We start from the raw sequence: 144,179 nt of genomic DNA on the forward strand, positions 1-144,179 counted from the left end.
TTCTGGATGATGGTTTAGAAAAAGGCTTTCTGGATAGAAATACCTTTGATTACTTATACGTTGAGTTTCCGGTAACTCCTGTATTCCATCATCTCCCGAAGGTGCATAAGTCCCTGGAAAACATTACTGGTCGTCCTATAGTCAGTGGGATCGGTTCCCTATTTGAACGCCTTTCAGAGTGGCTTGATGCCATACTGTGCCCTTTGGTCAAAGCTCTACCGAGATATTTACAGGACACCAAACATGTTCTGAGAGTCATGGAAGGACTGACCTGGGACCCTCGGAGTAATTGGTTAACTATTGATGTTACCGCCTTATATTCTTCAATATCCCACAAGTCTGGCCTTGAGGCTATGGATTATATGTTGACACATTATTCCAACTTGGATTCTGATTTCAAAAGATATGTGATTGAGGTAACAGCATTTCTTTTAAGCCATAATTATTTTGAGTTTGAGGGGGTTTTCTATCTCCAGAGATGTGGGACAGCCATGGGTGCGAAATTCGCACCCTCTTACGCCAACCTATACATGGGTTGGTGGGAGCTGTCCCACATCTATGGAGAGGAAAACCCCTTCAGACAGTACATTGCTTATTACGGTCGTTTCATTGACCACCTGCTGTTAATCTGGCAAGGCAATGCAGGAGATTTGATACAATTCCTGGCTCATATCAATAAAAATGATCTAAATCTGAAATTCACCCATGAAACACACAGGGACACCATTAATTTTTTGGATATAAGTCTTTTTGGTAATAATACAGGCAAAATTGAGACATGCATTTACAGAAAGCCTATTTCAGGCAATGCAGTTCTACATGCCAAAAGCTGTCACCCCAAGAGTGTTCTATACTCCATAGCCAAAGGCCAGATGATAAGAGCAAAGAGAAATTGCTCGACAGAAAGAGTGTATATGGAACATCAAAAGGATCTTGCAGATCGCTTGAAAGATAGGGGGTACCCCAAAAAAGTCATCAATAGGGCAGCCAGGGAGGTACAGGGTATGGATCGAATACCAATGTTACAAGAGAAAAGAACAGTAAATAACAACAAAAAAACTACACAGAATACGAACAAAGTAACGTTTGTAACTGACTACAGTAATGACTATAACGAAATATGTAGTATAGTTAATAAGCACTTTAGACTCCTTGTAGCAGACGATAAATTGACCAATTGTGTGGCTGAAGGGATAAGGTGTTCTTATCGCAGGAATAAAACACTCGGTAATTACCTATCACCTACTGTTCTGAGCCATCCTCGGGCAACAGTGAGCTCATGGCTCACCCACAAGGGTACATTTAAATGTGGGAACAGTAGGTGCAAACCATGCGACTATATGATCACATCTGACACATTTACGTCCTGTGTAACACAACGCACATATGAGATAAATTTTTGCTTAAATTGTACATCTCATTTTGTTATATATCTCATAACCTGCACTTTGTGCAAGGTTCAGTACGTAGGGCTCACGACACGAGACGTAAGGTCTCGTATCAGGGAACATTTGTCTACCATCAGAGTGGGGAAATCATCCTCACCTATAGTCCAACATTTCTGTATCAAACACAATCAAAATGATGCTTCTTTCAAATGGCAAGCAATAGATTATATACCAACCCCGAAAAGGGGGGGGGATAGACAAAAGCTGCTTGAAAAGCGTGAGATGCTTTGGATTTTTAAACTTTCCACCAAACTACCACTTGGCCTTAATGCAGAGTACGATTTAATTAATTATTGGGAATAAACCATTCACAGGTATAACTTTACATTTTAATAATGGGTCTGCTGTTTGCGTAGTATTGTCCCTCTAATGGTATCAGTATGCACTCACTTAGGTGTTTCTTACACCCTTGATTGATATATAAGGGCATTTACTTTATTCCATTACACTAAGTTCAAAGTATTGTAGAACACTTATTTACTGTGTATACAACATACAAGCAATGTTTAATATACATTTAACAACAAGGAGGAATATGTATGATTTATGTCCCTTTTTTGCTCATTTTTGTTATATATATACTTAATCCACTAGGGTGCTTTATTATTTCTTGTGTATTTTGCTTTTTACATTAGGTTTGAAACATATGTTAACCATTGCCAAAGGATTAATGCGCACATTTATATGCATACATACATTTAATATATGAGCTCTAGGACCCAGGGTCGAATCTATTATTGTTTGTTGTGTCAGACTATTTTCTGACAGGTTCAGTGTCTCATTAGATACAATTGTGTGATGTCATGAAGGAGTATCCTCATTTGAATATGTTTTAACCAATAGGGAGTTCACACACCCTTTTTAAATCAACCACACTAAGTGTTCTCTAGCAGTAGTGATTACGGCACAACGCCGAAACGCGTATACTGTCATTTTTGCACTTGTATCTTTTGCACCTCCATGAACTTTTAAATGTTTATGCTTCAATAAAAGCTACGTTTTATTTTACTTCATTGTTGCTGCTCATTGCTCTTTTTCTCTGGTTGGATATGTGTATGTATATACTGTATGTATTTATATGTGTATGTATATATGTATTTATATGTGTATGTATATAAATGTATGTGTATGTATTTATGAATAAATAGAACAAAATATTCTTCTATGTGAAGAACATAGGAAATATTCATATTTTCATGTTGGGTTAGTGCACTTAAGAATATGCAATCTGGTTTGCGCACGGGTAGTTTGTTTTTACTATTTTTGCTCCATTGACTTCTGTGGGGGAATTGGCTATCGCGTGCACAATATTCTAACTTTGGCTTTTACGAGCATCTGGTTAGTGCGCAAGTAAAAACTGTTGCAAAAACTTACCTCTAGTGCAGTTAATGCTCGTGCATGAGCTTTAAAAAGTGCTCCCCTTGTAATCTGGCTCTTAATTTTTTCCTGAAACATGGATTAGATAGAAAGAAAGATAATGGACAGACAGTGGCTGAGAGACAGACAGACATAGATATGTCATAAATAAAAAGATAGATTAGTTAAGTGTTTGCACTGACTGAAATTATATATAGAGAGAGACAGAGAGAAGCTGTGGCTATGATTTCCTTACTATTTCATATTATGTACTGATATTAAATCTAAATTTATATTAAACATCTAGATATGATTTAATTATTCAGTTCAAATGATCTGGGTTAAAATGGAATTTCATACAGCTTAAGAAGCAGGGTTTTAAGACAGGTGTAAAAGCATTGTGGGTGAAACAAAAAGTAGCTACACAAATTAAGGCGTGTTTGAATAAAAAATAAAAGGCGACACTAAGAATACCTGAACAGTACACGATTTTCCAGTTAGTCAAAGCCAAACCCCTCCCTTTGTTGCTATGGCTACACAGGTTAATGTGCTTCTTTTATAATACCTAGCATGTAAATGAATAGTTGTACTTACAGAAGAGACACCAATGACACTTAACTTCACGGAAGGCAATTTTATGATATAAGGTAAGTCTCAATCTTTAATTTATGATTGTGTATTGCCCTTATGGGTTCTGCAAAATGTTTCTAAAACACAAAAGTGAATTAAGTTTTCAATGGTCCATTATTGACAAATAGTATGTTTATATATATATATATATATATATATATATATATATATATATGTGTGTGTGTGTGTGTGTGTGTTTTATTTTCATATATATTGTGATTCTTATTTGCTCTTGTTTTATGGAAATTAAGTTTGAATTCTTGCTACAATGAATTAAAAGTACAGGGATATATATAAATGTTTTAGACTATCAATCCTAAAGCATTCAGTATATGACCTTTAAACTAATTTCTTTCCATTCATATATATCTGACATCATTGTTTTATCATATTGACTCATGGCTAAACTTTTTAAACTGTTTTATTATTTAAAACGAGATTATTTATTTAACCAGATTAAATTCATTTTAATGTTGGAAATATTTTTCACTAGATGTGTTGAGTAATAGTTTGTGTTTTTCCTTTTTTAATTGTTTTTACCAAAATTAAGCATGGTTCAAACAAAAACGTACAGAAAAAATGATACCCTGAAAAATGTGTCAGTATGTAATTTATTTTACTGTGCACGTGACTTATGGAGCATACATACGTATATCTTGAGCACTCACATTTAGAGTTTGAGGTTACTCAGATAGCTGATGGTAACTCATATCCTGTCTACACTTCCTGCACATAGAGCATCCAGAACCTGTTACTGTAAGTGCCAAGGTATATGTAAGTATGCTTCGCACAGTAAAGGTAAAACAACTTTGTAATATAGTTTAATCAATTTTAAGCAACTTTCTATTTTACTCCTATTATCAAATTTTCTTTGTTCTCTTGGTATCTTTACTTGAAAAAGCAGGAATGTAAGCTTAGAAGACTGCCCATTTCTGGTTCAGCACCTGGGTAGCGCTTATTGATTTAGCAATCCCTTTAAACCAATAATCTTCAAGAAAAATAAGGAATCGTTAATTTTACGACTTTATACATGGTAAAAATTAAAATATACGTCTTATAAAAACTCCTTTGTAAAGAAAAAGGTTAAATACTTATACATATTTTTATTGTATACGCATTTCAGGTTGCTTTTTTCTTTTCTCCTTAAATAATATGATATAGAAAATACACAGGTGTCTTTTTGGAGAGTAAGAGTTTTTGTGACATATTTTTATATCCTGCTAGCATCAGAATTATTATGTAATATGCATTGCTGTCCTGGCTTTTTTTAATTGCAGCCATAAAATGGTGTTTATTAAAAGGGACATTTAACACTTTGAGATGTTAATATAAAATTATAAATTGTATATATAAAGAAACTTTGCAATATTCTTTCATTTTTTTATGTTGTCCCTATTTCCTGTAATTCCATTCTGAAATTGAGAGATTTCAGTTCCTGTTAGAAATGGAAGTGCAGAACACTGTTATATTCCACACAGCTATTGGCTGCACACTCTAATGACCTATTTATAAAAAGCTGTCCCTAATTGGACCCAGCCGAGAAAGTTACAACATGACAGTCAAATGCTTTATAAATACTAAAACTTTACACCTATTTTGTCAATATTTTAACTAATGAAACTATATATATAAAAAAAGCTATTTTTTTCTCAAACTAATATTTTCTTTGAATGCATCTAGCATTTATTTAGTGTTTAATGTCACTTTAATACTATATAGCACTACTTTAATTTTTATTGTTTTTTTACTTTTTAATTTATGTATATAAGTAGGGTGACCATATTGCCACTTTAAAAAGTTACACACATGAAAAATACATATGCCAGGGCTGTTTTCAGGGCTGTTTAAAGTAATGTTTTGTATAAGAACCCTGACATATGTATTTATTATGTGTCCCTTCTTAAATCGGCAATATGGTCACCCTATATATAAGTGTTTATGAAATGTTAGCATAAGGTACACCCTGCTGCTTTGTGGGTGAGGAAAGGACTAAGCTTTTATTATATAGGAATTAATATCTAAATTTTGCAACGTGCAAATAAGATGTACTCCTTTTTTAAACACATAATGGCCCCTGATGCCCCTGTTTCCGCGTGAGACTTCAGGCGCTTCCGAAAACAGTAGTTATGAAGCAGCGGTCTTAAAACCGCTGCTCCATAACTTGTCCGCTGCCTCTGAGGCTGTGTACATTAATACGTCCGATTCCTATACAATTAGGCTGATTGACACCCCCTGCTAGCGGCCGAGGGGCGGCATTGCACAAGCACTTCACAAGAACTACTTGTGCAATGATAAATGCTGACAGCGTATGCTGTCTGCGTTCATCGATGTATGTCGGACATGACCTGCTGAGCGGATTATGTCGGACAGACTGATGATAAATTGGCCCCAATGAGTTCATTGGCGAATCATGGTAGTATTTTGTAATACGTCGTGATACATTGCTGCAAACAGATATTTTCGTATGCATCTCGCTGACATTTAGTTAACACCACTATATTGAAATCATTTACTATTTTATTTTAATTTGTTGTCATTTTAACACTAGTTTCCTACAATAATGTGCTTTTACCCTCACAAAGGGATTAATCACAGTTAAAGGGATGTGAAACCCAAAAATATTATTTTATGATTCAGAGCATAGCATTTAAAAAAAACGTGTTTCTATCTTACTTCTATGATCAAATTTACTTTTTTCCCATGATTTTCTGTGATGAAGCGATACCTACGTGGCATCTGGAGCACTACATGGCAGGAATGGATAACATTCTTGCAAAACTGCTGCCATATAGTGCTCCGTAAATGGGCGGGCTCCTGAGCTTATATGCCTGCTTTTCAACAAAAGATAAAAAGAGAACAAATAAGAATTGATAATAGAAGTAAATGAGAAATGTGTTTAAAATTGCATGCTCTATCTGAATCATGAAAGAAAATTTGTGGGTTTCATTTCCCTTTAAAGTGCCGCTTGGGAGCCACAGGGAACTGCTGGTCTTAGCGGAAACTGCTGCTGACCCAATCAGCAGGGGCAGCAGTAGCACAACCCATCTGTAGAGTTGCAAGGTCACTAGAATTAAAATTATGAAATGTAGCATGTTGTTTTTTTCCACTCTAACGGCCCTTTAAAACACATACTTTTTTATATTATTTATACTTTATAAAGTAAAGTTTCTTTAATGTATACTTTATACTTTTGATGAAACTGCATACATTTTAGTAAATGTATTCATTTTAAGAATATTATGGAATTTATATTATTAATGCAAGTTTAACTATTTTTTCAGTGTTCATTTATTAATATTTATCCAACTATTGGGTGAAGTGAAAGTTGCAAACTTTTAAATTGTGTTTGTTACATATTCTTAAAGGGACATGAAACCCATTTTTAAAGAGCATGCAATTTTAAACAACTTTCTAATTTACTCCTATTATCTAATTTGTTTTATTCTCTTGATATTCTTTGCTGAAAAGCATATCTAGATATGCCCAGTAGCTGCTGATTGGTTGCTGCACTTTGAAGCCTCGTGTGATTGGCTCACCCATGTGCATTGCTTTTTCTTCAACTAAGGATATCTAAAAAATGAAGCAAAATTAATAATAGAAGTAAATTGGATTGTTGTTTAAATTTACATTCTCTTTCTGAATCATGAAATAAATTTTTTGGGTTTAGTGTCCCTTTAATAAAGGAAAAACATAAATTACAGCATTTTTTTAATTGTTACTAATCAAAGATTTTTTTAGTTTTCATAAAAAGAAGTTAAAAGAAAGGGTAATAATGTGTAAATGTGTTCCTTTAAGGCCTCTAAAACTGGAAATACAATTTATGTGTAAGCTATTTGAATGCCTTTGGTAAAATAAAAGTGTATAATGGCAGGGTTTGGAGAGGAGTAAGCAGGAAATGTATGTGAAGAGAGCAAATGCATATGAATAAGGAATGTTGCCAGTCTTTTGGGGAAAACAAAACATTTAAAACCACTCCCAGTAAGGATATATTAGTATGGAAAAGATAAGGGGGTCTATTAGGGTGAACTTTGAAGTACCTTTTAAAAGGCATGTGGTATTAGTTTGCTTTGTGATACCTTGTAAGAGGACAGGAGCAATACCAGGGGGGCTTTGAGTTACCTATTGAGAAGTCAGGAGCAATATCAAGGTGGACTTTAAGGTACGTTGTGAGAAGGCAGGTGAGGTGTTTAAGGCACATAGGTCATCAGTATGGGCTGTGAAATGGCAGGATGAGTATCAAGGTTGGTTTTGAGGCACCTAGTAAGATAGCAGGAAGAGTATCAGAGTTTGTTTTGAGGTACCTAGCAAGATGAATGTCAGGGTTGCTTTTGATCTACCTAGTGAGATATCAGGATGAGTATCAAGGTTGGGTTTGAGGTACCTAGTGAGATATAAGGATGAGTATCAAGCTTGAGTTTGAGGTTCCTAGTGAGATATCAGGATGAGTATCAAGGTTGCGTTTGAGGTACCTAGTGAGATATCAGGATGAGTATCAAGGTTGGGTTTGAGGTACCTAGTGAGATATCAGGATGAGTATCTGGGTTGGGTTTGAGGTACCTAGTGAGATATCAGGATGAGTATCAAGGTTGGGTTTGAGGTACCTAGTGAGATATCAGGATGAGTATCTGGGTTGGGTTTGAGGTACCTAGTGAGATATCAGGATCAGTATCTGGGTTGGGTTTGAGGTACCTAGTGAGATATCAGGATCAGTATCAAGGTTGGGTTTGAGGTACCTAGTGAGATAGCCGGATGAGTATCTGGGTTGGGTTTTGAGGTACCTAGTGAGATAGCAGAATGAGTATCAGTGTTGTTTTGATGTTCATAGTAAGGTAGCAGAATAAGTACCACAGTTGTTATAAGGGTTCATTTTGAGCTACCAAGGGCCCAATGAAGTCAAAAAATCTAAGAAGGACAAAATAGGTACATTAAAATGTGAGAAGGGTAGCATGATTAACAGTGACAGGGAGAAGGCTGAGGTACTAAACCAGTTCTTTTCATCAGTATACACAAGATAGGAACCAATTAGAGATATTTTGAAACAAACTAGAACATACAAGCCCATACCATTAACTGTGTTTTCTCTAGAGGATATCAGGAAAAAATGGATTATATTAACGTAAATAAAACTCCCAGGTGGAATACACCTGGGAGTTTTATTTACGTTAATAAATAATACGGGAACGTAGCACTGTGTTAGACAAACCTCTACACTTAATTTTTTAAGACTCATTATCCTAAGCATAGTACCAAAGGACTGGTGTAAAGCTGATGTAGTGCCACTTTTTAAAAATGAAAGTAGGGCGGATCCAGGAAGCTATAGACCAGTTTGTCTGACATCAATATTGGGGAACATACTGAAGGGATTATAAAGGATTATATTAAGTATATTTGTGTAAACAAGATTGAGTTCAAATCGGCATGGTTTTATGAGAAATAGATCATGCCAAAAATGATTTAATTAACTATACATTTACTTCCTCACAGAATCTAAAGGGGAATCAGTTGATGAGATATACTTGGATTTTACAAAGGCGTTTGCTACAGTGCCATGTTAGGTCATGGATAAATAACTGGATGAAAGACAGGGAGCAATGAGTAGTAGTAAACGGATCATACTCAGATTGGACAAATGTTATCAGTGGATTCCCCCCGGGAACAGTATTGGGCCCTGTTTTTTTTTTATATTTTTATTAATGACTTGGAGCAAGGATTAAATACCAACATCTCTATTTTTTGCAGGTTATTAGGTCAGGGCAGGATTAACTTGCTTTACAAGGGGATCAACAAAAACTAGACGAATGGGCAGGTAAATGGAAAATGAGATTTAATACAGAAACATGCAAGGTTCTAAATTTTGGAAGTAAAAATAAGCATAATAAATCTATTATTTAATCTATATAAATCTATTATTTAAATGGGACTAGACATAGTCAAACAGAGGCGGTAAGGGATTTGGGAGTAGTAATAGATAACAAGCTAAAGATGGGTACACAATGCAGGATGGCAGCTTCTAAAGCTAATAAGATACTAGCATGTATTAAGAGATATTTTTAGGTACCTAGTGAGATAGAATGATGAGATGAGTACCAGGGTCGATTTTGAGATTGACTATCAGAGATGGTATCAGGGTTGGTTTTGAGGTACCTAGGAAATATCAGGGTGGGCTTTAAGGGAAGCTAATAAGAAGGCAGGAGGGGAATTAGGGTCAGATTTGAGATACCTAGCGAGAAGACAGAAGGAGTATCAGGGTCAGCTTTGATGTTTTTAGGGTCTGATGATCAAAAACCCACCACATTAGAGATGTGCAGCCATGAAAAATTTGGTTTTCCTGAGTTTTTCGTAACGAATATTCAGGGAAAATAGTTTCCCCTGAATATTCATTGGCTGTAGCTTTATACTTATGTTTTATGCACTGGATAGCATGTTTACATTATCCTCTTATTCACAGAACCCTGGCCACGCTAATAGGAGACTTAGTGTGGCCGACTCCCAGGGCCTGCACTAAGGACCTTCTCATTTACCGCAGGTCCTGGAAGCTGCCACACCAAGCATCCTGTTAGCGCAGCCAGGGCTCTGTGAAGAAAAGGGCTAGGTTAGGGATGCTCTCCAGCATGCAAAAGTGAAGTATTAACCCTTAAAAATCAATTTAAAGACAACTAATAAATATTTTTTTTGTTTTCTTTAAATTCTGTTGGTGCATTCTTTCGGATATTTGTTTCGCTAAAAAGAATGCACAACTCTAATATCCAGTTTAAGGGAAGTAAAAACTAAATATGGAATGTACCGTATCTTCAAATTTGACTAGAAGCATTTTTGTATTCACAGAACATGAGGACTTTTCTCAGAAACATTTTTGCAAGCAAAAGGGAATTGAAAAAATGCTTCAAGTCAAATCATAAATGCACTTCATCAAACAATGTCAAAAGTAGTAATGGCTGGTCTTTAAGTATGAGTTAATACAGAAGACCATATGGCTAGTTCAAAACATCTATAGAGTTTATTATGAAAGGGAAATTAACACACAAACTTTTTTTTTTAAGTTAGTTAAGGTCATATATAAATTTGTTTCTACAGGGACTGTGTAGGGTGCTGCAGGGTTAGGCTTGTAAAGTTTAAAGTATAAACTTGCGATTCTCAAGGCAGCTGGAAACCCACAATTTGCACAGATAAAAATGGGTCAAAATAAATTATGCTGGTATTATTTATTATGTATAATTAATAGTAATATACATCTGTTTGATTTGGCATAGAACGAATCCCTAATGTGGCCGTTAGACATGTGCAATTCGGTTCGGATCGATTCGGAAATTCGGCAAATTCGGAGATCCGAATTTCCGAATTAAAATACTGTCGAATTTACCGAATAAATCCGAATTAGTTCGGATTTATTCGGTAAATTCGGATGGCCATGGATTACACTAGTATTGTACAGTATATTAGGTTATATCACTCTGCTATGGGTTACACCTAATATACAGTACATAATACTAGTCTAATACACAGCACACATACCGAAATTCCGAATTTCCAAACCGAACCGAATCAAAACGAATCCAGCCGAATTTTTTCAAATCCGAATGAATCCAAAATGAATCCGAAACGAATTCATTCAAAGTTTTCCGAATTCGAATCGATCCGAAACGAAATTCGAAAAACTCTGAATCGATCCGAATCAAAACAAATTTTTCGATCATGCACATATCTAGTGGCCGTTACATGCAGTCTTCTTTTCTGAACTGGATTTCTGAAAGTGCAACACACAAAGATACGGATTTGCACAGATCTTTGTGTGTTTAAAGTGAATGTAAGTATTGATGCTAAAGTGCTTGTTTTTTAAAAAATTCGATTAAAAGCAGGGGCACTTTAATTCATCAAAATTTACATTCACTTTAACTTTCGCTCAAAGAAGTCCAGCTCTGAAAAGAATCAAATACCAGAAGTGGCTGCCACATTCACCATTAATTCTACACTGAATCAAGCAAATGCACATTTCTATTAATTATAAACATTTAACCACACAATCTCAATGTTTTACATGTCCCTTTAAGAATGCATTTCTTTATTTATTTTTTCAGTGGAAATGTTCTATTATAATTTGTTTCATTCTTTTCTTTATAATAAAATAAACTAACACTTAAAGGGACATGAAACTCAAAAATGTTTTATTCATGATTCAGAGCATTCAATTTTAAACACTCCAATTTACTTCTATTATCTAATTTGCTTCATTCTCTTGGTGTCCTTTATTAAAAAGCATATCTAGATAGGCTCAGGAGCTAGCTGCTGATTGGTGGCTGAACTTGTATGCCTATTTTCATTGGCTTACAAATGTGTTCAGCTAGCTCCCAGGAGTGCATTGCTGCTTCTTCACTAAAAGATACCAAACGAATGAGGAAAAATTGATAACAGAAGTAAACTGGAAAGTTGTTTCAAAATGTATAATCTATCTGAAACATGAAAGAACATTTTGGGGGTTCATACGCCTTTAAAATAATAATGTTTAAAATTATATTTTACTTTTTATGTTAAAAAAAAATCTAAAAAAAATTAATTCATAAATATAGTTATGTAGGGGCCGAATTATCAATGTCCGCTGCACATCGATAAATGCCGATAGCATACGCTGTCGGCATTTATCATTGCATAGGCATTTCACTAGACTATGCTTGTGCTATGCTGCCCCCTGCAGATTCGTGGCCAATTGGCTGCTAGCAGGGGGTGTCAATCAACCCGTTCGTATGCTATCCGGCGGATTGCTGTACGCAGCTTGAGAGGTGGTGGACGAGTTAAGGAGCAGCGGTCTTAAGACCGCTGCTTCTTAATTCCTGTTTCCGAGCTTGATGAATTGGACCCATAGAGGCCTATGTATTAAAGGTCTTGCGAACCTGATCCGATAGTGCGGATCAGGCCAGCAAGACCTCGCTGAATGCGGAGAGCAATACTCTCTCTCTCCATATTCAGCATTGCACCAGCAGCTCACAAGAGCTGCTGGTGCAACGCCGCCCCCTGCAGATTCGCGGCCAATGGGCCGCCAGCATGGAGGTGTCAATCAACCCGATCGTACCCTGTGCTAGGAGCAGGCGGACAGGGTTATGGAGCTATGGTTATGGTCTTTAGACTACTGTTTCTGGCGAGTCTGAAGACTCGCCATAAACAAAGGCCCCCATATGGAGCTTGATAAATGGGCCTCATAGTGTTTAAAAAAATCTATCCAGGGAAACTCATTCACTGTTAAAAAGAATCTGTTGCACAATCTGGAAACCAATGCCTGCTGCAGCAACATCCCATTAGCAAACACTGTAAACGATACCTTTCATACCAGTGGGAAACAAGAATTCTAAAAGCAAATGGCTGTTTTCCATATGTACAACCAGAAGCGAATCAGAAGTACCGGTAAAAACCTTTTAAAACGTTTTATCCAACCTGCTTAGGACTGGAAAAGGTTTGGATTTTGGAATAGTTTTGGGTTTCGGAAAATTTGCTGTAAAATGGGACCATTTTTTGAGAGCTGATTTGTCAAATATAAACAATATCTTATGTTATTTAGGCAATATTAACGTGTCATAATACAGCTTCTACATGCAACCTAAAGCTGGTTTTATATCATTGTATTACTTCTGTATGCATAGTACCATCAGAAAGACAGTACAGCACATATATATAGTAATGAAAAAGTCTGGAACTGGAATAACTCTGGATTTTGAAATTCCGGATTTCGTGATTTGTATCTGTACTAAAGGTTTTCTCAGTACAGTACTGAAACAAAAACTAATCAGTTATGCACTAACAATATCTTCCTTTATGAAGATGTGCAGGATTTGATGTTTTTGAGCAAAACGTTGTCACATTTATCTACCTTGATGACAACTAATACATGGCAGTTTAAAAACCTATGAGAATTAGAACTGTTAAAGGGACATGGAACACTAATTAATCATTCAGATGGACAGTTAAAAAGAAAAAAAAAATGTTCCAATTACTTCACTTGTCAAATTGACTTCACTCTCTTGGTATCCTTTGTGATATTTTAGCTTTTTTCCATGAGCTCATACTGAGGTAGACTCACGAGCATGCACGCAACTTGAGCACTATTGTATAGCATTGTTGCATACACTGCTGCCATACACTACTGACCCTACCTTATGAAAAGGGACATATTGAACAATTCAATGAGTTCACTTTTGAGTTTAAAGGGACATTGTACACTACATTTTTCTTTGCATAAATGTTTTGTAGATGATCCATTTATATAGCCCATCTGGGAGTGTTTTTGTAACAATGTATAGTTTTGCTTATTTTTTAAGAACATTGTGTTGATTTTTAGACTCCTAACCAAGCCCCACAGTGTCAGATGTATACACACGTTTAAAGGCTCCTGCTGGCGATATCTATATTTTCATATGCAGGGGAGATAGTGTGTGTCTGTTCTTCTTGTTTACCCAGCCCCTTTAAGTGGGTGTCCCAGATTATCTCATGAACAGTACTTAACTGGGAGCTTCTAAGAAAGTTTTTAAAAGGTTCTACATTGCATTTTTATATCAGTATCTGTTCATATTGTACTTTATAGTAGTGTCTATTACATGCAGTTATATGAAAATTGGTGTATACTGTCCCTTTAATGTCCCTTTAAAGGTGATGGGTGCAAACAACAATGCCCTGCACCTATGCCCAACATCACCTAAACAAAACAAAAAGAAAACGTGCAAGAGCAGTGCTTTTTATAATATTAAATAGTTTAAACTGAAATCTAAAATGGTACACCTTTATATGCCTTTAAAAAGGAATGCTGCAAGTAATAAGGGTTTGGTATTGAGCCACGTTTTATCACTTCAGTAGAAAAGTACTTCTGTTACAGGAAACCTGAATTTGCCCCATGACCTAATTTACAAAAAGGATTACAATGCCTTTATGCCATAAACTGAATCAATAAACCTATACAGACATTGTTAATTGTCCATAATCCCCTCATTCTTAAGATTGTATGAATGGTAATTTCATAGCTGATTGCAATTATATCCTATAAGAATTTATAAGTAAAAAGACAAAATTCACAAAGTAATATGCAAAAATAGGAAGCTCCTAAGTGCAGTATTGGCTTTGCTGAAAGGTACTTTGTCCTTTTGCCACTCCCTAGTAAAGCTTGTCATTCCACTAAACATATGTTGTGTATCTGCTTAAAATAAGATTAAAAGGGAGTGCTGACATTACATGGTTAAAAAGAACCTCAAGAATTTCCTCATCCTACTAATCTTATTAATTAATAAAATAAATTCAAATCATATGCTGTAGCAACATGATAATTTAAAAAGAAAATGCTCTGTTTTAGTTAGTTTGTGTTATTTATCCCACTATTGATCACATTTAACTGTGTTTAACCTTGTAAAGACAAGAGGCACTGTACTGCTACTATTGAGCCTACCTAGGAATGCTTTTTATGAAAGGATGCCAAAAGAATGAAATAAATTGAAATATGTTTTAAAATGGCAAACAGACAGCACTGAAATGACATTGAAAGAAAATTAAACAAAAAAGAAAATCCAAACATATGAAAATTCAACAATTATACGTATTCAAATATTTTTTAATGAAAATGTGATTATTTTTCATCTATGAATTTGTTGCAAAGTAGAAAAATATTTTTTGAGATAAATTTTTAATTATACCAGAAATGATTGTCACCCTGTAATGATATGTGGCATGCAACTGATACAGCTCTTATAATACATTTTAAATATTTTTTTTTTCTTCCAATGAAATATTAGAAATGCATCAACAAAAGAGAATACTAGCTAGCGGACTGAACTATCAGCACATACTAAATCTAATAATAATTACATTAAATAAAAATTACGCAATACGATTTAACAAAATACATATTTTACATTCCTATGTTCTTAACATAGAAAATAATGTACTTTTTTATTATTCAAGGGACAGTCAAAACCACAGTTATCTTAAAGTCTTACTTTACATTAAGCTGTAAATATCTTCCTACACCCTTTCTATATCATGTCTAACCGTACCTTTAGTGTAGCCTTCTCTGGTGCATTCTCTTCCTATTTACCACTTTCTGTTGTTGTACAGCAAGGCTCTGTCCTTGTTCCCCTTCTCTTCTCAATCTACACGTCGTCATTAAGTTCCTTATTAAAGTCCCAAGGGTTTCAATATCATTTGTATGCCGATGACACCCAAATCTACCTCTCTCCTTCCTTGCTAACGCGTGTCACTAACTGTCTTTATCATATCTCATCCTGGATGTCTCATAAGTCTCTCCAAAACCGAGCTCCTTATTTTCTCCCCTTCTTCCAAAATCCCCCCTCCCCCCATTTTTCTATAACTGTCGACAACTCCACCATTACCCCTACACCACATGCCGATGTCTTGGGATCACTCTTGACTCAGATCTTTTTCTTTCACTCCTCGCATTCAGTCTTTGGCCATTTCCTTTTGCTTCCACATTAAAAACATCTCTAAAATTCAACATTTCCTTACACAAGACACAACTAAGATTTTTTTATTTTCAAACATTTTTTTATTTTTAAGATAAAAAAAATAATATAATATACGTTTAAGTACATATCCACAAAAATCACATATCTATAGAAAAGACACACATTTCTTGTGGTTAAAACAGTAATACAAGACAACCCACCCCGGTTTGACACCTAGCCGGGTACAACAGACCCATGATGGAGGAGTTTTTTGCCCAGGTAACCACCTTACTGGAGGAAATGAGCCGCAAAGCAAAAAGACGGCTTAATGATCCCCTAACTTCCATCGAAATCTCACATTCCCAAGATGGCGACAGCCAGCCTACATTCCACAAAACAGAAGCTAAGGAACCGATTGTGGAACAGCTCACTGCACAGCAGCCCTTTTTATCGCAAACAGAGATCCTCAGAAAGACGGCGGTTCATTACACAGCTAATAAGACAATCTCCGGAGCGTCACCACCCCACGCAAACAGCTTACCGCACTTTCCTGAGGACTTGCTGATACAAGGATCTAAGCAGAATCTTAGAAGGAAGCTACCCCAATATTCCAGCCCTCCCAGTCAAGGTACCCGAGAGGATGTGCAGCTCGCTCACCTAGCGCTGGGCATGTTCCGGGGAGATGTGGCCGGCTCCTACGGCAAGTCCAGAGAATTTTCTACATACCACATAAGAGTCATATGGACTCGGATGGTAGAGTTTGGAAGATGAGACTGTTACTTCTTGGTGACCTAAGTGACCAACAAGAAATATGGTCCTTGAGCTCGGTTTCACCCACATATGTTACCCCAGATCCACATCGTCGCATAAAAATTGTTTCCAAGTCTGGAGTAGGTTAAAGACGATCCTTAAGCGATCCGCTGGACTTCTCCCATGCTGAATATGACACCAAGTTGTTGTGGACTCATAAATGACGGTCAAAGAACCTGAAGTAAAGAGACTTCCTACTTACAAAAACATTGTTTTATTAGCTCCTTCTCCCTGAAGATGTGTTATATCAAGCGTGAATCTAAATAATTCAGGTTGGCTACTAAAATTTAGATGGGAATATTTTTGCTCTATAGCATTGTATGATTTCTACCCTTACAGTGTCTCAACAGTTTCACTTATGCTCTTAGTTTGTAGAGGAGGTAATTTATTTATTCATTTTGTATGGGTGATCTTCCCCCTACATCTCTAGTGCCTGTTATGTATCCCCTCCCATAGTACTCTTCATACAAACTGCCTATTAGCTAGAATATAAGTTGACATGTACCATCTTACACAACCTATACTGGGAGGGCAATAGGCGGGTCACTCTTTGATGTACTCTTCTAAACTAGAGCAAGTTGGTATTATTTTTATTTTAGCCTGAATATAACATTTAGACCATATCATATTCCCAGCTTGTTTGAGACCTTTGAAAGTCCGTGGAGGGTAGATCTCTCAGTTTCATTATGGTTTAAATACTGGGTTTTGAAATGTTTGTTTTACAGCTGTCAGATTTTACTATTTACTACTTCCTTCAGTGTTTTATAACGTTATATATCTTCTCATGCACCTACTTAAACTGAGGAGGGATGGGTTGCTATTTTGTTCTTATGTAAGAATATGTTACTCTCATTATAACTTACACATATGACATGTTCAATTGACTAGGTTTAAATTAAGAAACAGTTATTACGCCCTACCCAAACTAGTTCCTAGAGACATTCCCCTGACTAAACATTTTTAGTGAACATGTCATATTCATTTTAATGCAGCGCGCTTGGTTTCAGTACTCATCCACTCATTCTTTTTTTTTTTTTTTTTTTTACTCTCCAGAGCAGCTCTTTCTCCATACAAAGTATCCTATATGTTTACTATTAGCTGTAAGTGTAATGTTATATTATATTGTATCTGCATCATCAAAGTTTCAGAGTTGCCCATAATTTTATGACAATTACCACTTCATTCAACGTAAACATAGTTCTTCTCCCCTACCTGTAACGTAACTAAAAAACCTCAGAGGTCTAAACATGTCCATTAGTGTAACACTCTATCTAGCTCCGCCCCTTCTCCTTCTCCTTTCCCCATCCCCCCCTTATCTTATTTGAGCGGCTCTTGCCTGCTGCACCCCCCACCCACTTTCTTGCTCACTAGCTAAGCTCACCATGCCTACGCATCAAATTTTGTATGAGGAAGCCATATATTAACTATTGTTCCTTAGAAATCACAAGATGGGTTCCTACTAATCTGCTAATATGTTAGCCTTTGCCATTACACCTGATAATTTTTATTACACCTGTGCTTTAGCTACCAAAACCTATTATATATCAAAAACGAGGTCACTATTAATACAACTCAACATTGTGTAACACATTGTTCATAGTCTTCCTATATAGCTTTGTTTATGGAGTACAATCTATTAGCTCAACTTTATCCTGCAGCATTGATTGAAAATTGATCCCTCATGTTAATGCGTACCATTAGGTTGCCTATGATATATTTGTTGCTGATCCATATTGTTTGTTCTAAGAGGTTTATCTCTCCATCTTGTTTTCTAACCTAATTGTCTAACGCAGTGTTGAGCTGTTTCTTATCTGATTTATGTATATTGTTGAAACCTCAATAAAATATATATTTATAAAAACAGTAATACAAGGTATTACACATTAGTACAACATAAATAGTACCCGAAGGTTTAAGTCGGGAAATTAGAAGTGGGAGGAATTGGGGATTTCTGATGTATAAGAATAATAATGTACAGATTAACTAGTTATAACCATTAGGGAAATTGTTGAATATTAAAGAAAGGGTTGTGGGGGAAAAAAGATGAGGGGAGGTCTACTTTAGAGGTCAGTATTAGGAAGCCATTGGTATTAAACATAGATTTCCAGTCAGCCCAAATCATTTCAAATAGATCAGGCTTTTTGAGGAAGTAGAAAACACTTTTTTTCCATGGAGTATATATATATATATATATATATGCCATGATATTAATTATTATGGGCCAGGTAGGGGGAGTTGTTTTCTTCCATGATCTGGCGATCAATAATTTTATAGCAGAGAAAAGGTATATTCAGAAATAACTGTGATGTTTGTGTTGGGTGCATATGCCTAGGTGTAGCAAGGCCACAGCTGGTGACTTGGCTAGGGGTATCCCTATTCTAGCTAGTGTGGTGAAGCATGTTTCACAGAGGCTGACGTTTTGTGCAATCCCACAATATATGAGTCATATCACCTATATGGTCACAGTTTCTCCAGCATTTAGGAGAACAATTGGGCTAATCGTGTAGGGACATAGTACCAATATGTAAGGAGCTTAAAATAAAGAGGGATGCAATGGATAGCTTTTTTGGAAAGCAAGAGCGTACGTTGCCAGGTTTGAGTAGTGATGTATATTTTCAGTTTTTCTTCCCATTTCATTATATGTGGAGCTTTATCTGAGGGCAGAGCTCCCTCCATTAGATTATAATGTAAGGACATAGGCCTACAAACTTTCCCTCCCTGCTGCCATTTGGACTCCCATATAGTTAACTGGCGTGAAAATGTGGGTTTAACCCCCTAGCTAGTAAGTAAACTCATTACCGTAGCACAACTAAGATTTTAATCCACTATCTCATCCTTTCTGCCTTGACTACTGCAACTTCATCCTATCTGGTCATACAACCTACACTAACCTTTTCTAACCCCAGTTCCTCCTTTGTTATCCCCTTGAACCCCCTGTAAGCCTATGAGCCCAGAGGTTTGTAGATCACCTTCATAAGAGCAGTCTACAACAGTGCAACTCTCTGCAGGTACCTCTACTTACTTAACACCATAAAGGTTACTTTGCATACCATGCCTATGTTTATAGCACTACTGAATCTGATAATAATAAACACCTAAATTCCACAAGGTGCATAGAATATATGCAAAATAGAGAAGAGAACAGTAATAAAGCTTAAACGAACAGTAATGTCAAAATGAAACTTAAAATGCACTGTGTACAGCATGACATTTTAAACAAATATCCAATTTACTTGGATTATTAATTTTGCTTTGTTCTCTTCTTATGCTTTATTAAAAATTAATTCTAGGTGAGCTCAGAAGCAGCAGTGTTTGCAGCATTATTTATAACAATGTTATGCATAGTATGCTAAAGACACGTGCATGCTCCTGAGCTCCGGGATCTCAAGAGAACAAAGTACATTTTAAGATAGCAGTAAACTGGAAAGTTGTTTAAAATCACATGCTCTATCTGAATCATGAAAGTTTAATTTTGATTAGACTGTCCCTTTAATTGCAGACAAATTTATTTATAGAAGGTAATTCACAATCCTAAATGATTTGTGCAAAAATACCAAGTTTGTCACATGCATCAATGTATAAACACAGATCACGCAGCAGATAGACCGCCTAAAACAGGGTTCTTCAAACTTTTTATCACAAGACCCAGTGCAATGATACCACATACCTTTATGTCCCTATGTTAATGCTTTGGGGGCGATTTATCTGTTTCCGCACAAGCCTTCAGGCTAAAGACCGCTGCTCCATAACTTGTACGCCTGCTCTGAGGCCGCGGACAGAAATTAAACCGATCATATACGATCGGGCAGATTGACACACCCTGCTAGCGGCCTCAGAGCAGACACACACTCTCATACAACACACACACACACTCTCATACAATACACACACACACTCTCATACAACACACACACTCTCATACAACACACACACACACTCATACAACACACACACACTCTCATACAACACACACACTCTCATACAATACACACACACACTCTCATACAACACACACACACACTCTCATACAACACACACACTCTCATACAATACACACACTTTCATACAACACACACACATACTCATACAACACACACACACACTCATACAACACACACACACTCATATAATACACACACTTATTCTCATACAACACACACACCTCTCATACAACACACAAACACACCTCTCATACAACACACACACACTCTCATATAACACACACACTCTCATACAACACGCACACACACTCATACAACACACACACACACACTCATATAATACACACACTCATTCTCATACAACACACACACACACACACACTCTCATACAACACACACACACACACCTCTCATACAACACACAAACACACCTCTCATACAACACACACACACTCTCATATAACACACACACTCTCATACAACACACACACACACACTCTCATACAATAGACACAATTTCAAACAATACACAGATTCTCAAGCAATACACACACCCACGATCATACAACACACCCACTCTCATACAACACACACACTCTCTCATATAACACACTCTAATACAAAACACACAACACACACTCATACAAAACACAAAACACACACACACCCACTCTCATACAACACACACACACACACACACTCTCATACAATACACACACTTTCTTTTTTTTTTTTTAAATCTTTTTATTGATTTTCCATATCTTATAACAACATTATAGAAAAAAGAATCACAAATTAATACATACAATAAACAAGGACAGAAGAAAAGTAATAATAAGTCAGAATGATATGCAACGGGCCTGCTGAGTTATAATTTAAACTACTAGATGTGCGAGAAGAAAAACAAGACAAAATAAAACGAAACAAAAAAAAAAACCAAACACAAAAAAAAAAAATTCCTCATCACCCCCTCTCCACTCCCCCCACTCTAGCCTGCCCACTAGGGGAGTTGGCTCTTGTTGGTCAGCAGCAATTTAAAGATATTCTAGCTATATATGCTAGGTAAATCACCTCTTAGCATAGCTTCTTCAAGGAATATTGAACCCCAAAAAGGTTGCATTATCCTGCAGTTGACTTTCCTTTGGCAAAGAAGAAATTAAGGGCATCCATTTCAAGAAAAATCGTTTACTTCTTTTTTCTAAATTATCAGTGAAGTCAAATTGTTCTAGAGTCATTTGATTTAACAATATATTCTTGAATTCAGTCAGTTGCAGGTTTTTTTTGGAGATCCAATATTTCAGGATTAAATTCCTGCCTGGAAGGATTATGGTATTCAAAAGGGTATTGACCCTAATTAACCTAGAGTTATCTATAAGAAAAAATATGTGGACATCCTGAAATTTAAATGTGCAATTACACAGTTTTTCAAACCAAAAATTTATTCTATGCCAGAACTTTTGGCTTTTAGGGCATTTCCAAAAGTAGTGATAAATATCAGCCATCGTGAAACTGCATTTGCTACAGGTGCTTACTGATTTTTTCTCCCATTTAGATATCATTGCTGGTATAATATATAACATGTTCAGGATCTTTACATGTGATTCTCTCCAGGAAATAGAAGCTGTAGCAGAGTCCACCAATGCAAAACTGTTTTGGATTATGTCGAGTTGGGGGTTGGTACTTAAAAAATACCATTTATTTGTGATTCTATTTAAATTATCCGTACCTTGATAGCCTTTTACTGTTTTATACAGAGCAGATGTCATTCTTTCCCCATTTCTATACCGGTCAATAGTGGGAGATAATTTATCCCAAGCTGCAAGATTGGGTTGGTTTTTGGTTAAGTCAAAAAAATAATGTCTTAACTGTAAGTATGCAAAAAATTGTTTATTGGGGATATAAAATTCATCTTTAAGATTGTTAAAAGATTTGCATACCCCCCTAGCGTCAAGAAGCTGTACCATATAAACCAAACCACTCTCTTCCCAGCTCTGAAAAATTTTGGAGTTTAAAGCGTACGGAAATTCAGCATTTCCATTGATAGTGAGAAATTTAGAAAAAGAGGGATCAACCTTTAGGCAATTACAGATATTTTTCCAGGCTGTAATAATATTACCTACACTTGTAAGGTTGTTAATCCTTTCTGGGAATTTATTTTTTTCCAAGTGTAACAAAGCTTTTAAAGAGTAGGGCTTGATTAATTGTTGATCCAGAGATAAGGGCGCATAATAATCAGAGTCTTTGATCCAATCAAGAGCAATCTTACCTTTACAAGCCCAATTGTTAATTTCAATATCAGGGAGTGCTAACCCCCCCTTATCTCTTGGTAGAGTCAATTTATAATGAGAGAGGGCCGACCTCTTCCCATTCCATAAAAACTTTGTACAAATTTGTCTGAAAAATACCAAGTCCCTCTTAGTGATAAATAAAGGTATACTTTGCATTACATAAAGAATTTTGGGAAAAATCATCATTTTTATTAGATTCACTTTCCCCGAAAGTGAAAGAGGGAATTTAGTCCAATTAGAGAGATTTTTGTGGATTTCGGCCCATAATGGTGTAAAGTTTAGATTGTACCACTCATTGGGATTTCTCAATATTTTAATACCTAGATACCTGATGAAACAATTTGCTGTTGCAAAAGGGATTTCCTGTAACCCGTTTTTATGCTTATATAACCATAATATTTCAGATTTGCTATAATTAACCTTATAGCCTGAGAACGAGCCGTATTCCTCAAATATCTTTAAAATTAATGGAATGTTCTTCCTTGAATCCTTTAAGAAAATCAACAGGTCGTCTGCATACAAAGAAAGTATTACCTGGGCGTGACCTATGCAGATCCCTTCAAGTTTCTTTCTAAACAGCACTGCCAGCGGTTCGATAGCCAAGTTAAATAAATAAGGGGAAAGGGGGTAACCCTGCCTGGTTCCTTTTTGGAGTAGAATAGGTTCAGTAGAGAATCCGTTAACAAGAATAGAGGCTTTAGAGTTATAATAAATCAACTGTATAAAATTCAATAGTGCACCCCTTAAGCCAAATCTTCCTAGTGAAAATAGCAAATGATCCCATGTAATCGTGTCGAACGCCTTTTCCGCGTCGACCGTTAGGATAGCAAAATCAGTTGGTAACTTTGTACTTTCTTTACTCAACTTTTCCCAAAAGAATTCTCTTATGATCTGAAGTTACCTCAAATTATTAGTTGAATTTCTCCCTGTCATGAAACCAGTTTGGTCCTTATGGATCAGTAAGTGCATAAAAGGTTTTAATCGCTGTGCTATAATTCCTGTTAATAGTTTATAATCATTATTTAAAAGCGACATAGGCCTATAAGAGCCAATTTGTTCCGGATCCTTATCTTTCTTAAGTATCAAGGAGACTAAGGAAGAAGTGAAAAGAGAAGATTGCATTGTACCTGAAATATAATAGTGATTGAATAATTTCTCTAGCGTTGGGCAAATAGCTTCCCCCAATAGTTTATATAGCTCTATGGGCAGCTGGTTTGGACTGGGGGCTTTATTAGAGGGGGCCCTTTGATATTGGAGCATTAATTTTAGCTAGATCATCACTAGAGATTTGTGGGATACTAATTTTATCCCAAAAAGCTTGTTTGGCTTGTTGATCAATTGGAGAGTCGGAAAACACTTGAACAAAATAGTTTCTTATATGAGTTCTTATAGCTTGTATATCTGATATTCTATTGCCCTTCACTTTAAGGGAGTCAATTGATTTTTTTTTTGTTTATATTTAACCAAATTTGCTAAAAATTTTCCAGCCCTGCCTCCATGCCTGTAGTAAAAGGATCGGGATCTTAAATCTTCAGATTTAACTTGTTGGTTCAAGAAAATATCCCTTTCCTGTCTACTGCGGATATATTTTTCCCAATTTTCTTTAGATGAATTATTAATGTATAGATTAAAAGCATTACGTAGCTGCTTGGATAATTGAACATCCCGTGCTTGCATTTTACGTTTCCTTAATATCATGAATGCTTTAATTTCTCCCCTGATGACGGCCTTAAAGGACTCCCACAGAATTTCAATTTTGTTTATATAATGAAAATTAAAGTTATAAAATTCCTTCCATCGTGCCTGCAACCAGTTTTTGAATTGAATGTCTGCAATTAAATGTCTAGGGAAAAAAAATCTCCCAATATTATTTAAATTATGCGCCCTTATATCTAGATCAAGTAGAATGATTGCATGGTCTGACAAGACAATTTCTTTAATATCAGCTCTGGATTTTAGGCCCATAATTTTCCCATTCACAAGAAAAGCATCAAGCCAAGATAATGTCTGATGTGACTTGGATTCACACGTAAACATTTTAATGTCTGGATTTTGAATCCTCCATATATCCTTTAACTCTAAATTAGTGGCAAAGTTTCTCAGCAATTTTGCTTCTGATTTATTATTTTGGTTTTGGGTCCGTTTAAGTCTATCCAGTGCTGGAAACATAACTGCATTGAAATCACCTGCAACAATGAAATGTTCAGAAGCGAATTCTATAAGCTTAATTTGTAAATTATCCCAAAAAAGTTTATCTGGTTTGTTTGGCCCATACACATTACATATAACAAGTTCCATTCCTTCAACCTCTAGATGTATAATAGTATATCTTTCCTCCCTATCTAGCTCTTGAGATATTATCCTATAAGACAAGCGTTTATTAAACAAGAAGGCTACTCCTTTCTTTCTTGAGATGCAGGGAGTTGCCACCACCTCCCCCACCCAACCTGTTTTCAATTTAGGTATCTCTTGTATTTTTAGATGGGTTTCCTGTAAAAGAACAATGTCCAATTTATGTTTTTTAAGTAAATTAAGGATACCCTTACGCTTGATTGGGGAAGTGATGCCTCCTACATTCCAGGAGGCTATTCTAATGCTATCTCTCATCTATAAAACTATGTCTAAGAAGAGTAACAAATCTTGAATACCCATACATAAGTAAAGCGAGTGGTGGGGGAAGAGCAGAGGGGGGAGTCGGGGGAAAAGGGAGAGGGAGGGAAGAAAAAATAAATAAATAAATAAAAATAAATAAAAATATATATATATATATGTTTGAAAAAACAGGCTTTTTCTAATTTTAACCTTTAAAGCATATTTCATAGCATAATCATGTTTCGAAATTAGACAGTACAGAGTTAATGTCCATATAAAATGAATGGAACCTTGTGAATTGTCATTTTCCTGCTTAACACCAAAATTACATGTGAAACCTAATAACAAAAAAGAAATAACAACAAAGAAAAAAACAAGGTCTGATAGAAAGCCAAGCATTAAAGAATATCTGCAAGGTCTATTTTTTTGTGCTAATATTATTAAGTAGCCAAGACTTTGTGGGGTATCATTTTCCTGATTGACGCAATAGCTATAATTAAGGCTTAGTGGCAGTACAGGAGTGATCACCAAAAAGAAAACCAAGTCCAGTGAGAAAACCAGGTATTAAAGAGTATTTACAAAACCTAGTTTTTCTTGTTAAAAGTTGCCCATTATTATTCCATTGACTACAGTCCGCTCTAGAGACTAAAAAACAAACAAAGAAAAGAGACAAAAGCAGAGCATTGCACCCAGTTTGCTCGTAAGAAACCCTTTTATACCAATAGATGATAGAATAGTTAAAGTTATCTCCCCTAGAATTGTCAGATAGCTTACCATAAAAATAGTACTTAAAAGTGCATAAATAGGAGTAGAACAATAAATAAAATTTTGGTATCAAATCTATATTACACCTAGAAACCACCAAAACCTTCCTAAAACATCCTACACCTTCGTGGCATAATTTCAAAATGTGATTACAAATTACATTATGGTTTAAATAAGTATAAAAAGTGAAGAAACATAGTGCCATATTTAAAAATGCTAAACAGTTGTATAAAAAAGAAAAAAACTTAAATTGTATAAAATGAATAACATGGTCAAGAAAGAACAAACTGGGCTATATATAGGACCGTGCTTTAAATAAGTGAATTAACTTAAGAGTTTCATAATGGTAAAAGTCATCCTTAAATTCTCCAAAAATTTTACAGGGAGTTCCATTATCCCTTAAATAAATATTGATAGTGCTAAAAAAAAGTAAGAGAGATATAACCATTAACCAGGCCATAAAATGTGTTATTCAACCTTTTCAATTGTAATCTTATTGCAGGCTTTAAACCATAACTTGAGGAAAATGCTCTGAAATAAATGCATTGGCTTCTTCAGCATTGTTTAACACAATTGAATTATTATCCTTGTTTATAACTTTAATCTTAGCTGGGTACATTAAAATTGCTTGAATACCTGCATTGATTAGTTTAGTACAAATTGGTGCCATGTTGCGCCTTTTTTGGGAGGTTTCTGAGGAGTAATCTTGAAATAACAATATCTTATTCATGCCAAGCATTAAAGGGAATTTCTTCCTATAGTTTCTCAACACATTGACCTTATCTTAGCTATTACTGGGCGTGCTTTTGTTGTACCATCCCTAGATTCTCTTAGAGGACCTATCCTATGGGCTCTCTCTATTCCAAGGTTTCCAGCACCCCAATAATCCTGAGATTATTTCTGCGCGACCGCAGAAATTTTGCACTAATTGAGATTCTAGTACCTGTTCCATTTTGTGGTTAGTATCTTCTAGGGTAGAAATCCTATCCTCAGCTTCCTTCAACCTTACAGTAAACTGCTTAACCTCTTCAGATAGTAATGAAAAATCTTGCCTGACCTGGTCAAACTGAGGAAGTAGTAGCTCAGCTATTTGTTTAACAATACTTTGTGAATCCACATTACTTGGAATTACATTTACAACATCAGTAGGGCTTTCAGCACGGCTATCATTAATATTCTTGCTTTTCTTATCTTTTAGTTTAGCAGGCATGACCGGGGATTTACTTTTACTTGTTAAAACAAACTTTTCCATGTGTAGACAAAGTATAAAAAAGGGGGTAACACACACAGTGAAATATAACTTCTATCAGCGCATTTAACTCTTATCCTAAATAAGAGCGAAACACTAGAATAACCAGATAATGTAAAATTCACACAAAAAAATAACTGTGAGAAAGACAGATTTTCACTTAATTTCTGAAAGCATAAACTTAATTCTGTCCCAAATATTCCTTTATGAGGGTAGTATTTCTTCAAGCTTTCCTCTTGTCTTATATTCTAGTAAACCATGATTAGACTATAGAGGATAAAACTCTGTTATCATAGGCAAAAAGTTCAGTTCTGATAATCCTGGCCCTTTAAGAATTGAGACTTAAAGGGACATGCCACCCACATTTTTTCTTTTATGATTTAGAAAGAGAATGCAATTTTAAACATCTTTCTAATTTACTTATATTATCTAATTTGTTTTATTCTCTTGATATTCTTTGATGAAAAGCATATCTAGATATGCTCACTAGCTGCTGATTGGTTGCTGCACATAGAAGCCTCATGTGATTGGCTCACCCATGTGCATTGCTTTTTCTTCAACTAAGGATATTTAAAAAATGAAGCAAAATAAATAATGGAAGTAAATTGTTATGTTGTTTAAATTTCTATTCTCTATCTGAATCATGAAAGAAAGATTTTGGGTTTAGTGGCCCTTTAAGTCTCCAGGATAGCTTGAATGTTGTAAGGGTAGACAAACTTCTTTCCCCTCTCTTCTCTTTCAACCCACACTTCACACTCTCATGTAGACAGCAAGATTTAGACTCAGTCTCTTTTATTCAGAATGAAACTTCAGTGGGTGATGGGAAAAAAAAAAGGGGGGAACTCAATCTTGCCAAATATGGCCCTTTAAATGGTTTTACTCCAGTTATAGTCAGTGTTTGGTACCAGCCTAAATACACATGCTTCTTTTCTCCTTTGTTATAGACAGAAAGTTCAATTTCTGATAATCCAGGCCCTTTAAATAATGATGTTTAAATCCCTAGGGGTGTTTGATTATAGTAAGGGTAGACAAACTTCTTTCCCCTCTCTTCCTTCCAGCCCACACTTTCACACTCTCATGTAATCAGCAATATTTAGATTCAGACAGTCTCTTGTTTAGAATAAAACTTCAGTGAGCGGTGACAAAATAAAGAGCTCAATCTTAATAAATGTGGCCCTTTAAATGATCTTACTCCAATTATAACCAGTATTTGGTACCAGCATAAATACCCATGCTTCTTTTCTCCTTTATTATAGGCAAAAGAGTTCAATTCTGATAATCCTGGCCTTTTAAATATTGATATTTAAATCCCCAGGGATGCTTGATTGTAGTAAAGGTAGAAAAACTTGTTTCTCCTCTCTCCCTTCCAGCCCACACTTTCACACTCTCATGTAATCAGCAATATTTAGATTCAGTCAGTCTCTTTTATTCAGAGAAAAACTTCAGTGAACAGTGCCAAAATAGGGAACTCAATCTTGATACATTTGGTCCTTTAAATGATTTTTACTCCAAATATAGTCAGAGCTTGGTACCAGCATAAATACACACACTTCTTTTCTCCTTCCCTTTCTCAATAAAGTGATTGTTCCCAATCAGCAAAAAGAAGCATCAGGTGAGAGGAAAAAAAAAAAAAAAAAAAAAAAAAAAAGAGAAATTTCTTAACCTTGCTTCAGACAGCGTTTCATCAAATATTATCCACACAGGAGATTCAGATTATTTTTGTACATAGCTTTTTGGTGAATACTTGAAACATATTTTCTATTGAGTCAAACTTCAGTGTAGTGTGCAGCTTTTTAGTATTAGCATATACAGTAATTTGTGAACAGTCTAACTTCAGCCAAATGATCAGGATTCTATATCACAAATTAACTTTGTAATAGTAACAGGAACTGTTGGAGCCAGATAGTTTAGCTCTGGGCTGCGCTGGAGTTGTTGTTTTTTTTTCCAAAGCAGGGCGTCCAAACACTCAATTTTGCAGGGAAATATCAGCAAGGAGGCTTGTATCCTTTACCCCAGAACCGGCTGGGGCTTTTTGCATACAAACAGACAAACCCAGTTTTCTTCTTGTCTCCACTGCTTTCTGCACCACTTTCCCAGCTAGACAGCCTACAGAGGGGTTCCCATATACAAAACTGCAGCTTTTTCATCAGGCCCAGACCACGGACCAGGACCGTGTCTTCAGGATCCGGACACTACCAGCCGTGTCGTGTGCCTGTGCGATATTCCCCTCCAGGAGGGGACCTCGGTCGCTTCCCAAACCAGGTGGGACCAGAAGAAGACCAAGAGGACGCTGTATTTTAGGCGGTGCTGGAAACTCCGTGCAACTCTGAGCACTCACACTACTCGCCCATGTGGCGTGTAGCTCTGCCTCTTCCGGATCCTCCCTGAAACGTCTAGAAACTAGACAACAAAACTTCCAACAACCAGTTGGAATGTACAGTTTGGTGTTCTGAGCCACACACTTTCATACAACACACTCACTCTCATACAACACACTCACTCCACAACACACACACACACACATACATCACACACACACACACACACACTCATACATCACACACACAGCACACACAAGCCGCAACCCAGTAAACATGGTGTTGCAACCCAGTAATGGGTCCAGACGGGGTTTGAAGAACCTTGGCCTAAAATATTCAAAGCTTTTTATCTAAAACAAATAAAAATATACACATAGTGTAGTACATCAAAATCATCTAAATACAGTCAATTTCCTAATAACTGGTTCTGCTTACTCAATCCTACAGCAAGTAATATATGATCTGGTATGCAGCTCCAGTTATCTAGAAATTATCTTAGCTATTCCATTCACCAGGTTAAAAGCACAGCTTTGGAATCTAAAACGTTGTTAAACTCCAGAAAATTAAAGTAGTTATAGCATACTGTGACAGACTCTGGATACCCCAACTGGGTATCGCAACCAAAAATACTTTCTTCAACCCTGGAACCTGTAGCTGTAGTGCTGGGAAGTGATATTAGCAAGTAGCCCACCCTAATAACCAGACAAGACCAGTATTAAAGTGAAACAATAACTGTTTTATTCACACAAACTCACATTATTTATACACAATTGCCATCTGATAAGAGTCTAATCCCGTTAGACAAACAATACCCCCCTCCAGACAGCCTGGCGCATCCATAGCAGCTATGGGAACTGAGATACCCACATTATGTAGGTCAAGATTTTGGGGTGATCCAGAGGGAGCAGCAGCCATCCCCGGGTACCATTCGATAGCCCCGAATTACCAGAGGTCGCAGTCCAAAAAGTGACATAATCCGTGACTGGGGACCGGAGCATCAGGGTGGTAGAGGTACCTGGGTGTAGTCCATAAAGGAAGTTGGCAAAACCACAATTCCATAGTGAGCTCCCTCTTTGTAATCACCACAGCCCATGCCCCTTCAAGTGTATTGTAAGTCCCCAAAAGAGCGGAGTCCTGGAGCAATGGGCTTCCGGAGCGACCTAGGTTAAAGTATAGCGGGTATCTCTGGTGCTCCCAGAGTAGGCGAGTAGTTCCATAAGACCCAGGTTGGGGCCGTTAAGATGGAAAGGGGTTAAAGCAGCATAGCGATCAGCTCTTTCAGGGCAAAGTTCAGTCACTGCAACACAAAAGTGAAATCTAAAGGGAAAAGGGATCGCTCTTGCAGCCCGGTATCTATGCCAGTCTCAGCCCCTGAAGGCAGAGCAGAGGGGAAAAGAAAAACCTGCGGCTTACAATTTTGAAGGTCTGCTTACTTCCATGGTGTCATCTGACGTGTTTCACCTAAGCTTTCTCAAAGATGTCATTTTTTTAGAAGTGTATGCAAATGCATCAATTATTAACGCTATGGGGTCTCTGAGTGAGGTACTGTTTCAAAATTGTAAGTTCATTGCTTGTATTTTTATGTATGAAACACTATTTTTCTTTCTTTCATGATTCAGATAGAACATGGAATTCTAAGCAACTTTATAATTTATTCCTACATTTAGCCACCAATTAGCAAGCGCTACCCAGGTGCTGACCGAAAAATGGGCCGGCTCCATAGATTACATTCCTGCTTTTCAAATAAAGATACCAAGAGAACAAAGACAAATTGATATTAGGCGAAAATTAGAAGGTTGCTTAAAATTACATGCTCTGAATTGTGAAAGAAAAAACGGGTTTTATATCCCTTTAATAAAATGGATATTTTAATCTACTTCACTGTGAAGCCTTGTGGATTATACTGAGTTGAAAGCCGCTGTTACATATACTATAGCACTACAATTGTACTTTCACCTGATACGTATGCTTCTTTTAAACATTGCTGCCTCATTACAGGGACATAATACTCATATGCTAAATCACTTGAAACTGATGCAGTATAACTGTAAAAAGCTGACAGGAAAATATCACCTGAGCATCTCTATGTAAAAAGGAAGATATTTTACCTCACAATCTCCTCAGCTCAGCAGAGTAAGTTCTGTGTAAAAAGTTATACTCAGCTGTTCCCAGCTGCAGGTAAAAATAAAAAAAAAAGAAGAAATGAACAGCAGCCAATCAGCATCAGCAGTGCTGAGGTCATGAACTCTTACTGTGATCTCATGAGATTTCACTTAACTCTCGTGAGATTTCATAGTAAGCTTCCTTTACCTGATTGGTGAAATAATATGAGAGTTCACGAGGCTCATCCCCTAAACTGTCCTAGGACAGACACACTAAAATGCTGCTTAGAAGTCCTTTACAATGGGATGTGGCTACTGAGGAACTTTTGAGGTAAAATATCTTTCTTTTTTACATAGAGATGTTCAGGAGATATTTTCTAGTCAGCTTTTTACAGCTATGCTGCATCACTTTCAAGTGTTTAAACATTTGGGTATTATGGCCCTTTAATGTGAGTGTGTCCAAACAAGAAAATAGAGAGATGCACTCAACTGAGACAGAACAAAACTTCAGTGCTTGTGGGTTACAATGACTGCTCAAAGCAACCATATGTTCAGCTGGGTAGAAATTAAAGGTGGTTTTACCTTTAGTTTGACTTTGTTTGGTTCTATCCAGGCTTGGGTCTTAAAGGCACTTTAAACACTTATTTTTGTGTAAAAATGTAGCTTTTTTTTCCATGGTCCCTAAGAGGCAAAAAAGTAAAGTTTGTAACCTGCAGATCAAATAGCTGGTTTGTGCAGTTTGCAGCATTATAAAATCTAGATTATAGATTTTTCTATTTGGACAAAGAGGTGTTTAAAGGGACAGTCTACTCTAAATTTTTTGTTTAAAAAATTAGATAATTCCTTTTTAACCCATTCCCCAGGTTTGCATAACCAACACGGTTATATTAAAGGGACACTGAACCCAAATTTTTCCTTTTGTAATTCAGAAAGAGCATGCAATTTTAAGCAACTTTCTAATTTACTCCTATTATCAATTTTTCTTCTTTTTCTTGCTATCATTATTTGAAAAAGAAGGCATCTAAGCTTTTTCTTGGTTTCAGTACTCTGGACAGCACTTTTTTATTGGTGGATAAATTTATCCATCAATCAGCAAGGACAACCCAGGTTGTTCACCAAAAATGGCCCGGCATCTAAACTTACATTCTTGCATTTCAAATAAAGATACCAAAAATTTGATAATAGGAGTAAATTAGAAAGTTGCTTAAAATTTCATGCTCAATCTGAATCACAAAAGAATTTTTTTGGGTACAGTGTCCCTTTAATATAATTTTTACCTCTGTTATTAACTTGTATCAAAGCTTCTGCCGACCACCCCCTAATTTCAGTCCTTTTGACAGACTTGCATTATAGCCAATCAGTGCTGATTTCTAGGCAACTCCACAGGAGTGAGCACAATGTTATTTATATGGCACACATGAACTAGCACCCTCTATCTGTGAAAAACTGTCAAAATGCGCTGAGAATAGAGGCAGCATTCAAGGGCTTAGAAATTAGCATATGAGCCTACCTAGGTTTAGCTTTCAATAAAGAATACCAAGAGAACAAAACAAACTTGGTGATAAAAGTAAATTGGAAAGTTGTTTAAAATGGCATGCCCTATCTGAATCATGAAAGTTTAACTTTGACTAGTCTGTCCCTTTAATGACCCTTTATGAATCATCTCCTTGTGGTTTGATGAAACGTAGCCCTGAAAAAAATAGAAGCCTAAATTGCATTTCCATGATTCTGAATGCACAATGTTACAAACATTGAATATGAGCACTGTATGAAATTGTGTGCAGTCTACCTCCAGTATTCTCTCATGGAAAGAGCTACGTTTCAACAAAGAATACATAAGTGAATGATGTATATTATATATATCTATCTGACTTATTAAAGTTTAAAAGGACACAAAATACTAGGGATGGACGAATGTATTTATATTCGAATTCGAAAGTTAGAACGAATGTTATTGTATAAATTTGATTTACATAATAGAATGTTGATAAGAACGAATATTCTTAAAAATTCGATTTTCGAATGTTATTTACAGTTTTCAAATGTCACATATCACATTCGAATTTGAATATTACATTTATAAAACACAGTTGTAGACTTGAAATACTATTTAGAATTTGAATGTCACATTTGAATCGAATATCACATTCGAATAGAATATCACATTTATTAAACACAGTTGTAAACTAGAAATACTATTTCGAATTTGAATGTCACATTCAAATTAGAATATTACATTTAAAACAGTATTAGACTAGAAATACTATTTCAAATTCGAATGTGACATTCAAATTCGAATATTACATTTATAAAACACAGTTGTAGACTAGAAATACTATTTCTATTTTGAAAGTCACATTCAAATTCGAATATTACATTTTGAAATTGAATGAATACATAGCTAAACATTCTATTATTCTAATGAATATTTTCAAATTTATTGAAAATTTTCGAAAAACGAAAATAGAATGTTAGAATGTTATATAAATATTCAACGTTCGATTTGAACAAACAAATGTATAAAAATTTGTTTTAAATTTCGAATTTTTAGAAACATTCGCCCATCCCTACTAAATACATTTCATGCACCTCCCTCTAATAATTGGTTCTTCCTTTTTGGAACCAAGGTTCAAGTGAAGGTATCTGAAGGATAGTGTCTGCACATGTGTAAACACATCAGCACTGGAATGTAGTAAAAGGTAGATTTCAACATGGCTGCACTCGTTACTAGAGCGAGGCGGGGAATAATCTCAAAACCATGCTTATAACATGTATTTAGTGTTTAATATCCCTTTTATTTTTACTTTAACCAGCCTTGAAGCCTTTCAACATCTCCATAGAGAGATTTGAGTTTATATATGGAGTTCAGTGTGCATCTGGAAGACTCTTGCAATTTTAAGCTATTTTGCAGTGAGGTGTGAGGACTTGAATTAAAGGGACACTGAACCCAAAAATGTTTTTTCGTGATTCAGATAGAGCATGCAATTTTAAGCAACTTTCTAATTTACTCCTATTATCACACTTTCTTCATTCTCTTGGTATCTTTATTTGAAATGCAAGAATGTAAGTTTAGATGCCGGCCCATTTTTGGTGAACAACCTGGGTTGTTCTTGCTGATTGGTGGATAAATTCACTCACTAATAAACATGTGCTGTCCAGCGTACTGAACCGACAAATAGCTTATATGCCTTATTTTTCAAAAAAAGATAGCAAGAGAATGAATAAAAATTGATAATATAAGTATATTAGAAAGTTGTTTAAAATTGCATGCTCTATCTGAATCACAAAAGAAAAAATTTGGGTTCAGTGTCCCTTTAACACACTTGTTTTAAAAAAGGAAGTAGTTCCAAGGGAGTTGACTTCAGCTTATATAGGAAATAGACATGGACATTTGGATAAGTTGTATGCTAAAAAAATAATCACAATTTTTTTTTTATTATGTGCATTTGTTTTAAAAAGCTAAACCAGTGGGCCCTTTAAAGGACCAGTTAAAACAGTAGAATTGCATAATCAATAAGTACATAATAAAAATACAATGATTTAACACCTACTCTGAATTTCAAATAAACATTAGATTTTTTTTTTCTGACAAATTTTTCTCCCATTTTCCAGCCCACTGTTTCATGTGACAGACATCAGCCAATCACAGACTGGTATATGTATACCTTGTGAGCTTGTGCCCATGCTCAGTGGAATCTTGTTCCACAGAAAGTGTGTATATAACAAGATTGGGCAACATTTGATAATGGAAGTACATTGGAAAGTGTCTTAAAGCTACCTGCTCTTTCTGAATCATTAAAGTTTATTTTAACTTGATTGTCCCTTTAAGGAATAAATGAATGAACAAATGCAAGCAATAAAAATGTAGTTGATTCATTCTTGTGGTTAAATAGTATTCTAAAGGAAGACTTACAATTTACAGGTTTACACTATTCAATAGAGATCCACCTTTGTCCTTCTCATTGATTTATTCCTGTGTCAGCCAATAAGTAGGTTAGCTTCATTTTTGTTCTTGACAATGCTGTTCTTGCTGCAGTAGCACTAGTATTACGTAAACTGTATTTTTTTTTTTAAAAGGACATTAACACTTTTAGATGGTAATATAAAACAACCCTGCAATATACTATAATTTATTGTGTCCCCTTTTCCTGTAATTCCATTTTGAAATTGTGAGCATTTCTGTTCCTGTTATAAATAGAAGGGCAGAACACTTTTATATTCCACATAACCATTGGCTGCACACTCTAGTGAACAATTTATAACTGTCCCAAATTGGCATCAGTAGAGAAAGTAACTTAAGTTACAACATGGCAGCACACATTGCTTTATAGATACTAAAAGTTTCCACACATGTTGTCAATAATTAAAGTGATGGTAAATCCAAGCCTTTAACAAACGCTAGGATTTACCATCACTAAAAATCAATGGCAGTTTCATTCATTAACCTTGTAAAAAAGGGTGCTAAACTCACCCTTTCTGTGCTGTTGCACAGCGCTAAATTCAGTGGCGCAGGCCGCCCATGGCACAATCATCTCCTTTTAATTATTTGATGTTTGCACCTCTGAACCAATAGCGGTGTGTGTCAACTGACAGGTTTCTGTATTCACGCACCGCTATTCATTTAAAAAGCAGGAATTTAAGAACATAGGAGCCGGCCCATTTTAGGTTCAGCACCCTGGATAGCACTTGCTTATTGGTGGCTACATTTAGCAAACATATAAGCAAGCATAACCCAGGTTCTAAACCAAAAATAGGCTGGCTCTTAAAGGGACACTAAACCCAAAGAGGCCAATTTATCAATGTCTGGCGGACATGATCCACTGTAGCGGATCATGTCTGCCAAACATCGCTGAATGCCGACAGCATACGCTGTCGGCATTTAGCATTGCACAAGCAGTTCTGGTGAACTGCTTGTGCAATGCCCCCCCTGCAGATTCGTACACGATCAGGCGGATTGATGTCCACCGCCTCAGAGGAGGAGTATGAGTTAAGGTGCAGCGATCTTAAGACCGCTGCTTCTTAACTCCTTTTTTTCGGCGAGCCTGAAGGCTCACACGGAATCAGATGCATTGAGGCCAAATGACTGTTTGATCAATCGGCCCCAAAGTTTTTCTTTCATGATTTAGATAGAGAATGCATTTTAAACAACTTCTAGATTGTAAGTTCCCACGGGAATAGCGCCCTCAATCCCTCCTGTATGTGTTTGTAAATTTGGTCCTGTCTTTTACAAATCTTGTATTGTTTTATTTAAATGAATTGTATCCATGGACAGTGCTGCGGAATATGTTGGCGCTTCATAAATAAAGTATAATAAATAATAATAAACATTCCAAATTACTTCATTTACTTAATTTGCTTCATTCTTTAGATATCCTTTGTTGAAGAATTAACTATGCACATGGGTGAGCCAATCGCACAAAGCATCTATGTTCAGCCACCAATCAGCAGCTATTGAGCCTATCTAGATATGCTTTTAACAAAGGATATCAATAGAATGAAGCAAATTAGATAATAGAAGTAAATTAGAAAAGTTTTTTTTTTTTTAAATTGCATGCTCTTTCTAAATCATGAAAGAAAAATGTGGGTTTTATTACAAATTTAAGCCTTACATTCCTACTTTTTATATAAAGATAGCAAGAGAACAAAGAAAAATTGATAATAGGAGAAAAATTTGAAAGTTGCTCAAAATTGCATGCTCTATCTGAATCATTCAAAACAAAATTTGGGTTATGTATCCCTTTAAAGTGTCTAAACTGATTAAATAGCAATAGCTCCACAGTTATTTGGCTTTAAAGGAACACTAGAACTTGATGAACCTCCCTCTAAATATGCATGCCCCCAGTTTGAAACCTAGATTTCACTGCCGGTGTTCTAAAGAAAATGGTATACCGCATAGGAATGTGTATACCACGTCACTTTAGGTCACGTGACTCAGCTGCTGGAGGAGTGTTGCGCTCAATGCTCATGCGCAAGAGGCCCAACCTCCTCCAAACAGCTGATGTAATTTAATCAACGGGTCGAGGAAATATATGGCCCGTAATCATATTTTATAGAGGCTAATAGCCTTCACTGCGCACGCGAGCACTGCGGTCACTTTGAGTGTATTTGAGTGAGCCAAAAACAGTGACAAATGTGACAGCATAGTGCTTCTGTCATGATACCCACACCACACACCCTCACCTTCCCTACCCCACCCCACGTCACCGGAATAAAATATTGGATCAGTCATCAGACTTCATCGAAAAATGTAGCCTTTATTACAAAATTCCAGACATAAGTTTCAAAATGTTTTGGTGTCAAGTGACACCTTTTTCGGCAAGTCGGCGGCGCATAATGGATCACTGTGGAGTAGGGCCGTGTGCGGATGCGCATTGCAGATTAAGGTCCATAGAATCCTGCGACCCGTTGTTATGCAATAAATCTCCTTAAACAGATGTTTGGTGGAGGTTGGGCCTCTTGCGCAAAACCCCTCCAACAGTTGCTAATACGTCACCGGAAGTGACATAGTATACACATTCCTATGGTAATCATGCTATCAAAGATATATTTTTGTGTAGGACAATTATGAATCTGACTAGGGAAGCAGAATTTTAGATAGGGCAACACATTTTGAGGGTCATTTCTATGGCATGATGGTTTCCCAGTCACCAAATGTTTTATTTATTAATTTTATTACAAATTGGTGAACCCTGGTAGTCTGGTGGGAATGTGGTCTTGGCCTACAATTGTGAGAAATATATAATGGGTTCTAAAAATGTTAAAGGGACACTGAACCCAATTTTTTCTTTTGTAATTCAGATAAAGCAGGCAATTTTTAAGCAACTTTCTAATTTACTCCTATTATCAAATTCTTCTCATTCTCTTGGAATCTTTATTTGAAACGCAAGAATGTAAATATAGATGCCGGCCCATTTCTGGTAAACAACCTGGGTTGTCCTTGCTGATTGGACAGCACCAATAAACAAGTGATGTCCAAGGTTCTGAACCAAAAATTGTCTGGCTCCTTAGCTTAGATGCCTTCTTTTCAAATAAAGATAGCAAGAGAATGAAATGAAATATTTTTTTAGTTTAAAAGACAGTTAAGACCTTGATATTTTTATTTAAAACGTTTATGCATAATGAAACTATTTTGCAATATGTTTTCATAATTTATTTTGCCTGATTTTTATGAAATTTAGCTCTGGAAATTGAGCAATAAACAATACTCAGATCCTGAAATGCACCCATGCTGACATTCCAAGGCTAACTCTGCTACATATATTTATCCCTAATTGGATTTAACTGATAACAACTGCAAAGAAATGCTAATTTTATAATTGTGTACTAAATTTTATCATAGCTAGCCTTGTTCTCAGTCTAGGCTGACCACATTGCCGCTTTAAGAAGGAAAATACATATGTGAGGGTTCTTATACAAAACCATTTCTTTAAACAGCCATGAAAACAGCCCTGACATATGTATTTTTCATATGTGTCCCTTTTTAAAGCGGCAATATGGTCAGCCTATCTCAGTCTGAATCTGAAATTTCTTCCACAAAGGCAAATTGTGGAACGGGTTTGGCTATTGAAAAATAATTTCAGAGAAAAATGTTAATTTGTTTTAAAAAAATGAAAACCTGGCTCATATGTTATTTTATAGCAACTTAACAGAAATGCATTTTAATTACAAGATGTTTACTGTCGCTTTAAGATATGAAACCAAATTTGTTTCTTTCATGATTCAGATAGAGCTTGTGATTTTAAACAACTTTCCAATTTACTTATATTATCTAATTAGTTTTGTTATCTTGATATACTTTGTCGAAAAGGATACCAAGGAAGACTCAATAACTGCTGCTGATTGGTTGCTGCACATATAGCCCTCTTGTAATTGGCTTACCAATGTGTTCAGCTAACACCCAGTAGTGCATTGCTGCTTCTTCACCAAAGGATACCAAGAGAATGAAGCATTTTTTGATAATAAAAGTATGTGGGAAAGTTGTTTAAAATTGGATGCCCTATCTGAATACTGAAAGAAAAATGTTGGGTTTCATGTCCCTTTAAATTCAACTTAATTGAATTGTACAATTTACATATCTATGGTATTTTTTAGCATCAGAAATGTGATACATACAATAGAATTGATACAATAAGCAACACATTTACTTCATATAAAATTGTTAATCTGATAATGAATAAACATTAAAGAGATAGGAAAGTCAAAATTAAACTTGCATGATTCAGATAGCGCATGTCATTTTAAGACACTTTTAAATTGACTTCTATTTTCAAATGCGCGTCGTTCTCTTAGTATCCCTTGTTAAAAAATGAATATGCACATAGCCTACACCAGTGGGAGCTGCTGCTAATTGGTGCCTTCACACATTTGTCTCTTGTGGTTGGCTAAATAGTTATTTTCAGCTTCCTGTCAGTACTGCAATGCTGTCCCTTCAGCAATGGATAACAAGAGAATGAAGAAATTTTGATAATAGAATTAAATTGGAAAGTTATTTAAAATTGTATGTTCTATCTTAATCATAAAAGAAAATGTTGGGGTTTACTATCCCTTTAATCTATTATATATATATATATATATATATATCACGGAAGGGGACTGCACTCTCAGACAGGACTGGGTAGTGTACACATCCCATGACCCTGCAACATGCACATCCCTGGGTGCACAATAGCACTCTCAGGAAGCTGCACTGTCCCCTGAGACACAGGCAGTTAACCCCAGACAGGTCTGGGTGCAAGGCCCATAGGGAACATTACAAAACAAATTAATACAGCACACAGAGAAAATCCAGCACTCACTTACAAGCTCTCAGTTAAGATTAAAAGCACAAATGGAATAGTTAGTTACCGCATCTGGCCAAATGGGATAAGCCCAGGTACCACGTCAAGGTCTCTTCCAAAACCTTCTTCAGACTCGCCAGACTCGCTCCATAACCCTGTCCGCCTGCTCTGATGAGGCGGACAGGAATCGCCGGAAATCAACCCGATCGAGTACGATCGGGTTGATTGACACCCCCCTGCTGGCGGCCGATTGGCTGCGAGTCTGCAGGGGGCGGCGTTGCACCAGCAGCTTACAAGAGCTGCTGGTGCAATGCTGAATACGGAGAGCGTATTGCTCTCCGCATTCAGCAATGTCTGTCGGACCTGATCCACAGTGGCGGATCAGGTCCGACAGACATATAAATAATAGGTCCCTATGTGTGTAAGATATATATTGCATTACAGAATTATCAATACATTATTAACCCCATCCATGGAGCTGAAAGCATAATGTGACTGCCATTACTTAGATCTAACCAGTTTCTCATGAATAGAATTCATCCTATTTTCTTTACTAGAGCTGATTTTTTTTTCTACACATTTAGGAAATAACCATATATATCAGATTTGCAATGATGACTATAAGAATAATTAAACAGACTGTAAAATTGGTAGGGCTTTAAGTATATCCCCAGGATATTATCTTATTTGTTCTACTTTGCTCAGCGGTGAACCAGAAACGAATGATAAAAATTTAGCTTACTAAGTTACTCATGTGATGTAAAAAAAAATGATGAAAGCTTTCTTTATATATCTGATTACATAAGTAAATTGCACCTGTTTTACACATTCCACGTTGTATATCCGTATGAATGTTAGCAAAGTAAACAGAACTTGTGTCACTGTGTTCCAGAAGTTAGATGAATATCTTTTTTTTTATAGAAATGTGTGTTGGTGTGGCTATAATACTATAATACTATAATATATGTTGTTTCTTAATGTGTTTCAAATTAATTTTATTCAAACTGCAGAGTATTTAATGTAAGGGAAATTATTCCTTTGTGTTTGTTTTTCTATTTTAAATAGCTGTTTTTTTCATGAACCCAACACCTGTTGTTCATTAGGACAAGGGTCTGATCCTGCAAGTAAAGCAGACCTGCTAATGTTATCTATTGAAATGCTAATTATGGGCGGGGGTGTTAAATGAGCACAACCAGCTATTTCAGATACAAATTCTCCCCCCCCCCCCACACGCACACACACACTGGCAGATTAATATGTGCCTTTGTCTTTTGTTTACATAGCTTTTCTGCAGAAAAAAAAAACATTTGTTACTCAGATTATCACTATAGGTGGGGCTACAAAGGCAAAATTAGCTATTTCAAAAACAAAATATGTCCGTTTATAAACGCAAGTACAGTACACAAACCAACAAACACACACACATACTGTGCATACATATTTATAACATTACAAATTGTACCTTGAAACTGTGCAAGGACTTAAAGATTAGATTAAAGTAATGTAACTGCAGTGTGTAATACTATTTAATACATCAGGTTACATATCACAATAAGTTAATTATGGCAACTGTAATGTAAAGGCCCTGCCCAGAAAGGTTTACACAATATGAGCACAAAATAGATCGTATTCTCAGCAAAGGAGTTAAATACATAGATAAATCATCTGTATAGCATAAATGCACTACTGGGACCTAATTGAACACATTTGGTGAGCCAATGACAACATCACATAATCACATAGCTGCCAGTAGCGAATTGCTTCTCCTGAGCCTGACTAGGTTTCTTTTAAAACAAAGGATACCAAGAGAATGAAGTACATTTGATTACAGAAGTAAATTGAAAAGCCCCTTAAAAATGTCCCATTTTGCTTTTAAAACATGCATTGCAAAGGAATACATATCATCTAAAGGCATTCAAGGGACATGCAAGCCAAAATTGAAATGCACAGGGGTGTTTTTCAGTTTTTAACTGAAGCATATTTGTAATATAGTCGTATAAGCAAAAATTCTTCTAGCAAAAGCTATAGCTGTTTCAAGAGTATATTTAAGTATGCTCCGTGCACTAGCATTTAAAACTTGTACTAAGGCGCTTGTATCATCTAATAATAACCACATTTCCATCATTGCTGACAAAATACAAGCCCTACTGTCTTTCTGAGCAGCTTCAGTATTTAATATGCTGGTGCACTGAGAATATCTAGTTAAAGGGACATGAAACCCAACATTTCTTTCATGTAATTGGCAAGAGTCCATGAGCTAGTGACATATGGGATATACAATCCTACCAGGAGGGGCAAAGTTTCCCAAACCTCAAAATGCCTATAAATACACCCATCACCCCACCCACAATTCAGTTTTACAAACTTTGCCTCCTATGGAGGTGGTGAAGTAAATTTGTGCTAAGATTTCTACGTTGATATGCGCTTCTCAGCATTGTTGAAGCCCGATTCCTCTCAGAGTACAGTGAATGTCAGAGGGATGTGAAGGGAGTATCGCTTATTACGATGATTTCCCTAACGGGGGTCTATTTCATAGGTTCTCTGTTATCGGTCGTAGAGATTCATCTCCTACCTCCCTTTTCAGATCGACAATATACTCTCAATTTACCACTACCTCTACTGATAACTGTTTCAGTACTGGGTTGGCTATCTGCTATATGTGGATGGGTGTCTTTTGGTAAGTATGTTTTTTATTACTTAAGACACCTCAGCTATGGATTGGCACTTTATGCATTTATATAAAGTTCTAAATATATGTATTGTACTTATATTTGCCATGAGTCAGGTTCATGTATTTCCTTCTGCAGACTGTCAGTTTCATATTTGGGGAATATAAACATTTTTTTAGAAAAAAAATTCTTACCTGGGGTTTAGTCTTTTTTCAATTGACTACTTCTTGCAAATTGCGGGTGGCATTAGGCCAGCGGGTGCGTCAAATGCTAAACTTTATTGCGTCATTCTTGGCGCGAAAATATTTTTGGCGCAGAAAAATACGTCTATGATGCAACTTCGTCATTTCCGGCGAGACCTTTCACAAGGTTGCGTCATTAGTGACGCAAGTGTGTCATTTCTGGTTATTTTTGGCACCAAAAAGTTTACATTACGTTGTGCGTCATACATGGCGCCAAACTTTTTCATTATTTCAATACCCTATTGATGTTTGCCTCTTGATTTTTTCTCTATCAGAGGCCTATGCTATTTGATTTTTTTTCCCATTCCTGAAACTGTCATATAAGGAAATAGATAATTTTGCTTTTTATGTTGTTTTTTTCTCTTACAATTTGCAAGATGTCTTTATCTGATCCTGCCTCAGAAGTTTCTGCTGGAACATTGCTGCCTGACATCGGTCCTACCAAAGCTAAGTGCATTTGTTGTAAAATTGTTGAAATTATTTCGCCAAATGTCCTTTGTAATAGTTGTCATGATAAACTTTTACATGCAGTTAGTGTATCCATCAGTAATAGCACATTGCCAGTTGTAGTTCCTTCAATTTCTAATGTGCATGATATACCTGTAAATTTTAAAGAATTTGTTTCTGATTCTATTTTGAAGGTTTTGTCTGCATTTCCACCTTCTAATAAATGTAAAGGTCTTTTAAAACTTCTCATTTAGTTGATGAAATTTCAAATGACCAACAACCTAATTTATCCTCTTCTGATGAGGATCTATCTGATACAGAAGATCCTTCCTCAGACATTGACACTGACAAATCTACTTATTTATTTAAAATAGAGTATATGCGTTCTTTATTAAAAGAAGTGTTAATTATTTTGGATATTGAGGTCACCAGTCCTATTGACGTTCAGTCTAATAAACGTTTAAATGCTGTTTTTAAACCTACTGTGTTTTTTCCTATTCCTGAGGCTATTTCTGATATGATTTCTAGGGAATGGAATAAGCCAGGTACTTCTTTTATTCCTTCTTCAAGGTTTAAAAAATTGTATCCTTTACCAGCAAAATCTATAGAGTTTTGGGAAAAAATCCCCAAGGTTGATGGGGCTATTTCTACTCTTGCTAAACGTACCACTATTCCTATGGAAGATAATACTTCCTTTTAAGGATCCTTTAGATAGGAAGCTTGAATCTTATCTAAGGAAGGCCTATTAATATACAGGTCAACTTCTCAGACCTGCAATTTCTTTGGCTGATGTTGCGATTGCATCAACCTTCTGGTTGGAGAATTTAGCGCAACAGGAATTGGATTCTGACTTATCTAGCATTATTCGCCTATTGCAATATGCTAATCATTTTATTGTGATGCAATTTTTGATATTATCAAAATTAATGTTAGATCCATGTCTTTAGCTATTTTAGCTAGAAGAGCTTTGTGGCTTAAATCTTGGAATGCTGATATGACATCTAAATCTAGATTACTATCTCTTTCTTTCCAAGGTAATAATTTATTTGGTTCTCAGTTGGATTCTATTATTTCAACTGTCACTGGGGGAAGGGAGTTTTTCTGCCTCAGGATTAAAAACCAAAGGGTAAATCTAAGGCTTCTAACCATTTTCGTTCCTTTCATCAGAATAAGGAACAAAAACTCAATCTTCCCCCCAAGGAGTCTGCTTCCAATTGGAAGTCTTCCTCAAGTTGGAATAAATCCAAGCCATTTAGGAAACCAAAGTCAGCCCCTAAGTACGCATGAAGGTGCGGCCCTCATTCCAGCTCAGCTGGTAGGGGGCAGATTAAGGTTTTTCAAAGATATTTGGGTAAAATTTGTCCATTCAGAGCATTGTCTCTCAAGGGTATCGAATAGGATTCAGAGTGAAAACTCCTGTGAGAAGATTTTTTCTCTCATGCATCCCAGTAAATCCAGTAAAAGCTCAGGCTTTCCTGAAGTGTGTTTCAGACCTGGAGTCTTCAGGGGTAATCATGCCAGTTCCTCCTCAGGAACAAGGTTTGGGGTTTTATTCAAATCTATTCATTGTACCAAAGAAGGAAAATGTATTCAGACCAGTTCTGGATCTGAAAAATTTTGAATCGTTATGTAAGAGTACCAACTTTCAAGATGGTGACTATAAGGACTATTCTGCCTTTTGTTCAGCAAGGACATTATATGTCCACAATAGACTTGCAGGATGCATACCTTCATATTCCGATTCATCCAGAACATTATCAGTTTCTGAGATTCTCGTTTCTAAACAAGCATTACCAATTTGTTGCTCTTCCATTTGGCCTAGCAACAGCTCCAAGAATCTTTTCAAAGGTTCTGGGTGCCCTACTCTCTGTAATCAGAGAACAGGGTATTGCAGTGTTTCCTTATTTGGATGATATCTTGGTACTAGCTCAGTCTTTGCGTACTGCAGAATCTCACACAAATCAACTAGTGTTGTTTCTTTGGAAACATGGTTGGAGGATCAATTTACCAAAAGTTTCTTGATTCCTCAGACAAGGGTCACCTTTTTAGGCTTCCAGATAGATTCAGTGTCCATGACTCAGTCTCTAACAGACAAGAGACGTTTTAAATTGGTTGCAGCATGCCGGCACCTTCAGTCTCAGTCATTCCCTTCAGTGGCTATGTGCATGGAAGTTTTAGGTCTCATGACTGCAGCATCGGACGCGATCCCCTTTGCTCGTTTCACATGAGACCTCTACAGCTTTGTATGCTGAATCAATGTACGACACTCTCTGACATGGTGGATAGATCACCCTCGTTTAGTTCAAGGGGTTTCTTTTGTTCGGCCAACCTGGACTGTGATCACAACAGATGCAAGTCTTTCAGGTTGGGGAGCTGTTTGGGTATCTCTGACAGCACAAGGGGTTTGGAAATCTCAAGAGGCGAGATTACCAATAAATATTTTAGAACTCCTTGCAATTCTCAGAGCTCTTCAGTTTTGGCCTCTGCTAAAGAGAGAGCCGTTCATTTGTTTTCAGACAGACAATATCAAAACAGTGGCATATGTCAATCATCAGGGTGGGACTCACAGTCCCCAAGCTATGAAAAAAGTATCTTGGATACTTGTTTGGGCGGAATCCAGCTCTTGTCTAATCTCTGCGATGCTTATCCCAGGTGTAGACAATTAGGAGGCGGATTATCTCAGCCGCCAGACTTTACAGCCAGAGGAGTGGTCTCTCCATCCAGATGTGTTTTCATAGATTGTTCAGTTGTGGGGTCTTCCATGATAAAAGCAGGGGATGCACTGACACTTCCTTGGTGTTATCATCCTGCTTACATTTTCCCGCCTCTAGTTCTCCTTTCAAGAGTGATCTCCAAAATCATCATGGAACAATCATTTGTGTTGCTGGTGGCTCCAGCATGGCCACACAGGTTTTGGTATGCGGATCTGGTTTGGATGTCCAGTTGCCCGCTTTGGCCACTTCCGTTCGGCCAGACCTACTATCTCAAGGTCCGATTTTCCATCAGGATCTCAAATCATTAAATTTGAAGGTATGGAAATTGAACGCTCAATACTAAGTCATAGAGGTTTCTCTGACTCAGTGATTAATACTATGTTACAAGCTCGTAAATCTGCTTCTAGAAAGATTTATTATAGAGTTTGGAAGACTTACATTTCATGGTGTTCTTCTCATAAATTCTCCTGGCATTCTTTTAGAATTCTTAGAATTTTACAGTTTCTTCAGGACGGTTTGGATAAGGGTTTGTCTGCAAGTTCCTTGAAAGGACAAATCTCCGCTCTTTCTGTTTTATTTCACAGAAAGATTGCTATACTTCCTGATATACACTGTTTTGTACTAGGCTTTAGTTCTTATTAAGCCTCTTATTTAATCAATTTCTCCTTCTTGGAGTCTTAATTTGGTTCTGACGGCTTTACAGGTTCTTCCATTTGAACCTATGCATTTTTTCGACATTAAACTACTTTCTTGGAAAGTGTTGTTCCTTTTGGCCATCTCTTCTGCTAGAAGAGTTTCTGAGTTATCTGCTCTTTCTTGTGAGTCTCCTTTTCTGATTTTTTCATCAGGATAAGGCAGTTTTGCGGACTTCTTTTTAATTTTTACCTAAGGTTGGGAATTCTAACAACATTAGTAGAGAAATTGTTGTCCCTTCCTTGTGTCCTAATCCTAAGAATTCTTTGGAAAGTTCCTTACATTCTTTGGATGTGGTAAGAGCTTTGAAATATTATGTTGAAACTACTAAAGATTTAAGGAAGACTTCTTGTCTATTTGTTTTATTTTCTGGTCCTAGGAAAGGTCAGAAGGCTTCTGCTATTTCCTTGGCTTCTTGGTTGAAACTTTTGATTCATCAAGTTTATTTTGAGTTGGCTCAGGCCCCGTCTCAGAGACTTACAGTTCATTCTCCTAGATCAGTCTCCACTTTGTGGGCTTTTAAGAATGAAGCTTCAGTTGATCAGATTTGCAAAGCGGCAACTTGCATTCATTTACTAAATTCTACCATTTTGATGTATTTGCTTCTTCGGATGCAGTTTTTGGTAGAAAAGTTCTTCAGGCAGCTGTTTCAGTTTGATTCTTCTGCTTTTGATTTAAGTTTTTTCTTTCAAATGAAATAAACTTATATTTTTGGGTTATGGATTAATTTTTTTCAGCAGATTATGGCTGTTTTTATTTTATTCCCTCCTTCTCTAGTGACTCTTGAGTGGAGATCCACATCTTGGGTATTGATACCCCATATGTCACTATCTCATGGACTCTTGCCAATTACATGAAAGAAAACATAATTTATGTAAGAACTTACCTTATAAATTCATTTTTTTCATATTGGCAAGAGTCCATGAGGCCCACCCTTTTTATGGTGGTTATGATTTTTTGTATAAAGCACAATTATTTCCAAATTTCCTTTGTTGATGCTTTCTACTCCTTTCTTTATCACCCCACTGCTTGGCTATTCGTTAAACTGAATTGTGGGTGTGGTGAGGGGTGTATTTATAGGCATTTTGAGGTTTGGGAAACTTTGCCCCTCTTGGTAGGATTGTATATCCCATATGTCACTAGCTCATGGACTCTTGCCAATATGAAAGAAATTAATTTATCAGGTAAGGTCTTACATAAATTATGTTTTTCTACATTTTCAAGCAACTTTCCAATTTACTTCAATTATCAGTTTTGTTTTATTCTCTTGGTATAATTTATTGAAGGATCGGCAATGCAATACAGGGAGCTAGATGAGCGCAATCATTTAGCTAATGACAAGAGGCATACATGTACAGCCACCAATCAGCAGCCACCTCTTGAGCCTACCTAGGTATGTTTTTCAGCAAAGGATACCAAGAGAACAGAGCACATTAGATAACAGAAGTAATTTGGAAATTGTATGCTCTGTATGAATCATGAAAGAACATGTTTTGGTTTAATTTCCCTTTAAACTTCACATGCAATAACACTTAAGAAGTGATTACTTTTACTAGAAGCATTTTTTCCAATATATGTATATTGTAAATATGTTTCTATTCAAATATGTTATTGATCTATGTGTATTTCAGTATTCACCAGAATGCCCCTTTAAGTAAGCACTTAAAGGACCAGTTAATAAAGTAGATTTGCATAATCATCAAATGATAAAAAGACAATGCAATAGCACTTAGTTTGAACTTCAAATAAGTAGTAAATTTGTTTCTGACAAATTTCAAAGTTATCTATATTTCTACTCCCCCTGTATCATGTGACAGCTTTCAGCCAATTACAAATGCATATACATATATTCTGTGAATTCTTGCACATGCTCAGTAGGAGCTGGTGACTCCAAAAGTGTAAATATAAAAAGACTGTGCACATTTTGTTAATGGAAGTACATTGGGAAGTTGTTTAAAATGGAATGCTCTATCTGAATCATTAAGTTTACTTTTCACTTGAGTGTCCCTTTAAACATAACACTATTCATATGAAATAAAGGATCCCCTATTTCAAATGGGGGTGAATCATGCCTCTGTAGGTATTTGGCAATTGTTGTAAAAATGGCAATCACCTGTCTATTGGGTGACCTTTAGGATGTTGTGTGCTCTAAAAAATATTCTAGAACCAACCCATATAAGCACCAAAAGGGGTCAATTTTGACCTCTCCTTTAAAGGAATACAGACTCCCAAAAGAAGGGACACATGCCCATGTTATCAATATGGTATCGAATGTATGTTGTAAAAATTTATTGCGGCCAGGTGGCCCCTTTCTACAGCCAACAATTTCAGAGAGAAAGACATGGGACCCCTTATTTGAAAGAGGCAATCCTCCTATTTAAAATAAGTGGCCCAGTTTCTCTCCAGTTTCCAGGTGATTGTTATAGAAATGACAAATAGCTCACAGCATTAACCCTATCAAACCCTCATAAGGTAAATATATCTTAAAGGGACATTCCAGCCAAAATTGAAATCCGCATGGATGCATTTCGGCTTTGAATAGAAGCATTTTTGTAATATACATGCATTAGCAAAACTACTTCTAATAAAAGCTATAGCTGTTTCAAAAGTGTATTTAAATATGCACCGTGCACCAGCATTTTAAACACAGCACTTGCTAAGAGAGTCTAAGGTGCCTGTACCATCTGGTAATTACTCAATTTGTTAATTGCTGACATGATACAAGCCCCATTGTCAGTCTGAGCAGCAGCAGTATTTAAAATGCTAGTGCACTGAGAATATCTAGCTATGCTTCACATGCACGTGCAGAGAAAAATGTTAACACTGAAACAGTGATAACTTTTACTAGAAGCATTTTTGCCAATACATTTATATTGCAAATATGTTGCTACTATGTGCATTTAAATTTTGACCGGAATGTCCCTTTAAGACCCCTCATTTTAAACAAGGGTTTCCCGCCACTCAGCTAAGGATTTCATGTCCTTAGAACTGTCACTCATTATATTGATAACATCTACCCTAGTTTTGTTTTTGGTTACAGAGCTCATTAATAAATGAGAAATGTGTTTGCTTAAAAAAACAAGTTTTATGCAAATCTATATTGTGTGATATTTTGGTACAAAGTGTTTTGTTTTTCTGTGTAGCTTTAAGTTGCTACTTTATAGGTTTGTACAAGTAATCTAGTTTGAGACCATCTGATTACAAATTGCATATATTATTGATCTTCTATGCCCCTTTAAGTATCTGACATTATTTTGTGGTCTAAAGTTATCGGAAATGTTTTTGATGATTCAGTCCTAAAAATAATAAAGAAAACAGCAAAACTAGAATCTAGGCCCCCATTTGTAATGTAGAGTAGGTTCACTTGGGTTTAGAGCATAGTGTATTGAATTGGTGTCTAAAGATAGCATGTTCTGAATAGTGGTTTGTAATGATATGGTTATTCATTTAAATTCTTACACAATCTATGATGAAAGGCAAACATAATATTTAGTTGTAGGGTGAGGTCTAGTTAAATCAGGTAACTTGAGTCAGAGGAGAAAATGTAATAGCATCAAGATATAAGTCATATGAGTAAATTAGACTTATTGTGTGAGGAGTATTTAGTAAACATTAAGAAAAGAAAATGTAATTAACTATTTATAAATGGAGTCAAAAGGCCAGTGACGTTTTATTGAAGGAAATGCTGTGTGCAAATATAATCTTAATTAGTCAGTCGTAGTGGATAAAGTAGAGATAAAGGTAGAACTGGATATGGGAGTAGGGTTTGTCACCTCACCACCGATTTCGACGAAATCTAGTAGCACCTACTGCCGAAAGGAACATGAATAACGTGCACCCTGCAACATTTGCAACTCAAAGCCATAGTAGGAAGTTGTTAATTTATCACTAAACATGCTGTGCCAGGTAGAAGTGCAAGATAAAATGGAAAATGTTAAAATTATGTCAAATGTGTTTTCCCTAAATAACATTTTCTTAATCCTGCAAGTTATATACAGGGAACTAGAATCTGGGCCATAGGCAAGCCCATAGATGGAGTTGTGGTGTTCCAGAGATGGAGTAAGAGTGGGTGGAAGAGATGTGGATGTTGTAGAGGAGATGTAGATGTTGTGGAGGAGATGTAGATGTTGTGTAGGAGATGTGGATGTTGTGGAGACATGTGGATGTTGTGGAGGAGATGTGGATGTTGTGGAGGAGATGTAGATGTTGTGGAGGAGATGTGGATGTTGTGTAGGAGATGTGGATGTTGTGGAGGAGATGTGGATGTTGTGGAGGAGATGTAGATGTTGTGGAGGAGATGTAGATGTTGTGGAGGAGATGTGGATGTTGTGGAGGAGATGTGGATGTTGTGGAGGAGATGTGGATGTTGTGGAGGAGATGTAGATGTTGTGGAGGAGATGTAGATGTTGTGGAGGAGATGTGGATGTTGTGTAGGAGATGTGGATGTTGTGTAGGAGATGTAGATGTTGTGTAGGACATGTGGATGTTATGTAGGAGATGTGGATGTTGTGTAGGAGATGTGGATGTTGTGTAGGAGATGTAGATGTTGTGTAGGAGATGTGGATGTTGTGGAGGAGATGTAGATGTTGTGAAGGAGATGTGGATGTTGCGGAGGAGATGTGGATGTTGTGGAGGAGATGTAGATGTTATGGAGGAGATGTGGATGTTGTGGAGGAGATGAAGATGTTGTGTAGGAGATGTGGATGTTGTGGAGGAGATGTGGATGTTGTGTAGGAGATGTGGATGTTGTGTAGAAGATGTTGGTAGTTTGGCGATGTAACTAAGTGGCTTAGGATATCATTAGGTCATACACAGGTATGACTAAGCAGAAGGGGACAGAGGCAGGGAGGGACAATTGTCACCTTAGACCTCAGCCCAAGGAACATAACAGGGGATGCAACCTAATAGATTTGGGTACTTTTTCTTCCTTGTGCAGCCGTGTGAAATAGCCATTGACAATAGATGGTAACATAGGCTACTAGGTAGAGAACAATGTTGTCTATTTATCCCTTTGTACAGCTTTGCAAAGTGTTTTGAAATATGAAGCTACCTAAACTTTGAAAGTGGTAGTCTCCTTTTTTTCATAGATTCCTACAGAAGTCTGGGATTTACTTAATCCAGCAGTCTTAATCACTTGACATGGATGATATAGCTGTCTTTCAATTAAATACTATGACATATTTAATACAAATATTGTGTCAGCCAAATGTTTACTCACACTAAGCTCTTTAAGCTCTATTTGAATTGCTTTTCTGTTTCTGTGGCATTCTTATAAACCGTTGGAGACTGGAACTTAACTTCAATGACCTCTTTATTTAATGCTTTACTTGCACAAAAGTTAGACAAAGGCACTATAAAGGCAAACTCCTCATATTACAACATTATTTTAATTGTAAAATGTATATTCTTCAAATTTGTGTTTGAGGAGTGGTGCTCACATTTGTATATGTGACTTTCAAAAGAAGTATGTGGAACTATGTTCCACACAAAGAAATGCTTAAACAGCACTCAATGCCCAGACTATATAGAGGTAGGAAAACTGACTTACAATTTAACTTTTATTATTTTGTTCATTTAAAAGATGGGTGGACATAACAAAAATTGTTTAAAATCAATATCAAAAACAATGTGCTACTCTTATGAAGTGTCTTATTTATTTACCCAATTTGGCCTTGTGTAATGTATAATGTATTGGAGACACTTAATTTATATGCTGTCTGGGTAACCGCTATGTTTGCTATATTAGCTGAAATCATAGATTTAGATTTTGACCATTATCAAAAGACCCTATTTTGGGTTGATATCTATTGGTCAAATGACTTGTGTATTTTCAAATTTGTGTTATTCTCGATCAGGCAATTGATAGTATTGCTTAAAATATTTCACCTGTTATATCCGCAAACTTTTCCATCAATTGCAGGATATGTTGTATTGTATGGAATTGTACTCGAGTCACTAGCTCAATATTGTGCTTTAACTAAATTCTTATACTTAGCTTAAATCCTTTTGCCATGTTTCATGTGTATATATATAGGGTTAACATTGTTTATTAACTCTGTGTTTGATTGTTCTCACTGGATAGTCATATATCCTTGGTTGTATATTTTTCTGATTCCACAAGTGGTTATTGTATCAATATATCTATATTGTAACATTGATTGTATACTATTGTTGGTTTATTATTCCTTCCTAATAGTTAAATGTTACAACTTGTGTATATATTATTGTCAGTTGCTTTATTAAATCTCATAACCTTTTGTGTTAGGTGATTAACGTTGGAATATTGCGTTAATACCACAGCTGACTAATGTTAAATGCTGTATATTATGTGTTCATAGACTTAATTTATCACAGGTCATAGAGTATTAAGTGTTATATGGTAATCAATTTACGTTTTCTGTCACTTGTATGGTAATCGATTTTCTATCACAGATTTTTGTGCATTAAGTATTATATGGTAATCGATTTACAACTAAACTTTACTTCATATTCATACAGTTTATCTACCATATAGTATTGGTAATGTTGTACATTTAGGTTGGAACTTTAACACTCAGCAATGTCCATCTGAAACGTTTTTAAAATGGTATTTTGTCGAAAGCTAAACCTAAGAAGCTCATATTCTGTTTATAAGTCCTGCATTTTGACAGCTTTTTACAGCTAGGCAGCACTAGTTCATGTGTGCCTAATAGATTACATTGTGCTCACTCCCATGGAGTTACCTAGGAGTCAGCACTGATTGGCTTAAATGCAAGTCTGCCAAGAGAACTGAAATAGGGGGGGGGGCAGTCTGCAGAGGCTTAGATACAAGGTAATCACAGAGGTAAAAAGTATATTAATATAACTGTGTTGGTTATGCAAAACTGGGGAATGAGTAATAAAGGGATTGTCTATCTTTTTAAATCATATTTCTGGAGTAGACAGTCCCTTTAAGAAGGCACATTTTTGCTTGAGATTTGTTTATCTCACTATGCAGGGCTCTGAATGTGAAGGAGCAACACCGACATTACAATATAAGGCTCAAAGAAAATAAATTTAAAAAGCTTTTGCGTTATTTCTCTCTATGTTGGCAAAGTTTTGATCATAAACTCCATAGGGGCTGATTTATCATGGCCCAAATGGGGCCGTATACCCCTGTTTCCGCGCCTTCAGGCTCATGGGAAACAGGAGTTAAGAAGCAGCGGTCTTTAGACCGCTGCTCCTTAACTCGTCCGCTGCCTCTAAGGCTGCGGACATCAATCTGCCCAATCGCATACGATCGGGTTGATTAACACCCCTGCTAGCAGCCGATTAGCCACGAATCTTTAAGGGGCGGCATTACACAAGCAGTTTACCAGACCTGCTTGTGCAATGATAAATTCCGACAGCATATGTCATCCAAGATGGCATCCCTCGAATTCCGATTGGCTGATAGGATCCCGATGATGGACTTACGAATTCAGCCGATGATGGATTTCTTCAGCCGCCGCTTAGATCCAGACTTCAGCCCGAGGATGGACGTCACTCTTCAGCCCCCCGCTTGGGCTTGGATCAAGACATCGGAGGCTCTTCTGGACAGATCGGGACCCGGTGAGGTGAAGACAAGGTAGGGAGATCTTCAGGGGCTTAGTGTTAGGTTTATTTAAGGGGGGGTTGGGTTAGATTAGGGGTATGTGGGTGGTGGGTTGTAATGTTGGGGGGGGTATTGTATGTGTTTTTTTTACAGGCAAAAGAGCTGAATTCTTTGGGGCATGCCCCGCAAAGGGCCCTGTTCAGGGCTGGTAAGGTAAAAGAGCTTTGAACTTTTTTAATTTAGAATAGGGTAGGGCATTTTTTATTTTGGGGGGCTTTGTTATTTTATTAGGGGGCTTAGAGTAGGTGTAATTAGTTTAAAATTGTTGTAATATTTTTCTAATGTTTGTAAATATTTTTTTATTTTTTGTAACTTAGTTCTTTTTTATTTTTTGTACTTTAGTTAGTTTATTTAATTGTAGTTATTTGTAGATATTTTATTTAAATAATTTATTGATAGTGTAGTGTTAGGTTTAATTGTAGATAATTGTAGGTATTGTATTTAATTAATTTATTGATAGTGTAGTGTTAGGTTTAATTGTAACTTAGGTTAGGATTTATTTTACAGGTAATTTTGTAATTATTTTAACTATTTTAGCTATTAAATAGTTCTTAACTATTTAATAGCTATTGTACCTGGTTAAAATAAATACAAAGTTACCTGTAAAATAAATATAAATCCTAAAATAGCTATAATATAATTATAATTTATATTGTAGCTATATTAGGATTTATTTTACAGGTAAGTATTTAGCTTTAAATAGGAATAAGTTATTTAATAAGAGTTAATTTTTTTCGTTAGATAAAAATTATATTTAACTTAGGGGGGTGTTAGTGTTAGGGTTAGACTTAGCTTTAGGGGTTAATACATTTATTAGAATAGCGGTGAGCTCCAGTCGGCAGATTAGGGGTTAATGTTTGAAGTTAGGTGTCGGCGATGTTAGGGAGGGCAGATTAGGGGTTAATACTATTTATTATAGGGTTAGTGAGGCGGATTAGGGGTTAATAACTGTATTATAATAGCGGTGCGGTCCGCTCGGCAGATTAGGGGTTAATAAGTGTAGGCAGGTGGAGGCGACGTTGTGGGGGGCAGATTAGGGGTTAATAAATATAATATAGGGGTCGGTGGTGTTAGGGGCAGCAGATTAGGGTTACATAGGGATAATGTAAGTAGCGGCGGTTTACGGAGCGGCAGATTAGGGGTTAAAAAAATATGCAGGGGTCAGCGATAGCGGGGGTGGCAGAATAGGGGTTAATAAGTGTAAGGTTAGGGGTGTTTAGACTCGGGGTACATGTTAGAGTGTTAGGTGCAGACATAGGAAGTGTTTCCCCATAGACAACAATGGGGCTGCGTTAGGAGCTGAACGCGGCTTTTTTGCAGTTGTTAGGTTTTTTTCAGCTCAAACAGCCCCATTGTTTTCTATGGGGGAATCGTGCACGAGCACGTTTTTGAAGCTGGCCGCGTCTGTAAGCACTGCTGGTATCAAGAGTTGAAGTTGCGTTAAATATGCTCTACGCTCCTTTTTTGGAGCCTAACGCAGCCATTCTGTGAACTCTCAATACCAGCGGTATTTAAAAGGTGCAGCCAGAAAAAAGCCAGCGTTAGCTACGCACCCCTTTGGCCGCAGAGCTCTAAATCTAGGCGTTAGTCAACAGTAATTCCATGTACCCATATACCATCTACACCCATCCATGTATCTTGTTGCAAAAAAAAAAAAAAACAGCTAGATAATCTTTTTTTAAAAAAGATGTTTTTTAATATTTTCTAGGGAGGTTTATATATATACTATATCACTTTAAAGTAAATAATTATTGGTAACTTCCCTTTAAAGGGACACTGAACCCAAATTTTTTCTTTTGTAATTCAGAAAGATCATGCAATTTTAAGCAACTTTCTAATTTACTCCTATTATCAATTTTTCTTTGTTCTCTTGCTATCATTATTTGAAAAAGAAGGCATCTAAGCTTTTTTTGTTTTAGTACTCTGGACAGTACTTTTTTATTGGTGGATGAATTTATCCACCAATCAGCAAGGACAACCCAGGTTGTTCACCAAAAATGGGCCGGCATCTAAACTTACATTCTTGCATTTCAAATAAAGATACCAAGAGAATGAAGACAATTTGATAATAGGAGTAAATTAGAAAGGTGCTTAAAATTTCATGCTCAATCTGAATCACGAAAGAAAATTTTTGGGTACAGTGTCCCTTTAATTAAAGGCTGAATTAACAATAAGTTGGGCACTGACTCTCAAAATGATATTGCCTTGTAAATGAAAAGTAGCATTTGTTTAACATGCTAATATTTACTTTAGACAGGGACCGTGCATTGTGTATATAAGTCTACATTGATATTAATATTGTTGGAACATTTTAATTTTATTTACATGTCACTAGAGAACAATCCTGCAGACGCCAATGTTTTCTACATCTTAAATTATTGCCCACATATTCTTTGTGTGATTTTAAAATATATATGTGGCACCCTTCATGCATCCTTTATATTCTTGTTTTTACATTAATACAATACAGAGATTCACTGATTTATTCATAGGGTGCTTGTAGCTTACATAATACATTACACTAATTTATTCTTTAGATTCTTGTGACTGCATTATATGAAACTTAAAATAATTCAACCTAAAATGTATCTATAAACAATTTAGTTCACAAAATCATTTCAGTAGACCTCCAACATGCTGATTCTTGCAAGATTGTCATGGGTTAGGGGGTGGGCAGACTTCCCAACTGTCCCTATTTAAGAGGTACAGTCCCTAATTCTGAGCTCTGTCCCTCTGAGACAGCCATATGTCCAAATTTTCAGAATATCCCTTAGCCCCACCCACAGAGCACCCAAACATGACCACAAACCGCTCAGGCACATCTATTGACCACAATCCCACCCACTATCCTCTCTCCCAACATGGCCCCTTCCACAAAATCATATCCAGTCCCCACCAACCTCATGTATCCCTGATAATGAGCCACAAATGTTGGGAAGTATGGGTGGGGTATTCCAGCAAGGGTCAATGACCTGAACTTCAGGCATTGTACTAGCTCCACCCAGGAAACACTCAGACTATGCATGGCTCCGCCCATGACACAACTGACAATGTTCATGACACTCATGTGGCCATGGCCCTCATGTCATAGTCCTTACCACAAAGGCCCTAGCCTCACTGTCCTGGAAAGCCTCTGGGAAATGTTGTGAAGGTATGTTTCAGAACAATTTGTCATCTTTCAGCTACATTTTTTAATAAATACTGCTTAAAGTCCCTAAAATTTAGAACAGTGTTTCCCAACTCCAGTCCTTTATTACCCTTAACAGGCCAGATGTTCATTATATCACAACTAGAGCACAGGTGAACAAAATCAGCTGATTATTTCACCTGTGTTCTAGCTAATGGGATAGCAAAGTCAAAATTAAACTTGCATGATTGGGATAACTTTTGGCTATCATTTGCCCTATGGTTTTGTTTGATATGTGCAAATTTGTAGTTGTAAAGAAGGTTGTATTTGTTTCAAAGTAAGGTGGGAATAAGCCCTTAGTAATGTGCAGAGAATTTTAAAAACATTGCATATGCATTGGCCAGGAATCGAACCCGGGCCTCCCGCGTGGCAGGCGAGAATTCTACTACTGAACCACCAATGCCTTATTTCTATTTTGCCGCTCTTTGCTGCTCCCTGCTAAAAGTATGTTAGACTTGTTTATAGTTTTATATGTGCAAATTCGGAGTTGTAAAGAAGGTTGTATTCGTTTTAAAAAATGGTGGGAATAAGCACTTCGTAATGTGCAGAGAATTTTTACAACACTGTATATGAATTGGCCGGGAATCGAACACGGGCCTCCCGCATGGCAGGCAAGAATTCTACCACTGAACCACCAATGCTATGCGTCTATTTTGCCGCTCTTTGTTGCTTCCGTCGAAAAGTATGTTATACTTGTAGAAAATTTTTACTAATTGACCTGGAAATCATTAGCAAAGTTCCCAAGGTAGTTCCCCGGCTAGCTCAGTCGGTAGAGCATGAGTCTTTTGACCGCTGCTTCATAACTGCTGTTTCCGGCAAGCTCGCGTGGAAACAGGGGCATCAAGCTCCATTCAGAGCTTGATAAATTGTCCCCAATGTGTTTACTTTCAACTTGTAATACACACACAAGTTAACGCGGTCACAAAATTGCAATATCCCAATGATAATTCACCACTAGTAACCTAGCCCTATGTAAGGTAAAATAAAGCTAAATTTGACTGTAATATATGTAAAGTATATTTATGATAAGTCTGAACAAATTATATCAAGAAACCTACAACAATGCATTTCAAAAAGGGGTGTTTATTTAGTGAAGTATTTTATAGTCTATTGTTAAACATGCATATTCATTAGGTGAGTGTTTTTGATCTGACAAAATGTGCACCTGCTTATACTGTATCTTACATCCTGTTTCTACAATGCTACATCCTTCTGAAATATATATATATATATATATATATATATATATATATATATATATATATATATATATATATATATAACTATATATATATCATGTCTGTATAGTAACTGAACTTAAAGGGATAGTAATTTAAAATATATTGTATATTGCAGTGTGTGTGTGACTGTATATATATATATATGTGTGTGTATGTATATATATATATATATATATATATATATATATATATATATATATACATACAGTATATATATATATATATATATATATATATATATATATATATATATATATATATATATATATACACACACAGTATATATGTGTGTGTGTGTGTGTGTGTGTGTCACATTTTATGTTAAAGGGATATTAAATAGTATTAGATTGTAATATAAAGTTTTTATGTGTAGTTAAAAAAAATACTTTGCAATATACTTTCAATATTTATTTTGTTCCCCTGTGATTTAACTCTGAAAATTGTTGGTTTTCTAAATTCCACTGAGTTTCTATAACAGACAATTGGGGACAGATATAAGACCATTATTAATAAAAGATAAACACTTTTGTTCCACACAGCCCTGACACAAAGTAATTATTTAGCAGTCTCTATATGGCCTTGTTTGCACCGTCTTTTTACTGCCTTTTTCATATCTTTTCTTAATTACCTTCAGCAAGAAAGATAAGGGGAAACTTACATTTCAACATGGCAGCTCACATTACTTTATAGAAACTGAAGCACTTTATGAAAACGAATCATGTACATATTTAAACAAAAAATATAATTGTAAAACATAAATCTACATATTATTCTAAGGCTAATCTTTGCTTTGAAATTATCATTATGACTAGCATGTATTTACTATTTAATATCCATTTTAATGTCTCTCTCTTTAAAGCGTTCCATATTGCCGCTTTAAAAGTGGATCCAACTGAAATTTATGTGTCAATAAACTTTTTAAAGAAACACTTTGAAAATCTTCCATTATAAGAACCCTGCCATATTTATTTTTACTTTTTTTAATGTGACAATATGACAAACCTATCTCTGCTCAGTACAGTATAAAGAACACAGTATGATAAATGTTGTAACTATAAAGTTCATTTTAATTATAAAAGAAACAAACAAAATCTCTGATGCAAAAAAATATATAATAGAAAAATGGAAGAAAAAATAAAATAATTTCATTGAAGGAAACCACACCTATGTATATTTAAAGATCACGTAGTTGCTAGATAAGATAACAAGTAATCAGATAATTTCCTTGTTTAGATTAATAAGTATTTAGCAATCATTCTACTATCACTACCTTTTTAAACCTCATCTGTGCATTAAAGGGACAGTCTAGTATAAACTAAACTTTCATTATTCAGATAGGACTTTTAATTTTAATCAACTTTCCCTCTTGGTGAGGGTGAGCGTGAGAGAGAGAGAGAGAGAGAGAGAGAGAGAGAGAGGGTGAGAGAGAGAGAGAGAGAGAGAGAAAGAGAGAGAGTGGGTGAGAGAGAGAGAGAGAGAGAGTGAGAGAGAGAGAGAGTGAGAGAGAGAGAGAGAGAGAGAGAGAGAGAGAGAGAGAGAGAGAGAGAAATCCTTTATATAAAAGCTGTACATGATTAGCTCGAGAACAATATGGTTTATAAATGTAACTGATATAGTATTCAGTATTTCTCCCAGAGTGTACATAGCTGTACATACTGTTGGTCCTTTTTGAAAGCTTTACTATGTGATGCGTTTCCCACTGTGAGGCCGTAGGGGTCTTCGGCTGTTTGATCTTCCAGTGGTGAGGTAGAGCTGCAGAGATATCAGTTGTGACCTCGTCAGGCAGTAGAGTTATCTCTATGGCTCCATTAGGAGTAGTTTGTGCTGGAGGTATAGGGGAATATATATTCATATATTCATATCCCAATATTTATTTATTAAAGCTCATATATACTGTATACATGCATAAGATATGTCAGCAATTAAGCCCTGCACTGCAAACAACCAGCATGTAAAGTAAATTGTTTATAATATTGAAACTGGCATTTGAAGTGTTTTGCAGTCCAGTGACATACTATTTGAAAATTCTATTTTCAGTATTATTTATATTTTTTGTTTCTCTTCTGCTGAGAGCAATTACAGACAGATATAAATGAGAAATTTCACTGACCAAACAATTGTTGTATACAATGAGGCAGGATAAGGCTTGATCAGGGCGGGAATAAATAAGCAAGGTGAAAGTATTATGATATACATCCAGCTGGTTTGGCATCTACTTTTTATTTTCTAAATGGTTTTGCTATAGTTCACAAAAATTACTTTATGTGCATAACCGCCAAAATAAAACCTGTTTTGCAGGAAGTTTTTCAACTATTTAGTGTCTTTTAAAGTGTATCTTTATATTTGAGGGACCAAAAATGCTAGTAATTCAATTAAAGGGACACTGAACCCCCCAAAAAATATTTCATGATTCAGATAGAGCATGCACTTTTAAGCAACGTTCTACTTTACTCCTATTAAAAAAATTTCTTCGTTCTCTTGCTTTCTTTATTTGAAAAAGAAGGTATCTAAGCTATTTTTTGGTTCAGACCTCTGGACAGCCCTTTTTTTGGTGGATGAATTTATCCACCAATTAGCAAGAACAACCCAGGTTGTTCACCAAAAATAGGCCTGCATCTAAACTTGCATTCTTGCATTTCAAATAAAGATACCAAGAGAATGAAGAAAATTTGATAATAGGAGTAAATTAGAAAGTTGCTTCAAATGTCATGCTCTATCTAAATCACAAAAGAAAAAATTTGGGTTCAGTGTCCCTTTAACTGAAACAAATGGATATCTACATATAAACAGACTGCAGATTTGTCAATTAGAAGATGGGCGACCAATTAAAAATAACTGGTGGACCATATTGTGTTCTCTGTGCATTAGGTTAATAAAACTATATTTAATACTACCCATTTTATACTACTGTAAACATTTTTTAATTTTTTTTTGTTTTAGAAAAAAAATACTATCACTAATATAAAGTATCAAGGTGTAAAAAAAGAAAAATGTTGACCTTTTAAACCTATTAACTATGCCCATAGTCACAGCAGAGAACCTAGCGCAGCGAAGGGGGTAAGTCGTGCAGCGATGGGCAGCAAGCTTTAAATATATATGTATATGAATATATACATATATATTTTTGTTAATGTGTATATATACACCTATAACACATAAATATATATATGTATATAACCATATACATATATATTTTGAGTAATTACACAGTCCCCATAGAAAAAAACGGCAATGAAAAATGCCTTTACATTGCAGTCTAACACCACACATCTGCATGCTTTAAGCCCTTAAAACTTTTTCGTGCAGTTATATTAAAAAATAAATAAAAAAAATGCTATATATATTTTTTTTATTAAGGACCCTTACTTTGTATTTTGGGGGCAATTGGGGGACATTTGTTAAATAAAGTAGAGATCTGACCTCATTTTTGGAGTGCTAATTGTCACTTCTAATTGCTGGTTATTTATTGTTCGCCAATAAACAGGCAAATTTGTGCATTTACGGACGCATGATAAATTAGTGCTCCACTTGTAATCTAGCCCATAGTGTTTATGTATTTGTTTTTTATGATAATATATTCTGCACCAAAAAACTGTCTGGATAGTAAACAGTACATGCCAGGTGGCAGAGAGGAATTTTGGTCACATTATAACTATGTAAAAAGTGAAGTACAGGTTGAAAGGTGAGAAATGAAACTTCATTGTAGCTTAGATCCTGTTATATTTTTTGTGTCCTGTTGGAAAGTAGTGATGAACTTTTTTTTTTTTTACCACCTTAAAAAAGCATATCTAAATAAACTTCAACTGTTAGCTGTGTTTTTATTTATTTATTTTTAAAGGGAAGAGTAGGCTTAGTGGCAGTAATGCACTTCTGGGAGCTAGCTGAACACATTGGGCGAACCATTTACTAGAGGCATATGTGTGTATCCACCAATCAAAAGCAAGTTTGTTTATTTTATTTCCTTTGCTGTGGCCAATTAGGGTCAGATTGGATATACATGACCTCCCTGCCTAATCAAGCAATTATTGTCCAGCATGTAAGATGGCCACGGTTCTGAATTCCCCAGAATGCACTCTAGCCTCACTGAAAGTGGCAAACTAAAGTTTACAGATTTAAACTACAGGAGAAGCAGACACAAATTGCAAAAGTGCATTGAAACTAGGGTTGCCACCTCAGCTATGTTTTCCAGGACACTTATGAGTTACACATGCTGCAGGGTAAGCAGGGAGGAATATGCATTGTGCTGTTCATAAGCACTATTCATGTGATGTCTAGAGGCATAATTAAAGGGGCATTATACACTCATTTTTTCTTTGCATAAATGTTTTGTAGATGATCTATTTATATAGCCTATAAAGTTTTCTTTTTTTAAAAAATGTATAGTTTTGCTTATTTTTAAATAACATTGCTCTGATTTTCAGACTCCTAACCAAGCCCCAAGGTTTTATGTGAATACTGTCAGCTACCTTCTCCAGCTTGCTCCTGTTTGTGTAAAGGGTCTTTTCATATGCAAAAGAAGGGGGAGGGTCTTATTTCCCACGTGCAGTGGGCTTTCCAGCTACCTTTTCAACATAGCTAAACTGAGAGTTTCTAAGTAAGTCTTTATACCGTTTTATCATGGATTTTTATATCAGTATCTGTGCATCTTATTCTTTATAGTAGTGTCTATTACATGCAGTTATATGAAAATGAGTGTATACTGTCCCTTTAATGTTCCGCTCTGCTTAAACTGCAGCATGTGTAACTCAAAAGTGTCCAGGAAAACATGGCTGAGGTGACAACCCTAATTTACACTTTTTTTCACTAGGCATAATTAAGCATTTTAATGAAAATAATTTTGGACTTAAAGGGACATTCCAGCCAAAATAGGAATCCATATGGATGCATTTCAGCTTTGAATAAAAGCATTTTTGTAATATGTATTAAAAAAAATGTTCATAGTAAAAACTATAGCTGTTTCAAATGTGTATTTAAATATGCACTGTGCAGCAGCATTGTAAACACAGCACTTGCGCAGAGAGCCTAAGGTGCTTGTATCTGGTAATGACTCAATGAGCAGCTGCCGTATTTAAATGCTGGTGCACTGAGAATATCTAGCTATGCCTCACATGCACGTGCAGAGAAAAATGTTAACACTAAAACAGTGATGACTTTTACTAGAAGCATTGTTGCCAATACATGTATATTACAAGTATGTTTCTTTTCAAAGATTTAATTCATCTATATGCATTTCATTTTTGACCGGAATGTCCCTTTAATGTCTTTTTAGGCATCATCCTACTAGTGCCCTTTAGGAGCACTAGTCCTACTAGGGCCTTAGGAGGTTATCAAAATCATTGAACTAAACTATCCTTCTGAACTTAAAGAGACACTAAAATCAAAACTTCATGAAACTGCTAATCTTGTATAATAAACAAGCAATAAAATGTACAAATATTTAGTTTCCTTGCATTGCCCCATTTAGGGTCAGATTACAAGTGGAGCGCAAAATATTGCTTTCTCGAGGGTAATAGCTGTGCTCCACGTAGTAATACCAGTAATACCACGGAAAATTAGACAAATTATCATTTGTCAAAGCAAAAATATAATTAATTGCATATCATGTGGCTATGAGAATTTTTACTATTAGGGATGGCAACTAGACATTTTGGCACTAGGGTTAAAGAGCACCTATGAATATTAGGAATGCTCATAAGGATTTAGAAATGGGCAAACAGTTAACTTGTTCTATGGCGATTTAGCACCTGGGTGCAACTTCTTTTTAGCCCAGTAATGCTTTTCACAGAGTAGAACTTTCCTGTAGTATATAATTCTGATCCTGCCTATTACGGTCAATCAAGCGCCAAAATACCAGGTAATTCCTTTCTGAACAAGGAACGCAGCAACCCCAGACAATCGTTTCGGCCTTCATTGGGCCTCGTCAGTGAGGTGTAGCCATATTCCTCTAAGCACACTGAGCAAGGAGTCCACATCTGGTTTCCCCTTTTTCCCTTAGGGAGACTAAATACACACATACAGAGCTAACTACAGTAGCTAAACACTTCTATTATCAACATAAAGGGAATGAAAGTCACCTAAAATGCCGGGGACTTGAGCACATCAATCCAGGCATTAGGGTTGGTGACCCAACTAATCTATTATTGCAGGCAGAAACAAAATGAATCTATTTTTTGAATAGCACACATCCCAGAGGTATGAATGAAAACAACAATTACTGGGTATTTCTATGATGAGGCATTTCTCAGAAAGCACAAAAGACATGCAATGCAAATAAATTATATGGGAACATTTTATATAAATCACCCATAGTGTGCGGATTCTACAGATCCACAATCATGAACATTTTTGGGAATTTAAACTTGCAGTAAATTTTGGGAGGGCTAAGCTATAAAGTGATAATTAGTGAAACTATAAAAGCCAAGCTACTGTGGATTTATTTTATAAGATAATATATCCGATAGAAATGAATGGAGGCAGTAGGTGCCACGCTGATTGGTGGGAGGCTTTTTCTAGCCATACAAACCTAAATAGGAACTGCAGCACCACACGCTATATGTACATTGAATATAATGGAAAAAGGAAGGCTCTATTACTATTGGTCGCCATGATGTACGTCTCGGCTGACTAATTTGAGAACTACCTTCAGAGAACCCGTTGAAATTTTTAAGGTGGGTTCTCATAAGCGGCGACCAATCGGAGACGAGCGTCTGCTTTCCGATTGGTCAGCGTTTTATTTAAATTTTCAGAATACACTATTAAAGTGAATGTAAATTTTAATGCTAAAGTGCCTGGTTTTTCAAACTTTGATTAAAAACAGGTGCACTTTAATTCATCAAAATTTACATTTCACTCCTGTTGTGAAAAAAAAACAAACTTACCTTTTAAACTTCACAGCAGCTCCAGCTTCCTCCACCCGTTTCAAAGCCTCATCCTGGGTCTAAAATGAGGCAACCAGCTTCCTCCAATCACAGCGTTGAATTAGACACTGATTCCCCCGGGGGGGGAAGCTGTGATTGGAGGATGACCTATCCATCATTTCTGACATCAGAAATGGCTTGTGAGACTGGAGGAAGCTGGAGCTGCTGTGAAGTTTAAAAGGGAAGTATTTTTTCACAACAGGAGTGAAATGTAAATTTTGATGAATTAAAGTGCCCCTGTTTTTAATCAAAGTTTTAAAAACCGGGCACTTTAGCATCAAAATTTACATTCACTTTAAGCAAGAAACTAGTTTGAAAAAAGGCCCATGCATGGGCCAAAACTCATCACCTACTATCATTTTGACCTTTTCGTCCTTCTTTTTGTCCTTTGGAGGTGTGAGTTGTGTCCCCAACGGACATCAACATTTCCTGCTATCGGCCGGGAAGTTGGGGGCACATATCTCGGACCTCCTTTGCGGTTTTGTTTTTTAGCCTTTCTAGTACTTCTCTGGACCTGGAACAGATTTTGGTCCAATTTCCTCAAGACTGGTCTGTATGCCCATATGTAGATTTCAATCTATATAAAATAAATGTTGTTTTAGGAATAGTTGCACCCATACCTCCTTTTCTGTTCTCCCCCGTTTTGTTTAGTATTACATTGGGAGCGGGTAGCCCCAGGTGGATCTAGTAATACATTTACCTGCCATTTCTAAAGTAAAAATAAAATTACCCTGTTAGAAAACTAGATAGTGCCACTGTTTATCTACCTTTTGTATGAGAATCGGTTAACGCAATTACAATATTTTGGTTGGCGTGCGCAAACGTTTCATTTTCAATTTACAATGTGCACGCAACCAAGGTGTACAAAAAAAGCGTACTTCTAGCATGCCACTTGTAATCTGCCCCTCTTTTGTGGAAAAGCAGCTACATATACTTAGGAGCCAGACCATTTCTAGGGCACTATATGACAGCAGTTTTGCAAGAATGTTATCCATTTGCAAGAGCACTAGATGGCAGCAGTTCTGCAAGAATGTTATCCATTTGCAAGAGCACTAGATGGCAGCAGTTCTGCAAGAATATTATCCATTTGCAAGAGCACTAGATGGCAGTAGTTCTGCAAGAATGTTATCCATTTGCAAGAGCACTAGATGGCAGCAGTTCTGCAAGAATATTATCCATTTGCAAGAGCACTAGATGGCAGTAGTTCTGCAAGAATGTTATCCATTTGCAAGAGCACTAGATGGCAGCAGTTCTGCAAGAATGTTATCCATTTGCAAGAGCACTAGATGGCAGCAGTTCTGCAAGAATGTTATCCATTTGCAAGAGCACTAGATGGCAGCAGTTCTGCAATATTATCCATTTGCAAGAGCACTAGATGGCAGCAGTTCTGCAAGAATGTTATCCATTTGCAAGAGCACTAGATGGCAGTAGTTCTGCAAGAATGTTATCCATTTGCAAGAGCACTAGATGGCAGCAGTTCTGCAAGAATGTTATCCATTTGCAAGAGCACTAGATGGCAGCAGTTCTGCAAGAATGTTATCCATTTGCAAGAGCACTAGATGGCAGTAGTTCTGCAAGAATGTTATCCATTTGCAAGAGCACTAGATGGCAGCAGTTCTGCAAGAATGTTATCCATTTGCAAGAGCACTAGATGGCAGCAGTTCTGCAAGAATGTTATCCATTTGCAAGAGCACTAGATGGCAGCAGTTCTGCAAGAATGGTATCCATTTGCAAGAGCACTAGATGGCAGCACTATTTCCTGTCATGTAGTGCTCCATATGCCTATCTAGGTAGCTCTTCAACACAGAATATCATGGGAACAAAGAAACCTTGTTTTTAAAAATGGTATGCTCTGTCTGAATCACAAAAGATCATTTTTGGGTTTCATATCCCTTTAAATTTACCTTTCAACATAGATAAATGAAGATTTGAGTTCAGAAGACAAAGTAAAGAATGAATGTATCTTATAGAGACACCTAAAAGTGAAACTGATCACCTAAACAGACTTAGAAGCAATAAAGTACCTATTTTATGAAGGTGTAATAGACACATGAAATAACCTGCCAGCAGAATACAATAATGCACTTTAGACAGAAATTGTATATTAATCTATTACAAGGGACATTGTACACTAGATTTTTCTTTGCATTGTAGATGATACATTTGTGTAGATGATACATTTATATAGCCCATCTGGGTGTGTTTTTGTAAACATTTATGGTTTTGCTTATACTGTACTTAAATATAATAATTGTGCTGATTTTCAGACTTCTGACCAATCCCCAAAGTTTTAGATGTATACTGATGTATACAGACTTCAGAGTGCTTCTTTTTTTTTATATAAAGGGTCTTTTCAGATGCAGGGGAGGGGGTAGTTTCTGCTCTCAGTCCCTTTCAGTGGGTGTACCGGGCTAATCTCATTAACAGTGTTAAATTGGGAGCTTCTAAGTAAGTTTTTAAAAGGTTTTATACTGGATTTTTATATCACTATCTGTGCATATTTTTCTTTATAGGAGTGTCTATTCTATGCAGTTAAATGGAAATTGGTGTATACTGCCCTTTTAAGAGCTTGTTTGTTTCAACACCCACCTCTTGTCATTTGGATTAGCCAATCCAGACTACTTACTACAGCTAGCCACTGACTATATGTTATCAATCTTACCATTTGTTATATTAAAATCTGAAAGTGCTTACAGTTGCTCTAAAGGGACATTCTGACCAAAATTTAAAAACTTAATTCTTTGAAAAGAAACACATTGCAATATACAAGTATTGTCAAAAATGCTTTTAGTAAAAGTTATCACTTTTTTAGTGTTAACATTTTTCTCTGCACGTGCATGCGAAGCATAGCTAGATATACTCAGTGCACAAACATTTAAATATGGCAGCTACTCAGAATGCCAGTGGGGCTTGTATCATGTCAGCAATTAACAAACTGAGTCATTACCAGATGGTACTAGCACCTTAGGCTCTTTGAATATGTGCTGAGTTTAAAATGCTGCCGCACGGTGCATACTTAAATACACTTTTGAAACAGCTATAACTTTTATTAGAAGCATTTTGCTAATACGTGTATATTGTAAAATGCTTCCATTCAAAACTGAAATGCATCCATGTGGATTCCAATTGTGTCTGGAATGTCCCTTTAAGCACAAGGTAGGTTATACTTACAGATCTTAGGCATAGCACCAAATAAAGTTAGTTATTAACAAGAAAAAAATTGAGTTTTTATTCTACAACAAATGTACTATTCTGACATACTAAACCTATTTTTTAATTCCACGATAAAGGGAACAAAATGGACAGGGATTTTTGGCAGGGATTTATAAGATTGTTGCTAGTCTAAGTTAAATATTTACAATTGTATTAAGTAGAACGACTTTATGGAATAAGTAAACTTCTGTGTACTAAGAAACTATTTTACATTTTAATACATTGGGAGTGTGCAGAAGCTTTATGTGGATTAAATGTCAATTGTCTCCTGGAGACTGTATTTAGCAAGTAGCACTACTGGTAATAGGGTGTGTGTATATATCAAGTAGTTATTGTTTATACCAACAACGCTTTTATTCAGCAGAAATACTGGTAATGCAAATCATTTTGTATTTTCAAATTAATTTTAGAGATAAAATGATACTATGCAAAATATAGAAATTTTAAAAATAAAAAGCTAAAACCATTAAAAGGGACAGTAAACTTGCAAAATGATGTTATATAATTCTGCATATAGTGCAAAATTATATAACATTTACTTAGCGGCAACTTTATAAATGAAAAGAATTTCCAGATTTTTTAATTCCAAAGTTGGACTTCGCTCCAGGCTCTACTGAGCGGGTCTTGTTTTTCCAAAGTGATTCGCGGGAGCACTGTCTAGTCACAGCGTGCTGATCGCGCCATTGAACTGTATGTAGCTCGCTCCCACTCTGTTCTTTTCAAGAGGTCTATCCCTGGACTGTTCTTGATTTGCAAAACCTCATATACTGTGCTAACAAAATAAGAGTAGTGATGTCCCGAACTGTTCGCCCGCGAACGGTTCACAGCAAGCATAGCTTGTTCGCGTTCGCGTTTGTGGGCGAACACATGGCGATGTTCGATCCACCCCTATGTGTCATCATTGAGGAAACTTTGACCCTATATGTCACAGCCGTCTGACACATTAGAGCCAATCAACATCAGACACTCCCTTACAGACCCTCCCAGCTACTCGGAATCCGCCATTTTAGACTCATAACGACTTTGATTTCTTAATGAGAGGACGTGTTGTGTTTTTGCTCCTGACATTAATAGGAAAAGCATAGCTAGGCTAGTGTATTTAGTGTCCACTACGGTCCAGAAGGACTCCACTCATCTCTGCTGCAAGCACAGCACCCCAAAAAGCCCTTTTTAGGGCTATATTTCGTGCTGTTTTTTTTTTTTTCATTTTTTTTTTATTAGCATTTGCCTGGCTTTCAGGCTGTGTGTTTAAGGCTCACAGCATATGCTGTGATTACTGCCACCACTGATATCTCCCTAACAACATTAATTTAAATTTAACTAACCAAAAATTTTAATTATTTTGCTAGTGTAATTTTTTTTATTTTCTATCAGGCCTGTGTCACACAGCATATACTCTGGTTCATTGCTCTGTGCCAGCCACCAGTGTTAATATCCGTTTATAACATTATTTTAAATTTAAAAAAAAATAAAAATATTTTGCTAGTGTAATCTAATTACATTTACTATCAGGCCTGTGTCTGTCAGGCTCACTCAGCATTAATATACCTCTTTTTTTTTTCATTCTTTTGGTTAATTGGTCTGTGCCAGGCAGCCACCCAGCACTCATATCTTCTTCACCTTAATTTAAATATAAAAAAAAAGTTTAAATTTGTTTGATAGTGTAATCTAATATAATTTTCTATCAGGGCTGTGTGTTTTGCTGACATACAGAGCCTACTGTGTTTACTTGCTGCCCTCCCTAGTCTATGAGCCACGACTCATATGTGTTTAACATTTTTTTAATTCCCCCCCCCCCCAAAAATAATTTAAATCAGTGTAATCTAATAGTATTTTCTATCAGGCGTGTGTGTATCTGACTTAAAGAGCCTACTGTTTTTAATAGCTGCCCTTCAAGGCTATCAGCTACGACTCATATGTATGTGCTTAACCTTTTTCTTTAAATTCCCAAAAAAAAGTCTTTAAATCATTATGCTAGTGTAATCTAATTTTATGTTCTATCAGGCCTGTGTCTAACTGTCTATCTGACTTACACAGCATACTGTTGTTAATTTCTGCCCTACGTAGCAGCCAGCCAGTGCGACCACTCATATGTGCATTGCACTTCTTAACATAATTTTAATATTAAAATCTAAAATTTTAAAATATTTTGCTAGTGTAATCTAACTTAATTTTCTATCAGGCCTGTGTTTTTGTCACTTACAAAGCATACTGTGTTAAATTGCTGCCCTACCTACCATCCACGACTCATATCTGCCAGCCTGTGTGCCAGGCCCAACTTGCCAATTAGTGGCACCAATCATAATTCTTGTAACAGTATCCAAAAAATTAAAAATCATAATTTTTTGTACTTCAAATATTCAGTCTACTAGTGCCATTGAATTGCAGTTTCCTCCTGCCTGGCAGCCTGTGTGCCAGGCACAAACTAGCCAATTAGTGCCACCAATCCTAGTTTTTGTAAAAGTATTGTTAATCTTTAAAATTCCAAATTGATCGCTTGTGATTCGCTTGTTTGCTCGTGCCATTGAATTGCACTTTCCTACTGCCTGCCAGCGTGTTTTCCAGACCCAACTAGCCAATTAGTGGAACCAATCATAATTCTTGTAACAGTATATAAAAAAATAAAAATCATAATATTTTGGACTGCACATATTCAGTCTCCTAGTGCCATTGAATTGCATTTACCTCCTGCCTGCCAGCCTTTTGTGCCAGGCCGTTTAGACAACTATTTACACCAATCATAATTGTTGTCACAGTATAGTTACTAATTAAAATTAAAAAAAATTTGATTGTTGATCTTAATCCTCAGTTTGCTCGTGCCATTGAATTGCACTTTTCTACTGCCTTCCAAGCCTGTGTGCCAGGCCTACTTTCAAAATATTTACACCAATCATATTTGTTGTCACAGTATTCTTAATAATTAAAAATTTAAATTTTTGGTAATAGTTGTTGTGAATCCTCAGTTTGCTCGTGCCATTGAATTGCACTTTCCTCCTGCCTTGCAGCCTGCTGTGTGCCAGGCCCACCTAGCCAATTATTGCCAGCAATCATATTTCTTTTAACAGTATTGCAAAAATTGTCAATCATCACTGTTTTGACTGTCAGTATTCAGTCTCCTAGTGTCCTTGAATTGCATTTACCTCCTGCCTGCCAGCCTTTTGTGCTATGTAATCTATGTATCTATCTATCAAATCTATCTATCTCGTGGTTGTGCAAGTGGACTGTTTGCGGTTGATTGCGGTGCGTAACACTTGGAGTTTGCTCTGTCACTGTGATGCGGCCGTAACCCTTACACTACCTGATAGATACGACATCATAACTGGTGTTTTAAAGCACATTATTGCAAACAATTTGGAAATGTTAGTTGATTTAGGCCCATTATGGGTTAAACGCAGACTCTGCATAAACTATGTAATTTTCCATGGGAGTTTTGCCAGAGATCCCCCTCCAGCATGCGACAGTCCAGGTGTTAGTACCCTTGAAACAACTTTTCCATCACTATTGTGGCCAGAAAGAGTCCTTGTAGGTTTTAAAGTTCACCTGCCTATTGAATTCAATGGCGGTTCGTGCGGTTCGCGAACAATACCGGAAGTTCGAGTCCGCAGTTCGCGAACCGAAAATTTTAGGTTCGCGACATCACTAAATAAGAGGACTAATGATTAAAAAACATTACTTGTGATATAGATTCTTTGCAATACACTGATTATTTTCTGATATTTGTTATGCCCATGTAAAATAAATATGGCTCTTTAATATCCCTTTAATTTAAAGGGACATAACATCTAACAGGGAAATGCACTGAAATATATTTCAGTTTTTTCTGCAAACAGTTTTGCAATATATTATGTTGAGCAAACCTGTTTCTAGTAAAAAGCTGTAACTATTTTCAGGGAGAGCTTTTACTGTGTATGTGAAGCATATCTAAATATGCTTCATGCACCAGTATTTTCAACAGTGTGTCTGTTCAGATACCTGGTGACATATTGTTGATATCTCAGAGCTAGCAGTGACTTGTATCTTGTAAACTGAGTAGACACATTGATTAAAATGCTGGTGCATGAACCATATTTAGATATGCTTCATGTGCACACGCTGAAACCATATGCATTGCAAAAATGCTTGTATTCAAGAGTGTAATGCATTGAAAGGGTTGCCTGGAGTCCAGTATTTAACAGGACAGTCCGGTATTTTAGCAGGCTAGTGCACAGTGCATACCTAAATACACTTTTGAAACATCTATAGCTTTTTTTAGACACATTATTGCTAATACGTTTATATTACAAAAATGCTTCTATTCAAAACTCTAATGCATCCATGTGGATTTCAGTTTTGGCTGGAATGTCCCTTTAAATGTCCAGTGTTTGTAAAGTGTCAGCTAAATGTAAAGGGCCTCCTGTTCCTCTATTCATTACAAATATGGCCTAAAAATAAGTAGCACTGTGCATTTTCTTTTGTGTTGCAGGCAGCCAAGAGGGTGTTCATCTGTGTGTGTGCTACTGGCAGTTAAGGGGTAAAATCACTACTATGTACAAGTCTTGCTGGTAACCAAAGGGATAAAAATACTACTCAATTGTGAAACATAGATGTTGGAATCAAGGGTGAGGCATAAGGTTAAAGGAATAATCTAGTTAACATTAAACTTTCATGATTCAGATAGAGCAGGCAATTTTACAATTTTTCTAAAGTCTTTGTATCTTTATTTGAAAAAGCAACAATGTAAGCTTAGGAGCCGGGCCATTTTTGGTTCAGCAGCTGGGTAGTGCTAGCTGATTGGTGTCTAAATGTAGCCACCAATCAGCAAGCGCTACCCAGGTGCTGAACCAAAAATGGGCCGGCTCCTAAGCTTACATTCTTGATTTTTCAAATAAAGATACCAAAAGAACAAATAAAAAATAATAATATGAGTAAATTAGAAAATTGCATGATCTAGCTGAATCATGAAAGTTTATTTTTGACTAGACTATCCCTTTAAATTTTTAGGTGACAATTTGTGACTTCATCTACCACCTGTGCTCAGTCACCTATGGTTGTCTGGTATTTTTATGAATCACAGCTGTAAACCCTATGCATTGATATAATATTAGTCAGAGCAGATGTTTTGAGTGGGTAGGGTTAGGGTTGGGTTTTAAGATTTGGATAGGATTAACCAATCTAATAATAGGGGTCCAATTATCAAAAACTCACTGATATGGAGAGAAATCACACAAAAACATTTTTTTATTAAGTATTAAAATGTTGGCGTCCCTCATTTACACCAAGAAGCTTTCTTAAAGGGATAGTCTAGTGAAAATTAAACTTTCATGATTCAGATAGAGCATGCAATTTTAAACAACTTTCAAATTTACTTTTAGCATACATTTTTTTTTTGTTCCTTTAATAATCTTTGTTGAAAGCTAAATCTAGGTAGGTTCATATGCTAATTTATAAGCTCTGTTTTTCTTTTTTATCTTTAAATAAACAAACAAAAAAAAAAAGTGTATTACTGTGCTTTGTTCTTTAAAAAATAGATGTATCTTTAACAAATAAAGCATTATTTTTTGTGGGTTTTACTTTTGGCTGTATTAGCCAGGAGCGATATGTAGATAGTGATACCTGATGAACACAAACATAAACTTACATATGGATTCATTTTAAATTGGAAGCAACTGAGCATGTGCAATAATTCACATTATATACATATATGCATTTTGTGATTGGCTGATAGCTGTTACATGACACAGGGGGGAAAAAAAAACAAGCCGTACAGAGTCTGCCCCTAGTTTTGAAATTTGTCAGAAAAAAATCTACTTCCCATTGGAATTTAGACTGGGGGTCTGGTTCTAGAAAGCTCTCTGGGTGTGTGAGATTTATTTAAAGGGATAGGAAAGTCAAAATTAAACTTGCATGATTCAGATGGAGCATGTAGTTTTAAGACAGTTTTAAATGTACTTCTATTTTCAAATGTGCCACGTTCTCTTGGTATCCCTTATTGAAAAATAATATACACATATCCAGCACTAGTGGGAGCTAGCTGCTGATTGGTGCCTGAACATTTGTCTCTTATGATTGGCTACTAGACGTGTTCAGCTGACTGCTAGTAGTGCAATGCTGCTCCTTCAGCAAAGGATAACAAGAGAATGAAGCTACTTTGATAATTAAATTGGAAAGTTGTACACAATTGGAAGTTCTATCCAAATCATGAAAGAAAATTTTGGGGTTTCCTATCCCTTTAAGAATACTCGCCAGCACTTCTATTTCCCTGGTGGGATTCTATAAAGCCCTCCTTTTTTACCCTGAAAAAAGGGTGTCTCACTAAGGAGCGTATACTGCATTTTCGTCTCGGAAGGAGATAAATTCATTACAAAAGTGCACAATGAAAATCGTAATTTAAAAATCGTAGAAAACAAACAATTGAACCATTTACACATTCTTAGTTATGTTATAATTACAATTATTTCAGAATCGGGCCCCTAAGTGCTATTGCATAGTCTTTTTATTATGCTTTTGTTGATTATGTGATTCTACTAGTTTTAATAGTCCTTTAAAGGGACAGTCAAGTTAAAAAAAAATAAATCATGATTTAAATAGGGCATGTAATTTTAAACAACTTTCCAATTTACTTTTATTACCAATTGTGCTTTGTTCTCTTGTTAATCTTAGTTGAAAGCAAAATCTAGGAGATATATATGCTAATTTCTTAAAACTTGAAGGCCACCTCTAATCTGAAAGCATTTTGACAGTTTTTCACCACTAGAGGGCGTTAGTTCATGTGTTTCATAAAGATAACATTGAGCTCAGGCACGTGAAGCTCCTAGGAGCAAGCACTGATTGACTAATAACGCAAGTCTGTCAAAAGAACTGAAATAAGGGGGCAGTTTGCAAAGGCTTAGATTCAAGGTAATCACAGAGGTAAAAAGTGTATTATTATAACTGTTGGTTATGCAAAATTGGGGAATAGGTAATAAAGGGATTATCTACCTTTTTAAACAACAAAAATGCTGGTGTTTACTGTCCCTTTAATCTTTTTCATGCAAAAATATGTTTAGCTGTTGTGCTTCATTTACATAATAAAAACAAGTGTGAGTTCAAGTTCCCTTTAAAGGCTGTAAAAATCTTTCCTGTATTGTTTATCACAACCAAACAATGAAGACAAAGAAGGAATTGCTTCACTTTTAATCAGTTAACTAACCTGTTTATATATTATTTTGTGTTACAGGTTTAACTGCAATATATTATCAACGCTCAGTTTTCAATCCCTTCCGCTCACTTGAACAACTAAAATGAGGTTTATAGGTAAGAATGATTTCCTTATCTTGTTATCGTAGATAAACACATTTAAAGGACACATAATTTGATTTCTTAAAGAGACAGTTAAACACTCGGATAGTGTAATATAACATGTTTACTTATATGTAGTTAAGATTAAAGATTAGAGAACTGGCACTAGATATAGTGTATAGAGGAATAAATGGATAATGAATCCGGTGCTACCCTAAAATATGTATAAGTAGAGATTGACAGGTAAGAGAACCTAAAGTTAAGGGTTTAATATAGCACTCATTCCTACTAATGTTAGTTATATAAAAAATTGAATTTTTATTACTTAAAGTTAAAATAATAAAGGGGATTCACCCCTTATTGTACCCGCTAACTCGCTGTACACCTTGTCCCCCTGTTTCCTGGCCGATAGCAGCTCCCTCGGCTTCAGGTGACAGGGACAAGGGACAGCAATTAAAACCAATATAAATGTGCACCGAGGTGCTTACAAATTCCACAAACGCGTTTCGGCTGTGTAAATCAGCCTTTATCAATGTGTAAGAGCAAACCGAGGCCCGGGTGCCACCCTCTTATATAGTGCTAACACAAACTGTCTCCACCAATCCACTTCGGCCTTTGACAACGCCCCTCACCGCACCAATAGGACACTGTGCATTCGAGGCGTATCCTAATGCATGCATTTGATAGGATAGCCTGGAGCGGCTTCGTCTCTGCTGGTTTTTGATTGGTGGCGCATAATAACAACTTGTACTCGATCAATAAACAAATACAATTCCTTGCATTAAAACATATTTGGTTATTTGTAATGTCCATCGTCTCATGATACTCACTAGCTGAAATCATCATTGCTATATATGACTGTTCGATTTTAAGTCTGTTAGCGAATGTATGTTGCAATTCAGTGTTAGGCTGTCCTGTCTGCACGAATAGTCGTAATCTGATTAAGCAGACTTTATCATTATTCTGTGTTCATGCATATGGTAATACATAGTCATTATATAAACATATTTGTCTTTATACTCCAGCTAGGCAATACTCTGTCCACCAGTTAATAGATCTGACTCAAAGCATCGAAATGAAGCATTAAGAACAATAATACCACTGTGATATAGAGCTAAATGTCAGTGAGAGTAATTCTCCTTTCCTTTGTTTGAAAATCCTGATACATGCAGTGCATATATGTCAAAGGTAATATACTGTCTGTGATTAATGACTATGTATTACCATATGCATGAACACAGAATAATGATAAAGTCTGCTTAATCAGATTACGACTATTCGTGCAGACAGGACAGCCTAACACTGAATTGCAACATACATTCGCTAACAGACTTAAAATCGAACAGTCATATATAGCAATGATGATTTCAGCTAGTGAGTATCATGAGACGATGGACATTACAAATAACCAAATATGTTTTAATGCAAGGAATCGTATTTGTTTATTGATCGAGTACAAGTTGTTATTATGCGCCACCAATCAAAAACCAGCAGAGACGAAGCCGCTCCAGGCTATCCTATCAAATGCATGCATTAGGATACGCCTCGAATGCACAGTGTCCTATTGGTGCGGTGAGGGGCGTTGTCAAAGGCCGAAGTGGATTGGTGGAGACAGTTTGTGTTAGCACTATATAAGAGGGTGGCACCCGGGCCTCGGTTTGCTCTTACACATTGATAAAGGCTGATTTACACAGCCGAAACGCGTTTGTGGAATTTGTAAGCACCTCGGTGCACATTTATATTGGTTTTAATTGCTGTCCCTTGTCCCTGTCACCTGAAGCCGAGGGAGCTGCTATCGGCCAGGAAACAGGGGGACAAGGTGTACAGCGAGTTAGCGGGTACAATAAGGGGTGAATCCCCTTTATTATTTTAACTTTAAGTAATAAAAATTCAATTTTTTATATAACTAACATTAGTAGGAATGAGTGCTATATTAAACCCTTAACTTTAGGTTCTCTTACCTGTCAATCTCTACTTATATGTAGTAAAACAACTTTGTAATATACTGCCATTCTTTATGTTGGTCTATTTTCCTGTAAAAAAGTGTAAGTGCAAACTCCACAGTCATTGGTTGCACACTCTACTGACTTATTTATAATTGTCTCTCATTGGCCATTGCAGAGAGCGAAATCTAGGTTACAACATGGCGCCACCTAATTTTTTTCCCCCGACTAATATTTACTTTCAATATATCTACCATTTATTTTGTGTTCAATGTCCCTTTAATGTTACCAATAATGGGCTTCATGTACTAAGCAGTGGGAGCCCTTACAGGGTAGGTTCGCATATGCGAGCCTCCTTCCCGCAATGTCTATAGACCACTGCTTCTTACGCTCTACGACACTCTGAAGTGGCGAGGTGAAATCACCAAGCGCTCGCTCGCTTGACAGTCCCTTCTCCCATTGGTCACATGGGAGAATGGGCAGGCTTTTCACTCTCACTTGTGTGTTTAATGATACATATGGGCAGGGGATCCTGTTCGTCCACTACCCGTATGTAGCGAAGGCGAGCGGACAACTTCTTAAGTTGAGAAGCTTGTCCGCTCGCCATTTAGTACATGGCTGCTAGCTCCTGATTGGTGGCTTTTCAAATATACCTCTTATGATTGGCATACTGATGTGCTCCGCTAGACACATACATTACAGGGAGAGATGTATACATTACATTATAGTGCTCAATAAAATTAGCAGTTTAAAATGGGTATTAAAAATCCAATTTAAAATCTTAAAATATGCAATGCACTTTTTGTAGTGATAAAAAAAAAAAATACACGTATGCAAAAGTAAAAGCGAATGTGAGCTGAAAACAGTATGTCCAGTGTTTTAGCAGGTTGTCAAGTAAAATCTTCTCAAAAATACTAGTCACTTAAATATCCATTTTTTTTTCTCCTTTTGCCTCAAAGCATTACAAATAGGAAGCAGTAACGATTTTACCCCCTTAACTAATACTGTTTGTTTGGTTTACGGACAAACAGGGGTTAAGTCCTACAGAAAAAAAAAAGCGTGGGAACTCACCAAGACTTCAACCACATAACAATTAATATTGTTTTATATATACCCACACGCTGTATTTATATGTATATAATTTTTACACTCCGGTTAATTAAAGAAAACTAAAACCAATTAAGGGCTGAATGGTTGCCTTTGGGTGTGAGGATGGATATCTATAGTTACATTTTTTTTACATGGCAGGAGTGTAATTTTTATTTGTAATTTAGGATTAAACTCAGATGTCAAGATTCAGGGTGTAAATACTTTCAGCGAGATTACGAGTTTTGCGGTAACAGGGGTGCGGTGCTAATGAGCAGTTTCAGCTCACCGCTCACCTACAGACAACGCTGGTATTACGTTTTTTTTTTTTTTTCAACCAGGCGTTAGCCTCTAAAAAGTGAGCGGAGAGCAATATTTAGCTCCACATCTTACTGTAATACCAGCGCTGCTTACGGTAGCGGTGAGCTGGCTAAACGTGCTCGTGCACGATTTCCCCATAGGAATCAATGGGGCAGAATCTGCTGAAAAAAAACCTAACACCTGCAAAAAAGCAGCGTTCAGCTCCTAACGCAGCCCCATTGATTCCTATGGGGAAAGTAAATTTATGTCTACACCTAACACCCTAACATGAACCCCGAGTCTAAACACCCCTAATCTTACACTTATTAACCCCTAATCTGCCGACACCTGCATTATATTAACCCCTAATCTGCCACTCCGGACACCGCCGCCACCTACATTATACTAATGAACCCCTAATCTGCTGCCCCCAACATCGCAGAACACTACATTTTATTTATTAACCCCTACTCTGCCTCCCCCAATGTCGCCGCCACCTACCTACACTTATTAACCCCTAATCTGCCACCCCAACGTCGTCGCCGCCACTATAATAAATATATTAACCCCTAAACCTATGTCTAACCCTAACCCCCCCTAACAAATATAATTTAAAATAATCTAAATAAAATTACTACAATGAAATTAATTATTCCTATTTAAAACTAAATACTTACCTATAAAATAAACCCTAAGCTAGCTACAATATAACTAATAGTTATTTTAGGATTTATTTTTATTTTACAGGCAACTTTGTATTTATTTTAACTAAGTACAATAGTTATTAAATAGTTATTAACTATTTAATAACTACCTAGATCAAATAAGTACAAATTTACCTGTAAAATAAACCCTAACCTAAGTTACAATTACACCTAACACTACACTATAATTAAATTAATTACCTAAACTAACTACAATTAAATACAATTAAATTAAATAAACTAAAGTATGAAAAAACCCCACTAAAATACAAAAAATAATAAAATAATTACAAGAATTTTAAACTAATTACACCTAATCTAATCCCCCTAATAAAATGAAAAAGCCCCCCAAAATAAAAAAATCCCTACCCTATACTAAATTACAAATAGCCCTTAAAAGGGCCTTTTGCGGGGCATTGCCCCAAAGTAGTCAGCTCTTTTACCTGTAAAAAAAATAAAAATACAATACCCCCCCAACATTACAACCCACCCTACTCTAAAACCCACCCAATCCCCCTTAATAAAACCTAACACTAACCCCTTGAAGATCACCCTACCTTGAGACGTCTTCACCCAGCCGGGCACAAGTGGTCCTCCAGAGGATCAGAAGTCTTCATCTGATCCGGGCAGAAGAGGACCTCCAGATGGGCAGAAGTCTTCATCCAGGCGGCATCTTCTATCTTCATCCATCCGACGAGTAGCGGCTCCATCTTGAAGACATCCAATGCGGAGCATCCATCCAGACCGACGACTACCCAACGAATGACAGTTCCTTTAACCCCTTAGTGACCGAGGACGTGCAGGGTACGTCTGAAAAAAAAAGGCAGTTAACGCCTGACGACGTACCCTGCACGTCCTCGGCTAAAGTGAGTGCTGGAAGCGATCAAGATCGCTTCCAGGCACTATTACAGTACTGCAGGGATGACTCGATGTCTGGGCATCCCTGCAGTGCTGTTACGGAGTGCCGGGACCGGAGCGATCACTCCCCCTTGAGTGATCACTTCCGGTTTTGCTCCACGTGGAGCCCGGCAGTGCAGCAGAGCATCGGAAGCGATCGGACACGCTTCCGATGCTCTGCTAGTGTGCTAAGTGCCTCGGTGGGTCGAGGCACTTAGTTAGTATATAAATAAAATAAAAAATGGGCAAAAAAAATTAAAATATAAAATAAAAAAGCCCCCACATATAGCACCCCCCCCCTCCCCCATGAGGCTTCCAAAATGGCGATGCCCGGTGCATCATGGGGCCTCTGGGGGTGTCCCTAGCCTGTCTCACCATAGGGGCAAGCTAGGGTCACCCAATCTGAGCCTTCTTAGAAAAAAAAAATAATAATAATAAAATCTCCCATTTGTCTGATCAGGTCAATATTTGTAAATATTGACTCTGATCAGTGTGGATCTCCCTCCCTCTCCTCACTTGCCATTTTGTTGGAGAGAGAGAGAGACCTGTATTTTAGCAGAGAGAGATTTATTTCTTTTATTTGTTAAAAAATTTAAAATCCAAAGGCTCTTTTCAGAGCCATTAACCCCTAGCTTGCCAGTGATCACTATAAATCACTGGCAGTAGCACAGCTGCACTTTTTTTTGCTGTCTGTGCATTTTTTTAGGGGTTAATTTTTGTTGTTGTATTTTTTTTTAAAAACCCAAAGGCTCCTTTCAGAGCCATTTAGCTAATTTAATTTAATTTAAAGACTATTTAACCCCTAGCTTGCCAGTGATCGCTATACATCACTGGCATTAGCATAGCTGTACTTTTTTGCTGTCTGTGCATTTTTTAGGGGTTAATTTTTATTGTTGTAATTTTTTAAAAACCTAAACGCTCCTTTCAGAGCCATTTAGCTAATTTAATTTAATTTAAATAGTATTTAACCCCTAGCTTGCCAGTGATCGCTATACATCACTGGCATTAGCATAGCTGTACTTTTTTGCTGTCTGTGCATTTTTTTAGGGGTTAATATTTGTTGTTGTCATTTTTTAAAAACCCAAAGGCTCCTTTCAGAGCCATTTAGCCAATTTAATTTAATTTAAAGAGTATTTAACCCCTAGCTTGCCAGTGATCGCTATAAATCACTGGCATTAGCATAGCTGTACTTTTTTTAAAAAAACCCCAAAGGCCATTTAGTTAATTTAATTTAAAGAGTATTTAACCCTTAGCTTGCCAGTGATCGCTATAAATCACTGGCATTAGCATAGCTGTACTTTTTTTTAAAAAAACCCAAAGGCCATTTAGTTAATTTAATTTAAAGAGTATTTAACCCCTAGCTTGCCAGTGATCGCTATAAATCACTGGCATTAGCATAGCTGTACTTTTTTTTAAAAAAACCCAAAGGCCATTTAGTTAATTTAATTTAAAGAGTATTTAACCCCTAGCTTGCCAGTGATCGCTATAAATCACTGGCATTAGCATAGCTGTACTTTTTTTTAAAAAAAAAACCAAAGGCCATTTAGTTAATTAATTTTGGTTTTTTGTGACAGATACAAAAATGTCACAGAAAAGATATAGTGTTGAGGAGGCGTATGCCATCCTTGCGTCAGAGTCAGATGCCTCTATGTCTGACTCAGACCCCAATTTTGACCCTGCCATATGCTCAGATACATCATTAGATGCAGTCTCAACTGATAGTGATGTATCTGTGGCTGCTAGCCCCCCTGCCAGCCCCCCTGCTAGCCCCCCTGCTAGAAGGAGGCGTGTTGCTGCCATTGCCGCTGAAGAGTGGGTAACGCCTCATCTCCAGAGGCCAGATATCCCACCCTTCACAGCAAATGCTGGCATAAATATAGATGTGGCAGGTTTTAGCCCCCAACAGTTTCTGGAGGTGTTTCTGGGTGATGATGTATTGGGGAACATTGTCGCCCAAACTAATTTATATGCCCATCAGTACCGTGCTGCAAAGCCTGAAACATATTTGGCAAAGCAGCAATGGGCCCCCATCAATGTGCCAGAATTTAAAAAATTCTGGGCATTGACTATGCTGATGGGCATCATAAAGAAACCCTCCGTTCGCTCCTACTGGAGCAGTAGCCCCATCTGCTCTACCCCCATTTTCTCCCAGAGTATGTCGAGGCAGAGATATGAAATGATTCTTCATTTCATGCACTTCAGCGACAACAGCCTGTGCCCCCCTAGGGAGCATCCCCAATTTGACAGGCTGTATAAAATCCGCCCCCTGATTACCCACTTTTCTGCCAGGTTTGCAGAGGCTTATACACCTGGAAGGAATATATGCGTTGATGAATCCCTGATGAAGTATAAGGGAAGGCTGGGATTCAAGCAGTATATTCCTTCCAAGCGCTCCAGGTATGGGGTAAAGGTGTATAAGCTCTGTGAGAGCGAGACTGGGTATACTCAGGCCTTCCGGGTGTATGAGGGAAAGGATAGCCACCTTGACCCTCCAGGTTGCCCAGAACATATGGGAACCACTGGCAAGATTGTCTGGGACCTGATATTACCCCTAATGAACAAAGGGTATCACTTGTACTTAGACAATTTTTATACAAGTGTCCTTTTGTTCAAGCTACTGTATTGCTTTGATACAGTAGCTTGCGGTACTATTAAAAAGAACCGCAAAGGTTTCCCAGGACAACTTGTACGCACCCGGCTACGAAGGGGGGAGACCTCTGCTCTGCGCCAAGAGGAGCTGTTGGCACTGAAGTACAGAGACAAGAAGGATGTATACCTTCTTACCACCATCCACACAGAGAGGACGGTGGCGGTCTCTGTACGTGGCAGAGCTGAGATCATAAGGAAGCCAGTGTGCATCAAGTCTTATAACCGACATATGGGTGGGGTTGATCTGGCAGATCAGCTGCTGCAGCCCTACCTAATTATGCGGAAGACAAGGGCCTGGTACAAAAAGGTTGCAATTTACCTAATGCAGATTGCAACCCACAACGCTTTTTTGTTGTTCAAAAAAGCAAACCCCGGAATGAAACAGACTTTTTTACAATTTCAGCTCCAGATCATTTCGGGGATTTTGTACCATGATGCACCTGCTCCCCGGGCGGTGTTGGGAGAGAGCAGAGTTGGGGCTACTCATTTTATTTTTAAAATCCCCCCTACTGCCGCAAAGCAGAGACCACAAAAAAAATGCAGAGTCTGTACCAAGAGGGGGCAGAGAAGGGACACTGTATATCACTGTCCTGATTGCCCTGGACAGCCTGGACTCTGCATTGGGGACTGCTTCAAGCGGTACCATACAATGGTCAATTTTTAAAAAATAAATACATTTGCTGTTATTTTTTTATTGTTATGTTTACTGTTAAATTTTTTGTTGTTATTTTTTTACTTTTAATGTGCCAGATTTTTACATTTCACTAATATATTTTTTTTTCTAAAATGGGGCTGTTTTTTTTTTTTTTTTTACAAAAACCCCTGTCAAACCTATGCATGGGGGGCATAGGTGTACTCAGGGTGCCTAGCAGAAAACAACCTGAAGTATTTTTTTGCACTAACTTACAACAGTCTCTCCTAAATCATAGTCAAAAAGCAATGTGTGTGTAAAAATGAAAATTGAAAAAATGCCACCATACACTTTCTCCAATTTTTTTAGCTAAAACAGTTACTTCAAATGCATCAAAGCACACCATATACAATACCTTGGGGTGTCAACATTTCAAAAATATGCACATTCATGGCAATAAATAAAAGTGGGGTTTACAATAGGCCCCAAACTGAAGATAGGCCTATCAGAAGAAATATTCTCACTTAATAACTAAAATCACAAGTCATAAAATTGTAACATAACCTTCCCAAAATCCTGGCAAACCTATGCATGGGGGGCATAGGTGTACTCAGGGTGCCTAGCAGAAAACAACCTGAAGTATTTTTTTGCACTAACTTACAACAGTCTCTCCTAAACCATAGTCAAAAAGCAATGTGTGTGTAAAAATGAAAATTGAAAAAATGCCACCATACACTTTCTCCAATTTTTTTAGCTAAAACAGTTACTTCAAATGCATCAAAGCACACCATATACAATACCTTGGGGTGTCAACATTTCAAAAATATGCACATTCATGGAAACAAATAAATTGGGGTATGTTAAAATACCCCCAAAAATACAATAGGCAAAGAAAATATGTTAAATGTGAAAAAAAATCACAAACGCATGTTGGACATTTGGCATTACACCCCCCGAACAAGCCAAGAAACTTATGCATAGGTGGTATCACTGTACTCAGGAGATGTTGGTGAACACATATTGGGGTCTTCTTTGGCAGTAACACATAACAGGAGCTGAGAATTCATGTCTAAAGTACAATGTGTGTGAAAAATAACACACAAAAAATGACTGCCTAATAGTTTGACAAAGAATTAGTGCATGGAAAGTGTTAAAATACCAGCATTTGAAATACCCTAGGGTGTCTACTTTTCAAAAATATATGGTTTGATGGGGGTAATTTACATTGCCCGGCTTCAGAAATGTCCCAAATAGGACATGGGTGCATGATGACAGATGTGAAAATTCCAAGTTGAAAAACTGGAATGCCCCCCCTAAAATTAAGGCCTTTTAGCCCCCAGAGAAACCGACACACCTATACATGGGGGGTATCACTGTACTCAGGAGATGTTGTTGAATACATATTGAGGTTTTTTTTTGGCAGTAACACATAACAGGGACTGAGAATATATGCCTAAAGTACAATGTGTGTGAAAAATAATGCAAAAAAATGACTACCTAAAAGTTTGACAAAGACTAGTGGTTGAATTAGTGCATGGAAAGCGTTAAAATACCAGCATTTGAAATACCCTAGGGTGTCTACTTTTCAAAAATATATGGTTTGATGGGGGTAATTTACATTGCCCGGCTTCAGAAATGTCCCAAATAGGACATGGGTGCATGATGACAGATGTGAAAATTCCAAGTTGAAAAACTGGAATGCCCCCCCTAAAATTAAGGCCTTTTAGCCCCCAGAGAACCCGACACACCTATACATGGGGGGTATCACTGTACTCAGGAGATGTTGTTGAATACATATTGAGGTTTTTTTTGGCAGTAACACATAACAGGGACTGAGAATATATGCCTAAAGTACAATGTGTGTGAAAAATAATGCAAAAAAATGACTACCTAAAAGTTTGACAAAGACTAGTGGTTGAATTAGTGCATGGAAAGTGTTAAAATACCAGCATTTGAAATACCCTAGGGTGTCTACTTTTCAAAAATATATGGTTTGATGGGGGTAATTTACATTGGCCGGCTTCAGAAATGTCCCAAATAGGACATGGGTGCATGATGACAGATGTGAAAATTCCAAGTTGAAAAACTGGAATGCGCCCCCTAAAATTAAGGCCTTTTAGCCCCCAGAGAACCCGACACACCTATACATGGGGGGTATCACTGTACTCAGAAGTTGTTGTTGAACACATATTGAGGTGTTTTTGGTCAGTAACATATAACAGGAACTGAGAATCCATGCCTAAAGTACAATGCGTGTGAAAAATAACACACCAAAATGACTACCCAAAAGTTTGACAAAGACTGGTGGTTGAATTAGTGCATGCAAAGTGTTAAAATACCAGCATTTGAAATACCCTAGGGTGTCTACTTTTTAAAAATATATGGTTTGATGGGGGTAATTTGCATTGTCCGGCTTCAGAAATGTCCCAAATAGGACATGGGTGCATGACGACAGATGTGAAAATTCCAAATTAAAAAACTGGAATGCGCCCCCTAAAAATAAGGCCTTTTAGCCCCCAGAGAACCCAACAGACCTATACATGGGTGGTATCACTGTACTCAGGAGATGCTGCTGAAGACATATTGGGGTGTTATTTGGCAGTAACCCTTAACGTTCTCAGTAAATGTATTCTTGAATTGCTATTTTGTCAAAAAATCACCACTTTTTTTTTTTTTTTCAAACTTTGGCATAGATTGGTGGTAAAATAGTTGCATGGAAAGAGTCAAAATACCCCATGTTTAATACCTTAGGTTGTGTTCTTTTAAAAAATATATATATGTGAAGGGTTAATCAGGGATTCCTGACAGATATCAGTGTTCCAATGTAACTATCGCTAATTTTTTTAAAAAATTTTTGGAAATAGCAAAGTGCTACTTGTACTTATTGCCCTATAACTTGCAAAAAAAGCAAAGAACATGTAAACATTGAGTATTTCTAAACTCAGGACAAAATTTAGAAACTATTTAGCATGGGAGTTTTTTGGTAGTTGTTGAAGTATAGGAGATTTTGAGGGTCAAAGTTAGAAAAAGTGTGTTTTTTTTCAATTTTTTCCTCATATTTTATAAAAATTTTTATAGTAAATTATAAGATATGATGAAAATAATGGTATCTTTAGAAAGTCCATTTAATGGCGAGAAAAACGGTATATAATATGTGTGGGTACAGTAAATGAGTAAGAGGAAAATTACAGCTAAACACAAACACCGCAGAAATGTAAAAATAGCCTTGGTCCCAAACGGACAGAAAATGGAAAAGTGCTGCGGTCATTAAGGGGTTAAATTACGTCATCCAAGATGGCGCCCCTTGAATTCCGATTGGCTGATAGGATTCTATCAGGTAGGAAAAGTCCTATTGGCTGATACAATCAGCCAATAGGATTGAGCTCGCATTCTATTGGCTGATTGAAACAGCCAATAGAATGCAAGCTCAATCCTATTGGCTGATACAATCAGCCAATAGGATTGAACTTCAATCCTATTTGCTGATTGCATCAGCCAATAGGATTTTTCCTACCATAATTCCGGACGAACATCGCATAATTTTAGAGTTTTTATCTACAGATATCTGTCTCATGTTTTAAAATTATGTAGTGGGGTAACTATCATTTGTTATAGCAGAAGTGTCCAAATTCTTATAATTCACCACCAAAACTATGTATATTTGTAAAACAGACAACCCTAAGGGGCCGATTTATGAAAGTGCGAGCGGACATGATACGATGTAGCATACGCTGTCAGCAATTATCATTGCACAAGCAGTTCTTGTAAACTGCTTGTGCAATGCCACCCCTGCAGATTCGTCAGAGCAGGCGGACATTTGGAGCTTGATATTCCGGCCCCTTAGTATTGATCTAGGTTACTTTTGGTATATTCCATGCAACCAATTAATGTGTACCAAATATGATAATCAGTCACTAACTGTTTTACAAATTTGGGTTTCTAACTGAAATTATTTACCCACATTGACCTATATGTATATATCAGTACTTTCACTAAATCTTTTTTTTTATTCAAGGTATTGCACGAGTTTTAGTTGTTGTATTCACACTGCTGGCAACGTGGTATATTGCAGAGACTTTTTTCTCCTCAACGATGGAGATGAAGAACATTAAACGCTTTTTAGGGTGGGGTTGATCTGGCAGATCAGCTGCTGCAGCCCTACCTAATTATGCGGAAGACAAGGGCCTGGTACAAAAAGGTTGCAATTTACCTAATGCAGATTGCAACCCACAACGCTTTTTTGTTGTTCAAAAAAGCAAACCCCGGAATGAAACAGACTTTTTTACAATTTCAGCTCCAGATCATTTCGGGGATTTTGTACCATGATGCACCTGCTCCCCGGGCGGTGTTGGGAGAGAGCAGAGTTGGGGCTACTCATTTTATTTTTAAAATCCCCCCTACTGCCGCAAAGCAGAGACCACAAAAAAAATGCAGAGTCTGTACCAAGAGGGGGCAGAGAAGGGACACTGTATATCACTGTCCTGATTGCCCTGGACAGCCTGGACTCTGCATTGGGGACTGCTTCAAGCGGTACCATACAATGGTCAATTTTTAAAAAATAAATACATTTGCTGTTATTTTTTTATTGTTATGTTTACTGTTAAATTTTTTGTTGTTATTTTTTTACTTTTAATGTGCCAGATTTTTACATTTCACTAATATATTTTTTTTTCTAAAATGGGGCTGTTTTTTTTTTTTTTTTACAAAAACCCCTGTCAAACCTATGCATGGGGGGCATAGGTGTACTCAGGGTGCCTAGCAGAAAACAACCTGAAGTATTTTTTTGCACTAACTTACAACAGTCTCTCCTAAATCATAGTCAAAAAGCAATGTGTGTGTAAAAATGAAAATTGAAAAAATGCCACCATACACTTTCTCCAATTTTTTTAGCTAAAACAGTTACTTCAAATGCATCAAAGCACACCATATACAATACCTTGGGGTGTCAACATTTCAAAAATATGCACATTCATGGCAATAAATAAAAGTGGGGTTTACAATAGGCCCCAAACTGAAGATAGGCCTATCAGAAGAAATATTCTCACTTAATAACTAAAATCACAAGTCATAAAATTGTAACATAACCTTCCCAAAATCCTGGCAAACCTATGCATGGGGGGCATAGGTGTACTCAGGGTGCCTAGCAGAAAACAACCTGAAGTATTTTTTTGCACTAACTTACAACAGTCTCTCCTAAACCATAGTCAAAAAGCAATGTGTGTGTAAAAATGAAAATTGAAAAAATGCCACCATACACTTTCTCCAATTTTTTTAGCTAAAACAGTTACTTCAAATGCATCAAAGCACACCATATACAATACCTTGGGGTGTCAACATTTCAAAAATATGCACATTCATGGAAACAAATAAATTGGGGTATGTTAAAATACCCCCAAAAATACAATAGGCAAAGAAAATATGTTAAATGTGAAAAAAAATCACAAACGCATGTTGGACATTTGGCATTACACCCCCCGAACAAGCCAAGAAACTTATGCATAGGTGGTATCACTGTACTCAGGAGATGTTGGTGAACACATATTGGGGTCTTCTTTGGCAGTAACACATAACAGGAGCTGAGAATTCATGTCTAAAGTACAATGTGTGTGAAAAATAACACACAAAAAATGACTGCCTAATAGTTTGACAAAGAATTAGTGCATGGAAAGTGTTAAAATACCAGCATTTGAAATACCCTAGGGTGTCTACTTTTCAAAAATATATGGTTTGATGGGGGTAATTTACATTGCCCGGCTTCAGAAATGTCCCAAATAGGACATGGGTGCATGATGACAGATGTGAAAATTCCAAGTTGAAAAACTGGAATGCCCCCCCTAAAATTAAGGCCTTTTAGCCCCCAGAGAAACCGACACACCTATACATGGGGGGTATCACTGTACTCAGGAGATGTTGTTGAATACATATTGAGGTTTTTTTTGGCAGTAACACATAACAGGGACTGAGAATATATGCCTAAAGTACAATGTGTGTGAAAAATAATGCAAAAAAATGACTACCTAAAAGTTTGACAAAGACTAGTGGTTGAATTAGTGCATGGAAAGCGTTAAAATACCAGCATTTGAAATACCCTAGGGTGTCTACTTTTCAAAAATATATGGTTTGATGGGGGTAATTTACATTGCCCGGCTTCAGAAATGTCCCAAATAGGACATGGGTGCATGATGACAGATGTGAAAATTCCAAGTTGAAAAACTGGAATGCCCCCCCTAAAATTAAGGCCTTTTAGCCCCCAGAGAACCCGACACACCTATACATGGGGGGTATCACTGTACTCAGGAGATGTTGTTGAATACATATTGAGGTTTTTTTTGGCAGTAACACATAACAGGGACTGAGAATATATGCCTAAAGTACAATGTGTGTGAAAAATAATGCAAAAAAATGACTACCTAAAAGTTTGACAAAGACTAGTGGTTGAATTAGTGCATGGAAAGTGTTAAAATACCAGCATTTGAAATACCCTAGGGTGTCTACTTTTCAAAAATATATGGTTTGATGGGGGTAATTTACATTGGCCGGCTTCAGAAATGTCCCAAATAGGACATGGGTGCATGATGACAGATGTGAAAATTCCAAGTTGAAAAACTGGAATGCGCCCCCTAAAATTAAGGCCTTTTAGCCCCCAGAGAACCCGACACACCTATACATGGGGGGTATCACTGTACTCAGAAGTTGTTGTTGAACACATATTGAGGTGTTTTTGGTCAGTAACATATAACAGGAACTGAGAATCCATGCCTAAAGTACAATGCGTGTGAAAAATAACACACCAAAATGACTACCCAAAAGTTTGACAAAGACTGGTGGTTGAATTAGTGCATGCAAAGTGTTAAAATACCAGCATTTGAAATACCCTAGGGTGTCTACTTTTTAAAAATATATGGTTTGATGGGGGTAATTTGCATTGTCCGGCTTCAGAAATGTCCCAAATAGGACATGGGTGCATGACGACAGATGTGAAAATTCCAAATTAAAAAACTGGAATGCGCCCCCTAAAAATAAGGCCTTTTAGCCCCCAGAGAACCCAACAGACCTATACATGGGTGGTATCACTGTACTCAGGAGATGCTGCTGAAGACATATTGGGGTGTTATTTGGCAGTAACCCTTAACGTTCTCAGTAAATGTATTCTTGAATTGCTATTTTGTCAAAAAATCACCACTTTTTTTTTTTTTTTTCAAACTTTGGCATAGATTGGTGGTAAAATAGTTGCATGGAAAGAGTCAAAATACCCCATGTTTAATACCTTAGGTTGTGTTCTTTTAAAAAATATATATATGTGAAGGGTTAATCAGGGATTCCTGACAGATATCAGTGTTCCAATGTAACTATCGCTAATTTTTTAAAAAAATTTTTGGAAATAGCAAAGTGCTACTTGTACTTATTGCCCTATAACTTGCAAAAAAAGCAAAGAACATGTAAACATTGAGTATTTCTAAACTCAGGACAAAATTTAGAAACTATTTAGCATGGGAGTTTTTTGGTAGTTGTTGAAGTATAGGAGATTTTGAGGGTCAAAGTTAGAAAAAGTGTGTTTTTTTCAATTTTTTCCTCATATTTTATAAAATTTTTTATAGTAAATTATAAGATATGATGAAAATAATGGTATCTTTAGAAAGTCCATTTAATGGCGAGAAAAACGGTATATAATATGTGTGGGTACAGTAAATGAGTAAGAGGAAAATTACAGCTAAACACAAACACTGCAGAAATGTAAAAATAGCCTTGGTCCCAAACGGACAGAAAATGGAAAAGTGCTGCGGTCATTAAGGGGTTAAATTACGTCATCCAAGATGGCGCCCCTTGAATTCCGATTGGCTGATAGGATTCTATCAGGTAGGAAAAGTCCTATTGGCTGATACAATCAGCCAATAGGATTGAGCTCGCATTCTATTGGCTGATTGAAACAGCCAATAGAATGCAAGCTCAATCCTATTGGCTGATTGGATCAGCCAATAGGATTGAACTTCAATCCTATTTGCTGATTGCATCAGCCAATAGGATTTTTCCTACCATAATTCCGGACGAACATCGCATAATTTTAGAGTTTTTATCTACAGATATCTGTCTCATGTTTTAAAATTATGTAGTGGGGTAACTATCATTTGTTATAGCAGAAGTGTCCAAATTCTTATAATTCACCACCAAAACTATGTATATTTGTAAAACAGACAACCCTAAGGGGCCGATTTATGAAAGTGCGAGCGGACATGATACGATGTAGCATACGCTGTCAGCAATTATCATTGCACAAGCAGTTCTTGTAAACTGCTTGTGCAATGCCACCCCTGCAGATTCGTCAGAGCAGGCGGACATTTGGAGCTTGATATTCCGGCCCCTTAGTATTGATCTAGGTTACTTTTGGTATATTCCATGCAACCAATTAATGTGTACCAAATATGATAATCAGTCACTAACTGTTTTACAAATTTGGGTTTCTAACTGAAATTATTTACCCACATTGACCTATATGTATATATCAGTACTTTCACTAAATCTTTTTTTTTATTCAAGGTATTGCACGAGTTTTAGTTGTTGTATTCACACTGCTGGCAACGTGGTATATTGCAGAGACTTTTTTCTCCTCAACGATGGAGATGAAGAACATTAAACGCTTTTTAGGTAAGGATAAGTATCATATGTTAAATATGTACATATATGATGCAATGTAAAGATATACACATTTGTAAACCTTTATTTGGATTCTTGTTCTCTAAATTAGCAATGGATATGGGGACAACTTACTATTTTGCATTATAAAGAGTTCACAGAAAGATTTATTTAGAGCAGTGATTTTTAACTTTTTTTTGCCGTGGCACACTTTACATTAAAAAATCCTTTGGCACACCACCATCCCAAAATGTAAAGAAAAATCACACATTGTAGCCTAATACAGCATATATATATACACAAACACACACATTCTGTATGTATTGTGCTGTTATGCCATGCCTCCTACAAACTACCCCTGCACTGGGAGTAAAAAACAAGCAAAGTTTAAAAAATATGTCACACTGTTGTCAGTCTGCCGTGGCACACCTGAGGATCTCTCACGGCACACTAGTGTGCCACGGCACACTGGTTGAAAAACACTGCTTTAGAGGGATATTACATATCTCATGTTTGTATATAAATTGTGCTTTGTCTCACACTCCCTAGCAAACCTAGGTTTTTAAAAATACTGCAAATGTCCTAATCCAGTTGTTTGATCTGCAGCATTTGCTGGGTACAGAAATTGCTATTTGGCCTCACTAGGGAGTGTGGGACAAAGCACAAATTTACTAAGAAGAAAGAGGTGATTAATGTCCTTTTAACACATAGATTGCCACCTCATATATGCACACCCTGTGCAGATATAATACTTTCTGCTGAGTGATGCACAATAACTTCTGGACAAGTTTGATTGACAAGGATGTACTGTATATAGTAGGGATGTGCAACAATTTGGCTTTTGTTAGCCAAATTTTGTAGACTGTGGCCATATGCAGTTTTTGCTTTACTAATTTCAGTGCAAGATTTCTTTGAGAAAATGTGCAATACCTTAATATTTGTAATTCACAAGGCATTGTCACTCATGAGCCAATGAAAATCCTTTCCATGAGAACATGTTTTGAGTACTGTATGGCGGCCACCTGTAGAGGGAGCTTTAGCGTACAGTAACTTTAGCCACTCTATGGTAAACTAAGGTGCATAGCTAAAAGCACTACTTATTAAAGGGACAGGCAATTTAAAATGAAACTTTAATGATTAAAGGGACACTGAACCCAAATTTTTTCTTTCATGATTCAGATAGGAGCATGAAATTTTAAGCAACTTTCTAATTTACTCCTATCATCATTTTTTCATTGGTTTCTTGCTATCTTTATTTGAAAAAGAAGGCATCTAAGCTTTTTTGGTTCAGAATTCTGGACAGCACTTTTTTTTTTATTGGTGGATGAATTTATCCACCAATCAGCAAGAACAACCCAGGTTGTTCACCAAAAATGGGCTGGCATCTAAACTTACATTCTTGCATTTCAAATAAAGATACCCAGAGAATGAAGAAAATTGATAATAGGAGTAAATTGGAAAGTTACTTAAAATGTCATGCTCTATCTGAATCACAAAAGAAAAAAAAAAGGTTCAGTTAGGGTTGCCACCTCAGCCATGTTTTCCTGGACACTTATGAGTTACACATGCTACAGGGTGTGCAGGGAGGAACATGTATTGTGTTTCTGGACAGCACTATTCATATTCCTCCCTGCACACCCTGCAGCATGTGTAACTTATAAGTGTTCTGTATTTTAAGGGACAGGTGGCAACCCTAGGTTCAGTGTCCCTTTAAGATAGAGCATGCTGAAACGGTTCATACCATTTTCCAATTATAATGACTTTGGAGAGAGGTTATTCTGCAATCTAAATTCCAGGCACCTACCTCTAATATTTTATAAGTGAAAATTGTGTTATAACTTATGACAGATTTTGAGTACAATATATAAAGAAAAAGGCATGAGAGAAAAAAATATAAAAAATATATTTGTTGCGAATATGCAGTATTATAATACAAAAATGCAAAAACAAAAAAAAACATATGAACCCAACATGGCAAAGTTACAATACTTTAATTATGCTTGCATATAAATAAATATTATACCATACCAGACAGTCTGACAGCATTTTTGTTCCAATAATCTTTTCTACCCCCTTATAATTTTAGGTAAGGGGTATTTATACCCTTTTAAACAATCCTTTGGCATTACATCATGAGTAATAAGCAAAAAAACAAAAAAAAAAACCCAATGTTATAACATTGAGATAAAATACAAGTAGCATACTTATATTATTTAGAGTGGTCATAAGCTTTAGTTTTAGTTGATACAACTTTTACTTAAAGTGACAGTATACACTCATTTGCATATATCTGCATGTAATAGACACTCCTTGTAAATAAAAATATGCACAGATACTGATCTAAAAATCCAGTATAAAACCTTTTAAAAACTTAGTTTAGCACTGTTGATAAGGTTAAACTGGGACACCCACTTAAAGGGGCTGAAAAAGCAGGAAGATCATACATCCCCCTTCCCTGCACATTAAAAGACCCATTATACAAACAGGCGTACGCAAGAATCTGTAGACATCAGTCTACATCTGATACTTTTGTGGCTCTTGGTTAGGAATCTGAAAATCAGCTCAATGTTATTAAAAAATCAATTGTTACAAAAACACTCCCAGATGGGCTATATAAATGAATCATCTACAAAACATTTATGCAAACAAAAATCTGGTGTACATGTCCATTTAAAGGGATAGTCTAGTCAAAATAAAATGTTCCTGATTCAGATAGAGCATGCAATTTTAAGCAACTTTCTAATTTACTCCTATTATCAAGTGTCCTTCGTTCTCTTGGTATCTTTATTTGAAAAGCAAAGAATGTAAGCTTAGGGATCGACCTATTTTTGGTCCACCTGGGTAGCGCTTGCTGATCTGTGGCTACAGTTAGACCCAGGTGCTGAACCGAAAATGGGCTGGCTCTAGCTTACAATCTTGCTTTTTCAAATAAAGATACCAAGAGATTAAAGAAAAATTGATAATAGGAGTAAATTAGAAAGTTGCTTAAAATTGCATGCTCTTTCTGAATCAGGAACATTTTATTTTGACTAGGCTATCCCTTTAAATGGACATGTACACCAGATTTTTGTTTGCATAAATGTTTTGTAGATGATTCATTTATATAGCCCATCTGGGAGTGTTTTTGTAACAATTGATTTTTTAATAACATTGAGCTGATTTTCAGATTCCTAACCAAGAGCTAGCCAAACACATCTCATGAGCCAAAAAACAAGTGTCATATATGTGCAGACACCAATAAGCAGATAACTCCTGCCGCTCATTGAGGCTACCTGGGTATGCTTTTCAATAAAGGATATCAAAAGAACAAAGCAAATGAGATAATAGAAGTATATTGAAAATAGTTTAAAATTCTACTCTCTGAATCATGAGATAATTTTTTGGGGGGTTTTATTCTCATTTATAGCAAAACATAATATTTTTACGGGATTACCTAGAGGGTGGTGAGGTTGAGTTTATGGACCAAGGGGGTGGTGGTTGGAAAAAGTTTGAAAACTACTGTTCTAATACATAGTTTTTTTGTTGTATTTTTTTATATAGGTGAAAATTCAGAAGAAAAAGAATGTAAGTAGTAAATTCATCAAATGCTTTATTTATTTTTTATTATTATATTGTAGTACAAAAAATTACATCCTCTATTTTGTTAACACGTAATATTTGCACCATTCACTTTGGAACTCTATGGGCTAGATAACAAGTGAGGCGCAAACGATTTTGCACTAGCACAAGCGCCTTTTTGCAAGCCATTTAAAATTTGCTGATATTACAAGTTAAGCGAAGTTGTGCCTTTTATGCTTCAATCCTTACCTCAATCTTAGAGCTGTGGTTAACTGGTTTCCAAAACTAAAAAATTGCACAAAACACATAAAAAATACATTACAAAGTACAGTTACACTCATAAATAAACTATTTACCCCTAAACCGCCATCCCCCCACATCACAAAGTCATAAACTATCATCTTAACCCCTAAACTAACACCCCCTAACTTAACCCAAAGTATAAGACCCAAAATTACAAAATAAATTCTAACTACCATAAAAAAAACTTACCTGTAAAAATAAATAAAACCTAATCTTACCTTTAAAAAAACCTAACATTACAAAAATAAAAAAACCTAACATTACAAAAATAAAAAACCATAACGTTACAAAAATAAAAAATCCTAACATTACAGAAAATAAAAAAAATAATAAAATAACTTAATCCTATTCTAATACCCCTTAAAAAAATAAAAAAAATAAAAATAAAAAGAACCCTATTCTAAAAATAAAATATCAATAGCCCTTAAAAGGGCCTTTTGTAGGGCATTGCCCTAAAGCGATCAGCTCTTTAGTCAAAAACCCCACTAATCAATCTAACATTATACCCCCCAACCCCCCAAAATAAACAAATATCTACCCCCCCTAAATTACTAAGTACCCTGAAAAGGGCATTTGGATGGGCATTGCCCTTAAAATTGCATTCTGCTCTTTAGCTGCCCAAAAAACTAAAAACCCTAATCTATAAAAATGAAAACCACCCCAAAAAACTAACACTAAACCCAAAGTTGGTACTCAACAATAGTGAATGTGAGGTACCCCTTTTTATATGGGAGTACCTTTGCATTCCTATTGGCTGATTTGAATCTTCAAATTCAAATTAGCCAATATAATGAAAGGAAAAAGCTTTGATTCTATTGGCTGATTTGAATTATCTGACTCATGAAAGGAACATTTTGTGTTTCGTGTCCCTTTAATTAGACCACCCAATACTAATTTTCTAATCTGCACTGGACCTCTATCATAAATAAATACAATTAACTAATTTCCACCTAGACCAGCTGTGACCCATGGGACTCCATACATAACCCAATATAAAACCTAACACATGTCAATAATAATAATAATAATAATAATAATAATAATAATAAAACGATTACACTCTAGTGTTTTATTCTAAAAGTCCATTTTCAGACACTTTCAGGATCACAGCAAGAAATGTCCCCTTCCTTGCTATAAGCTAAAGCCTAACACAGCTTCCCTGCTATTTAATTAATGTAATCACTCTGATTGGTTAGTTACTGATTAACTACCCTTAATAATAATTTGTTAATCAACATGCAGATATTATAGCATTGTGAGAAGCCACATATAATTCTGTTTGAATTGAAAACAAAGAGAATATGTTGGGTACGCATAGTAATTTCAGAATGAGCATAATGATAAACAGTACTGCATGGGTCAGTTAAAAGACTTAACTCTAAACATTGTTTCTCTATTCTGTTTTTCTAGCACAGAAAAAAATACATAACAAATGTAGAAATGAAAAAACTTGTCCAAGTGGTTACTTTGCATTTAAAATTGTAAGCGGTGCGGCAAATGTTGTTGGACCTTCTATCTGTTTCGAAGACAAAATGTAAGTATGCTTCAGACACGAAAAAGGTTTTTAGCAAAAAAAAAATCAAAAAAAAAAATCACAGGTTAAAGGGACACTGAACCGAAATTTTTTCTTTTGTGATTCAGATAAAGCATGACATTTTAAGCCACTTTCTAATTTACTCCTATTATCAAATTTTCTTCATTCACTTGGTATCTTTATTTGAAATGCAAGAATGTAAGTTTAGATGCCAGCCCATTTTTGGGGAACAACCTGGGTTGTTCTTGCTGATTGGTGGATAAATTCATCCGCCAATGAAAAAAGTGCTGAACCATAAAAAGGTTAGATGCCTTCTTTTTCAAATAAAGAAAAAAATTGGGTTCAGTATTCCTTTAATAAATTGTGACAGAGCCTTATATATATATATATATATATATATATATATATATATATATATATATATATATATATATACACACACTGTGTATGTATGTATGTGTATATATATATATATTTATATATATATATATATATATATATATATATATATATATATATATGTACACATGTGTGTATGTATGTATATATATATGTGTGTGTGTGTGTGTATATACCGGTGTGTATATATATATATATGTGTGTGTGTGTGTGTGTGTGTATTTTGTATCTGTGCTTTTTTAAATACGATTTAATCTATTTTCTTTAAACAAAAATTAGCCTAAAACTACAATGTCCAAATTTAAAGGGACATAAAACTCATATGCTAAATCACTTGGAAGTGATGCAGTATAGCTGTAAAAAAAAATCTGAGAAGAAAATATCGCCTGAACATCTCTACTGTATGTAAAAAAAGGAAGATATTTTACCTCACAATTTCCTCAGCTCAGCAGAGTAAGTGTTGTGTAAACAGTTATACTTCAGCTGCCAATCAGCACCAGCAGAGGAAATGTTTTGCCTTTGCTGTGATCTTATGAGATTTCATAGAACCTACTTAAAGGGGCAGTATACACCAATTTTCATTTAACTGCATGTAATAGACACTACTATAAAGAATAATATGCACAGATACTAATATAAAAATCTAGTATAAAACCATTTAAAAACTTATTTAGAAGCTTCCAGTTTAGCTCTGTTTAAAATGTTATTGGAACACCCACTGCAAGTGGGAAATATCAGACCCCCCCTCTCCTTTGCATATGAAAAGACCCAAAGACACATATAAAATCAAGCTGGAGTAGGTATACATCGGTATACTCCTAAATCTTTGGGGCTTGGTTAGGAGTCTGAAAATCAGAGCAATGTTATATAAAAATAAGCAAAACTATACATTTAAAAAAACAAAAAAACTTTATGGGCTATATAAATAGATCATCTACAAAACATTTATGCAAAGAAAAAATGAGTGTATAATGGCGCATTAAAGGGAATATCTTTTGATGTATTTACTCACTGCTAGCATTCTGCTAGGCAGTTCACTGGTTCTGGAGGAGACATCAGAGCAGTTCCCCTGCTTACTGTAAGGTAATTTATTCTGACTCCTTTGAACTACGTAGTTGCTCTAATATAATGAATAATATGCAGAGATACTAATATAAAAATCCAGTGTAAAACCTTTTAAAAACTTACTTAGAAGCTCCCAGTTTAATACTGTTAATGAGATAAGCCTAAGAAACCCACTGAAAGGGGCTGACTGGCTGCTTAAAGGGACATCATACACTCAGTTTTTCTTTGCATAAATGTTTTGTAGAAGATCTATTTATATAGCCCATAAAGTTTTTTTTTTTTTTAAATGTATAGTTTTGCTTATTTTTAAATAACATTGCTCTGATTTTCAGACTCCTAACCAAGCCCCAAAGTTTTATGTGAATACCGTCAGCTACCTTCTCCAGCTTGCTCCTGTTTGTGTAAAGGGTCTTTTCATATGCAAAAGAAGGGGGAGGGGGGGAAGTGTCTTATTTGCCACTTGCAGTGGGCTTTCCAGCTACCTTTTCAATAGAGTTAAACTGAGAGCTTCTAAGTAAGTTTTTAAACCATTTTATACTGGATTTTTATATCAGTATCTGTGCATCTTATTCTTTATAGTAGTGTCTATTACATGCAGTTATATGAAAATGAGTCTATACTGTCCTTTTAAAGTATCTTTCTTTTTTACATAGAGATGTTCAGGTGATATTTTCTAGTCGGCTTTTTGCAGCTATGCTGCATCACTTTCATGTGCTTTAACATTTGGGTATCATGGCCCTTTAAATTTAGGAGTTGTGGATTTGTTTTTATCTTATGTGGGAAAAAAACTTAAACATTTTCATAAAAATGTTTTGAGAAAAAAAAAATACGGAAAAAAGGGACTATTTTAGACCCCCCCCCCCCCCACACACACTTTCTGGGTTGGAAAGAACATGTTACACATTGTATTTATGAAAATATAATTAATTTCTTCTCTATAAATATGATTAGTGATTATTTAGCAAAAGCCAGGGAGATAATCATGGAGGTATAATAATAAATATTTATGTTGGGTTCCCATTGACACTACAGATATTAGCATTTTGGGTGCTGTGTATAGGAATACAAAGGAGATAAGTGTAAATGTGCGGTGTGTTATGATTTCTACTGTACACCATAAATAGTTTTTCCTGCATTATTTCAACATGATTTTTCATTTTTGCTATTTTGTTTCCATGTTTAATGATTATACAATACAATTTGGGTTTCATGTTCCTTTTTAGTGGTTAAAAGTAGGGAACACCCCATAGTCCGACACATTGTTCTCCAAAAAGTTTTTTTTAAACCCCGGCACTGGCACTCTATAGCAGCTATATTTATCCATCAACCCAAATGATTATTTCCTTTTTGAACATATTTAGTGCACTTTCAATAACCATCTCTTCTTGAAGTTGGAAATAAAACAATAGTTCCTGTTATATGTTATTAAATTTGATGTGCAAATTCCATGTGTGCTGCATTTTTCCATTTATTTGGTTAGGATTTTTGTTTCCGTGTAAAGTTTTAGTGCTGTGCAATGCAAGCTTTTTGCAAAAAGGAAGTGTTAGTCTTGATTCAAGACTCATATTGTATGCCCAATTAAAGGGGCAGTCTAGTATAAATTAAACTTTCATTATTCAGATAGGACTTTTAATTTTAATCAACTTTCTAATTTACTTTTATCATCAAATGTGCTTTTTTCTCTTGGTATTCTTAGTTTAAACTAAACCTAGGTAGGCTCATATGCTAATTTCTAAGCCTTTGAGGGCTGCCTCTTATCACATGCTTTTTAATTCTCTTTTCAACACAGAGACCGAAAGTACACGTGGGCTATATAGATAACACTGTGTTCAGGCACAGGGGGTTATTTAAGATTTAGCACAAAACAATGCTAACTGCAAGACAATAGATAATAAATAGTCACAGTCATGTGATCAGGGAGCTGGAAGAAGGTTCCTAGAATCAAAATATAATCACAGAGGTAAAAAGTATATTAATATAACTGTGTTGGTTATGCAAAACTGGGGAATGGGTAATAAAGGGATTATCTATCTTTTAAAACAATAACAATTCTATGGTAGACTGTCCCTTTAAGCTAAATATTAAATTTAATGGGATATGAATCCCAAATTACTTATTTCATGATACAGCTAGAGAACACAATTTAAAAAAATTCCAATTTACTTTTATTATCAAATTTGCTACGTTCACTTTTTATTCTTTGTTGAAGATATATCTATATAGGTAGTGTACCCATGTCTGGAGCTCTACATGACAGGAAATAGTGCTGCCTTCTAGTGCTCTTGCTAATGTATAACTTTTCAAAACTGCAGACATGTGCACACTCCTGAGCTTACCTTCTTGCTTTTCTATAAAGGATAACAAGAAAACAAAGAAAATGTGATAATAAAAGTAGATTAGAAAGTTGTTCTATCTGAATCATGAAAGAAATTTTTTGGGTTTTATGTCCCTTTATTTTCCTTTTTTGGCACTAGGGTTGCCACTATGGCGAATGTGTTTATATCTGAATTCGAATGTTAGAACAAATGTTATTGTAGAAATTCGATTTACATAATAGAATGTTGATAAGAATGAATATTCTTTAAAATTCAATTTTTGAATGTTATTTACAGTTTTTGAATGTCACATTCAAATTCGAATATTACATTTTCTAAAACACAATTGTAGACTAGAAACACTATTTCGAATTCGAATGTCACATTCAAATCGAATATCACATTCAAATCGAATATCACATTCGAATTTGAATATTACATTTATAAAACACAGTATTAGACTAGAAATACTATTTTGAATTCGAATGTCACATTCAAATCGAATATTACATTTATTAAACACAGTTGTAAACTAGAAATACTTTTCAAATTCGAATGTGACATTCAAATTCGAATATTACATTTCGAAATTGAATGAATACATAGCTAAACATTCTATTATTCTAACGATTATTTTCAAATTTTATTGAAAAATTTGAAAACGAAAATTTGAAAATAGAATGTTAGAATGTTATATAAACATTTGAAATTTGATTCGAAAGAATGTATAAAAATGTGTTTTAAATCTCGAATTTTTAGAAACATTCGCTCATCCCTAGTTGCCACCCAGCCTGTAATTTACCAGCATGTCCAATAATAAAAAAATAAATTAAAAAATATATAATCGGAAGTCATTTCTTAGTGTCTTAGTTTCTGAGTTATGCTATATAATTATGTATGTAATTTGCAAACATATACTAATTAGAATGAATGGCAAGGTGGTAACCTCAGGGCACTTTGTCATTATTTAATTGTAACACACACAATAACTGGGGTGGGAAGCATGCAGCAAATTTAGGGCTCCTAGTGGGATGTCCATGGTTTGGAAGTTCGGCTGTTCTATCCCCCACACAGCCTTTCATCAAATATCTTGGTTTCCAAAATGAAACCAGAAGCTACAACTCTCTGCTCATAACCCCCTCCCATGGCAAATCCAGCCCTATCCAATATATACCCAATACCTTGTGACCACACCCAGAAAACACTTGGCTCCGCCCACTACACACATCTTAGATCTCCCTGTCCGAGCAGTGTCTGAGAAATGTTGAATGGTATTGTTAAAGCTGAAAACTGATTGGATGTGTTAAGCAAATATACACAGGAATCCTTGTGTTGCTACAGCATATTATCTTTTAGGATTGAAACAGTTGATGCATTGGTATTTAGAGGTTTAAATTTAAAGCATATAACGTATTTTCTTATTATTTTTGTTACTTCAGTATAATGAGTGGTGTGAGAAGCAACATCGGTAGAGGATTGAACATTGCATTAATAAATGGTAAGTTGCATGGAGAAAGATACCTGTTTGTATTATGTGAGTATCCGCATATCTTACACATTTATGTTTGAATATTTTTTTATTTTTCATAAATAATAAACATTTACAGAAACAGAAATACCTTCCTCTGCAGCGATCTCAATGATTATGGGATCCAGAGTGTAGGTTTGTACGTAAACATTTCTAAACAGTATATGCTACAGTTAATAATTATTATAATAGCTCAGTCATTGCTACTGAAATTTACACAACTATGGAGGGTTAGCAGTTAGAGATTAAATACCTTATCTTCATACTGTCGTGCAATCCTTGGTAAGAGATAGTATAGTACTTGTGTCTGATAGAAGGCTTGCCCTCCGCTGAACCCCACCAAAACTTTTAAGTCGATCTGAGCTAACCCACTCAAGTCACATACTGCTGAACTATTAAAGAATACAACTCTAAGGGGAGGTAAGGTTAGGTAAAATAGGTTATCAAGGGTCAAAGGGGGAAGGGACGGGGAGGGGGGGTGACGACACATTTTGTCTCAGTGTTTGTTATGTATACTGCGATAGATAGAGGAATCGATGTGCAGAATAATCACCTAAGGTTGACTTTTCCATTAGTTTCAAGTGTCTAACCTTCATTTCGCTATCCAATAGTACCATATTGCCTGGACTACTTCCTTATTGTCTAAGGTTAAGTCGTACATGTTATACGTGTACTGAATTTTATTGTATACCTCTGTCCAGGTGGGGCTACCTGTCTTCCAGTACCTGGCTATACATGTCCGGGTGACTGTACATACTATCCTAATAAATGTATTTATGTGCTTGTTAAATCTATTGATAGGAATGTGCAATAAGGCCTGTTGAATTGTGAGATCTATCTTTTCGTTCAGGATCCGACTAAGGAAAGAAGATAGAGTTTTCCATAGACCTGAGATTACTCCGCAGTCCCACCACATATGTCTATATGTTCCTCTTTCTCTGCACCCTCTGTAACACAGTGGGTTTCCCTGTGCATGCATATGGGCCGTTCTAGTGGGTGTCAGGTACCAGCGGTGTATAGTCTTAGTAATATTTTCCTTTAGGTCCACACTTAGGAGTCCTTTGTCTGCCCTTTGAAATATTGATTCCCATTCTTTGTTGTCTTTACTAATATGTAGTTCCCTCTCCCATGCCAACATAGTAGTGGTTTTGGTCGTGATCTGTGAATCCTGTATGGCTATATAGAGAATGGATATAGTGTGTCTAGTACAGTCCTTTGTTTTACACATGTCTTCTAATGGTGTTGTGTGGCCATCTCTAGTTTTCCTTATATATGAGTGCATTGCGGATTGTATCTGCAAATATAGATACCAATGAAGTTTAAGGGGGCTCAGTTTTGTCTGCAACTGAATGAAGGATAGTATAGCTCCGTCTTCCAGAAAGTCTGCTACTTTATACAATCCCTTGTTTTCCCATTTCTGTATTTGAGCCCTGAGTTCTTCAGGTAAGATATATCTTATCAGGATGTATAGGGAGTATTGTGGTAGAAGCTTAAATTTATTACTTGTTTTTTTCCAAGTGTTTATAGTGAGATTTGTAGTATAAGGTTTATCTGTCTCACTAGAGGGCTGTGTTTTCTCCGGGTCCCAAAGTATAGCGTCAGTCTCGTCCCATCCTCCTAAAGTCGCTTCTAAAGTGGGCCATATGACCTCTGTGTTCCTTTTCAATAAGAGGCTAACTTGTGCTAATCTGGCAGCATTATAATATTCTAATAGATTAGGGACCCCAATACCTCCTAGATTTTTATGTCTGTATAAAACTGGCCTCGCTATTCTATTTGTTTTGTCTCCTCTGATATAGCCTAGTATGTCTTTTTGTATTGTCTCTAAATCTGTTTTAACCATTTTAACAGGAAGGGTTCTAAATAAATATAGTATCCTTGGCAGGATGTTCATCTTAACCGAGGCCACTCTGCCCAGCCACGAGAACTTGTAAGTTTTCCATTTTGCTATGTCTTTCCTAATCTGCCTGAACAGCGGAGGATAGTTAACTTTATACAGTAGTGTCGGGGAGGAGGGGAGGTGGATCCCTAGGTATTTTAGAGTATGCTTCATCCATTTAAAGTGAAAATTTGTTTCTAGTATCTCCTGTGTCTGTCGAGGGATCGCTATGGGGAGAGCCTCACATTTCTCTGCATTAATCTTAAATCCCGAAATAGATGAGAATGTGTCTAGTGTTTGGTGGAGAATAGGTAATGAGATTAGGGGGTTCGTCAAAGTCAAGAGTATGTCGTCCGCAAATAAGGCCATTTTATATTCCATCTTATTTGTCTTAAGTCCTGTTATATCTGTCTGTGAACGAATTTTAGCAGCTAGGGGCTCTATGCAAAGAGCAAAAAGCAATGGAGACAGGGGGCACTCCTGTCTGGTTCCATTACGAATTGGGAAGTGCTGAGATTTATATCCCGCTGATGAGACCTGAGCTCCCGGCGTGGAATAGATGGCCCTCAATGCTTTCATAATGGCTCCCTCAAACCCCATCTTATGTAACACCGAAAACATATATCCCCAGTCAATGCGATCAAACGCCTTCTCCGCATCCAATGATAGGAGCAGAGAAGGCGTTTTTGATTCTGTCAGGGCCTGTACCAGGTTAGTTACTTTGCGTATATTGTCTGGGGCTTCTCGACCTTTGATAAAACCCACCTGATCCGGGTGTACCAGGTGGGGTATGATATGTTTGAGCCGGTTTGCTAATATTTTAGTAAAAATTTTAAGGTCCTGATTAATCAGGGATATTGGGCGGTAGTTTTGGCATTTTTTGTGATCCTTCCCAGGTTTAGGAATTACTACTATCTTTGCAGTCAGGAGCTCTGGTGGAATGACCCCTCCCTCCATAATATAGTTACATATTTTAACTAGATGTGGGATTAGTATGCCTTTAAATAGCTTATAGTATTCGCCGGGGAATCCGTCCGGTCCCGCCGCCTTCCCTGGTTTGAGGTCTCTGATAGCCCCAAGCACCTCCATAGAGGATATGGGGGCATTTAGGGGTTCTCTCTGTTCCTCAGAAAGAGTCTGCAATAGATCTTGACTGAGAAAGGTTGAGGTTAGTTCCTCTGTCTCTTTATCATGTGAGATCTTTTTGCCATCATATAGTTCCCCATAGTAAGTTGCGAAGGTGTCTACTATTTCTTGGGGGTGTGAGGTCACTGAGTCACTAGATGTCTCTATTGAGGAAATAACTGAGGCTTTACATCTTTCTTGGATTTTATGCGCCATGTATCTGTCTGGTTTATTTGCGAATAAAAAGTATTGTGCCTGATAACTTTGACTGGCTCTAATGGCACGAGATTGTAGAAGAGTGGCTAGGGCAGTTCTTTTGGATTGGAGAGTTTTCTGAATGGCCGTTGTTCTAATAAGTCTATGCTTCTTTTCTAAGTCTTCGATTTCTGTATGAAGTTGTTTTAACTGTTGTCTGTACTTTCTAGTTTGTATTGCTTTCTCCTTAATAAGTATCCCCCTTAATACTGCTTTGTGGGCCGCCCACGTGATCCCTGGATTAGTCACTGTATCAGTATTAATACTCCAGTATTCAGTGAGAAGTCTAATTATATTGTCATGTGTCTGGGGGTTTCTGACGCACGACCCATCAAAGGTCCATGTCTTACTTCTGTGTGGGTCACACAGTCCCTCTAGCTGTAAAGTAATGATCGAGTGATTAGACCACACACAAGCATGGATCTGTGAACCGTGTAACAGAGGTTGCAGTATTTGACTTACATATATGTAATCCAATCTGATGTAGGATTTATGTGGCGCTGAATAAAACGTAGTGTCATTAGTCAGGCCATAAAGCGTGGTCCATGTATCTATCAGGGAGTGAGGTAGTAATGTGTCTTGTATTGTTTTGACAATACGGTTATGTCTGGTTTGTTTGTTGGTTAAGGGTCTTTTTGCTGTGGGTTCGATATTTAGCATTGTGATATTAAAGTCTCCTGCCATAAATATTTTAGTATGGGACCATTGTGTGAGTAGATATGATATATGTTGAAAAAAGTTATGTTGGTTTTCGTTCGGTGCATAAACATTGCATAGAGTAATTTCAGTGTCTAATATTCTCCCTTTAACTATTATATACCTCCCTTCAGTGTCTGCAATTACCTCTTCTTTTATGAAATTAAGTGAGGAGTGGATAAGGATAGATGTGCCTCTTTTTTTAGTTGTTGTTGTGGAGTGGAAGTGGGAATTAAAATGTTTTGCCCAATACTTTGGAATTCTATCGTTAAGTAGGTGGGTCTCTTGGAGAAATAATATATTGGCATGTAGGGAGGTATATTGTGACATTGCCATGCGTCGTTTTACGTCAGTATTTAGTCCCCTTACATTATGGGACAATATCTTTATCCTAGGGATCATGTTATTGTATCTATTGTGGACTGGTGCAAAAGGAAGATTGTTACCTGTGGATCTCTGGTCTGGAAATCTAATGGTATAGAGTGCAGGTACTTGGAAGTGTATATGGTGAACTTTTCTGTGTCGTCACTGGGGATGGGGAGGGAGCTAGAAGAAAAAAACAGTGTTAATAACATAAAAAGCAATATTTCCGGGTCTCCAACAGTAGGACCCTTAATGGTTGAACTTTGGAATAACATAGGAACAAGTTATAAAATAAATTAACTTATATTATTATACTCTGGGGGAAACTAAAGGCCCCGCAACATCTTATTACATCTATATCAATAGATTAGTGAGAGTCTCTGAGAAGGAATGTCAATGGAGAGGACCACGCCTCTCGGGGAAGGAAACCTAAAACAGTGATTTCAGATAGTGTAATGGATGTCCAGAATTATCTTCATTTAGTGTTTCTTTTGTCAGCCTTCCCACCTCTCAGACTCTAAGAAAAGAAAGAAAAGTCTTCAAGAAGGAGATGCTGTCATCTATGATGTTTTCCCTCTTGTTTCTTTAGTTTTTTGTTTTTTATAGTTGATATTCTGCCATTTAGATGGATCTGGTGGTCTGCTTGGGTTTTTATTCTTCTCTGGGTTCAGTTCTGTGGTTGGGGTAATAGGTGTCTCCAAAGCCAAAATCTTGCAAATTTCAGGAATGTCTTCTGGGTCTTTAAGTTAATTGTTTTAGAGTCTTTTGTAATGTGTAAAGCAAATGGAAATCCCCATCTGTATAAAATCTGGTGTTTCCGGAGTAGAGTAGTGAGAGGACGAAGGGCACTCCTCCTTTGTAATGTCCTGACACTGAGATCCTGGTAGAATTGTATCACGTTGCCTTGATGTTTATATGTGGGATGTTTCCTGGCCGCTTGTAGAATTTTCTCTCTATCTGGGAAGAAGGTTAGTTTGATAATAATGTCTCTTGGGGGAAGACCTGTTTTGGGTTTGGCTTTTAATGCCCTATGTGCTCTCTCAATATGGAAGATATAATCAGCTGGGGAGTTTGTAATCTGCATGAAGAGTTGAGTGAGATAAGCTGGGAGTTCTGTAGGGCTCACTTCTTCTGGAACTCCTTTGAGGCGTATATTGTTCCTTCTGCTCCTGTTTTCCAGATCTTCCAATTTATCCTGGAGATCTTCCATCAGTTCTTGTTGAGAGGACACTGATTGGGACATTTCATCCATCTGATCTACCATGGCATCCTTTTGATCTTCTAGTGTCTCAATCCTGTTACCCATCTCCATCAAGTCAGATTTAAACTCAGAAAGGCTATTGGTGACAGATGTGTGTATAGAATCAATTTTCTCCCATAATTTTTCAAAATTATCTGTAATATCTTTCTTGGAAACCAAATTTCTGAGATCAGCTTTCGTTAGTGGGCTTTTGTCTTGTGGAGCTAATTGAGAATCGATGTCAGATTCTTCTTCCATTTCTGCATCTGTTTGCTGTTTATTACTTTGAGAACTCTTAAAGAATGTGGATACAGGTGTAGATTTTATTGTTTTATCCCCCTTAGTGGGTCTTCTAGAGGTCATGGTGCAGGGGGAGGGTCTAGACCGCTGTTGATTGGAGTTGTTCGTTCAGATTGGGTAGTCAGTTGCATAAACAGTGACCTTGTGCAAAAGAAATGACCCTGCAGAGTTGGCTTTATATTAGTTAGTCAGGCAGATAGTTCATTTAGGCATACAAGAGGTTTTGTTTTCCCTCTCAATACATGTTATGATTTATATCGATGTTGCAAGCATTATGGAATAGAATTTTCAGGTCCCCCCACAGTAATCAGGTTGTCATTCACATTATCCTCTCCAATATGATTATCAGTCTACTATCAGCAGATATAAGCCACTATGGGTATGAAGGAGGTAAATTTGTGGCTCTTATATCCCCAGTGGTTATACCAAAATAACTTTCCAGAAGCAGTTTTTGATGTAGGGTGGGTCCCTGACTCCCCTCTCTCCAGAATATATCATCTCAGATGTAGTTGATATATTGATATTATATAGAGATATGTTGGTATCTCCCCTCTCCCCAGGGAACTTATCCTCACAGGATGATCACGGCAAAAGGTTTGTGGGGTATGACCTATCAGCACTTCAGTCTGATAGGAAAGGGGGGGGGGGGAAGAGGGTGATTAGAGAGAATCAGGCAAAAAGAAAGGAAGATGAGAGGAAAAAAAGCTGTCTTCCCTTTAAAACTGTCACTTAGATGTGTGCTTCTGCTGATAAAGTATAGCTGTTAGATCTTAATAAATCCAGCAGGGGTCAGTGTTGTACTGCAGCCATATGGAAAAGTTCTTAAGATGTATTATGGAGATGGGACGGTGAACGGGGTGTAGCATAAATTTAACCCTTTTCCTTTTTATTATTAAACTTGTGTGTTTAGTGTAACTGTGGGGGTTGGCTATCAGGTGGTTGTTCCTCCGCTTTTCACTTATTTTAGTTATCCAGTAGCGGTGCGGTTATTTTGCCTTCTAGCTATTCTCTAATACTTCAGAGCCGTCAAAGTAGCTGTGTAAGAGGCAAGAATCACTTAGGCCTAGATTTGGAGTTTGGCGGTAAAAGGGCTGTTAACGCTCCGCGGGCTTTTTTCTGGCCGCACCATAAATTTAACTCTGGTATCGAGAGTTTAATCAAATGCTGCGTTAGGCTCCAAAAAAGGAGCGTAGAGCATTTTTACCGCAAATGCAACTCTCGATACCAGAGTTGCTTACGGACGCGGCCGGCCTCAAAAACGTGCTCGTGCACGATTCTCCCATAGGAAACAATGGGGCTGTTTGAGCTGAAAAAAAACCTAACACCTGCAAAAAAGCAGCGTTCAGCTCCTAACGCAGCCCCATTGTTTCCTATGGGGAAACACTTCCTACGTCTGCACCTAACACCCTAACATGTACCCCGAGTCTAAACACCCCTAACCTTACACTTATTAACCCCTAATCTGCCGCCCCCGCTATCGCTGACCCCTGCATATTTTTTTTAACCCCTAATCTGCCGCTCCGTAAACCGCCGCAACCTACGTTATCCCTATGTACCCCTAATCTGCTGCCCTAACACCGCCGACCCCTATATTATATTTATTAACCCCTAATCTGCCCCCCTCAACGTCGCCGACACCTGCCTACACTTATTAACCCCTAATCTGTCGAGCGGACCTGAGCGCTACTATAATAAAGTTATTAACCCCTAATCCGCCTCACTAACCCTATCATAAATAGTATTAACCCCTAATCTGCCCTCCCTAACATCGCCGACACCTACCTTCAATTATTAACCCCTAATCTTCCGATCGGAGCTCACCGCTATTCTAATAAATGGATTAACCCCTAAAGCTAAGTCTAACCCTAACACTAACATCCCCCTAAGTTAAATATAATTTTTATCTAACGAAATAAATTAACTCTTATTAAATAAATTATTCCTATTTAAAGCTAAATACTTACCTGTAAAATAAATCCTAATATAGCTACAATATAAATTATAATTATATTATAGCTATTTTAGGATTAATATTTATTTTACAGGCAACTTTGTAATTATTTTAACCAGGTACAATAGCTATTAAATAGTTAAGAACTATTTAATAGTTACCTAGTTAAAATAATAACAAATTTACCTGTAAAATAAATCCTAACCTAAGATATAATTAAACCTAACACTACCCTATCAATAAAATAATTAAATAAACTACCTACAATTACCTACAATTAACCTAACACTACACTATCAATAAATTAATTAAACACAATTCCTACAAATAAATACAATTAAATAAACTAGCTAAAGTACAAAAAATAAAAAAGAACTAAGATACAAAAAATAAAAAAATATTTACAAACATAAGAAAAATATTACAACAATTTTAAACTAATTACACCTACTCTAAGCCCCCTAATAAAATAACAAAGCCCCCCAAAATAAAAAATTCCCTACCCTATTCTAAATTAAAAAAGTTACAAGCTCTTTTACCTTACCAGCCCTGAACAGGGCCCTTTGCGGGGCATGCCCCAAGAAGTTCAGCTCTTTTGCCTGTAAAAAAAAACATACAATACCCCCCCCCCAACATTACAACCCACCACCCACATACCCCTAATCTAACCCAAACCCCCCTTAAATAAACCTAACACTAATCCCCTGAAGATCTTCCTACCTTGTCTTCACCATCCAGGTATCACCGATCCGTCCTGGCTCCAAGATCTTCATCCAACCCAAGCGGGGGTTGGCGATCCATAATCCGGTGCTGAAGAGGTCCAGAAGAGGCTCCAAAGTCTTCCTCCTATCCGGCAAGAAGAGGACATCCGGACCGGCAAACATCTTCTCCAAGCGGCATCTTCGATCTTCTTCCATCCGGAGCGAAGCGGCAGGATCCTGAAGACCTCCAGCGCGGAACATCCATCCGGACCGACGACTGAACGACGAATGACTGTTCCTTTAAGGGACGTCATCCAAGATGGCGTCCCTCGAATTCCGATTGGCTGATAGGATTCTATCAGCCAATCGGAATTAAGGTAGGAATTTTCTGATTGGCTGATGGAATCAGCCAATCAGAATCTAGTTCAATCCGATTGGCCGATCCAATCAGCCAATCAGATTGAGCTCGCATTCTATTGGCTGATCGGAACAGCCAATAGAATGCGAGCTCAATCTGATTGGCTGATTGGATCAGCCAATCGGATTGAACTTGATTCTGATTGGCTGATTCCATCAGCCAATCAGAAAATTCCTACCTTAATTCCGATTGGCTGATAGAATCCTATCAGCCAATCGGAATTCGAGGGACGCCATCTTGGATGACGTCCCTTAAAGGAACAGTCATTCGTCGTTCAGTCGTCGGTCCGGATGGATGTTCCGCGCTGGAGGTCTTCAGGATCCTGCCGCTTCGCTCCGGATGGAAGAAGATCGAAGATGCCGCTTGGAGAAGATGTTTGCCGGTCCGGATGTCCTCTTCTTGCCGGATAGGAGGAAGACTTTGGAGCCTCTTCTGGACCTCTTCAGCACCGGATTATGGATCGCCAACCCCCGCTTGGGTTGGATGAAGATCTTGGAGCCAGGACGGATCGGTGATACCTGGATGGTGAAGACAAGGTAGGAAGATCTTCAGGGGATTAGTGTTAGGTTTATTTAAGGGGGGTTTGGGTTAGATTAGGGGTATGTGGGTGGTGGGTTGTAATGTTGGGGGGGGGGTATTGTATGTTTTTTTTTACAGGCAAAAGAGCTGAACTTCTTGGGGCATGCCCCGCAAAGGGCCCTGTTCAGGGCTGGTAAGGTAAAAGAGCTTGTAACTTTTTTAATTTAGAATAGGGTAGGGAATTTTTTATTTTGGGGGGCTTTGTTATTTTATTAGGGGGCTTAGAGTAGGTGTAATTAGTTTAAAATTGTTGTAATATTTTTCTTATGTTTGTAAATATTTTTTTATTTTCTGTAACTTAGTTCTTTTTTATTTTTTGTACTTTAGCTAGTTTATTTAATTGTATTTATTTGTAGGAATTGTGTTTAATTAATTTATTGATAGTGTAGTGTTAGGTTAATTGTAGGTAATTGTAGGTAGTTTATTTAATTATTTTATTGATAGGGTAGTGTTAGGTTTAATTATATCTTAGGTTAGGATTTATTTTACAGGTAAATTTGTTATTATTTTAACTAGGTAACTATTAAATAGTTCTTAACTATTTAATAGCTATTGTACCTGGTTAAAATAATTACAAAGTTGCCTGTAAAATAAATATTAATCCTAAAATAGCTATAATATAATTATAATTTATATTGTAGCTATATTAGGATTTATTTTACAGGTAAGTATTTAGCTTTAAATAGGAATCATTTATTTAATAAGAGTTAATTTATTTCGTTAGATGTAAATTATATTTAACTTAGGGGGGTGTTAGTGTTAGACTTAGCTTTAGGGGTTAATCCATTTATTAGAATAGCGGTGAGCTCCGATCGGAAGATTAGGGGTTAATAATTGAAGGTAGGTGTCGGCGATGTTAGGGAGGGCAGATTAGGGGTTAATACTATTTATGGTAGGGTTAGTGAGGCAGATTAGGGGTTAATAACTTTATTATAGTAGCGCTCAGGTCCGCTCGGCAGATTAGGAGTTAATAAGTGTAGGCAGGTGTCGGCGACGTTGTGGGGGGCAGATTAGGGGTTAATAAATATAATATAGGGGTCGGCGGTGTTAGGGGTAGCAGATTAGGGGTACATAGGGATAACGTAGGTGGCGGCGCTTTGCGGTCGGAAAATTAGGGGTTAATTATTTTAAGTAGCTGGCGGCGATGTTGTGGGGGGCAGGTTAGGGGTTAATAAATATAATATAGGGGTCGGCGGGGTTAGGGGCAGCAGATTAGGGGTACATAAGTATAACGTAGGTGGCGGTCGGCAGATTAGGGGTTAAAAATTTTAATCGAGTGGCGGCGGTGTGGGGGGACCTCAGTTTAGGGGTACATAGGTAGTTTATGGGTGTTAGTGTACTTTAGGGTACAGTAGTTAAGAGCTTTATGAACCGGCGTTAGCCAGAAAGCTCTTAACTCCTGCTATTTTCAGGCGGCTGGAATCTTGTCGTTAGAGCTCTAACGCTCACTTCAGAAACGACTCTAAATACCAGCGTTAGAAAGATCCCATTGAAAAGATAGGCTACGCAAATGGCGTAGGGGGATCTGCGGTATGGAAAAGTCGCGGCTGAAAAGTGAGCGTTAGACCCTTTAATCACTGACTCCAAATACCAGCGGGCGGCCAAAACCAGCGTTAGGAGCCTCTAACGCTGGTTTTGACGGCTACCGCCGAACTCCAAATCTAGGCCTAAGGCAGCTCAATGTGCACACTTATATCCGCTGCTAGCTTGCACTATGCTTTCAAATGTGAGCCCCTGTGTTCCGCTTCTCCTCCCACCTCACACTAGCCCACAGCTTTTCCAGTTAGGCGTCCGCCACAGAACTCACCCCCACCTTCTCTTCCGGTTTCTGTATGTGATGGCTCCGGGCAATGGCGCTATTTCGCGCCCTTTTACCGCTTTCCAGCTGCACTTCTCCCAGGTGAGCCCCTCAGTGTTTCTGGAACTCACCGGGGTTTTCTTGAGTGTCCGCTCTGTTAAGTTGTATCGCAGGTAGGAAGGAGTGAAGAATCTCCGGTCCCCGGAGCAATATGTAGACAGCTGGAGGATCCGTTAAGGTAGTTCTTATTATTTGTATGCTGAGGCAGAAGTCTCTTATCCGCTCGGTTCCTCAGGTCTCCCCTCACTCAATAATGTCGATAGTTGTTCCAAATATGTGCAATAAAGCACTTTTATTGTGTAAAAAGGACCAACTTTAGCGAGAGCTCAGACACAGCACGTCTGCTTCCTTTGCTAGGCTAGCTCCGCCCCCATATCTTACACATTTAAAGGGACATTTATCATATTAGACCTAATGATGAAATCAAATCAAAGTTAGGACTTAAAATAATATTCAGATGTATTTTTTTTTAATTAGATTTGTTGTTAAAAAAATTGAAACAATAAGTGTAACATTTTGGTCTGCATGAAGTATTGGTTGTAGTAAAGTGAACAAACAAGGACAGTGTAGAATATAGCAACATTATTTAAACATTTATATAGGTATCATCATTTCAAAGTGTTTAATGACAATTTGAAAATAATACATTACTTGTTATTTTGTGGGGGGCGTTACATGCATGACAGGTGATCAAATATTCATGGTTACATCATGTTATGCATATAAGATAAAAATACTATTAAAGGGACAGTCTTCTTGAAAATTGTTATTGTTTTGAAAAAAGCTAATTCCTTTATTACCTATTCCCCACTTTTGAATAACCAACACTGTTATATTAACCCCTTAAGGACTGGGCATTTCAGACAAAATCTTCCCCAAAAGACCAGAGCATTTTAAGTATTTTTCACATCACTACATTTAAACTGAAATAGAGCCTTTTTTATATTTACCTATCAAAAGTATATATTTGTTTAAGTATTGATCTAGGCCCATTTTGGTATATTTCATGCCACCATTTCACCGCCAAATGCGACCAAATAAAAAATATTGTTAGCTTTTTCACAATTTTAGGTTTCTCACTGAAATTATTTACAAATAGCTTGTGCAATCATGGCACAAATGGTTGTAAATGCTTCTCTGGGATCCCCTTTGTTTAGAAATAGCAGACATATATGGCTTTGGCATTGTTTTTTGGTAATTAAAAGTCGCTTAATGCAGCTACACCACACTTGTATTATGCCCAGCAGTGAATGGGGTTAATCATGTAGCTTTTAGGGTTAATTTTAGCTTTAGTGTAGAGATCAGCCTCCCACCTGACACATCTCACCCCCTGATCCCTCCCTGACCCCTCTCAAACAGCTCTCTTCCCTCCCCTACCTCACAATTGTCACCACTATCTTAAAGGGGCATTCCAGCCAGAATTGAAAGTCACATGGATGCATTTCAGTTTTGAATAGAACCATTTTTGTAATATATATGTATTAACAAAAAATGCTTCTAATAAAAGCTATAGCTGTTTCAAATGTGTATTTAAGTATCCACAGTGCACCAGCATTTTAAACACAGAACTTGCTCAAAGAGCCTAAGGTGCTTGTACCATCTGGTAATGACACAATTTGTTAATTGCTAACATGATACAAGCCCCACTGATGCACTGAGCAGCTGCAGTATTTAAAATGCTGGTGCACTGAGAATATCTAGCTATGCTTCAAGTGCACATGCAGAGAAAAATATTAACACTAAAAAGTGAAAACTTGTACTAGAATCATGTTTGCCAATACATGTCTATTGCAAATATGTTTCTTATTAAAGATGTAATTTATCTGTGTGCAATTAAATTTTGATCGGAATGTCCCTTTAAGTATAGGCAGAATGTTTTCCAGTGTTAAATATAGGTTTTTTTTATTATTATATATTGTCTGCAGGGTGGTAACCCCCTTTACCTCCCAACCTCCCTGATCCCCCCCCCCCCCCAAACAGCTCTCTAACCCTCTCGCCTCTACCTATTTGCTGCCATATTAGGTACTGGCAGCTGTCTGTCAGTACCCAGTTTTCTGCGAATTAGGCAAAACAAATTAAAACATTTTAAATACCCATTTTTTCTGTAGTGTAGCTTCCCCCCTCAATACCCTCCTTCCCATCCCAGATTCTTTTACCTCAACGGATCCCACATAGGATCCCCTTCATTGCCCCTCCTCCCTCCTTTCCCCTCAATGATACAGATTGTGTTTTTATTTTTTACGTCCTCTGTAGCGTGGCATAGCGGTCCCACCCACTCCCGTCCTCCTCCCACCCTCTCCAGAGATGGGCCGCCCACCCGCCTCCCTCTTTACCCTCCCACCAACTATCGGCACCACCGCTGTCCGATTCAGAGAGGGCCACTCTCATCGGTTACTCTGAAAATCTATTTAGGCAGTTCCCCACTCGTGGGGCATGCAGAAAAAGTGCGATCTCGCTATTTTTAATGAGATCGCGGCAGAGAGAAGGGGTACGGGGCTGGTCGTTAAGGGGTAAATATACTTTTTAGCTCTATGATTACCTTATACCTAAGTCTCTGCAGACTGACCCTTATCGTAGTGCTTTTTACAAACTTAAATTTTAGCCAATTAATGCGGGTTGCTGTAAAGCCATTATCATTCTCCACGGCAATGAGCACAATGTTATATATATGGCACACATGAACTAGCAATGTCTGTCTGGTGTGCAAGATTGAAAAAGCTAATATAAAGAAACAGCCTGTTGGGGCTTAGAAACAGGCAAACTAGGAGGTTATAAAGTAGTGTATATTAATGTTGGTTATGCAATTCTGGGGAATAGGTAGTAAAGGTGTTATCTATCTTTTTAAATAATAAAAAATTGAAGTAGACTGTCCCTTTTAGTCTTCAATTCTTTGTAAATAAACATTTGGAGTGGAAATAAATAAAGTAACTAAACTAATACATGAAGGTTTTTACTGTAAAATCAGTACTTTCTATTTTTTAAGTAAAACAGAAGTAGATTTTACCAACACCCACTCTAGAAGCTTTAAATGGCCACAAAATCATTGTGGGCATTGGATTAAATGTAACATGTGCATAATATATTTGAGCAATTAAAGGGACAGTAAAGTCATAATTAGACATTCATGATTTAGACAGAGCATAGAATTTTAAAACAACTTTCCAATTTACTTCTATTTAATTTGCTTCCTTCTCTTGTTATCATTTGCTGAAAGGTTTATCTAGGAAAGCTCAGAAGCAGCAAAGAACCTAGGTTCTAGCTGCTGATTGGTGGCTACATATAAAGTCCTGGCCAAAAGTTTTGAGAATGACACAAATATTAATTTTCACAAAGTCTGCTGCTTCAGTGTTTTTAGATCTTTTTGTCTGATGTTACTATGGTATACTGAAGCATAATTACAAGCATTTCATTAGTATCAAAGGCTTTATTGACAATTACATTAGGATTATGCAGAGTTGACCCTTCTTTTTCAAGACCTCTGAAAATCGGCCTGGCATGCTGTCAATCAACTTTGGGGCCACATCCTGACTGATGGCAGCCCATTCTTGCATAATCAATGCTAGGAGTTTGTCAGAATATGTAGGGGGGTTTGTTCTCTGCCTCTTGAGGATTGACCACAAGTTCTCAATGGGATTAAGGTGTCGGGAGATTCCTGGCCATGGACCCAAAATTTTGATGTTTTGTTCCCCAAGCCGCTTAGTTATCACTTTTGCCTTATGGCAAAGTGCTCCATCATGCTGGAAAAGGCATTGTTCATCACCAAACTGTTCTTGGAAGGTTGATAGAAGTTGCTCTTGGAGGATGTTTTTGTACCATTCTTTATTCATGGCTGTGTTCTTAGGCAAAATTGTGAGTGAGCCCACTCCCAAGGCTGAGAAGCAACCCCACACATGAATGGTCTCAGGATGCTTTACTGATGGTAGTGCTCACCTTTTCTTCTCCGGACAAGGTTTTTTCCCAGTGCCCCAAACAATCGGAAAGGGGATTCATCAAAGAAAATGACTTTACCCCAGTCCTCAGCAGTCCAATCCCTGTACCTTTTGCAGAATATCAGTCTGTCCCTGATGTTTTTACTGAAGAGAAGTGGTTCCTTTGCTGCCCTTCTTGACACCAGACCATCCTCCAAAATGTCTTCGACTCACTGTGCGTGCAGATGCACTTACACCTGCCTGCTGCCATACCTGAGCAAGCTCTGCACTGTGGTGGTGCCCCGATCCTGCAGTTAAATAAACTTTATGAGATGTCCTGGCATTTGCTGGACTTTCTTGGGTTCCCTGAAGCCTTCTTCAAGCACCACCCTCCTTTTAAAGTTTCCAGTCTCTTATTCTAACTCAATCAGCATGACAGAGTGGTCTCCAGCCTTGTCCTCATCAACACTGACACCTGTGTTAACGAGAGAATCACTGACATGATGTCACTGGTGCTTTTGTGTTTTTTGGGGGATTAAGTTAATTTTCATGGCAAAGAGGGACTTAGCAATTAATTCACAACATTCTGGAGTATATGCAAATTGCCATCATAGAAACTGAGGCAGCAGACTTTGTAAAAATTAACATTTGTGTTATTCTCAAAACTTTTGGCCAGGACTGTTTATTCTGATAGTCATTGGTTCACCCATGTGTTCAGTTAGAAACCAGTACTGCATTGTTGCTCCTTCAACAAAAGGATACCAAGAGATTGAAACACATTTTATAATAGAAGTAAACTGGGAAGTTGTTTAAAATTGTATGTTCTACCTTAATCGTGAAAGAAAAATTTGGGGTTTTGTGTCCCTTTAAGCACTGATTTGCACAAGGCATGCATACTATTTAAAAGTTTTTTTAAAGTGTTTAAAACGGTCATTTTGTTAGCAAAATTTGAATTGTTTTGTAGTCCAATGGCACAACTTTTGAAAAGCATGTTGAGTACCATTTTCTCATCTCCTTTGCTGGGACCAGTTAACGACAAATATAACTAAGCTCCCACACTGATCACTATAGCATGTTGTGGGGTTGGATTCTATAAGAGTTAAATTACAGAAAAAATAGCAAATTAAATATCATAAAGTTTACACCAGAAGTATACCCCTGTGCAATATCACTTAAATGTCAGATGATTACAAATTGTATCACCTTGTAGCAATAGCATTACTTCTACGTTGAATAGTAGGGTATTTGCTCTTATGTAAAACTAAAAACAAACAGTTTAGATGTACTATATAAAAATATAGGCCCCACAATAGAAACTGTATATCACCTTATAAAATACCCAGGTTGTTAAGCCCTGGCGAGTGCGTAGCAAATGCTATACGTCTGCTACCAGAGGTATCATTGTACAATTAAATTCTTGTGCAGCGCTGCCCCCTGTTCTAACGCAACCAATAAGTGTAATATAAGTGTAATATAGAAAGGCGACCTAATGTTACAGATGTAATTTAGGTTCACACCTTGGGCAGTAAAAGTAGTCAAGTGCATGACATCCAAGGACACTAATGCCATTGGTTTGCCACTCCAGGCCTAAATGGAAATCTAGCCTTTTGTCATGCAGTTCCAGGGGGAAGAGTTCTAGCAGTGGTTCAGATATAAACCGTATATAACTGATAAATGATAGTGGGGCATGGCCATGAAATGTACTGTGTATTTGCAACTTTTCTGTCATGTTCTAGGTAGAGAATACAATAATAAAAAAAAACATTGCAATAGTGTTTTTGAGCACAAGATGGCAGCACTGTTTCCTCAATGTATAACATTGTTAAAAGCTTTCTGCTGCCATAAAAGCTCATAATCCTGAGCCTTCCTACTTCTGAATGTATTAAAAAGACAAAAAAAATCTGTTCTTGCTTGTTTTATTAAAGACTCCTGGAGAGGGGATCGAAAGGCTTCAAATGGTCAAATAGGAATAAAGTCCTCAAATATTTTTAGATATCACACAGTTTTATTAACAAAAAGTCAATGACTTTATTAGATTATTTGCATTAATTGTATTATTTGTTCCCATCTAGCTACCAGTGGTGTCGTTCTGAAGACTGGCTATTTTGATATGTATTCTGGAGGTAGGTTTTAAGCCTGTAATTACTGCAAATTGTAATTTGTCAGACTAAACACATTTAAAAATCAATGGGGTCCATTTATCATTGTGTGGACGGACATGATCCGCTATAGCGAACCATGTTTACCGCACATCAATAAATGCCGACAGCATACGCTGTCTGCATTTATCATTGCACCAGCAGTTCTTGTGAACTGCTGGTGCAACGCCGCCACCCTGCAGATTCGCGGCCAATCGGCTGATAGCAGGAGGTGTCAATCAACCTGATTGTATTGGATCAGGTTGATTTTCGGCGATGTCTGTCCACCACCTCAGAGCAGACAGACAGATTATAGAGCAGCGATCTTTAGAGCGCTACTTCATAACTTGTGTTTCTGGCGAGCCTGAAGGCTCGCCATAAACACGGGGCATCAAGCTCCGTTCGGAGCTTGATAAATAGACCCCACTGTATCTTTATATTTATATATAGATACATATTCTACAAAATTGTCAATGTCTTGTCCAATATAGTGCTGTGAGATGAATTGCAACCTATCTCTTTAGATTTTTAAAAAAGTTGCCAATTTACTTTTATTATGAAATTTGTTTCATTCCCAGTATATTTTTTGTTGAAGAGATACCTAGGTAGGCATCTGTAGCACTAATTAGCAGTAAAAACTGATGCCATATAGTGCTCCAGAAATGGTCTCGCTCTTGAGCTTACTTCCCTGCCTTTTAACAAAAGATACCAAGAGAACAAAGAACATTTAATAATAGAAATAAATTAGAAAGATGTTTAAAATTGCATGCCTTATCTCACTGGTTTTTAAACCTGTCCTCAGGCATCCCCAACGGGACAAATTTTCAGGATTACCTTGGATAAGAGCAGGTAAAATAACAATGTTTACTAAGCAGCTGAGTATTTCACCTGTGCTCCAGTTCAGATATCCTCAAAATCTGGCCTGTTAGAGAGGTCTGAGGACAGGTTTGAAAACCTCTATCTGAACCATGAAAGAAAAATCTTGGGTTTTATATCCTTTTAACTAAAACAATATGATTTCAGTTTTAGACGAATGATCAAAAAATGTATTTTCTCTTTATTTCATTTTTTTCTTTCTGAGTTTTAGTTCATAACAAATGATACTTTTGAGTGATTAATTGAGGAATTAACAAATCAATAAAATTTGTTAAATTGTTCCTTCATTAAAGCAATAATCAAATATAAAAAAATATGGTGTTTTTTATGTCTGTTATGCTTTAACAAATTAATAGTGATGTTGCGAACTGAAAATTTTCCGTTCGCGAACAGCGAACGCGAACGTCTGCAACTGTTCGCGAACCGGGCAAACCGCCATTGACTTCAATAGGCAGGCGAATTTTAAAAAACACAGGGACTCTTTCTGGCCACAATAGTGATGGAAAAGTTTTTTCAAGGGGACTAACACCTGGACTTTGGCATGCCGGAGGGGGATCCATGGCAAAACTCCCACGTAAAATTATATAGTTGATGCAGAGTCTGGTTTTAATCCATAAAGGGCATAAATCACCTAACATTCCTAAATTGTTTGGAATAACGTGCTTTAAAGCATCAGGTATGATGTTGTATCGATCAGGTAGTGTAAGGGTTACGCCCGCTTCACAGTGATAGACCAAACTCCCCGTTTAACGCACCGCAAACAACCGCAAACAGTCCATTTGCACAACCACGAGATAGATAGATTTGATAGATACATAGATTAGATAGATAGATCGATCAATAGATGCAATATACATTTGATAGATACGATAGATTTATAGATAGATAGATAAATAGATAGATTTGATAGATAATTTCCCAGATAGAGGATTACAAGACGTGTGGTAAGGTTCCCAGAGGCAGTTGCGGCGCCAGGGGACGTGTATATGGCATGGATTTTAGGAACCGGGAGATGGAAAAAGATGCTTGGTCGGTCCTCCTACTTCAAATTTGGGGCACTGCGCGTGCAATCTACTGTGCCACCAGATATGAGTGGTGTGTTAAGTAGTACTATTCTGATCAGTTTAATACCTGTTACTCCCCCTATTGGGGGACGTGTATATGGCATGGATTTTAGGAACCGGGAGATGGAAAAAGATGCTTGGTCGGTCCTCCTACTTCAAATTTGGGGCACTGCGCGTGCAATCGTGGCCAGATTTTTAGCCGACGGACATTTGGCCGACGGACATTTGGCCGACGGACATTTGGCCGACGGACATTTGGCCGACGGACATTTGGCCAAAACACAAGTGGCTGTCACAAAACAGTCCGGCCACGAGATAGATAGATTAGATAGATAGATAGATAGATACATAGATTAGATAGATAGATCAATAGATGCAATATACATTTGATAGATACGATAGATAGATTTGATAGATAAATAGATAGATTTGATAGATAGATAATTTCCCAGACAGAGAATTACAAGACGTGCGGTCTGGGACCCATGGTAAGGTTCCCAGAGGCAGTTGCGGCGCCAGGGGACGTGTATATGGCATGGATTTTAGGAACCGGGAGATGGAAAAAGATGCTTGGTCGGTCCTCCTACTTCAAATTTGGGGCACTGCGCGTGCAATCGTGGCCGGACTTTTAGCCGACGGACATTTGGCCGAAACACAAGTGGCTGTCACAAAACAGTCCGGCCACAAGATAGATAGATACATAGATTAGATAGATAGATCAATAGATGCAATATACATTTGATAGATATGATAGATAGATAGATTTGATAGATAAATAGATAGATTTGATAGATAGATCATTTCCCAGACAGAGATTTACAAGACATGCGTACTGAGACCCATGGTAAGGTTCCCAGAGGCAGTTGCGGCGCCATGGGACGTGTATATGGCATGGATTTTAGGAACCGGGAGATGGAAAAAGATGTTTGGTCGGTCCTCCTACTTCAAATTTGGGGCACTGTGCGTGCAATCTACTGTGCCACCAGATATGAGTGGTGTGTTCAGTAGTACTATTCTGATCAGTTTAATACCTGTTACGCCCCCTATCAGGGGACATGTATATGGCATGGATTTTAGGAACCGGGAGATGGAAAAAGATGCTACTTCAAATTTGGGGCACTGCGCGTGCAATCTACTGTGCCACCAGATATGAGAGGTGTGGTTTTTGAAGCCACAGTGCAGCACCAGAGGCCAGAAAAATTTGGCATGTATTGTACACATGCCTGAAAAATTAGGTATTGTTGCAGCCGCTGCTCTAGCAGCGGCCAGAAATATTGATGTTTGTTTCCCAGGCAGAAAGTGCCCTAAAACATTGCGGCTTGAACCGTAGTTGGTGGCGGATAAGTCACGCAAGTCATCCGGCATTCGAAGATAAAATACAGCAGCGTGTGGACCATTTTTAGCCCAAGGCAGCTCATCTCATCAGGCCTTTTTTAGTCGAATGTATCGCACAATGTCAGTCCCTTCGGGATCCATCCCTCATTCATCTTAATAAAGGTGAGGTAATCTAGACTTTTTTGACCTAGGCGACTTCTCTTCTCAGTGACAATACCTCCTGCTGCACTGAAGGTCCTTTCTGACAGGACACTTGAAGCGGGGCAGGCCAGAAGTTCTATCACAAATTAGGATAGCTCAGGCCACAGGTCAAGCCTGCACACCCAGTAGTCAAGGGGTTCATCGCTCCTCAGAGTGTCGAGATCTGCAGTTAAGGCGAGGTAGTCTGTTACCTGTCGGTCGAGTCGTTCTCTGAGGGTGGACCCCGAAGGGCTGTGGCGATGCATAGGATTTAAAAAGCTCTGCATGTCCTCCATCAACAACACGTCTGTAAAGCCTCCTGTCCTTGCCGTCGTGGGAGTCGGAGGATTACTTTCACCTCTTCCCCTGTTAGATTCCCGTTGTGCTGTGACATCACCCTTATACGCTGTGTAAAGCATACTTTTTAATTTATTTTGGAACTGCTGCATCCTTTCCGACTTGCGGTAATTCTGTAACATTTCAGGCACTTTATGCTTATACCGGGGGTCTAGTAGCGTGGACACCCAGTACAAGTCGTTCTCCTTCAGCTTTTTTATACGAGGGTCCCTCAACAGGCACGACAGCATGAAAGACCCCATTTGCACAAGGTTGGATGCCGAGCTACTCATGTTCCGTTCCTCGTCCTCAGTGATCTCACTGAAGGTATCTTCTTCCCCCCAGCCACGTACAACACCACAGGTACCAGATAGGTGACAACGAGCACCCTGGGATGCCTATTGTGGTTGGTCTTCCTCCTCCTCAAAGCCATATTCCTCCTCTGACTCCTCTTCCTCACAATCCTCTTCCAGCGTTGCCGCAGGTCCAGCAAGCAATGCTGATAAGGCTGTTTCTGGTGGTGATGGTGACCACAACTCTTCCTCTTCACGCTCATCTACGGCCTGATCCAGCACTCTTCGCAGGGCACGCTCCAGGAAGAAAACAAATGGTATGATGTCGCTGATGGTGCCTTCGGTGCGACTGACTAGGTTTGTCACCTCCTCAAAAGGACGCATGAGCCTACAGGCATTGCGCATGAGCGCCCAGTAACGTGGCAAAAAAAATCCCAGCTCCCCAGAGGCTGTCCTAGCACCCCGGTCATACAAATACTCGTTAACTGCTTTTTCTTGTTGGAGCAGGCGGTCGAACATTAGGAATGTTGAATTCCAACGTGTCGGGCTGTCGCAAATCAAGCGCCTCACTGGCATGTTGTTTCGCCGCTGGATATCAGAAAAGTGCGCCATGGCCATGTAGGAACGCCTGAAATGGCCACACACCTTCCTGGCCTGCTTTAGGACGTCCTGTAAGCCTGGGTACTTATGCACAAAGCGTTGTACGATCAGATTACACACATGTGCCATGCATGGCACATGTGTCAACTTGCCCAATTTCAATGCCGCCACCAAATTACTTCCGTTGTCAGAAACCACTTTGCAGATCTCCAGTTGATGCGGAGTCAGCCACTGATCCACCTGTGCGTTCAGGGCGGACAGGAGTGCTGGTGCGGTGTGACTCTCTGCTTTCAGGCAAGTCAACCCCAAGACGGCGTGACACTGCCGTATCTGGGATGTGGAATAGTACCTGGGGAGCTGGGGGGGGTGCCGTTGATGTTGAGCAAGACGCAGCAGCAGAAGAAAAGGACTCAGCCGAGGAGGTTATGGAAGAGGATGGAGTAGGAGGAGTAGAGGAGGTGGCAGCAGGCCTGCCTGCAAGTCTTGGCGGTGTCACCAACTCTGCAGAGCCACGCATTCCATGGTTGTCAGCCATCAGCAGGTTTACCCAATGCGCAGTGTAGGTGATATACTTGCCCTGACCATGCTTTGCAGACCAGCTATAAGTGGTCAGATATGACATTGGCTTCTTACGCTCAAACATGTCCTTGACAGACACCTGACTGTGGGCAGATGAGCAGGAAGTGCTCTGGAATTTTCATCATAGGTATACTTCAACTATGAGAGACAAAATGTGGAAACAAATCCAGACAATCACATTGTCTGATTTGGAAATAATTTATTTGCAAATTATGGTGGAAAATAAGTATTTGTTCACCTACAAACAAGCAAGATTTCTGTCTCTCACAGACCTGTATCTTCTTCTTTAAGAGGCTCCTCTGTCCTCCACTCATTACCTGTATTAATGGCACCTGTTTGAACTTGTTATCAGTATAAAAAAACACCTGTCCACAACCTCAAACAGTCACACTCCAAACTCCACTATGGTGAAGACCAAAGAGCTGTCAAAGGACACCAGAAACAAAATTGTAGACCTGCACCAGGCTGGGAAGACTGAATCTGCAATAGGCAAGCAGCTTGGTGTGAAGAAATCAACTGTGGGAGCAATAATTAGAAAATGGAAGACATACAAGACCACTGATAATTTCCCTCGATCTGGGGCTCCACGCAAGATCTCACCCAGTGGGGTCAAAATGATCACAAGAACGGTGAGCAAACATCCCAGAACCACACGGGGGGACCTAGTGAATGACCTGCAGAGAGCGACCAACGTAACAAAGGCTACCATCAGTAACACACTACGCCGCCATGGACTCAGATCCTGCAGTGCCAGACTTGTCCCCCTGCTTAAGCCAGTACATGTCAGGGCCCGTCTGAAGTATGCTAGAGAGCATTTGGATGATCCAGAAGTGGATTGGGAGAATGTCATATGGTCAGATGAAACCAAAGTAGAACTGTCTGGTAGGAACACAACTCGTCGTGTTTGGAGGAGAGAGAATGCTGAGTTGCAACCAAAGAACACCATACCTACTGTGAAGCATGGGGGATGCAACATCATGCTTTGGGGCTGTTTCTCTGCAAAGGGAACAGGACGACTGATCCGTGTACATGAAAGAATGAATGGGGCCATGTATCGTGAGATTTTGAGTGCAAACCTCCTTCCATCAGCAAGGGCATTGAAGATGAAACATGGCTGGGTCTTTCAGCATGACAATGATCCCAAACACACCACCCGGGCAATGAAGGAGGGGCTTCGTAAGAAGCATTTCAAGGTCCTGGAGTGGCCTAGCCAGTCTCCAGATCTCAACCCCATAGAAAACATTTGGAGGGAGTTGAAAGTCTGTGTTGCCCAGCGACAGCCCCAAAACATCACTGCTCTAGAGGAGATCTGCATGAAGGAATGGGCCAACATACCAGCAACAGTGTGTGACAACCTTGTGAAGACTTACAGAAAACGTTTGACCTCTGTAATTGCCAACAAAGGATATATAACAAAGTATTGAGATGAACTTTTGATATTGACCAAATACTTATTTTCCACCATAATTTGCAAATAAATTCTTTCCAAATCAGACAATGTGATTGTCTGGATTTGTTTCCATATTTTGTCTCTCATAGTTGAGGTATACTATGATGAAAATTACAGGCCTCTCTCATCTTCTTAAGTGGGAGAACTTGCACAATTGGTGGCTGACTAAATACTTTTCCCCCCCACTGTATATATATGCAGCCACCAATCAGTAGCTAGAACCTAGGTTCTCTGCTGCTCCTGAAATTTCCTAGATAAACCTGTCAGCAAAGGATAACAAGAGAAGGAAGCAAATTAAAAATAAGTAAATTGGAAACTTGTTTAAAATCACATGCTCTTTCTGAATCATTAAATAACAAATGTGAGCTGTATGTCCCTGTAAGGTCTCTCCTCCTTTTGACATCACAGCCTTGGTCCAGTTATTTTCACATTTTTGGCAGTTCTGGTTACAGTTATATTGGTGGTGTTATTTTGGGCACATTTGTATATTTGTAGCTGTTTAAAATTCAAACTTTCATTTAAAATACCTTTGCCAATGCAAATTAAAGGGCCATTGGCAAAAATTCTGTCATCCATATAAAAATCAAGATTTCAACATGCTATTTTTATTCTTTTAACTGATAAAAAGTAAATTAAAAGTTGTTTAAAGGGACATTAAACCCAAAAAATGTTCTTTCATAATTCAGACACAGAATACAATTTTAAACAACATTCCAATTTACTTCTATTATCTAAATTGCTTTATTCTTTAGATATCCTTAGTTAAAGAAATAGCAATGCACACGGATCAGCCAATCACATGAGGCATATATGTGCAGCCACCAATCAGAAGCTACTGAGCCTATCTAGATATGCTTTTCAGGAAAGAATATCAAAAGAATGAAGCAAATTAGATAATAGAAGTAAATTAGAAAGTTGTTTAAAATGGTATTCTCTATCTGAATAATGAAAGAAAAAAAATGGGTTTAATGTCCCTTTAATTATACATTAAAAATATCAGTTTTGTACTTTCTGTTGCATTTGTACCCATCAACCAATGATCATTAGCTGAAAGTACTTTATATTATATAATATAATAAAAGTACATGTTTAAATGATCATGGGCAAAGCCTAAGCCCCAAAATGCATATGACTTACTGAATACTGTTTGACCAAAATATTGTTGGACATTTGGCTTGTTTTTAATATATTCTTATGTTTTTATATGTAAAGCTGGACTGGCATACCAGGATATTTCCTGGGGGGCTGTAGTAGTTGGGGATTGCAAGCTACAATTAAAAGGAGCGATAAATGGATATAATTGGGTTGTAAAGTACAAATAGAACAACAATCTGGTACCTTTTTTTTAATACAAACTAATGTAATACAATTTTGAAAAAAATATTGGAGAAATAGCCCAGTAATCTCTTGAGAAAAATGGTGCATGCGCATTTTAATGACTCGAAAAATAGGTCTGGTTTTTCATCTCATAAAACAAAGCTTTTAAGGAATTCTTTATGGTGTCACTCTGCTATCTAGTGGTGAGAGATTTATTTTGGCACTATTTGGAGTTCTATAACTTCTGTGGTGGAGGATTACTCCTTAGCACATTGATTTTATTGACACGGCTGCTAATGATATGCTCTTACTGAAGAGCAAGTTGATAGGTAGGATACACTAGACTCGCACACCGGACAATGGTATAAATTTATTTTTATTTAGGATGTACATTATTGAGTACAAAGTCCAGCAAAATATCAGAAACTTGTAGGTAAAAATAAAGATGGTGGCCTTGAACTTGACTTCAAGGGACACTCAAGTCAAAATACAATTTTCATGATTCAGCTAGAGCATGCAATTTTAAACAACTTTCATATTTACTTCCATTGACAAAATGTGCACAGTCTTTTTATATTCATACTTTTTTTAGTAACAAATTCCTACTGAGCATATGCAAGAATTCACAGAATGTATTTGCATTTGTTATTGGCTGATGACTGTCACATGATTACAGGGTGAGTGGATATAGACATAACTTTGAAATTTGTTTAAAACAAATCTAGTACTCATTTGAAGCTCAGGCTAAGTACTATTACATTGTCTTGTTATCTTGTATTTGTTTATTATCCCAAATCTACTATATTTACTGTAACTTTACTATTTCAATATATGTATTTTTCTTTGTTTTTAAAGACGTAAAAGAAGTTAAAGATTTTCTGAAGCCTACACAAGATGGTACCTTTGTATTAATAGCCTCATATGATGATCCAGCAACAAAGTAAGTAACTGGATACAAATCAATGCATGTCACTTAGATGCATTTTGTCTTTTTCTACTGTACATTGAAATAAGTTAGAATACATTTATTTATAGCTAACAAATTAGGGCTGGACTGTTTAAAGGGACAGCAGACATAAAAATAATTTTTACTATATTTGAAGCACTGAAAGATGCATGTATTTCTGCTCCATGCTATGAACTGAAAATTGTCATAACCACTGCTTTTTACAGCAGAGTTACTGGGCAACTACTAAAGCATCTTATTTATTTTTCATGTTTACCAATTCTTTAACTGCCTATACAAATAATTGAATATACACTAAAGCGTGCAGAAATGCCCCTGATTTCAGTTCTTTTGAAAGACTTGCATTTTAGCCAATCAGTATCTAAGCATCTTCTAACAGCCCCCTGATCACATGACTTTTTATTTATTATCTATTGACTTGCCTTTTAGCCAATTAGTGCTGTGTTGTGCTGACTCTCAAATAACGCCACAGACGTGAGCAAAATGTTATATATATGGCACACATGAACTACAGTCTCCTGTTGTGAAACGCAAATAAAAAAAGCATGTGATAAGAGGGTGTCTTTAGTGACTTAGAAACAGGCAGAAATTTAAAGGTTTAAATGTTATAAAGTATATTAATATAACAATGCAAAGCTAAGGAATGGGTAGTAATGGTATTGTCTATCCTTTTTAACAATACCGATTTTGGTGTTGACTGTCCCTTTAATATAGATTATTGTCTTGTATTTATTTTAACTTTATAACTATATGTTACCTGTTAAATTTTATACTTGTGCCGCAGCGAAAAGTTTGGTTTGTCCACATTTTTTTAGAATGAATATTCTGAAAAATGAGTTTTCCAAATATTCATCTGCTGCACTATTTGGTATTCGTTTTGGTTTAAAATAAATGAATACTAAATATTCATGGAACATTTACATTTGTTTTTGGTAAATAATTGTAAATTGTCCTTTTGCTCCCTTTCTCACAGAGAAATAGAAGGCTTAGCACGGCTGAAACCAGGGCCTACATGAATGGAGGAAGTTCTTAAGCACAGGCCCTGGGATCTGCGGTGCTAAGCCGTCTATTAGAGCGGCCTGAGGCTCTGTGCAGAAGTGTTGGATTATCTTGGTTTTCTAGTGTGCTAGACATAAGTATTTAACCCATAAAAGGTCATTTAAAGAATACTGACACATTTCCTCAGTATATCTTTGTTTTCTTTAAAGGGATAGTCTAGTCAAAAATAAACTTTCATGATTCAGATAGGACACTACAACTTTCCAATTTACTTTTATTATCGAATTTGCTTTGTACTCTTGGTATTCTTAGTTGAAAGATAAACCTAGGTAGGCTCATATGTTAATTTCTAAACCCTTGAAGGCCCCTCTTATCTGAATGCATTTGACAGTTTTTCACAGTTAGAGGGCGTTAGTTCATATGAGCTAGATATGTGCATGATCAAAAAATTTGTTTTGGTTCGGATCGATTCGGAGGTTTTCGAATTTCATTTCGGATCTATTCGAATTCGGAAAACTTCGAATGAATTTGTTTCGGATTCGTTTTGGATTCATTCGGATTCGAAAAAATTCAGCTGGATTCGGTTTGTTTCGGAAATTCGGAATTTCGGTATGTGTGCTGTGTATTAGACTAGTATTATGTACTGTATATTAGGTGTAACCCATAGCAGAGTGATATAACCTAATATACTGTACAATACTAGTGTAATCCATGTCCATCCGAATTTACCAAATAAATCCGAACTAATACGGAAATTCGGTTCAATCCGAATTTGCCGAATTTCCGTATCGAACCGAACCGAATTGCACATGTCTAATATGAGCCATATAGATAACATTGTGCTCACACCTGTGGAGTTACCTAGGATTTAGCACTGATTGGCTTAAAGGGACACTGAACCCAAACATTTTCTTTTGTGATTCAGATAGAGCATGCAATTTTAAACAACTTTCTAATTTACTCCTATTATCAAATTTTCTTCATTCTCTTGGTATGCTTATTTGAAAAGCAAGAATGTAAGTTTAGATGCCGGCCCATTTTTTTGTGAACAAACTGTGTTGTCCTTGCTGATTGGACAGCACCAATATACTAGTGCTGTCAATGGTTCTGAACAAACAATTTGCTGGATCCTTAGCTTAGATGCCTTCTTTTTCAAATAAAGATAGCATGAGAACAAAGAAAAAAATGATAATATGAGTAAATTAGAAAATTGCTTAAAATTGCATGCTCTATCTAAATCATGAAAGAAAAAATTTGGGTTCAGTGTCCCCTTAAATGCTAGTCTGTCAAAAGAACTGAAATAAAAGGGTAGTCTGCAGATGCTTAGATACAAGGTAATCACAAAGGTAAAAAGTATATAAATATAACTGTGTTGGTTATGAAAAACTGGGGAATGGGTAATAAAGGGATTATCTATCTTTTTAAAACAATAAAAATTCTGGAGTAGACTGACCCTTTATATTTTGATGGTGCATTCATTTGAATATTCGTTTTGTAACTAATGAATGCACATGCCTAATAAACATTGTTAAATTAGCTATTTAGCTGATTTCGAAATAGATTTTTATCAAAAAAAAAAAAAAACATCAACAAGCAAACAAAACAGTAGACTAGGCACCATGTACATGTATAGTGACAAAATGTGTGCTTCCTTTTAGACTGGACGATGAAACAAGGGACATGTTTACCGGTTTTGGAAGCAGTTATGCAAAGAAACTGGGATTTCGAGACAGCTGGATCTTCCTTGGAGGAAAAGGTCTTAAGGCAAAATCTCCCTTTGAGCAGGTACATTTTTAAATAATGAAATTAAAGGGACATGAAACCCAAAATGTTTCTTTCATGATTCAGATGGAGAATAGAATTTTAAACAACATCCCAATTTGCTACTGTTATCTAATTTGCTTCATTCTTTAGATATCCTTTGTTGAAGAAATAGCAATGCACATGGGTGAGCCAATCACACGAGGCATCTATGTGCAGCAACCAATCAGCAGCTACTGAGCATATTTAGATATGCTTTAAAACAAAGGATATCAAGAGAATAAAGCAAATTTGATAAAATAATTACATTGGAAAATTGTTTAAAATTGCATGTTCTTTCTAAATCATGAGAGAAAAAGTTTGGCTTTTATGTCCCTTTAAGGAACCATAGGTGGATGATATGCACTGGTGATCTGTCAAAAAGGGACAATAAACAACATATAATAACAAGACTTTTTGTGTGTGTGTGTTACTATAGAATAGCATAAAGGGACATGAAACCCAATTTTTTTTCATTTGTGATTTAGAAAGAGCATGCAATTTTAAAAAACTTTCAAATACTTCCATTATCTAATTTTCTTCATTCCTTTGATATGCTTTGTTGAAAATCATTTATAAATAGGTTCAGTAGCTGCTGATTGGTGGCTGCACATAGATGCCTCGTGAGATTAGTTCACCCATATATATTGCTATTTCTTCAACAAAGGATACCTAAAGAATGAAGCAAATGAGATAGTAGAAGTAAATTGGAATGTTGTTTTAAATTGTAATCTCTATCTGATTCATAAAATCAATTTTGGGTGTTTCATGTCTCTTTAATGACGAAGTCTGAACATTTTAAAAACAAATTAACATAGTTTTTAGCACAATCGTTTTTTCAATAATCAAACTCCAGCCACTATTGCCTTATTTGAAGGAGCCAATCTGGGCTTTAGTTGGCTCACAACAATGCTAGCCACTTTCATAGTATTAGCATAAAATGCATTGTTTGGCAGTCATTATCTGTTAAATCCAATTAGGGACATATATGTGGCAGGGTTAACCTTGATAAGTCAGCAGGGTGCATTTTAAGGGCTTACACCTGTACAGAACACCTCTATTTGACATCTGATTCCCCAATAACACAACACATCACTAAAATTCAACATAAGCCTTCAAACTGCCAGATACCTACACAGGTCATTTGTCTAGTCGAAATTAATATCTTATATTTTGGTCATAATGGTTAAATTTCCAATTTTTTTTATCATCATGCATATAATGATAAAGGAGAATTTAATGATTTACACAATATTTTAAAAAAATGTTTTAAACCCTCATTTCTAATTTTGAAATTCAGAGAGATAGAGCATACAATTTTTTTACAAAAAAAAATGTACTTCCATTATCAAATCTTTGTTCTTATTGTATTCTTTGTTGAAGAGATAGGTAGGTAGTATGCAGGTAAAAGTGCTGCCATCTAGTGCTTTGCAAGTTAATAACATTCTTGCAAAATAGTGCTGCAGACAATGTGCACTCTCCTGAGCTTATATCCCAGTTTTTCAGCAAAGGATATAAAGAGAACAGAGCATGTGAAACTTTCCAATTTACTTCTTTTGTTGCACTTTCTTTATCTGAATCATGAAAAAAAAAAATGTTTGGATTTTATGTCCCTTTAAGCTAAGTAAACACACTTGCTATTCTGCAGCAGCTGTCTGACATTTATATATTTTCCTTTTTCTAAAATGCTTGTTTAAAAAAGAGCTTAAAGGGACATAATACTCGTATGCTAAACCACTTGAAAGTGATGCAGCATAAGTGTAAAAAGCTGAGAAGAAAATATCACCTGAGCATCTCTATGTAAAAAAGGAAGATATTTTACCTTAAAATGTATTCACCTCACCAGAGTAAGTGCTGTGTAAACAGTTATACTTCAGCTGCTGTCCAGTTGCAATTTGAATAATAAAAAAAATAGCCAATCAGCATCAGCAGTGCTGAGATAATGCTTTGCCTTTGCTGTGATCTCATGAGATTTCATAGAACTTCCTAAAACTGAATAGGAAAATAACATGACTGTGCCTGCACACGACAGATATACGCTCCCTATCAAGTCCTGGGACAAGCATCCTGACTGGCTGCTTAAAGTTGTGCATTTCTGCTCCTTCATTAAAGGATACAAAGAGAATGAAGCAAAATTGTTTATAAAAATAAATTAGAAAGTTGTTTAAAGTGGTATGCTCTATCTGTATCATAAAATAACAAAATTGTGTTTAATATCCCTTTAATACCAGGGCTACATTGTAAAATATTGATTTTTGTGTTCATTGCATGCATGGTATATTTTTGCACACAATAATCGAGACATTACCAGATGCTATTACATTTGCATGTCTCATTTTGATCATGGGGCATGCAAAAATAATTTTGTACGCTTTAAATGCCTCTGGAAACTTTTATTTTTTATTTAATGTGATCTCAAGTGCTGCTTTATTGACAACGCAAGGCCTAGCAATAATTAATGGGCCCTGTAATCTGGTTCCCTGTAATTACAAAACTTCTGTGTTGTGTTGCCAAAAAAATTACCATGCAAGCAAAGTGTGAAAGCTTTCTCAACAGATTAAGATCTTGTTTGCTGCAACTGTTTTTAATAGCTAAATTTGCCTGTACCAGTTACCTAATTTGGAGGAAGCAATCCTGGCTTGTTAAAGGGACAGTGGAAACTTTGACATTATAATATAGGTACAAATACCCAAATCCAGAATTATTCTGAAATCCAGACCTTTTCATTACTATTTCTTTTTTTATTATTAATTATTTACAATTTCCATTTCCCCCCCACCAGTACGTCATAACCTTTATACTCTTCAATATACTCTTTAATGTATACAATAGTATTAATAATTATAAAAAAAACAACAACAAAAAAACTACCTTTAGGTTGCATGTATAAGATGTATTATGACATGTAATTATTGATTAAAGGACATAAGATATTTTGATTTACACTTGGTCCCATCCCCTCTCCAAGATTTTACAGATGCAAATATTTAAATATTCCTAATTCCAATCATTTTCCAGTCCCCAACCAGTTTGGACAAAGGGTTTTGTACATCTATATAATGTTTAATTATATGTAAAAGAACTTTGCAATGAACTTTCATTATTTATTTTGTCCTCATCGCAAATGTGATGAAAGTACAATTCGCTTGGTAGATCGAATAAGTCCTGTGGACATTCATTTTGGACAATCAAATTTTGATAAGAACGAAAATCCATTAAAATTTTGTAATCAAATTTTATTCCTGGTTTTTTAATGTTATTTTAATTTTTGATTGTTCATAATTAGATTGAATATCCATATTCGAAAAGTCTAATGTAACATTCGATTTAACAAATACTATTCAGAAGTTCCTATGTCTCTAGTTTTGAGATTAATATCTTATATTATGGTCATAATGGTCAGATTTCCACATTTTCTATCATGCATGTAATGATACACGTGAATATGTAAAAAAAAGTTCATGTGGTTTAGTAAAATGATACATAATAGATATAAATATATTGATTTAAAAGTCGTCTATTTAGAATATTGCATAACTCGAATATTACATTTAAAGACAGCATTAGAAATATTACAACTATATTGCTTAAAGGGACACTAAACACCAAAAAAATCTTTCATGATTCAGGTAGAGAATACAATTTTAAATAACTTTCCAAATTACTTCTATTATCTAAATTTGCTTCATTCTTTAGATATCCTTTGCTGAAGAAATAGCAATGCACATGGGTGAGCCAATCAGAAGAGGCCTATATGTGCATCTACCAATCAGCAGCTACTGAGCATATCTAGATATGCTTTTCAGCCAAGCATATCAAGAGAATTAAGCAAATTAGATAATAGAAGTAAATTATAAAGTTGTTTAAAATTGCATGCTCTTTCTAAATCCTGAAAGAAAAAAAATGTGTTTCATGTCCCTTTAAAAAAAATAATCTAATTTGCATATTGTATAATTCGATTCAAATTTTGCAATATTTTAATTAGAAAATTTTGAATTGAATATTACATTTAAAGAGAGCATTAGAAATACTATTAGAAAAAACTAGTGTTAGAATGTTGTACAAAGATTCAAAATTTGAAGCAAATGAACAAATGAGTTAAAATTATCCCTAACAACTTATATAATTTTTAAATATCAATCTGCCCATTGTGCTCAGCCTATTTTTTTCAATTTGAATACTTTATTCTATATAGCATTAAAGGGATAGTTAAGTAAAAAAAAACTTTCATGATTTAAATAGGGTATGCAATTTTAAACAACTTTCCAATTTACTTTTATTACAAATTTTGCTTTGTTCTCTTGGTATTCTTAGTTGAAAGCTAAACCTAGGAGGTTCATATGCTAATTTCTTAGACCTTGAAGGCCGCCTCTAATCTGAAAGCATTTTGACAGTTTTTCCCCACTAGAGGGAGTTAGTTCATGTGTTTCATATAGATAACATTGAGCTCAGGCACGTGAAGCTCCTAGGAGTGAGCACTGATTGGGTAAAAATGCAAGTCTGTCAAAAGAACTGAAATAAGGGGGCAGTTTGCAGAGGCATAGATACAAGGTAATTACAGCGGAAAACGTGTATTATAACTGTGTTGGTTATGCAAAACTGGGGAATACCTTTTTAAACAACAAAAATTCTGGTGTTGACTGTCCCTTTAAATTAGGGTTAGATTACGAGTGGAGCGCTAAGTTACACACAAGCAAAAAGGGGTTTATCGCAGGTGTTTGCTGCTCCTTCAACAAAGGATACCAAGAGAATGAAGAAAATGACATAATAGAAGTAAATTGGACAGTTTTATAAAATTATATGCTCTGTCTGAATTACAAAGACAGGTTGCAGCTTTGTGGAAAGCCCTATAGGAATCTAAAATAAAATAGAAAGCCTTACTGAATTAGAAGTCTTGGGTTTAAAAAAGTCATATTTTTATTTAAAAAAAAAACAAAACAGGAATACTTCAGTACGTTTAATAAAAATGTTTTTGGAATTGGTTTGTGTATTTTGTAGTTTTTAAATAGGTGATTCAGCCTAGAAGACATCAGTAGAAATGTTTGCATAGTAAAAATAAGGGGCGCGATCCGATATAGATCGCAGTTTGCGGCACAAGCGAGGGAACCCACGTCGCCCGCAGTTTCAGCTCGCAACTAGAGCCATCCAATATGCGGCGCCGTCACTTGCTAAAGTGGCGCAAGTCTCACAAACCAGCGATGTCCAGAAATCTGCGTAAGTACAGATTTTTGGAGTCGCCAGTGACTTGCGCCACGTTAGAAACTGCCGGCGCCTATAAAACCTGACTAAAGTCTAAATCACCCGCACTGTCGCCTCCTAAACATAGCCCGACAGGTCTAACACGCCTCCCTAACATAGCCCGACACGTCTAACCCTCTATCCGCTATCCCCCCTCACTATCCTAACAATAAAAAAGCTATTAACCCCTAAACCGCCGCTCCCGTACCCACGCCGCAACCTAATAAAGTTATTAACCCCTAAACCGTCGCTCCCGTACCCCGCCACCAGCTACATTATATCTATAACCCCCTAAAGTGAGCCCCTAACACCGCCGCCATCTATATTAAAATTATTAACCCCTAATGTAAGCCCCTTACACCGCCGCCATCTCTATTAAAATGATTAACCCCTAATTTAATCTACCTACCCCGCCGCCAGCTATATTATCTATATTAACCCTAAGTATATTATAGTTAATATAGGTATTACATTATATATATTAACTATATTAACCCTAATTATATTAGGGTTAATATAGTTAATATAGTTACTATAGTATTTATATTAACTATATTAACTCTATCTAACCCTAACACCCCTAACTAAATTTATATTAAATTAATCTAATTCATTTATAAACTAAAATATTCCTATTTAAATCTAAATACTTACCTATAAAATAAACCCTAAGATAGCTACAATATAATTAATAATTACATTGTAGCTATGTTAGGGTTAATATTTATTTTACAGGTAAATTGTTAATTATTTTAACTAGGTATAATAGCTATTAAATAGTTATTAACTATTTAATATCTACCTAGTTAAAATAATTACCCAATTACCTGTAAAATAAATCCTAACCTAAGTTACAAATACACCTACACTATCAATAAATTAAATAAACTACAAACATCTATCTAAAAATACAATTAAATTAACTAAACTAAATTACAAAAACAAACAAACACTAAATTACAAAAAATAAAAAAAAGATTACAAGATTTTTAAGCTAATTACACCTATTCTAAGCCCCCTAATAAAATAATAAACCCCCAAAATAAAAAAAATTCCCTGCCCTATTCTAAATTAAAAAAAATTCAAAGCTCTTTACCTTACCAGCCCTTAAAAGGGCCTTTTGTGGGGCATGCCCCAAAGAATTCAGCTCTTTTGCATACAAATACAATACCCCCCCCCCCCCATTACAACCCACCACCCACATACCCCTATTCTAAAACCACCCAAACCCCCCCATAAAAAAGCCTAACACTACCCCCCTGAAGATCTCCCTACCTTGTCTTCACCACACCGGGCCGAACTCCTGATCCGATCCGGGCGATGTCTTCCTCCAAGCGGCAAAGAAGAATTCTTCCTCCGGCGACGTCTTCCTCCAAGCGGCAGCAAAGTCTTCATTCTTCCGGCGGCATCTTCAATCTTCTTTCTTCGCTCCGCCGCCGCGGAGCATCCATCCCGGACGACGACTGAACGACGAATGAGGTACCTTTAAATGACGTCATCCAAGATGGCGTCCGCCGAATTCCGATTGGCTGATAGGATTCTATCAGCCAATCGGAATTAAGTTAGAAAAATCTGATTGGCTGATTGAATCAGCCAATCAGATTCAAGTTCAATCCGATTGGCTGATCCAATCAGCCAATCAGATTGAGCTCGCATTCTATTGGCTGTTCCGATCAGCCAATAGAATGCGAGCTCAATCTGATTGGCTGATTGGATCAGCCAATCGGATTGAACTTGAATCTGATTGGCTGATTCAATCAGCCAATCAGATTTTTCTAACTTAATTCCGATTGGCTGATAGAATCCTATCAGCCAATCGGAATTCGGCGGACGCCATCTTGGATGACGTCATTTAAAGGTACCTCATTCGTCGTTTAGTCGTCGTCCGGGATGGATGCTCCGCGGCGGCGGAGCGAAGAAAGAAGATTGAAGATGCTGCCGGAAGAATGAAGACTTTGCTGCCGCTTGGAGGAAGACATCGCCGGAGGAAGAATTCTTCTTTGCCGCTTGGAGGAAGACATCGCCGGAGGAAGAATTCTTCTTTGCCGCTTGGAGGAAGACATCGCCCGGATCGGATCAGGAGTTCGGCCCGGTGTGGTGAAGACAAGGTAGGGAGATCTTCAGGGGGGTAGTGTTAGGCTTTTTTAAGGGGGGTTTGGGTGGTTTTAGAATAGGGGTATGTGGGTGGTGGGTTGTAATGGGGGGGGGGGTATTGTATTTGTATGCAAAAGAGCTGAATTCTTTGGGGCATGCCCCACAAAAGGCCCTGGTAAGGTAAAGAGCTTTGAAATTTTTTTAATTTAGAATAGGGCAGGGGATTTTTTTTATTTTGGGGGTTTATTATTTTATTAGGGGGCTTAGAATAGGTGTAATTAGCTTAAAAATCTTGTAATCTTTTTTTTATTTTTTGTAATTTAGTGTTTTTTTTTTTTTTGTAATTTAGTTTAGTTAATTTAATTGTATTTTTAGATAGATGTTTGTAGTTTATTTAATTTATTGATAGTGTAGGTGTATTTGTAACTTAGGTTAGGATTTATTTTACAGGTAATTGGGTAATTATTTTAACTAGGTAGATATTAAATAGTTAATAACTATTTAATAGCTATTATACCTAGTTAAAATAATTAACAATTTACCTGTAAAATAAATATTAACCCTAACATAGCTACAATGTAATTATTAATTATATTGTAGCTATCTTAGGGTTTATTTTATAGGTAAGTATTTAGATTTAAATAGGAATATTTTAGTTTATAAATGAATTAGATTAATTTAATATAAATTTAGTTAGGGGTGTTAGGGTTAGATAGAGTTAATATAGTTAATATAAATACTATAGTAACTATATTAACTATATTAACCCTAATATAATTAGGGTTAATATAGTTAATATATATAATGTAATACCTATATTAACTATAATATACTTAGGGTTAATATAGATAATATAGCTGGCGGCGGGGGTAGGTAGATTAAATTAGGGGTTAATCATTTTAATAGAGATGGCGGCGGTGTAAGGGGCTTACATTAGGGGTTAATAATATTAATATAGCTGACGGCGGTATAGGGGATTAGATTAGGGGTTAATAATTTTTATATAGGTGGCGGCGGTGTAAGGGGTCAGATTAGGGGATAGATAAGGTAGATGACAGCGGTGTAAGGGGTTCTAATTAGGGGATAGATAAGGTAGATGGCGGCGGTTTTAGGGGCTCACAGTAGGGGGTTAGTTTATGTAGATGGCGGCGGGGTCCGGGAGCGGCGGTTTAGGGGTTAATAACTTTATTAGGGATTTCGGGGGGGGGGGATCGCGGTTGACAGGTAGATAGACATTGCGCAGGCGTTAGGTGTTAGGTTTATTTTAGAAGATCGTGGTTGACAGGGAGATAGACATTGCGCATGCGTTAGATGTTAGGTTTATTTTAGCAGCCAGTTTAGGGAGTTACGGGGCTCCAATAGTCAGCGTAAGGCTTCTTACGGCTGCTTTTTGTGGCGAGGTGAAAATGGAGTAAGTTTTCTCCATTTTCGCCACGTAAGTCCTTACGCTGCATATTGGATACCAAACTGCGCTGGTTTGGTATACCTGCCTATAGCCCAAAAAACTACGGGCGACGGCAGAAATATACGCGCGTAACTTCTAGGTTACGCCGTATATGTGATACCAAACCCGCACAAATATTGGCGTCGCCGGCTTTTGCGGGCGACGATTTTTATCGGATGGACCCCAAGATATTTTTGCTGTCTAACAATTTTTGCTACTCTCTACTTCCTATTCTATAAGCTATGTTGAGTGTGTCTCTTCTGTCAGTAACTAGGGATGGGCGAATGTATAACTTTCTGAATTCGAATGTTAGAACGAATGTTATTGCCAAAATTTGATTTATAAATCCGAATGTTGATAAGAACGAATTCTTTAATCGAACGCTATTTAGAGTTTTCGAATGTCACTTTCGAATTCGAATGGTTATAATTATATCGAATGTCCACATTCGATTTTGAATTTTGAAATTTTGAATTTAGCATTCTTTTTAACAAATACTATTCAGAAGTTCAATAGTTCATGTGGTAGGGAGTGAATCTAGTAAATTGATACATAATAGATACAAATATATAATTTCGAATGTTTCTATATAGAATATTGCATAATTCGAATATTACATTTAAAGAAAGCATTAGAAATACTATTACAAACATATAAATTCAAATTTTTCAAATTCGAATATTGCATAATTAGAATATTACATTTAAAGAAAGCATTAGACATACTATTACAAATATAAATTCAAATTTTTCTAAACAAATATTTCCGAATGTAATCGTAAAATTCGAAACCGAACATTCGAAAATCAAATGTTAGAATGTTATGTAAACATTCGAAATTTGATTTGAACGAACGAATGTGTTAAAATTCGTTTCATTTTTCGAATGTTGCGAAACATTCGCCCATCCCTATCAGTAACACAGATGACGCATAAAGTTACTGAAGTTCAGAAGGTGATGATCATTCTTCTAGAATCCTAGAGTCCTTCCCAAACATGGTGTTTCTTTCAAGCTAATTCCATCTATTAAGATTGTAAATTACCCAACTTGTATGGTGGTCTGTAGGTTGTTCATGATTATTACTATAATGTATAAATAATTGTTTTATTCTTCTTTATAGCACATCAAGAATGACAAAGAAACAAACAAATATGATGGATGGCCTGAGGTTATTGAAATGGAAGGCTGTGTCCCACAAAAGAAAATCTAAGGACATTTTTTTTATTTTAGTTTGCACTTGATGCTAAATTACATTCTTCTGAGGGCAATTCTTTTTCACCAAAATGCCCCAAAACTACTTGATATTTCCAACCAAAGACAGTGGTGCCGTACTTGAGGACTTTTTACATCTTGAACTGTCTAGTGGAATCTAGAGCCAGATTATTTATATGCTATGTACATATTCTTTTATTTAATAAACAGGAATGGCAAGGGGTCTGGGAGAAAGATGTCATAAAATGTCAGAAAGAGCTTTGTCATAAAATCATTGGGGGTTTTATTATTCAAGGATGTCACGTGTTACAGAATGGATGACTGTTGGCTTTTTAAAATAAAAAATGGTGATAAAAACAACATGGAGTCTAAATCAAGTTGTATAAAACATATATTGATCATTTTCAAAGCAAAACAACACATGATAAGGACAGATGTCAGCTCTCCTTTAAAAATGAGGCATATTTAATGCAGATTACAAAAAATCCATATCAAGCACTCACAAAATAATTTTATGTTGATCATATTTATACTACTAAATCT

General features: G+C 36.8%; 1 protein-coding gene, 1 long non-coding RNA gene and 2 other non-coding genes across 4 annotated transcripts; 2 read left to right on the plus strand and 2 right to left on the minus strand.

The window, feature by feature from the left end:
* The first annotated feature begins 3,354 nt into the window (after positions 1 to 3,354).
* LOC128666378 (uncharacterized) lies at positions 3,355 to 89,233 on the plus strand. Its single transcript, XR_008403236.1, has 3 exons — positions 3,355 to 3,451; positions 76,838 to 76,914; positions 89,125 to 89,233. It is a non-coding gene; the product is annotated as an uncharacterized LOC128666378 (long non-coding RNA).
* Positions 58,604 to 58,674, minus strand: TRNAG-GCC (transfer RNA glycine (anticodon GCC)). The gene has a single exon. It is a non-coding gene; the product is annotated as a tRNA-Gly (tRNA).
* Positions 58,842 to 58,912, minus strand: TRNAG-GCC (transfer RNA glycine (anticodon GCC)). Its single transcript has one exon. It is a non-coding gene; the product is annotated as a tRNA-Gly (tRNA).
* Positions 89,234 to 93,648: 4,415 nt separating the features above from the next.
* On the plus strand, positions 93,649 to 143,996 carry FAM3D (FAM3 metabolism regulating signaling molecule D). Its single transcript, XM_053688981.1, has 8 exons — positions 93,649 to 93,752; positions 97,281 to 97,304; positions 99,012 to 99,135; positions 104,354 to 104,412; positions 121,788 to 121,838; positions 130,739 to 130,823; positions 133,508 to 133,634; positions 143,545 to 143,996. Exons 1-8 carry the CDS (start codon positions 93,722 to 93,724, stop codon positions 143,632 to 143,634), a joined length of 591 nt encoding a protein of 196 aa, XP_053544956.1. The 5' UTR covers positions 93,649 to 93,721; the 3' UTR covers positions 143,635 to 143,996.
* The last annotated feature ends 183 nt before the right edge of the window (positions 143,997 to 144,179 follow it).

The sequence above is a fragment of the Bombina bombina genome, chromosome 7 (assembly GCF_027579735.1).
Source record: "Bombina bombina isolate aBomBom1 chromosome 7, aBomBom1.pri, whole genome shotgun sequence".
Taxonomy (NCBI): domain Eukaryota; kingdom Metazoa; phylum Chordata; class Amphibia; order Anura; family Bombinatoridae; genus Bombina; species Bombina bombina.

Coding starts and splice junctions, on each gene's coding strand:
- FAM3D (XM_053688981.1), top strand. CDS start 93,722: ATGGAGATGAAGAACATTAAACGCTTTTTAG. Junction 93,753..97,280: donor GAACATTAAACGCTTTTTAG/GTAAGGATAAGT, acceptor TTTTTTATATAG/GTGAAAATTCAGAAGAAAAA. Junction 99,136..104,353: donor ATCTGTTTCGAAGACAAAAT/GTAAGTATGCTT, acceptor TTGTTACTTCAG/TATAATGAGTGGTGTGAGAA.